Source organism: Sprattus sprattus, assembly GCF_963457725.1.
Source record: "Sprattus sprattus genome assembly, chromosome: 10".
NCBI lineage: Eukaryota > Metazoa > Chordata > Actinopteri > Clupeiformes > Clupeidae > Sprattus > Sprattus sprattus.
This window is the reverse complement of record NC_137908.1, coordinates 20,638,750-20,782,928: the sequence shown is the minus strand read 5'-3', so window position 1 is coordinate 20,782,928 and position 144,179 is coordinate 20,638,750. Positions and strand designations below refer to the sequence as shown.

The 144,179-nt window shown below is 41.9% G+C and overlaps 4 protein-coding genes across 5 annotated transcripts in view; 2 read left to right on the top strand and 2 right to left on the bottom strand.

Moving 5' to 3' along the window:
* Positions 1-40,897: 40,897 nt before the first annotated feature.
* Positions 40,898-42,313, top strand: hrh1 (histamine receptor H1; the record flags this gene model as incomplete). Its single annotated transcript, XM_080846102.1, has 2 exons — positions 40,898-41,614; positions 42,026-42,313. 2 exons carry the CDS (start codon positions 40,898-40,900, stop codon positions 42,311-42,313), a joined length of 1,005 nt encoding a protein of 334 aa, XP_080702228.1.
* Positions 42,314-46,197: 3,884 nt separating this feature from the next.
* Positions 46,198-101,955, top strand: atg7 (ATG7 autophagy related 7 homolog). 2 transcript variants are annotated; one of them, XM_080846547.1, is made up of 19 exons: positions 46,198-46,224; positions 46,708-46,910; positions 47,342-47,396; positions 48,520-48,637; positions 49,253-49,330; positions 49,427-49,543; positions 49,748-49,894; positions 51,865-51,953; positions 52,240-52,361; positions 53,360-53,450; positions 53,755-53,899; positions 54,092-54,250; positions 57,890-58,084; positions 60,250-60,477; positions 60,868-60,983; positions 65,193-65,268; positions 71,862-71,942; positions 75,780-75,902; positions 101,657-101,955. In XM_080846547.1, the coding sequence occupies exons 2-19, from the start codon at positions 46,745-46,747 to the stop codon at positions 101,687-101,689; spliced, it is 2,139 nt and encodes a 712-aa protein (XP_080702673.1). In that variant the 5' UTR covers positions 46,198-46,224; positions 46,708-46,744; the 3' UTR covers positions 101,690-101,955. The 2 variants fall into 2 exon arrangements, with proteins under 2 accessions (XP_080702673.1, XP_080702674.1); XM_080846548.1 differs by having other exon boundaries at positions 46,215-46,233.
* A 396-nt stretch (positions 101,956-102,351) lies between these two features.
* vgll4b (vestigial-like family member 4b) lies at positions 102,352-123,710 on the bottom strand. The gene is made up of 5 exons (XM_080845483.1): positions 123,356-123,710; positions 114,040-114,229; positions 106,620-106,842; positions 106,235-106,358; positions 102,352-105,185 (listed from the first exon to the last, which is right to left on the bottom strand). Exons 1-5 carry the CDS (start codon positions 123,435-123,437, stop codon positions 104,938-104,940), a joined length of 867 nt encoding a protein of 288 aa, XP_080701609.1. The 5' UTR covers positions 123,438-123,710; the 3' UTR covers positions 102,352-104,937.
* Positions 123,711-141,200: 17,490 nt separating this feature from the next.
* The window catches only part of tamm41 (TAM41 mitochondrial translocator assembly and maintenance homolog), a 5,836-nt gene continuing 2,857 nt past the window's right edge, over positions 141,201-144,179 (bottom strand). The window contains exons 6-8 of the mRNA XM_080845785.1: positions 142,983-143,148; positions 142,476-142,538; positions 141,201-142,363 (exon numbers count right to left, since the gene is read on the bottom strand). Coding sequence (XP_080701911.1) covers positions 142,293-142,363; positions 142,476-142,538; positions 142,983-143,148 — 300 coding nt within the window. The 3' untranslated portion in view covers positions 141,201-142,292. The remainder of the gene's footprint in view (positions 142,364-142,475; positions 142,539-142,982; positions 143,149-144,179) is intronic.

Here is a 144,179-nt window from a genome sequence, read left to right as displayed (position 1 = left end):
GCCCGCTAAACTTTGGGATCCAGGGCCCCCCGGCAGGGACCACGGCATCATAACTGCATTTACGGTGCCGGCCTCTGGTCTAGGCTGTGGCTCCCCCTCCATGTTGTGGGTGTTACTGGGATCCTGCCGACTACGCCAAAAAGGGGTGTCGCCAGTTCAAGCCAGGAATCCCAGGACACAACAGAGACGGGAGTTTTTGTTTTTGCATAATAAATACTCACAATTTTATTATAATTCATAAAAGTTTCCCCGCTTTGCCAAGCAGGTTCAGCAGCGGGCCACAGGCCAATAGTGGTCACCCAGTAAGGCTGGGGTCGTTATAAATAAGGTGAGAGGGCACACAGCAAAAATGGCACAGCAACAAGGGCACAGCAAAAGGCACACTGGGCATAAAAAACTAAACCCACACACTAGCTTAGAAAAAGTATAGGTACTCCATAAAACCAATAGGCTACACACTAATAACACGCCAGTTTTCCCCCGTGCACATAAGGACCACCAGGCCTCTACCAGTCAATACTGTCTGACCCGCCCCCAAGGCTAACACCTGTCTAGGCAGGCAGATAGGCACATAGACAACAAGGAAAGAATGTCCGTTCGGTCGGGGCCCCCCACATACACCTATACATATAATATCACTCATAAAAACACACAGGGCCCACACGACACATGCACCCAGTCACACTACTGCTTATGTTTCATTAATCACTGCTTCTGAAAAACAAACCTAACAAATAAACATACACATAAAAACACTTGCTCATACTGAGCACACACTCATATACAAGGCAAGGATATGCGGATGAAAGAGATGGTTATATGCTGTATGTGATTGTTTATGCATATTCACTAATCCCCACCCAGTCCACACTGCTGAGGTGTGCCCTGCGTTGTATGTATGATCAGCACACAAACAGTGAAAAACTGGACAGCCAAACATGTACCTCAAACAATCTTCTTATTTGAATGAGTCAAGGTTAAAATGGACTTTGCTTTTCTCCCAGGCACATCCCAGGCAAACAGACAGACACTTTCTTAGACATATAATTAATTCTGTGACATGTATTGCTCAGATCAGTCAGCAATTAACTTGAAGTGTTACTGTCATTAGCCCTGACCTTATTATCTCCTTTGCACATGTCTGGAACTAAACAAGAGGAGGAGTATGATGAGAACTGACAGGGTTGGCTAACGGGGCTGTCACTCTGACGTGTGACCCTCCCTCTGGTTCTGTGCTGTATTTTACTCTTTTATCAATGCCACACTGCCCATTACTTAAACTTCATCACACTCATTGGCGATCCTTTATCTATTAGGATTGGCCAGGTTGGGATGGGGGTTACACCAGCAGTTAAGCCAGTCTGTGTTATGCCCTTAGAAACTAAGATCTTTAGGTAACTGGATACATTTGACTTAAACACTTAAATAGTTTTGTAACAGTTGCAAGGTTTTTATAAACAGATATAAGCACCATAAACACATAAGATCAGCATTTTCAGCAGTGTATCCAAACTACAAAAAAGGATAAATAAATGAAAATGTAGTTTCAGCAATATTGTAAGCGAGTCTGGACTATGGCTTGTACCTGCTGGGTTGAGAGGATACATTTTCATTTCCCCCCTTTTGAGTGGAAATGTGTGTGGGTCCTGGCTGTCAGCGAGATGGATGGTACACATTACCAACGCATGTGCTTTGACTATGAGCCTCTGTTGTTTTTATAGGGCCATAGAGACATAAATGAGTCTCTGTTGTTTTTATACTGTTGCCATAGAGACATAAATGTCAAGAGTTGGCTTGTGCTTCAGGTGCCTTTAAAAAATGGGGTCTTGTGGACAATCAGTGAACCCTCCCATTTTACACATAATGTGGATCTCCAGCGCTAGGCATCATTTGTTATTTGTGGAGCGATGATCGAAGACCTGGTCCTGAGAAATAGTACCCCAAATGTGCAATCCTTCCTCCTTCCTCTCTCACTGGCAAATACCAAAGCAAACAACAAACAAATGATATGCCTCCATTTTATCTTCAGTGTAATACAGATGAATATTTAGAGCTATACATGAATAGGTATCTTTCTTCTTTCCCAAATTGTACCTTGATACTGTACACATTTGTTCTTAAGTCTTAAGTTATCTAATACATTATCTAATACACACACATTAAGCACATTTGCATATATTCCAGCACCTCCAAACTATAGGGCCTCGGCATCAGAGCTGAAGTGGCACTAAATGGTAATGCATTTCCTAAACATTGAGTTATTCAGTTTTTTTCTGTGTCTTTGCACATGTGATCCATTAGTGCAAGATTCCATGTGTGCTAACACTGTGCTCAGAGGCTACTAATGATGCTATTTGTCAAAGGAAGCATGCATTTGTGAAATGCTCTGTGATTTCTGTTCTCACATTTATTTATCATTGCCATGTGGCATAAGTGGGGGGGGGGGGGGGGGTGTCAACTTTGCACAACTTTTGAACAGAAGCCTATTTTTTAACTATCCAGATCTTCCAATCTCTATAAGAAGGTTGTTTCATCCTGACTGAGGGAGGATGGGCATGGCAGGGCAGTGGTGATTAATATGACCTTTTAGGTGCTGCCTTGAAAGCTGTCTTGAGTCCTCATCCGTACCTTGCTCAGTTTTGATACATTTTGAAATGAACCTGGACAGGTTGACACCTCACTCGCCTCCTATGACAAGGCCTTGAGAGAGGACAACTCAATATGAAGGAAATCATTTCATTCTTAGCGCCACTTTACTACAGTCAAAGAGAATCACACCACTGTGTGCTGATGAAAAGTCATGAATGGAAGGAACAATATAGATGGACATGGTTAGTACATTTGCATTATATATAATACTATAGTTGATGAATAAATAAATTAATTCGTAAAAAAATATATAACTAGACGAAATAAAAAATGACATCTGCTATCTGCTATAGGCATAATGAAGCAGATACTATTGTTCCAGCTTGAATGTTTGTCAATTTATTTTCATTGCAGCAAAGAAATGTCTCCATTGCTAACATTATCATTAAAGACTTCATGCACACTATTATCTTGCCAATTGCTTCTCCTTGCACTACTTTATGGTGATGTGGCTCCCAGGCATCTGCTCTCATGATGGTAATAATGCTTTTGAAGTCCAAACAAGGCACATAGAAAAGAGACACTTATGTTGGACTGCTGAAGGCTCATCCTGGATGGTGTACACATTTTTGGGAAATATTTATTTAGAGATTTTGACCTTAGCTTTGTTAAAACAAAATATCCAAAAATATCTTGTAAAACCATGGTGAGTAAACTGTCCTTCATCAATTCTGAGAAATCTTTCTCATGTCTAAATAATTTAAGTGTTTGTTTTCTAGAACTATTTTTATGCGCAGATGGACCTAAATTAAATGGTTGTACATAAGACAATTTTGATTAAATCAACTTCCTTTAAAATATATGCAACATTTCCTTTATAATACATGTAACATTTCCTCACCTCGTATATATGTTGTATTAGCATCATTATTGCATAGAAATCCTTAATCCTAAATTCCAACACTAACAGTTTACTCAGTAAAGAACACTGCCAGTTGACACATTATATGTCAGTATTATTGATTCCAGTTAGAATTGTGATATTGTTTCGTTAAAAAAATATATATATATATATAACATAAAGTTAAAAACATTCTGGTGGGAGTAGATCGAAAAATGATTTTATAAGATGGCAGGATGTTTACTCTTCCCTGGCAAACGTCACTAGATGCTCGCTCCTCTGTCTCAACACAGTACATCCATCAAATTGAAGTTAATCTCAGGAACAAAGATGCATCAGACTACTGTGAATAGGATCATTGACTCCAAAGGCAATGTGGAAATGAGGATGCATTCCTGGCGCTGGGGAACCATAGCGTTCCCATTCCAGAGGCCCAGAGCCGGGTTTAAAGGGAAGATGGATGTCTTTCGAAGCTTTATGTCTTACTTGCGGACATAAATCACCAAGAAGTAGGCCAAGTAGATGGATCAACTATTGTCTGATTGGGAGTAATTCTTTTGTTTTAATGTCGGGATACATGTTGATGGATTCATTTATAATCATTTGTTTACTATTGAACATTTTGAGTGAGTGTCTGAAGCCTTCTATGGAAGGTATTTCATCCATATTTGTTCTGGATTTTGTTCTGGATTTTGTCAAACAAAACATATATACACACACACACACACACACACACACACACACACACACACACACAGAATACAGTATATATATATATGTATTTCTTTTTTTTTCAGAATTGTACTCCTTGACATTCACCTATGTTTGAACTAAAACCTGGCTTTCCTTTATTCTCACCTCCTTTAGGTATACAACAAATCATTTTGTCCTTGTTTTCACACCCAGTTGGATATTTCTTTCTCAAGCCGAAATCAAAGGAGGGAGATTTAGGGCACTCTCTCAGAGGGAGCGGGATCTCACTCACAAGCTGCAGAGAGTGATAAAGCCCAGACATTGCTGTAGGGTTGTGGGGTAGCATGTGGATTTGCATGCCTTTGAGGCACAGGCTGAGGCAGAGGCAATGGAGGCTGAGGTGATTCACAGAAGCAGAACACTGCCACATGATGGACAGCGCATGGAATTGCAGAGATGACGCCTTTTGCCTGAAGACAGGCTCCAGCCCCCAGACAGCCAGGCTTTTTACAAACTGTTATGTCTGAAAAGAGTAGTGAAGGTCATGTGCTCCTTAAGATGCATAGCTGACACGTGTGTGCATATGCATGTGTGCATGTTTACATGTGTTTGCATGTGAGGCAGTTTGTGCATTTGAATGCATTTGTGTGAGTGTGTGTGCGTGTGTGCATGTGTGTGTGTATGACTGTGTGGTGACAGAAGCATGGAGATGAGGAAATGGAAGAAAGTAATTATTTGTGTGTGTCTAAGGGTGTGTGTGGGAGAGTGCGTGACTGTCGAGTGAGAGGAGAGTGAGGGTTTGCGTGACAGAGGAGGAGAGTTTGGTTTGTCTGTCTGTGTCAAAGGAGGATAGGAATAGATAGAAAGAGTGCGTGTGTATGTGTGTGTGTGTGTGTGTGTGTGTGTGTGTGTGTGTGTGTGTGTGCTTGTGTTTGGTGTGTATTTTTTGGTTTGAGATATATTGTTTATCATTGTAGCCATCTGACAACTCTGATATTGTCTGTATTGAAAGAAAGTGCAGAAAGAGAAAGGACAGGAAGTAAGGAAACAGAAAAAAACAAATCCACTCAAATACAACTCCTCATCCATTATTACACCATGTTATCTTATGTAAAATGTGCTCTTTAGAAAATATTGAATTCATGTTTATGGATCATTGTGTGTAATGATAAGTAAGTTATTATTATTTTAAATAATAGTATATATTCAAAGCCATATGACTTCTCAGCAGGTATTTGTGGACAGGATGAAGCATGTCCTTCAGGCTCCATCCATTACCCTCATTCATCATAGTTCCAAAAACTCTACATAGCTTGATTTGTTACAGGGAGTATTTTTACCCTCTGTAAGCACTAGCTCATTATTTTAATGCAGCGTGACTATGGAGAAGCCTCTGGAAAGGAGCTTAGGGACTCTCTGAAGACCATTACAAACACAATTAGCCATGTTTATCAAGCAGAAGGTCTTTTGACTGCCCCTAATTCAAAGGACTCCAACAAGAAAACAGACCACAGCAGTGTGCTTGCACACAAGAGACAGGCCCAGATACAGATATGGGGGAGATTTCCTGAGAGCTTCTTACTTTTTGTCTTGCATGGTATGCTTTCTCCTATTGTAAATATTTGTGTATGTTTAAGTGCAAACATCACAAAGGTTTTATGAGGTAGTTAGTTAAAGCGGCATGTCTTGATTTATCCAAAACTGTTAGTACCCTCCCAATAATATTTTTCAGGTTATGACGATATTGAAGAGTATTGGTTTGATTAGCTGATTACTGATTATGATTACTTTGTCTAGGAAACAGGAAGCAGCATGAGCCAAGAACAGCCATCAAAGAAAGCAGAGGAAGGCCTTTGGTGCCTTGTGTCAAGAGCCAATGAGATCCCCAAAGGAAATGTATGTCATTAACTCCAGTGTCATTGGGATGCCAGTACAACTGATTGACCTCGTCCTGAGCAGGCTGTCCACTTCGGGTGCAGTGAAGCACTCCAGCAAACCATGCCGCCAAGCAGCAGGGTGCAGATGTGGTGGCAGAGCCCATGGATGGAACACAGTTCTCGTGCCAGCGCCTGGCTGGGCTTGCGTGACTTATCGGGGGGAGGAAGGAAGAGGCGATGGCGTGCACCACTAATATGCCAGATCCAAGCCTCACTGCCCCTTCTGATGTGGCTTTGATGGCTGAATGAGCTGCCTCCAGGACACTGGTCCCTCTAAATATGTTACTCAGGCAAAACACTGTCACTAAGTCAAAATGTGAATGTTTCAAAGGGTGCAGTATGTGTTGCAGTTGCAGAGGGGGGTACCTTTTCATGTAGCCTGTTTTGCTGTGAGATAAATGGTATGTCTAAGTACAACTAGAAAATGCATTTCCTGAAGGAAATACCAGTGCATGAAATGCAAAGGTTAAGAAAGGAAGAAGAAAAGAAAGAAGAGTGAAAGAAGGAAAGAAGAAAGGAAAGAAGAGTGTAAGAAGGAAAGAAGAGTGAAGAAAGGAAAGAAAAGTGGAAGAAGGAAAGAAGAGTGGATGAAGGAAAAAAGAAAGGCAAGAAGAGTGGAAGAAGGAAAGACAAAAGGAAAGAAGAGTGAAGAAAGGAGAGAAGAGTGGAAGAGGGAAAGAAGAAAGGAAAGAAGAGTGAAAGAAGGAAAGGAAGAAAAGAAAGAAGAGTGAAGAAAGGAAAGAAGAGTGGAAGAAGGAAAGAAGAAAAGAAAGAAGAGTGAAATAATGAAAGAAGAAAGGAAAGAAGAGTGAAGGAAGGAAAGAAGAGTGGAAGAAGGAAATAAGGAAAGAAAGAAGAGTGAAAGAAGGAAAGAAGAAAGGAAAGAAGAGTGGAAGAAGGAAAGAAGAGTGAAGAAAGGAAAGAAAAGTGGAAGAAGGAAAGAAGAGTGGATGAAGGAAAAAAGAAAGGCAAGAAGAGTGGAAGAAGGAAAGAAAAATGGAAGAAGAAAATAAGAAAGGAAAGAAGAGTGGAAGAAGGAAAGAAGAGTGAACAAGAGTGGCTCTGGATGAAGAGATAAAGAGAGAGTGAAAATATTGAAAAAAGGAGATAAAAATGGAGTGAAGAAGAGAGATTGAGTGTGAGAGAAAGTTGACAGAGAGAAAGATGGAGAGATGGAGAGAAAAAAAATAGAGAATGGATGGTGTCTTAATGTTCCTAGTTACAGTTAAATTGAGAGGGACAGAGAGAGAAGAGGTTCTTTGGATTTGGCACAGGTGTCAGTGAAGCATACTAAGGCAGAAGGCAGTAACTTCTATGTTAAAGCTCAGTGGTATGATAACAATGGAATAATGCCCTATTAATTAATCAGTAGTAATACTATTTCATTTATCACAATTACCAATACAATGATTATCACACACACACACACACACACACACACACACACACACACACACACACACCATTGAATTATCACATTGAGCACATAAAACAATGAACTTGAATTGTCACATGAAACACATAAAACATCTATGTCAGTCCATTGGGGTGTGTGTGTGTGTGTGTGTGTGTGTGTGTGTGTGTGTGTGTGTGTGTGTGTGTGTGTGTGTGTGTGTGTGTGTGTGTGTGTGTGTGTGTGTGTGTGTGTGTGTGTGTGTGTGTGTGTGTGTGTGAGAGAGAGAGAGAGAGAGAGAGAGAGAACGATAGAGAATGAGGCCCATTTTCCCCCTTCACATGCCCCCGCTCGCCAAGCGAAGTTACCCGATTTAGATGCACCTTTTTCGGACTAGCCACAGGCACTGGGTGGGGGAATAGCCCGATAGCTTAGCATATCTGCCATGCAATTCTAATGGTAATGCTACCTAGCTTGGTATGCTAACTGTCGGTAGCCTATACATCGTGAAATCAACCAAAATACTGATGTCACTGGCTTTAATTTGATAATGGCATGTTAGTAGTACATTTAATATCAGTACATTTGTTTAATTACTGCTGATATTTTACAAATACGTCAAAAACTCATTTTTGACCAAACTTGAAGTTACGGTCTTTTGCCTTAGCACGGCAGAGTAAAGCACAGGTGCAAGCCAGTTTAAAGACCCTATTATGATGTCATAATGGCCCAATGTAAGTCAATGGGAGAAATTTATATTCGTTTTCCTTTAATATCTTAAAAAGTATAAAGTTTAGAAAAGTGAAAAATACATAGCATAAGTGTCGTTTACAAGACCTACGCGACAAAGTTTGAATGAAGTTTCTACGTTAAGTGGTTCGGGCTGAATTAATCGCAGAAAAAGGTAACAAGAATAAGAAGAAGAAGAAGAAGAAGAAGAAGCCTAGGAATAACAATACAGGGCATTTCATGCACTGTAATAAACACATACTGTATCATGCGTATAAGAATTATGACTGCTGAATCTCTTACAAGTTACAGCAAACTAGACGGAAGACTGAGGAAGCAGAGACACTTAGAGATGGACAGAAACACACATGCACACGCACACACACACACACACACACACACACACACACACACACACACACACACACACAACCATACACACATACACAGGTATTGCATTTCTAATGATAACATCAGACTTGAGGAAAGAAAGAAAAAGAGAAAGAAAGAAATAAAGAAAAAAAGCGATGCTAAGGGGAAGGGCATATATAAAAAAAAGCAAAGAGATGATATAAACACTGATAGAGACACACAGATGAAGACACACCTTCATGAAGAGCTTTAAGGGAGGGTGATTGATGAGTTTCCATTCTGTTGTATCTGCTCCATGTTGCTGATGTATAAGTAAGTTCCAGAACAATGTTGCACAGAGGTCGAAAAGAGTAGGGGGCTTTCATATGAAAGAGAATCAATTATTGATACAAAATAAAGACAGATATGAGGAGATTTTAAATAGGGAGAGAAAGAGAGAAGGGGAGAGAGGTAAAGAAAGAGAGAGAGAGAGGGAGGGAGAGAGAGAGAGACTAACTCATTTTGAATGGCCATGTCAGAGAATGTGTGTTAGCCTTAGGTTCCTAACCTCTCTCTCTCCCTCTCTCTCTATCTCTCTATCCCTCTCTCTCTTTCATCTCTCTATCTTTCTCTAAGACTTCTCTCAGACATACATTAGAGCTAGCAGCTCAGTTTGTGTTAATGTGTCATAAAATAAGGAGAAGAGGAACAAACACTAGAGATATTCATGTGTCACTGAATATGAATATTTTAACTAGAAAATGCATTTCCTGAAGGAAATACCAGTGCATGAAATGCAAAAGTTAGGAAAGGAAGAAGAAAAGAAAGAAGAGTGAAAGAAGGAAAGAAGAAAGGAAAGAAGAGTGAAGAAAGGAGAGAAGAGAGGATGAAGGAAAGAAGAGTGAAAGAAGGAAAGAAGAAAAGAAAGAAGAGTGAAGAAAGGAAAGAGGAGTGGAAGAAGAAAAGAAAGAAGAGTGAAGAAAGGAAAGAAGAGTGAAAGAAGGAAATAATAGTTGAAGGAAAGAAGAAAAGGAAAGAAGAGTGAAAGAAGGAAAGAAGAAAGGAGAGTGAAGGAAAGAAAAGTGAAAGAAGGAAAGAAGAGTGGAAGAAGGAAAGAAGAGTGAAAGAGAAAAAGAGTGAAAATATTGAAAAAAGGAGATAAAAATGGAGTGAAGAAGAGAGATTGAGTGTGAGAGAAAGTAGACTGAGAGGGATAGAGAGAAAGATGGAGAGATGGAGAGAAAAAAAGTAGAGAATGGAAGGTGTCTTAATGTTCCTATCACTGTAAAAAAAAAAAAAAAGTTGGGTGAACTCAATTTTAAGGCAACAAACTTCAGTAAAATTTTAAGGCAACAAACTTCAGTAAAATTTTAAGTTTTGCTTTTGAGTTTGCTCAACTCTGAATTCTGATTTTGGTCAACTCAAGAGTAAGTTCTACTAACTCATAATTTTACATTGTAAACTGTCCTGTAAATTGTAGTAATTTATAATTTTACATTGTAATGAGTTCTTATACAGAATTCACTTTAAATGGGTTTAGTTAGTATAGCAGAATAATTTAAGAGGAATTTAAAATCGCACACTGCAATAGTTTATAATGTAACTCAACTTTATAATTTATAACCAGGAACTTCTAATCAAATGTATAGATAATTACAGACGCAACATATACATTCAAAACATTTGTTTTATTTATACTGTATCAAATCCCTTCCAAAAGGGGCAAGTAAATGCAAACTATCGAGACCATGTAACATGTTTCAGAAAAACCAACCAAAAAAAAAATGTTTCAGAAAAAACTAAACAAAATAAGATGCAAAATAAATGTAAAGTGGGAGATCGAGATACACAACAGTTGATTAATTAACATGGAGTTGGATGGACAGAAGGGAACAATTCCAGATCCAAGTAAATGTAAAGTGGGAGATCGAGAATACACAACAGTTGATTAATTAACATGGTGTTGGATGGACAGAAGGGAACAATTCCAGATCCAACACTTTACTTCACTGAAGAAGTTTGTTTTTTAGGGATCTGACCGTTGCAGAGAGGTCCGACCCCAGTTCCATTATGACCTTTTGGACAGTTTCAAAGGTGTATTTCAAATCCTTTGGGTAACTAAGGTTTAATGTATAGATCAGTCCAACAAGGTAGGCAAATGCAGTTGGCAGGTAAGGGAGATCTTGGAGGACAATCTCTTCTTCCAACACAAGAGCAACATTCCTGACACTTTTAGAGACTGCTCTCCTATCATCCTCCAACACAGTGAGGATACCCACAATGAGGCCTTTCGTCTGTCCCTCTTCTGGGTCAGTGTCCTTGTGTTGACAGACAGAAAACACCAAAACATGAATTGCAAGACATTAGTAATTAAAATACTGTGAATCAGAATAAGCTCTTAATCTAAAATAACTCAAAATATTGTATAAACATTTTTTTTCCAAATAGAATTAATTATGAGTTTGACATATTAACTATTTCCATCCCATACACCACAATCAAAAATGTAACCCTCATACACACATCATATGACATCAATTAGGCTACATCAAGTCAAGGGCAGGACAGTGAAACTACAGAAGACACTCTGGACATGGTTAGGGAACCAGGAGGACAGAGAGGTTATGGTTGAAGACAACGTTAAATACAGCACTATAAATACAGTATAATAACATATTTACAATTTCTATTCATAGCCACTCACAGTTCCTGAAGAGCTTCTCCTGACTCTCACGGAGATACAAGGGAAGGCCCTTTAAAGCTGCAGTTTGTCTATGTGCAGTGATGTCAGATGTCTGAAACAAGAGTTGCATGAAACATTACAAGATGTAATTGACATATAAGAAGTAGAGTAAACATGCAGGCAGCTGTCCTTTTCAATATCCAAAATGATTGCTACGATTACGATTGCTCACTGTGAAGGTATATCCACTGGAGGTGCTTTTTGTGTCACTGACAGGCTCATATCATTATCAGTGTCTGACAACATTATGAAAAGGCTCCCCACAGAGCAATGTCTTTTTGTTTTTAAGATTACAATACCCTTTGTTTAACAAGAAAAAGCCGCTATCACCTCGATTTGAAAACTGAATCAAAAACGTCTAAAAATGACCCATATATTCCACAATTCACACTACATGGACAAAGATGTAAACAGTGTTGTTGGACTGATCATTAACTTCACTGGAGCAATTCCAAGAACGCGATTGGATAACAACGACAAAACGTCACGATTATCGGACCCAAAGTGTAGCTGCCCTCTCCATTTGCCTCGGGAATAAAGTTATCGATAACGACTTAATAAGCAATAACTGCAAGTGGCAACAATTTTTGTCTAAACGTGAATACAAACGTAGAACATATTTACAAAAACATGGCTTCTCCATATCCAGGGAACGTTAAAATGCACGAAATCGCACCTCGGCCGACCACCTATTAGGGGAAGCCAAGCTTTAAAGAAATCGCCACTGGTCGTAAGTGTGAACTAGCCAGGTAACAAACTACACACGATGGCAGACAATGCTAATATTTGTATGATGTACGCAAAAAATGAGCTCCCCCTCTTTGAAAGATCAGCAGCTGCCACTGGTGGGGCAGGCAGAACCGAGCAGCAACCTGTCGCTGGCCCCGCTCTCTCTCTGTCCCTACTAAACCAGCCTGCTCACCTGCTACCTGGAGCAGAGACGGAGCATGACTACCACTGTGTAGTAACACTACACTTCTGAAAGATGGCATAAAATGTCAGCTAATGTTGCAACCACAATTTTGAGTTAGCATTAATACCATAATGTCTTTTTTGTATCTGTAACAAGCTGGCAAACACGAATTAAAGCAGCACAACGGATCAATAGCTATACGCTAGCTATATGCTATCAGCTAAAACTGACGAAATCTCTTGAAATGTGCTGACTTTGACATTATTACAAACTAGTTATTCAACAACTGTCCTTACACAGTCAAGCAAGTGCAACACAAGACAAAGCAAGATGGCAAATAAGCTTACTAGTTCAGCAGACAGTGGAAAGTTGGGCGGCAAAACTACAAAACGAAGTTATGTGCCTATAGACCCTGCATAGCAATGGCGCGGATGCAATTCTCCATATTAAGAGTCATTGTAGCGCCCCAATTTTTTTCAAGCTGTTATTTTTAGGTTAAACTGATTATCCTAACCCTAATCATGACGTATAATTGTTGCATTGTGTTACTTTAACACAATACCAACAGTCAGAACATGCCTGTCCTGTTTGAATAGGTTGCCTGACTGATGCTAGCTTTCTCTAATGACTGAAAAGCTTTGTGTAAATGTCTAGGTCGCTTTCTCCATTAAACGACGTACAACATAGGCCTACTGCACAACACAACTCAGAATAAAATTTGCGCATCATTTTAATTTAATTAAAGGTTGATTTAAAACGTACCTGTTTGGACTCCAGCAAGAGGCAGCAGCACAGCCAGAATGAGACTTCAATTGTAAAGTGCCAACGGACAGTTGGCTATTTGGCGCAGCTGTCAGTAAAGCACAGGTGCAAGCCAGTTTAAAGACCCTATTATGACGTCATAATGGCCCAATGTAAGTCAATGGGAAAATTTCGATTCGTTTTTATTTAATATCTTAAAAAGTATAAAGTTTAGAAAAGTGAAAAATACATAGCATAAGTGTCATTTACAAGACCTACGCGACAAAGTTTGAATGAAGTTTCTACGTTAAGCGGTTCGGGCTGAATTAATCGCAGAAAAAGGTAACAAGAATAAGAAGAAGAAGAAGAAGAAGAAGAAGAAGAAGAAGAAGAAGCCTAGGAATAACAATACAGGGCATTTCATGCACTGTAATTAGGCTGAAAATAATTGCTCATTCAAAAGACTACAGGAAATGTTTTTTTTTTTTTTTTTCAAGCACCACAAGACCATAAAGCTATTGAGCTGCAGACAACTAGTTACCAGGTTGTATGTGCAATGATTTATGAGGTGTTCTTCTTTCAAAACACAAACAATTCTGCTCACCACTCAGTCATCAGTGCCAATATTAAATGTTTGTTAATTATAAAGTCGGCTTCAATCACACCAACTCAACACCATCACTGATGAATAGCACAGGGTTCTGCTTTCTTTCTCCCTCTTGCATTTTCTTAATGCACTTCACAATCTGTCAGCCTCAAGTACCTCTGGGTGGTTTCAACCTTGGTCTACATCAGTGCTGCTTGGTGCAAGGTTCAGAGTGGATGCTTGTGCTGTTTATATGGCAAGGGGACGGGGGGTCTTGAAAAGCCACAACAGAGAGTGTGTGTGTGTTCCATTTCTTAAGATGGCTGTGTGTGTGGGGTCCGAGAATAATGGCAGAACTGTTAATGGTGGCTTGAAGGCCTACACATGGCCAGAGGCAGCATTGTATGTGTATCCACGCCGAGTGGTGCTTTGTCTGACAGGAGGCTGTGGTCTAGTGCATTACTCTTCATTAGGAACACTTCGCTGCTTCTGTCCGTTTGAGGCCGACCCAGGGAACAGGTCAATCAAGATGGACCCTGACTCTATTGTGCCACAGAAAAACAGAGAACACTTACTCCATTACAGAGTAATTAGCAGAATTATCCTCCTCTGAGGGAAATTCATTTTTATGTGCCTAGAAGACTGGTATGTCTCAACTATGTGGTGTTCTGTTGAGTAAGTGAATGCATTTCTGTAAAGCCCAAGGTAGAGTGTACACTACCTCCCAGAATGCCAGTAACTGAGAAACATCAGTTTTTCCTATGGAAGAATGAATCTATAAAACCAACTGCTGAAAGTATTAATCATATTAACGCGTGACAGTAGCCTACTCTGAATGGAAGACTACAAAAGGAAGACCTTGATTCATTTTTGATCAAAATGTATACTCTATTCATTTTATAGTCATCAGTGTCAGGGTTCATAATCGCGACCTGTATATTCTGCCACTATACCACAGATGCCCTTTCAGAATCAAGCAGGCCTCCCTCTCAGAATTTAAATGATTGTCTTTCTATTTCATTGAAATGCACTGAGATAAAATACTTTTTCATTAACTTTCAATGATTTTATTTAAATACATTTTCCACTTCATTTTTCAAATTGAAGCAGACTCTCAGAATCAATTTTTCAGCTCCCCCATGGTGACTCTGGCTCATTGCTCATTACATGTAAATAGATTTCCACAGTGGAATCAATACATCTCTAATGAAGCACCAGGCATCTTCACTCTGCCACACACATCCGGACTTCTAAAATTACATTAGAGAAAATGCAGTTACATAAACAGTGTTTACACTAATGGTGGCATTTAATGTGAAATAGCAGTTCACACACTATAAACCACAAAAGAAATGCCACAATTAACCAATCACGTTCAGTCTTTTTCTCCAGAAAACACAGGAATATCTAACGGTATTTTTAATTTTCTGACTGAATAAAAATCAATTTTAGAGTGTTCACAGACAAGAGAGTTAAAGTTAAAGTTAATGGGGCTTTAATCTCAGACAGGTGTTCTAACCGGGCTGAAATATCAAGGTGTGCTGACTATTTTATTTGAGTTTATTACAAAAAGGAGAGGGAAAGAGACAGAGACAGAGAGAGATTGAGAGGGAGTGAGAGATAGAGAGAGAGGACAGGGGGCCACAGCATTGAGTGTAGAGAGTGCCTATGGGAGGAGAGTAGATGACGGAAGGAGGCCACCCCTCACATGCCTATCTGTGTGACTGTGGGGTGTAGCGAGAGAAGGAAAGTGAGCATGGAAGAAAACAAGACAGACAGAGGAGGAGCTGGGAAATGACAAAAAATAAGAGATAATTAGATTCATAGAGTGAGAGAGAGACAGACACACACACACACCCTCACACACAGAGGGAGGGAGAGAGAGAGAGAGAGACAGAAAGATACATACACTCTCTCAAACACAGAGGGAGGGAGAGAGAGAGAGACAGAAAGATACATACACTCTCTCAAACACAAAGGGAGGGAGAGAGAGAGAGAGAGAGAGACAGATACACACACACTCACTCACACACAGAGGGAGGGAGAAAGAGAGAGACCAGGGTGAGAGAGTGTTGACGAATGAATTATTTAATTTGGTATCTACCTTCCCACACACTTTAATTCCATGGAGTCATAATACTGTCCAGAATACATCTGAATTCTACTTTTTGAAGAAACGACAGAAATTCAATCCAGATAATATGCATACTATAGATGTATGGATGCATGAAGTAGCATCTAGTGCTGACTGTACATTGGTGGATATGCAAGGGGTCATTTAGGGGGAAAGCGATGATTTAGGATAGACTCACTCTGACTAAAGGCAAGACCAACCATGATACCTGAATGTACATACTATTATCAAAATACTATTATTACATTACCATGATTTCGCCATAGATTAAGATGATGTGTTCAATGAATCAGCGCAATGAGCATCAAGTCACATCTGATTTAAAGACAGATCCATGTATGTAGGGTGTGGTACAAAGTGACCAGCAGGTGTCACAATTGTCTTTTTTTGTTTATCATATTGTTTAATCACTTTTGGCCATTTTTAAACAGCATGATCAAATACAGCACATCTGCTCTTAGGAATCATCTAAAATAATCATACTTCTGTTGTGTTGTGAATGAATCCTTCATGGTCATTGTGTTGTTTTCTGTTTGTCCATAATGAAGAGTACTTCAGAAAGTGCCCCTTCATTGCTGCATCCGCTTGGAGACTCTGAGCAGCCAGTTTAGATGGCATATCAGGTTTTTTTTTTTTCATGAATACATCTGGCACCCCATGTGAATGTTCACGTCTCAGTAATTTTCCATAATCTGGAGACACTTGTCCTTTCCCACCTCCTCCCACATGTCATAGCGCCATGAGTCACTTCCTCCCACCCACCATCAAATCAAACTGTGACGCTAGATACTAAGTTCAAGTAAATAACACAGAATTCTGGTATGCTATTGCAAGCATAATCTTGAGATTTTAGAAATATTCATATTAGCTTTATTAGAACTGCAAACACAACAGATTTATCATGAAGATGGACATGTCTGGATTAGGTTTGTAGTCTAGTTTGCATATTGATTTGATATTTCCAGTTTATTGACATTTTGACATTTGGTCAAATTACATGTTGGCCTTTGTCCTTTTTTGATAAAAAAGTGTGGTCAATAAAATAAACGAATACGTATGTGTGTGCTCTTTTCTGACAACAGTAATATGATCTGACATCTGATGACAAAACAGTTGTTATAGAAGGAATATTTGCCTGAAGTGGATTTTTTTTAGAGGACATAGACGTAAATTCTCCTCTCCTTCACCTCCCTTTCAGGATTCTGCAATCTGTGGCCCCATCCCCCCACAAACTCACGACTAGCTCAGAGCAGGAGAACCAACTCTGTTGCCAAAACAGCTGAGAGGTTAGTATTTAAGTTTAAACATACAAATACTCACTATCTTTATATACATAGAGAGAGTTTATACTGTGTACATACTTAACATAGGCCTACTATACCCTACCCTATGTAACAGTATTTTCTGTACTATACTTTTAAGTGCATATTTCAAATAAAATTACTGCACTACTATCATTACTTACTACTTTTATTATTACTTAAAAAACATCCACAAAAAACCTGACCAAAAAATACAGGAACAATACAACCTCTCTGAAGAAATCAGTGATTGTAACATGAGTTGTGGCATCAACATTCTAAGACAAATCTGAGTCTAAGACAAGTATTTTTCAATTGGTTTACTACGGGGCTATGGTTTGCAACTGGTAACATCCTAACCCACTTGTATGTTATCCCCTTAGTAGACTAGTCAATTGTACACTCCAAGCCAGCAGAGGCACTAATGAGCTACAGAGCCAGAAGACTTGGTCATTTGCCATCCTGGCCCAGATCTACCCACTTGGGGTGCGGTCAGATAGTCCGCCCTATTGCCTCAGTACTCAGGTAAAGACAACCTCAGGTCTAAGAGAATCTGACTGCACTTATGCTAGGCTACTAATTATGCGAAGGTGGATGTTATTAACGTGGGTCATGTTGATCGGTTGTTTGATACTATCTCCTTTCCTTTCGTAAAGGATGCTCCAGTGTACCCTATATAGTACAATAGAAATAGACTACAATAGAAAAGCATTTATTGTCATTGTATTTGCAAACAAACTAAATTTGGAGTGCTCTTCCTGTTGGTGCGACAAGGGACAACATATAACACAACAATATTACAACTATCTAAAAACAGTAGGAATAGCTAAAATATATATAAATTAACAGTTCAACAAAGTGCGGTGGTATAGATTAAAGTACTTCCCTGAGGAACAATAAATACATCAATGAGGTGCTTTACAAAAAATCCAGAACAGTTTGGTTTTTTACACATGTGTAAGGTGACCTGGATGGTATGTGTGACTTGAAGTCAATAAAGTGATTAGTGTTTAGTGCATGCCTGTATTTAACGTTCTGATGGCCGTCGGGAAAAAACTGTTCTTAAGACATAAGGAGATATGAGATCATAAGGAGATATGCGATTTTCATAAGAAGATATGAAAGGAAGCACTGAGGCTCCTTTCCAAAGAATTTTGAGAATTTAGCAAGCTCTTATCATAGCTGCCACCTTACTAAGCAAAAAAAGACAATCCAAAAGGGGCCTCGCTCTACAGCATCACTCCCACCCAGGGTGTCAGGATTTGGAGGGTAAGGCCTATTTCTGGTTTGAACAATTTAAAAAGCAGCTGAGATGAAGACACAGCTCTTTCATATTTTAACCACTCTTGACTTCTCTACCTGGCACTTATGCCCTATGGAAAAAAACATATAATTTATGGCATTTTGTATCCAACACGATGCATTATTCCATTTGCTCTAGCTGGCTGTGGACATGCTGGTGCAAAGGTAAAATGACCTGAGTCCACAATGCGGCTTTGTGAAAGGTTGTTGATGTTTGAGCTCAACAGCCAATCAAATGATGCCCCGCCCTTCCATACTACTGAAGCACTGTGTTGACTGGCTAATATTGTTTTATTGCTCAGTCTAAGCCACTATAGTTGTTTCCCATTTACAGAGCCAGAATTGTGTATGAACAGCTGTGTTTTTTTTAGTGCAATCACACAACAGATCAGGAGTGGGGAGTAATTTGCTGAATTTAACAAAAAGTGGGATTAGAATCATGGACTATGCCTTTGAAGTATATATTCACTCCCAGCTCTAAACCTAACTCCAACCACTGCATAATTGTGAAAAATGAGGGGGCAGATCGATCAGCAAATGAAAATGAATATGAGACTCACACCCATAGGTGGGGAATGGGGGAGGTGAGCCACCAATTTCATGACTTGGATATGTCCCAAACTGTCGTCTATAAGTTAGCATCAGCCTTGCAAGGCTCAGGATGATTTTAACTCTAGATGGCACGTTCAGATATTTTCAACCCATAAATGCTCATTTTTTTTTTTTTATGGGAATTTTGCCAATATGAAGAGCAAAATTGATATTTTTTAATCACAGTTCAGTCATATCATTTAGTTTACAGCTAACTTTCTTTAACTAGCGGAGGCTTTTACTTCTTTTAAAAAGTTTGAAGGATCTTAAATTGCCATGTTTTCCACTTTCTTTCTGCCATTTATGGATAAAAAGGTTTAACAAGAGAGCATTCCCAGCATCAGACAGTTCAGCAAAGTAGTGTATAGGGTGACCACAAGATATCAGTTACCGCTTATAACCATCCCATAATATCTGATTGCTCATTGGTGGCGGCTAGTAAACAGAATTTATTTTGAGGAAGAGTGAATGCAAAAGCACTGAACAAACAGGAAGTGCTGCTTGGAAACCCTACAGAGACACAATGGCTTCACTTGAGGAGGTTCACATCAGTGATGGTATGGTAAATTGGTTGTAGCATGGCACCATACCAACTTGCTTTCAAGAGCCAGAATGCTTTTCTTTCCATTAGCATCGACCATAACCCAAACAAATCCATGTGGGACTAGAAGCAGCCTAATCACAATGAACACAGTACATGTGTTGGACTGGCAATGCCAGAGTGGTCCACATTACTGTTTTCTTGGAAATAACCCCACTTCTTTCATGCCAGTTGGTAGACTCCATATTAGTTGGTGCCTTCCCAAAATGAAAGTATATGCCCCAAGATGTCCTGTATATCTTCAAACAGCCTCTTCTTGTTCAAAAAGGCAGAGAGATTTACAAACACAAGCTGTCTATTAATCAAGAGACCCAGCTTAGACAAGTCACTTGCTGTGATATCCATGGTTTACCTAGAAAGCATATGCAAATTGATGGGTCCACCATTCACTATTTCACTTTTCTGTTTGAACAGCTTTGTTTTCACAATGTGCGCCTATTATAACTTAAAGTAAGCTATTTAAAGGATCTCACATATATTCAAGACATATGAGAGGTAGCAATAATATTTTTCATAGAAACACAACAATCAGATGTCCTTGCCAGTTCACATTCTTCTGTCACTCAGGAGGCATTTTTGGTCATCTAAAATGATGGTGATATGAACATGAGTTCAGTGTGGTTTCACTAGTAAAATGCCAGATTGTGGCTTTTATATGCGATACACCAAAATATAAGATGGAGCAAGCTGTGACTATATCACTTTGTGATGGGATTACACATTTGAAATTTGAACCGCAGCAAAAAATACTAATCATGGCCATCCACATTTAGGCCAGATTCTTTCATAATAGGAGTAGGTTATTCCCGATCAACTAGGGTTAATGGGAGTAGGTTATTCCAGATCAGCTAGGGTTAATGGGAGTAGGTTATTCCAGATCAGCTAGGGTTAATGGGAGTAGGTTATTCACAGATCAGCTAGGGTTAATGGGAGTAAGTTATTCCAGATAAACTAGGGTTAACGGGAGTAGGTTATTCCAGATCAGCTAGGGTTAATAGAGTAGGTTATTCAGAGATCAGCTAGGGTTAATGGGAGTAAGTTATTCCAGATAAACTAGGGTTAATGGGAGTAGGTTATTCCAGATCAGCTAGGGTTAATAGAGTAGGTTATTCCAGATCAGCTAGGGTTAATGGGAGTAGGTTATTCCAGATCAGCTAGGGTTAATGGGAGTAGGTTATTCCAGATCAGCTAGGGTTAATGGAAGTAGGTTATTCCAGATCAGCTAGGGTTAATGGGAGTAGGTTATTGCATATCAGTGTACATACGTTATATTTAATTCCTGATAGGCCAAAGCATAATATGTCAGACAATTTTTTTTCAGTTAGCATGTTTGCAGCAGGTAAACTCTTATGCCACTAGTTCTACACTAACTATGGTGAAATCTGACAATGGCATGAAATGAAGATGCCATGTTGGCAAATGGTACTGCTACTGTTAATTTCCTCACACTAGCCACCTATATACTGGAGTTTGCATCTGATGCCATTGGAATAGTTTAAACTTTTTTCACAACTTCACTGTAGGCCAACCATGGACAGCAGGCATAGATAGGTCTACACAGGTGGTGTACAAAGGATCTGCTTTAGTATATCACAGAGTGTTTGAGAACTCTAATTTCACTAGTATCATTTTAAGAAAGTAAGCTACTTCTGTGGTCCTTGTAGGTAGTAAGAAGACTACTGAGCTGAGAAGAGTCAGACACCTTTATCAAAAATGTACTCCTGCTTATTCATGTTTATTCATGTATCCATGGCACAACAAACAATAACTCATTTTTCTCTGTAGTTTTTAAAGCATGTGCTTTGTCTTGTGCTAGTGTCTTTAAGTCAGTAGTTGCGGCTGTAACTGATCTTTATACCTAGCATACCAAGACAATCTACTTACAATGTACAACGTGAAGTTTAAATTAATTCCGGTGTCAACTCCTGAAAATATTCAGCATCATTTGAAAAAGAAAAAACTATACATTTAATGCTAGTACTGCAAATACAATATTTTAGATAAATATCCATTCAGAGAAGAAGGGTGCTCAGTAAACTATGTGACAACTGCATAGCAATGGAAATGGGGACGAGTCAAATAAGTATAAAGATTTTTCATTTTTTTGGAAACTATGATTGCACTTGCTTCATTATATCCAAAAAGCAAACAAGACCAAGGCATCATCTACTTATTAAAACTTGCAGACGAGTCAGTTAAACTGACAGACAGTAAATATAATTCAAATCTAATAGTACAATGGAATCTGTGTGTGCTGCATGAATGGTTTACATGCTACATGTAAGCTATAAGCAATAGCATTTATGCCTGAAAACTATGACCTTGTTGATAACATTAGACTTAAGTGCAAATGTCATTTATATGTACGCATGTTCTCAAAAGCACAATAAGAGTCTGGCTAGCGATTTCAACCATGTGCTTGTAGAACTATGGTTACAATCCTGCAAGAAAACCACATTTCCTTCGGATTTGCAGTTATCAATGTTTTATGTAATTCAATATTTTATGTAATTCATTGTTGGAGCCACATTATGATGTCCCTCAACTCTGCAGATCTTCAGTCAGTGAATGGGTGAAGACAGAAACTGCAAGTTGTATTTGGGTGTTAACTCATTAAAACATATTTTGTCTGGGTGTAAAACCTGCCTGACCCAGGAGACATAATAAGATTTTTAAATTATGTCTGTGTTTTTTTGGAATAATCAATAGCTATAAGAGGCTTTATAGCCAGCCATAACGCATAACTAAATCAACCATTACGCTTCTGTTGTCTGTGGGGCTGTTGAAAAAGCGAGCCAGTGGCTGTGGCTGAGGTGTTCACAGACTACTTGTTGAATTCAGGTTGTGAATTAACCTGAACTAGCATCAAAATATGTAAAATCTTGTCGAGGTGTATCTGTTGTTCATTTTGGTAGTGGCATGTGTGATGTCTGGCATCCCAGACCTAATCTCTCTACTCTAATGGTGGGTTACATCATCAGTGGGGAGAGATTGGGTCTGGGATGCCAGACATCACCATTGGGCCTCTGGAGATGGGCCTAATTCAACAAATCACTCACAAAGGAAGGTGCCTGCTTGGGAAACCCCAGTGAAATGCTCAGGAAGACAGCTTTGAGGTTGTTGTTGTATCCTGCTGCTCTGGGCTCCGTTCATCGTAAGGTCTTAAGTTAAGTCGATCAATTGTCCTATTAGCCAGTTTGAATTACAGAGATGATTGAGGACAGGATATACAGTATTGGGTCGTCCACGGCTGATCCGTGGTCTAACCATGGCGTTAATTTGAACCAGACTAAATGTATCAGGGCAAGTGCGAGTGCCCGTCCTACTTCAAAAGGGGGCAGGGTCGATCACCAAAACCATGATTTCTTTTAACGTGCAATGGCTACTAAAGCTACTTTTTTTCTCTGCTGGAGAGCAGGCGATGATCATGTGCGCATATGAAGAATACAAGACCATAACAAGACCATGGCAAAATCCTACACTCCCACTGCTGCGAGAGCAAGACAAGAAGCTGTGAATGGGGCTTTGTATGCGGGGATATCTACAGTATGTATGTATAATTTACAGCAAGTGTGATCTGGTACAGTGGGTAGCGTTGTCAGTTAGTAGTTGCACGGTTTCTAGTTCGATTCCCCTCACCTCCTTACTAAGTGTAGTTTTACATTTCCTTGTAAGTCGCTTTGAATAAAAGCATCTGTTAGATGACTAAATGTAAGTTTATTAATAAGAAATTCAATACATTCAAGCAGTGAAAAGAAATTGTGTGTATTTCACTCTTATCATGAGTCCATCTTAATCATTTTCTACAATAATGATATGCTATGTTGTACTAATAACACATCATAATTATGAGTGCTTTATTCTATTCTCTGCATCGCCGATACTACAAACATGTACTTCTCGCAAACAAGAGCAAGACAGACAATGTTCGAGTGTGATGTTTGCAATAAATAGCTTGAGAAGGTTTAAATTATTCCTTGTCGGCTGAATCGGTAGCGTTCATACAAGAACTCAACATGGTGGAATAACGTATCTTGGCGATCGCAAATAACTATTTACCTACGCTAATCTAACTATCTAATATCACTCCTTAGTCAATGGGATCTCTTTTTCCAGGGGTGTGGCAAGCTTATCCAGCTTCACTTAAATTAGCCTACGCTGGAGCAGGTTGGAGCTAATTGATGTGTTGCTATGGTAAATTATCCAAAGTTGCTTCCACGAACCGAAAGGAGAGACTTATATTATCTCATCCTGAAAATTATCTCTGTTAGTCTGGACATCACAAGTACGCGTTGGAATGCGTTGATCCGTTAAGGGCGACGGATCGTGACGTCATCCTTTGCCAAAGTGAACGGAGCCACAATTCAGTTTGGCAAAGGATGAAGACACACCATTCAAAGTGAATAGGGATCCGTCGCCCTTAACGGATCAACGCATTCCAACGCGTACGTGTGAGTCGAGCCTAACTCGCTAGACGAACAGAGCATGTTGTGTTGTGAAGGAGGGTCTTTACAGTGCCAAAAGTTAGCGCTTATTGGCTAGGCAGTACAGGATACAATGTGTTGATTGGCGCTTTAGAAAATCTGCCAAAAGAGCTCTTTAGAAAGGACGTAAAAAAGTGCCAAAAGTAAATTTGTAATTCGCAACTGAACTCCGTAATGCGTATTTGAAATCCGTATCCGTATCCGTAATTCGTAAGTGAAATCCGTAACTGAAATCCGTATCTGCAGATAGATTTTGAAAGTGAAGATAGTTTTTGAAAGTGTAGATACATTTCGTATTTGAAATCCGTATCTGTAAATAGATTTTGAAAGTGAAGATAGTTTTTGAAAGTGTAGATACATTTTGTATTTGAAATCTGTATTGAGATTTTGAAAGTGTAGATGGTTTCACAGATACAAAATCTATATTACAGATACAAAATCTATATTACAGATTACAAAATATCTATAGCATTGATCTGATTCCATATGTGTGTGTGTTCACGGCTCTACAGTGCGAGTATTTCACTTTCATTTGCGCCTTCAAATAGGTATGTGCGAACTTGTAAAATAATTTAGGAGCGCAGTGATGTATAAATAAAGCATTTGAAACGTATCCCACTCTTCAACAAAGAGGCATATTGAACTTATGTTTACAGTTCAACTTACAGTACAGTATACAGTTACATTGCGAATAGCAATCTACAGCATCAGTAACGGCCTAAGCAGTGCAGTGGTTTTCAGCCACTTTAACGATGTCGTTGCTTATAGACATGAGGATCTTCCTAAATCGGATCTTCCTAAATCGACAGTTTTTGAGGAACAGGTCCTGCTTTCAAGCTCCATCTCTGGTTCTTCCATATATGGTAGTCCGCCACTATCCTCCTGACCTTCATGTGCCACCAAACTACATGCCCTGACAGTATAACCTTCAAGAGGGGACTTTTTCAGTCTCTCCCACTGGTATGCCAGGCTAAGCAGCTCAGTTTGAAATGTGCTAGGTCTGTCATCAATCGTAAGCAGCAGTAGTGCTGTAGCGATGCGTCGATGATGTCGATGCGTCGATTTCAAAATTACGTCGACGCCTTGTTTTTACATCGACGCTTTGCCACATACACGTGGCTGACCCAAACAGAAACAAACAATGCGCAATTAGAATGGAGATAGAAACGCCAACCACCTCACAGCAGGATGCCCATTAAAGCCCTGCAAAAAGCCCCATTAAAAGAAAAAGTCCAAATACCTCGCCCTTAATCATCAAAGGTATGGGAATACATCAAATTCAGTCCCAAGCGTAATAGTGTCGTTATTTGCAGTCTTTACCAAATGGAGTTGGCATACCACACCAGCACAACAGTGATGTGGGAGCATCTGAAGCGGAGGCACCCTATTGTCTCTCGTGAAGGGGACAATAAGTAACGTTGGTTACATTAATTTAACGTTTGTTCAGTGTGTTGTGTAGCTTGAGCTCTGCGCACTTTTATGGTGCTAGCTAACTATCTTCTTAGCTCTCCGTGCAGTTTGTTCGTGCTTGGTTGCTAGTAGTTAACGTTAGCTAGCTACTAGCGGCTAGACAGCTGTGTCAGTTTAGTTAACGTTAGTTAGCATCTAACTTACGGCTGCAGAACACGGTAACCAAGCACGAACAAACGGCACAGAGAGCTAGGCTAACTCATGCTGCGGTCATTTGCGAGTCAAACACATAACATTAGACTAATGTTGGCCAGCTTATAGTATGTATCATGATTCACTACGTTAGATCGCCAATGTCAACTAATGGCGCCAAGCAATGTCCAGGCCAGGACTGCACATAAGATGGTGCGCAGTGCTCATGAATGAATTAATGTTTTTGTGAGCATTGAAAACATTTAAATTAATGAGCACCACATCCAAGTGTGATAGGGCTCATTTGAGTACCAAACATTTTTACTGTGGGGCAAGCGCTCCCGAAATTGACGTATGCTACCAATGCGGGGACAGTGCATTGTGGGACTTGCAGTATTTGTGGCTTGTCAACATACAAGCTCTGATAGATAAATAGATAGATATTTTGTTAATCCTGAGGGGAAATTAGGCAAACCAAATAACATGTCACCGTTGCTCATTCAAAGCAATGGAACTTTTTGCAACATTCTGAGGAGCTGGCGGGTCAGATTAAATGGCTTGTCGGGCCTGATCAGGCCCCTGGGCCTTGAGTTTGTCACATGTGCTCTAGATAAACATGAAATGCATTGTTGGACTTTTGCTGTGCAAAACGGTGCTCAATAAAGTATATTATTAAGATTTTTTTGGTTTTTATTTGAGACACATTATGGTTTTAATCGAGCAACAGAAAAATTATCGTTAGACTAATCGTCTAATTAGTTGTTAGATTAGTCGACTCATCGATAAAATAATCGCCAGATTAATCGTTTAGAAAATAATCGTTTACCCCCAGCCCTAGTAAGCAGACATTTGCAGATATCCTGGAGTGCTGAGTTAGGGAGCCAATTTATCTTTATTTCAAATTTAAGGGTCAAGAAATCTGAGGCAAGTTTTGCATTTGCTGAAAACCTTCTATCCATGCTACCTGCCACAGTGTCCAGAATAACATTATAAACATTCACCTCAAAGGCAGCATCAGATAAGGCTACTGGTTCATCATCTAAAATCTCCCCTGGCATTCTTTTCTTTCATCAAGTACTGTCATACACTGCTCTTTCTTACATTAAATAACTTGAATTCATATTGTTTACTCTGTTATCCTCTCAACCTGTCCCTGTAGTCATGGCCTCATTGCAAATTGCGGGCTCATGATTTTCAGCAAGAGTCATTTTACATACACATACACAGATCAAGTTTGAGATTTGTTATCAATATTTGCAAAGTCTATGGATCGCCATTTATTGGGTGATATAAAAAGGCTAATATTTTAATTCCGTTTAATATTTTGCTTGCGAATAGGTTGACGACGCTACAACGATATTAACCAACACTACAACGTTAGCCGAATAGTTACGTTGCTAATCATTAGGCCTATGTCTCTCTTTACCAGTTGCCACTTGTGTTTGTCCTCTTGAAAATAAATCGGTAAGCTTGGCACATTTGGCACCATCCTCCTCCAATGTCTTTCTTTTTTTCAACCTGGCTTTTTCAGCCCCTCCTGGCCTCTTCCTCCCATCCATCCTCCCTGACTCGCATTGTTGCGGTAGGGCTGGCCCAGCTATTCGGTATTTGAGAAAACTTTTTGGGAAAAGACGGGATATGGACCCAACCAACTCTATTTGGGAGGGGAGAACTTCCTCGCATGGAACAACCCATGCAGAGGCTGCGGTGTCAGAATGTGGAACGTGTGTAGCCTACTTTAAGAGAAGATGGACTAACGTGAAATGTCAAAAAATGAAATTCTCGACCTGCCCAGAAGTGAAGCAGCCCACCGGGAACTCTCCCGATTGTCCTTATTACCCACCCCGGGCCTGCTCTTTGATTTCGCCGTCATGCTATCACTTGGTATAAGAAGCTTGCAAAAAACCAACTGCTGGCAAGTGGCAACCTGTTTGAATGGTTTTCGACGGGACAGACAGCAGCACCATCTCATTTTATTACATTTCCGTTATATTAACACTAGAGCTGTGAAAAATAACGCGTTAACGCATTATGATTAATTTACAGGATTAATGCGTATTTTTTTATTATCTCATTTAACGCATGTGCCGAATGAGCTTCCAATAAACCCACAATTGACAGTTCGCGAAACTCCTCCCTAGAGCGGCCCTCGTCCAATCCTACCTGAGCAACCTCTATAAGAGAAGAGGGTCAGACAATCTTGAGGTTTGATGAGCATGGTGAAATGGTGTTCATACGGGACCTGTAGATCTGACACAAGGTACCCTGAGATTTTAAAGCGACACGTCGTTTTTTTCCGCATTTCTAAAGCCCAAAACAAAGGAGGAAAGGAGCCGGCTGTGGATTTAACAGTGTGGGAGACCCCGCTCCCAACTCAATGCAGGGAAGTGCACAGGAATGTGCTTAGGTTGCTTGGGCAACTGCCCGTTTGCCCCTTCTCGAGTAAAAGTGCCCCTTTGAGGGGGAAATAAAAATCATAATATTTTTTTTTTTCCTCGGAGGGGAACTTTTACTCGAGGAGGGCAAACATGCAGTTGCCCAAGAATTTCATATAGACCTAGTTTTAAAAAAATCGCCACTCGAAACATGTCATAAAGTAGCCTTCTTCACTTCCAATAGATAAGCCTATGGGCAACGAGAGTGAAAGTCAGTAGGGGGAGGGGGGCATGCGCCCTCCGATGTGTACTCTGGTACTGCACACGACCGGCACCTGAGCCTGCATTTTCGCCCTTAACGGTCAGGGTTGTTTTCTTACTAGGTCGCTGAAAAAACTGCTTTAACGTTGTCAGAAAAGGTGAGTTGTAAGTTGTGGAAATGTATAACAAACGAACAATCATCATCATGTTTTATGAAATGAATTAAAACCATCATAAATCGAGGCTCAGTTTGCCACGTTGAGCCTAAATCAGGGCTCTCAAGTTTTGAAGCCAGTCAAGAGTAGGGATGGGTATCGTTTGGGTTTTTTCCGATACCGGTACATAACCGATACTTTTAAAACGATACCGGTGCCTAAACGGTGCCAGAACCGATACTTTTTTTTTTTTTTTAATTAAAGACATTAGGCTTATTTATTGCCAAGGCAAATAGTTTTCTTTAAATTTAACAATATATTAACTGTTTGAGGTATACTATAAATAAAAATAAATACAAAACACTTGGCTTCAAACCTTTTAACTTCAAACTATGAACAATATATTAACTTATAACAACTGTTTACAGTATACTTAAATAAATATAAATAAATACATAACAAACTCTGTACACACAATTCACACTTCAGTAATACTTTTGCAGAAATATGAGCATGTTTGCCTTCAGAGTAAAACAAATATTAATTAGTTTGCATTTATTTAAACCCACTGGTTTCGTGAATGTGTACTGCCCATTTAAAAGTTTAGCTTCAGGGCCTCTTGTTGCAAATGCTGCACGTCGCGTTGTTTGAATCTTTTTGTGCGAAATACAGCCACACTTTTGATCGTTTACCTTTCGACATTTTCTCCGTTATATTGATGGCTAGCTCTGTTTGTGCTTGCTCTGTGCAAGGCTGCCTGCTCTTCGCTGTCAGACTGTTGCAATGTTATTGTAGCGTCCAAGTTAGTGCTCTCTTAAGAACTCACATTGAGAAGGAATATCTTTGGATGAGACGGTAGCTCTCCGTTTAATAAAGCGTATCTAACTTCTGCTTAGAACAACCACACTTATCTTGAAACCGAAACCACACGCAAGTCAACCCATTACCATGGCAACTCCTCAACACAAATCTCGTTTCCACTAGTCCCATACGGTATGCAGCGTGAGCGACACAGGCGAGAGTCTATATTGGGAGATGGAGCAGTTTTATATGTGCCCCACGAAATCTGTTATCAACACAAAAAAGTATACAGATCGTACTCAGAAAGATCTACGCCACTAACGTTACTTCTCGTTAGCTATCGCTAGTTTTGTTAATTTATAAAAAATTTAATTAAAAAAAAAAAAAAAAAAAAGAAAAAATTATCTGCTCAGGCACCGAAAGGAAGCACCGAAATCTGCGTTGCATTTCGGTCCGGGTAGGTATCGGTTGTATGGAACCGGTGCCGTATTGGTACCGGTTCTCGGTACCCAACCCTAGTCAAGAGTGACATATGCCCGACCCGCCCCCATTCCACTCGCCCCGCCCTCGCCGTATGTCCACAGACCAGCGACCCCCCCCCACCAGTAACAATAAAAGTACATTACTGAGCAGTATTTTGTCCATGTCATGAATGTCAGTCATGAATGGCCCCTTACTGCCTATGTGCCTTGTCACATCCCGCACACCTTGATGGGCACAGGTGTTCTCTTGGCTGCAGATAGAGCACCAGTATACTAATTTGTTTTTTACCTGACATCATTGAAAGACAGATGGAATGATTAATACATCCATGGCCATGATATGTATAACAAGCAACCACATTTACAAAAAAGAATAGGCCTATTCGAATTTATTATAGCCTATTAACAAAGTTAGGAGTCAAAGCTAGTGAAAAGGCTGGCTGTAGCCTAAAACGCTACAAAAACGTATGCTAATTATCTGGGGAAAATTCTCCAACTGCAGTCTAGTTGTCATTGCTTGTATCAAACCATTGTGAATTTGTCGTAACATTAAAACAGGAGACGACTAACTCCTTGTAGAAGACTGATTCTCAGAGCTCCAGTGGTCTCCTCAGTTGAACGAAACTTTCAGAAGATCAGTCGCGCGCAATGCCAGGATGCTTTATTTTCATTGGTTGCTGGATTAAATCTTACCCAGATACAAAAGATACTTTTTTCCGATTGACTATTGTGTAGCCCATTTGATTTTTTGGATTGGCTGATAAGTGGCAACTCACGTCAGAACTCCAGGGGACATGGTGAGGGCAGCGCGGCCAGGTCATGTGTGCGCGCTGCGGCACATTAAATAGCCTAGAGGTTTTTTTCAGCGTGAGAAATACGATGTGTGGCGGGAGTGCGTGATTAAAGACCGAAATGAGTGACTGTCACGCTCAATGCGTGATACTTGAGAGCCCTGCTAAATAATCAGATGGCTAGTTTGCCTACCAGACAACCAGCCTGTTATCACATGCTAATGTTTTGGTAGGAACACTAAGCTACATGTCTGCTAATGGTCAGTTTATAACATTTCGTTTTAACAATAAGAATAAATGATGGAAATTATGCATAACATAAATGATTTCATTCAAAATGGTTACATTTCGAAATCCTATCACTATTTTGGGTGTTGTTCTTCTTTGCTTTCATTAGTAGGCAGGCTAATCTCTTGTTTGTATCCAAGTCTATAGCATAGACATTAACAAAGTTCTTAGTTAGGGGATTGATAGCTGTATTGTAGTGTTTTATTTATTGATATTAACAAAGTTCCTGTTGTTGTCAGTTCTCCATACAGTCCATGTGATTTTTTTCAATTTTTTTTTTGGGGGGGGTGTCCCCTTTTTTCAGGCCAGAGCAACTGCCCCTCAAAATTCCTGTGTTCCTGTCCTATCAAAGATCAACAAACACACATGTCTGCTCCAAAGTAAATAAAGCTTCTTGCAGCTAACTATGCTATCTAGCTAACTATCTAGTTGAGAGAACACCCCCCAACAGTTATGGTTCATGTCAACTACTATTATAACGACTACAAGTACATAACTAGTTTCTCCAACAAATGTGTATAAAAATTGTAATAAAATGTTAATGTTACTGTCAACATGTTAATGTTACCGTCTGTAAGGTTGCACACTTAGCTAGCGATAGCAAACGCCATGAAGTTGCAAGGAGGCCATTATGAACTTTTTTTAATTTTAATCTTTGTAGCATTTTGTGAACGGGCAACCTGCTTCGGGTATCCCAAGGTATGTGTGGTGTAGTGAAGCTTCAGAATAACGACAAGCAGGATGATATTAACACTCTTTACTGAGAACTGTTAGCAGCATGAAAGTACGTGACTAGTAGCATTGAGGTACACTCTTCTTCTGCTCTATGTACGTGAATTAGCTAGGATTGATTGCGGAACAGTGCCTCCTAGTGGTAGTACAATATAGAACAGTATTACAGAACACAACAGTATGCATAAGGCACAACCTGAGAGCAATAACTGGTGATTTGATAAGCCATATCATTACATAAGGATCATCATTTTAGATGTATTAATGTCCAATATGGAATAGCAAAGATTATTGCTTTGCAGCATAAGCGAACCACAAATCATTAGACGGTACAGGTTAACCAGCCACGCAATACTTCAATTACTGAACCAGATCAGAGACGACATCGAACCCTCCAACCGGAGATCACATTCCATTTAATCAGTTGGTAAACTCTTGTCTGGGAATTCCCTGCCCCTTCACTGCATTGCATTTGCTCAGTTAGTCTGGCCAACTACTCATCAGCGACCCACTTCACTCACGTAATTGGACACGCCTTTAACCAATCAGACCAACGATACTATACAACGATACAACGATCGGTAATAAAGCAAACACATATTTTTTCTGTATGAATTGTTCCAGGGCAAGTTTCTGTTCTGTTTTCAAAGAAAACTTGCCTTATCGAAGTTTTGCGGTGCTTCGGCGGCCACCATGTCCAATGTTTAAAAACTCTCCGTGCAGTAGATTTTGTAAAGTAGCCGTGGTAAGTTTAAATCCGCCAATGGCGCGCCAGGTAGCCAAAAGCCAGTTTGTGATTGGCTCCAAGGATTCTGGAAATCTTGAAATGAACGGGTATCCAAAGTTGGCCAGACCCACTGCAGAGGCAAAATCAATTTGGCCGAAAGAAGTGGGGCGGGACTTCCCAGACTAGGTAAACTCTGGACAACATTGCAAATATTGGCATCGGATCATTTCAAACAGTTATAGCATCAGCAGTTGGTATATCTCAGCCTTCACTCAGCCAAATATTCACCCAGGTACTCGACGCATTGCTACGGCGTACTGGTCAATATACATTTCCCCACTACGATAGCTGAAATTAAACTTTCCGAACGTAATTGGAGCCATTCATCATCGCACACACATGCAAACAGTCCCACCTTCAATCCACGAACACGTTTAACGAAACAGAAAGCACACATATTCAATGAATGTCCAGGTCATATGTGATGCCAACATGACCATTACTTACGTGGTAGTGGTCTGTCCATGACAGTTTTATCTTCCGGAATAGTGCCATCTATCCATGATTGAGCAACGGTGATTTTGGAGAGGCCTGGCTACTTGGTAAATGTATTTGTTTCACTGGGGATATATTGTAGTGAACCCATGTCCCTTGTAAAACGTACTAATCTCGCCATGTACACATCTTTATTGTTATAATAGACAGTTTATGCATTAATGCCACCAATAGCATATTATTAATAATCGTGTTCTTTTAAACATCTCGCTGTAGGTGATGGCGGGCAAAACAACAATATAACCCATTGAATCATGTTCAGTGATTGAGCGAAGGTGAACCAGTATATCTATATCCTGCGTTAATGTGCGCCTGGCAAAGGCGCTGATTAAGCTGCGGTCGCAAATCAATGTTAGTAAATCAGGCCCTTTACAGCAGTGGTCCCCAACCACCGGGCCGCGGCCCGGTACCGGTCCGTGGCCCGGTACCGGTCCGTGAGGCAATTGTTACCGGGCCGCTCAGAAAGAATAAATAATTTATATAATTTCCGCTTTATTAATTATTAGAGTCTGAAAGGTGTTTTACTTGAAAAACTACCGGATTTTCCCGGACGTAACATTCGCCTGTGCCTGTTGTCACGTCAAGACGCTTGTCTCGTTCACGTGATATGTCACTCAAAAAATAAGCCCGCAAACTAGTGAAAATTAGTAAAAAACAAACGTCTTTGGAGAGCTTCTTTGTAAATATGAAAAGGCCAACTCCAAGAAAGAAAGCTTCTTTTAACAGACAATACCAGGAGTCACACTTAAAATACAGGTTTATCGCAACAGGTGATTCTCAAGCACCAAGTCCGCTCTGTATAATATGTGGCGACAAGCTAGCAAACTAGCCAATGAAGCCTTCAAAACTGCTTCGGCACATGGAGACCAAGCACTGATTCATCGTTATGGTGAGCTGTATTTTTCATGCACTTAACATTCCATTTCATGCAGGTGGTGTTATTTTATTTTTGCTATATTTATCTGCCACACCTTGAAGCCGGTCCGTGAAAAATATTGCCTGCATTAAACCGGTCCGTGGTGCAAAAAAGGGTGGGGACCCCTGCTTTACAGGGCGGAGTAAGCACACAGCGCCCAGCGCGGATGTGGTTTGATAAATACCACGGAAAATGCGCAAAAACACTGTGTGTTAATGTGCGATCGCAGATTAAGCAGCGGTCGCATGTTAGTAAATCAGGCCCTAAATGTATATATCCGTCTTTTGCCATACATCTTTTTTCTCACAAAAATATACAGAGAAAAATATGTGATTAATCATGATTAATCCACAGAAACCTGTGAATAATTTGATTAAAGATGTTAATCGTTTCACAGCCCTAATTAACACATAATATCAATTGGTTACTGGTGTGGTGTATCCTGTTTATGTCTGATACTTTATTAACATGTATGTATTACGTTAACTTATAACACAAGGCAGCAATATTGTGAAGCAGAGCCAGAAATGGCTTTGCTAGCTCCCATACTGTAGCTCACACCAGAAAGGAATTTGGTAACTGTCAATGATAACTGTAATGTTAGTGAATGAATGCTGCCCCCTACAGGCTAGAGAGTTCATGAGTTGTATGATGTACTGAACACTAGTGATGGAAATTTCGGATCATTTTACCGACTCGAATCTTTGAATCTCTTTCAGTAATAAGAACGAATCTTTTTTCGAGTCATTCGTTCATTTCAACGGGGGAGGGGGGGGGTGTTGCTCAACATTTTATAGGCAATTCCCTGGCGTAAATACGTCCACTACAAACACGTATCATATTATAAGGTTATAGGTTAGTGCATGTAAACTAGCAGATACTAATTTAAAAGAAATTCCTGCATTCAAATATTGTATCATGAAAGTTTGGATGAAATGGTCATTTATTATCACATTAGCATTTCATTATCACGGCAAACAATTACGCTGCACTGAACTGTAAGTAAAGTATAAAATGTTAAAATAACGAGACCTGTAATTATTTCTTGTGAACGAATATCATTCACGTCTTACTAAACCTAGTCACGCGAAAGTGAACAAGGTTAATAAGTCCCTTCTGTTTCCTCTTCTGAGCATATGCAGGTTACGTGAAAAATGATCCATAGACCCGTATCCGCAGACCCAGTCAAAATGAATGAAACATTTCGGTTTTCTCTAGCTTCCCATGCTTATGCAGATCACGTGAAAAATATTCCAAAGACTTGCATCCGGCAGATGAACTAATCGTTCACCTTCCAACTGTGTCTTTGGATCAACATTTCATTCATCTGCCGGAAACGGGTCTTTGGATCTATGATTCGTTCTTCTGATGGATACGGGTCTTTGGATCAATGATTCGTTCTTTTGCCAACCGTGTCTTTGGATCTATGATTCGTTCTTCTGCCAACCGTGTCTTTGGATCTATGATTCGTTCATCTGCCGGATACGGGTCTTTGGATCCTTTTCCACGTGACCTGCATAGGCTCAATACTGGTAGAGGAAACAGAAATGATTCATTCTTTTTCCGACTGGGTCTTCGGATACGGGTCTTTGGATAATTTTTCACGTGACCTGCATTCAATGAATAATTTCTGTTTCCTTGGCTTAGCCTATGCAACAGTCCCGATGCGCGGTCATGAGAAAAAGATCAAATCTTTTTTTGAGAGGACTCGTTACTCTCGAGTCCTTGTAAGGATTCGCTCAAAATGAACGAATCGTTCACAAACGACACATCACTACTGAACATGTTACAGTAAAGCTCCAGTCATACCAACCCGGTGTTGTCTCGTCCTACTTTAGGATACTGCGAGAGAATGTACTTTGTGGTCCAAATCCCCTCCTCGATTAACTGTGATTCTTTTTGCGTCCTGAAAAACTGTTTTGCAACTTCATACTCATCATCAAAATCATCATCAAGATTATAGGCGATTGTGACCCGCAAATGCCCCCCCATAGCGCTGACTCTGAGGACAGGCCACGCATAACATTAATCTAGAAAAAAAAATATGTGATTGGTTTAAATATCCTTGTCTATTTGGGCAATTGTTATTATCATTGGCACCACTTTCAACTGTCAAAACTATCAGTCTAGCTAAATCTGTTGGTTATCAGATTGCACAGCAATTCATATGGAGGATATGTGGTTGATTTAACTCCAGGCCAGGTAGGCATAGTAGTTGTATTGTGCTATCACATCATTTGAATTTTCAAATCTAGACTTTCTCTTATATTTGAATGATAATTCTGTTAATGAAGTATTGCCTTAAAATGATTATTTACATTTAATTAATTGGAATTCAGCTGTAGGCATATACTAAGAGATCTGTTTATAAGAGGCTAATTACTTCCACAATTTAAGTACTGCAAGCTTGACTATTGTGCAGTTGTAGACACAACACAGGGGGTCCCTGGGCCTGAGAAGGTTCAATGTGGCTATAATATGGACTTTTAAATGTGACTAAAACTACACTAAAATGTAATGAGTTTTCGTTACGCATATGCATTTTTGTCTAAAGACTAAATCTAAAATAGCTGCGCAAATTAACACAGATGGAGGACCCCTTAATCTGCAATACATTGTTTCTATCTCTAATCAGATGTACCTACTAGTGTTATGACCCTGGCGGGTTCGGCGAAGTAACTTCGGCGGGTTCGGTTTCGGCGAAGCAACTTCTGATAAATTACCATAGTAACATATCACTTAGCACTAACCTGCTCCAGGGCAGGCTAACCAAAGTTTAGCTGGCTAAACTTACCACACCCACACCAAAAGGAGGGATCCCATGATTGACAGGGAGTCATATTATAGTTTGATTAGCGTAGGAAGAGTTCTTTGCGATCGCCAAGATCCATTTTTCCATCATGATGAGTTCTTGTATGAGCGCTACCGATCCACCCGACAAGGAATAATTCATTTAAAAGACCTTCTCGAGTAATGTATTGCAAAGCCAGTCGAACATTGAATGTCTTCACTTTTTTGCGAGTGGCAGCCTTCATTTTTGTAATGTCGGCGATGCGGACAACAAAGCACTCATAATTATATGACAGTAGTAGGCTACTAATAGGCTACCACTGTCATATAATTATGAGTGCTTTGTTCTCGCATCGCCGACATTGCAAAAATGAAGGCAACGACTCGCAAGAAAGTGAAGACATTCAATGTTCTACGGTGGTGGGCTATGCAATAAATGACTCGAGAAGGTCTTCTAAATTAATTATTCCTTGTCGGGTGGATCGGTAGCGCTCATACAAGAACTCATCATGATGGAAAAATGGATCTTCTTGGCGATCGCAAAGAACTTTTCCTACGCTAATCAAACTACAATATGACTCCTTGTCAATGGGATCCCTCCTTTTGGCGTGGGTGTGGCAAGTTTAGCCAGCTAAACTTGGGTTAGCCTGCCCTGGAGCAGGTTAGGGCTAAGCGATTAATTACCATGGTGATTGATAAAAAGTTGCTTCCGCGAACTCGCTAAAGCGGTGTTGTCTTTTTTTAGCCTGGAATTTAGCTCGCTAAACCGCTTAGCGAGCGTCGCCGAACAGTACCCTGGTCCTCCTGGCATTTTGGCTCTTTGGTTGATCGTTGGTTGTAGGTCATAGGAATTTGGGTTCGTGTTTGGTTCTTTGTGGTCATGTTGTCATGAAGTTGGATCTCTGTCTTTTCATTTGTTAACCCCTAAACTGACTTTGCACGACACTTTGGTTTACTCTTCACAACACTGAATTGCACCACACTTTTGCATTCCTTATACTTTGAAGTAACCTTATCCTTTTAATACATTATATATTCTTATAAAACCAGCGTGGCCTCACCTTTATGTTTTGTGCATTGAGCCTGTACGTTACAGGCTAATAAGAGACTAACTTTTTATGCTAACGAACAACAATAACTAGAACTAATTTGACAGACTTTAACCAACGGACTTCTGGTAATGATACACTTGCTCTCTAGCTAGCTACAGTAAAAGTGTTGCTTACTTTAGATACTAGACCTACAGTCTAACTCTTACTGCATTTAGAGTCTAACATGCTATATCTTACAATAAACTTGAAGTAAAGCTGGCTATATAAAATACTACTAATAACAATTGAGTAGAGGTCCACTAAAGTGTTGAAATATGAACAAATTAAGTTATTTGATCAATTTACCAGCTAATTTGCTTGGGAAACACTGAACATGAATGGGGTTGAACATTGGAAAATTCAATGTTAAGAACTATAGGTGGCAAATGGCATGCTTTACTTCCGCAAAAATGTCTTTGGGTGCTCCTATTTTTTATTATTTTTTTGGAGCACATGTACTCCTTGGGAAAAACCTTAGCGTAGAGCCCTGTGTGTGTGTGCTTGTCTCTGTGTTGTTGAGGGCTGAGGGATGGGTAGACTTTGTCTATCAATGACCTAAAATCACATTGCTTTCAAAACGTCCAATAGCTAGGCTTAACTGCCTTGGGCAACATGTAAATTGTGACTGCTTATAACATTAGAAATTCATCTTTCTTTTCAGACATATAGATATTAATTACAGTTATTTGTTATTAAGGGGTGTGATGAGAAATCACAAGGGCATTAAAGTAAACTTCTACACTCTTAATTCTTACAAAAAAGAGCTTGTCTGAAAATGCCTTGATCTCACTGTGTTATATTTTGCTATATAGGCCAATTCAAAATGTTACCATGGAACACTGTTACCTATGCTACTCTACTGATCTTCTAGTGTGAAGCACACCAGTCTGAACTGTAATAGTCTTTTTCCCCCAGCATAAACATGAGGACACAAACATTTTCCATGAGGGAGCCTGTGTTGTGCCAAACAGATGACTGACAAATTAGCAAGTAATAATGCAGAAAAAAAAAATCAAAACCAACTCAAGTATGTGAGGGGCAACAGGCCAGCTGTCCTTGGGAAGAGACTGAACATGCACTTTGTATGGTAATGGGGACTATGATGAATCTCATTCATTCGGACTGGTGGGGTTCATTCTGGATCATAATTTGAAACCGTTTGTATAATGTCTACTCTAAGCATATACAAAGTACATACAGACATTATTAAATAAACCCTGCAACGCTGTCAGCCTTTTTTTTTTTAACTTGCCAGAGAATCTTCGTAAGGAACAGTTCTTCAGTGGGTGTGGACAAGCGGCACTGGGAAGCTCAAGAATTCAACAGACTTACCTTTCAGCTGTGACCACCAGCCCTTTCCCTATCTCTCTCGGGTTAGAGATTTGCAGACGACCGCATCCTCTGTTTCGCAGAAACTGATTTTACGGTAAGTTTGGGTGTCTCTTCATCTTGGCCAGTTTGATAAGAATCATAGAACATTCAAAAGTAAAGTCGGAAGTTAACATAACAGACTCGTCTAAGAACGTGCACTAGACAGGTTGAGGTTATTGAGGCTGTATGTTCAAAATCCTGGAAATAAAAAGTCGGTGTAGGCAAAATGTCGCATTAACCGAAATCAGGACGCTTTCTTTAAGCCCTGTTCTAATATAATACTGGGATTTTTTTTTTCTAGAAAACGTTTGTAATGTAGTTCAAAGGACGGCTGTAAACATTTTGAATACACTGTCGGCAATCCGACAGGTGGCTTGGAGAGTAAGCTGTCCACTTTTAGTCACAGAAGTAGTGTAGTTTACACTATAAGAAATAACAGATAAAGAAAATAACATATACATGCACCAAAAACATACGCATTCATTTTGAGGAGGTAGAAGCTTACCAAAAACTTGTTGACATTGGAATCGATAAGGCGATGTAGGCTACATTTATAACCGGATCTCTTGAGGTAGCTGCCATGTGTAAGATACAGCAGCAGACCAATAAAATTAACAAAGGTTGAGGATATTTTTGGAATACACTACACACGAATTGTCTTTCAAGCACTAAGTAACTATTTAAAAACAGAAATATGTAACTGATATGATGAAATTACTTCAGAAATCCAGGTTATATCGTTAGCAGGGAATCCAGGTGTCATGTAGTCAGGCATAGTGAAACCAATTATATTACTCCTCATGTTATGTCATAGCCTACGGTATATCAAAATGTCAAGTCATAGTTTTCCCCAAAATAAATATAAATAAAGGATCAAATGTTCCACCTATGTTGATTTGAAAACAAGAGATGCATTAGTGACCCAGTCACCTCTCAATGAACTATGCCTTAACTGCAGTAGGCCTATAGCGTAAAAAATGCAGACTTTGATCAGACTCCCTGTCTTTTACGACACAGCAATCTGGTCACCAGCAAGAACACTGGCAGCAGAAAGAAATGAAATGCCTAATGCTGTCTCATGTAGAGTGAAAGGTGATGAATCCAGGCCAAATCAAATCAAAATTAATCATTTTAATAGGACCCACAATTATTTTGATAGGATGTACGCAGTTAATTAAATGAAAGGTATCCCAGAGCCCTCCCTTTAAGGAGTCTGTACTCAGAATAATCTGAATCTATGTAGGCCTATTGAAAGTCAGTTATTTCAACGATTTCTTCAGCAATTTCAATCTATTTTGTGTAGTAGACAGTTGCCAGGATACTGTGACTGTGGACGTCTGTAACACTACTTTATCCATTTATATACTTTTATGTATCAAGGATCCATTTCTTGGTGTAAATATTTTCATAGCAACAGACAAGATTTATTTCTTATTCATGGATGGCTCAGCATTGTTTGGTAAACATGCTTCCTCAAGCACATACCATTTTTGTCTGTGCTTCCAAACTACAAAAAAGAAATATGTATTTTAGCCTTAGTCTTTCACTCTGAAAATTACTTCATAATATGCTGCCATGTTTAGGGTTTTTAAACTTTTAAACCTAAATGTCTAGTAAGGGCATATGATTACTATTGTGTAGATCCGCTTCAGTGTGTGCATTTTTATGTACTGGAAAAATGAAAGACAATTAAACCATGTGTTGGACACTCTCTCTGGACACTTGCAATTGTACTGTATGTTACTTATGAGTTTATATTTTTACAGCTATTATGTGACATCAACTTGGATAACCCCCATGGAGCCGGTACCTGTGTCGGTCACAGTAGACTGCAAACATAATGACACGTGGCCAGAACTCTCTGTAACAGACTGCGCTGTTCAAACTAATGCTTCAGTGTTTCTCCAACACCAGCTATACAGTGGATTTCTGGGTGTATTCTTGGGAAGTGTGTCCCTGCTGACTGTGTTCATGAATATTTTGGTTCTCTATGCTGTGAGGAAGGAGCGAATGTTGCATACTGTAGGCAATCTGTATATTGTCAGCCTGTCTGTGGCAGATCTTATTGTTGGTGCCACGGTGATGCCCCTGAACCTGGCCTACCTGCTGGAAGATGAGTGGAAACTGGGCCGTGCTGTGTGCCAGTTTTGGCTGGTCATGGACTATGTGGCCAGCACAGCCTCCATCTTCAGTCTGTTTATCCTCTGCCTGGACCGTTACCGCTCAGTGAGGCATCCACTTCGTTACCTCAAGTACCGAACAAGGTGCAGAGCAACCCTCCTGATCTGTGGGGCATGGCTTTTATCCCTGATGTGGGTCGTACCTATTCTTGGGTGGAGATCATTTGCTCATGTCGATCGAAAACCTGAAACTGAGAATAAGTGTGACACAGATTTTCGTTTTGTTACATGGTTCAAGATTCTGACGGCCATCTTGAATTTCTACGTCCCCTCTGTGCTGATGCTGTGGTTCTACTCCAGGATATTTTGTGCTGTACGAGAACACTATCGTCAGTGGGAGAGTGTTTTCAGTCAACTGGATTCTTCCAAAAAGAACAGAGTTGGACACAAAGGAGTTCATGAAGTCTCTCATAGGGGCAGCCTGGATCTGTCTGCTCATGTGCACACTGAGGGTTTGATGGACCAGTACAGTCTAGAGCAGCAGGGGGAAATCAAAGAGCCACACACTGTGAGAACGTTGAAGAAGTCCTTCCAAAAAAAAGGTTCATTTTTCAAGGTCTCTGTTAAAAACAGGAACAAAACTGAGAAAGACATTGAGGACAGTTTTTGCTCAATTGAAGATGAATATTTTGAGAGTGAGACCCCTTCAAGGGTGTCAGTGCTGCCAATGAATTGTCTGCAGTCAGCTGAGGATGGTGATGTTGACCCAAAAATGATTGTGTCAGTTAACAATTGCAATGATATGGTAGCAAACTCTGTGACAGATGCTCATGAGCTAGCATCTAGCTCTGATGTACACCAATTAGCTCTTGCAATGGGATGTAACAATCACTCCCAACCATTTAGGGAGTCATGGTCAGAAGATACATGCCAAAAACTGGACACATCAAAAGCAGTCGCTCTTAAACATAACTGGCAGAAGTTCCGTGATCAGTCCAAGCAGTGTGTCCAGAACCTGCGCCTTCACAAGGAGCGTAAAGCAGCACAGCAACTGGGCTTTATCATCACTGGGTTCATGGTTTGTTGGATACCATATTTCATAACCTATATGGTGATGGCTTTTTGCTCAACCTGTGTCAATCATGACCTACACATGTTCGCTATTTGGCTTGGATATATCAACTCAACACTGAACCCCTTCATATATCCCATGTGTAATGCAAATTTCAAAAGGGTGTTCAAAAGAATATTTCACATTGCCACTTAAAATTGTGCCTTTTATTGTTTTGGTGGAACTGTTAAAGATCCATGCACATGCAGAAGAGCATGGTAAAATCAGTGTAACTTTATGTAACCTAAATTATGGGGAAAAAATTATGTAAATTTGCCACGCCACAAAGCATTCTAAATGAAACATAACTACATTGTTTGTCTTACAGTTAGGCACTGCTAGGGAAGTGAATAGCCTACTTCTCCAAAACAGTTCTTCTATTATTATGAGTAGTTATGTCAGTTGTCTGTATTCACCACCATATTCGGTTATGTAAAATCTGTATTCGAATGAAGCAAAAGATTATAAAATCTACCTTTCCTTAAGCTGGTAATGCTGGGTGGCGAGTAAAGATGGGTGGTATGTAAAGATGGGTGGGACGTATTTGGCTCTCTCTGTTTACAAGCTGTTTAAATAAGTACTGTATATTTTGAGTGGTTGCAGTCATTGTGAATGTTATAGTTTAATCTCAAATTATCATTCAATGGACCATTTCAAGTTCCAAGGATCTTACAATTTTGTAGGAATGAAGGAACATCTTCTGTGGCAAAACAAGTATCCTGGTAAAGGATTTTTTAATGCTTAAGAACGTATAGACAGACCAAATGGAGAATGGAAATGTAGATACCCTGCCAGTACTGACTGATTTTACTCATACCTTTCCAAATATTCCCTTACATTGGTTTAAAAAGTTGTCAAGGTTCTTGTGTCTTGCTTTTTTTTCATAGCTACATTTATTCCTTGGTAAACACACCTGAAACTCCTATCTGCAAATTGTACTGGATGCCTGCAGCAATATTTGTCATGGTCAGTCAGTCGGTCAATAGCTATGGGAGGGGATGAGGAGAATGACTATTATCAGTCATGAAAGCACAGGATGCAGGTGTAGCACCATATGGGATGGACCAACCAGAATACAGCCTCAAGGGTATTGTGATGTTATTAGATACCCATAAACACAGAAGTTCATCATTTCAACGTTATAAGAAATGCAGAGGTTGGACAGAGAAGACTGATGAGTTGGTTTGGTAATAATGAGACGGACGTTGGTTGCTAAAAATTGCCGGATTGAATTATCAACAGCCAGATTGTCCAAAACAATTAAGAGGTTAATGTGTTAAATATGCAAAACATATTTTTTCTTGAACAATGAAAATAAATCTTACTTGACCAAAAAAAAAAAAAAAAATAATAATGCTGAGTGTAGACCTTGATAGATGCAGACTCAGCAGTAGCCTATTGAACAAAAATCAATGGAATCATTCTGGCGAAAGAATGAACAGAGTTCTACCATCTGCTGAACCAATGTGGTGGAGTCAAGCTTATAACGTGTTAATTAGAACATTGAAATAGACAAGTTTGAACAATTATGCTTATGTGATGTTTAAAGACATCAATTGTTCATATTTTTTGCAAAGGTTACATGCAACCTCTCTATATAAATGTTTGTTCCAGCAGGGTTGATCTATTTGTCTATATGCTAGTTCAATCCCAACTCCTCCTCACCAAGTGTCCTTGAGCAAGACACTGAACCTCCAACCGCTCCCGATGTGCAGGCTGGTACCCTGCATATAGTACTCCGCCATCAGTGTGTGAATGGGTAGAGGTCTGACTGAGGCATTAACATGTAAAGCGCTTTGAGTGCTCTATGTGTAGAAAAGCACTATTATATATATGCAGTCCATTTATCTCATGCATTGGAAAATAGGAAGAAATTTCCATTGCCCTTGGGGTATGGCATGCCGTGCCAGGTACTCCAGAAAACGCTTTCATTTTTGTAAGGTCATTATCTGTATTTTGATTTAATTTCTTGAGATTAAACAACACCAAGTCTGTGCAATTTGAATGGCATATGCTGATGAGTGAGGGATAGGCTTATGAGATGCTTTTGAAAAGTAACCAAAGAAACTACACAACCTTCATATTGCTACAACCATAGTATCTTTAGTCAACCATTGATAGTTATGACACTCTCTTGGTAACCACAAACAAAGTATAATAATGCTTTCTTAAATCACAGTCCTAACTGGGACAGAAGGTGATTATAGAGGGTCTGTCTTGCATAATGAGTAGGCTGTTTACAGATCCTGGAACAGTCTGAGAGATCAGATCTTTTTCACAAAGCATCTGTTTGATAGCTGTTTGAATGCAGAATGTCATCAAATATTGCAAACCATGCTCCACACTTTAATCACTTGGCTTTAACTTTGGAAAATTAAACAAGGCATCATAGTTATTCCCTGAAATGAAAATATGACGAGTTTTGGTCCCATGTTTCGTGAACGGAAATAAAAGATCACGTAATAAACCCACTCTCACAAAAAGTTTCTGTCAAATTCTGCACAAATTCATATCTATCCACAAACTTATGGAATTAATAATTTGTAAACAGATGCAAACTACTACATTTCTTATTCAAGAATTGGTACCAGAAAACATTTTCTATGTAGGGTAAATCTTTAAAAAGGAAGAGGCATATGGGACTTAAATATAATGGTAATAATAATATATAGCGCTTTTCAAAGTTCTCAGACACTTAAAATAAGGACAACAAAAGGTTAAAAAAAAAAAAAAAAAACATTGTATGTGTGTTTGTGTTGGGAGGTGGGGGTAGTTGGGGAAGGCATGGCTGAAGAGGTGGGTTTTGAGGGCCTTAAAGTGAAGACAGTGTTGGGGCAAAGGATGGACAAATGCATGTGCAGAGAACAATCAAATATTGAGAATTTTTTTATTTAAGAGTTAGTGCTTTTATGACCAATTTAATGACAGAGGATGACTGCATCCCACAAACCTCCAACTTGTCTGCTTTGAATGGTAATTTTGCAAAGATCTTTCTAACATACCTTAAAACACCCTTTATCTTAAAACACATGGCCTCTTCACAAGACCAACACTCAGTATTGGTTGATGCAAATAACTTAGTTAACTCGTAAATTAAGAATTCATATTAATTTAATTTATAAACTCAGCAAATAAAACTGCATAACACTTATCCTGATGAAATGCCATGCTCTACATTCCATCACATGTCCTGTATTTCCTGTTTTTCGGTCCATCAGAATGATACAACGTAAACATCTGCCTCAACCGGTATTCTTTAACAAGGAGTTTGAACAACAACGTCCCAAGAAGGGCGCATAGTGCATTTCTGAACATGAATGGAGCTCTGTTCACTTGCTGCTTTCTCGTGAGATTGTAAACGCACCTTAAACCATTTCAGCGGATTTTGAACAAGTTTTCGCAGTTGTAATTTAGCCCCTACACTATTAGTGAGGCATCCTATTTCCAGACCTATCGTCGTCGCCAACGGCTAGGTACCCTAGAAATGAAAAGGAACGGAACTTATCGATTTCTGTCGGTTTTTTCTTGTCTCGTCGTCTGTGTATTCTTGATTGTCTTTTGGTTTTTTGTGTTTTATTCTATAATGTTGGCACCATAACTACTAGTGGCTCAGTGCGGATCAGGTTTGGCATGCTATCCAGTAAATTAGATCATAATAAGCCAAATGTACATGATTTATCTATCTTAACTAGTGTACAGGCACTCGTATAATATCTAATTTTTTTGTAAATCGAAAAGTTGCAATATTGGTCAGATGCCACCTGACCGTAACCAGATCTTTAGCAACTAGCGTTAGCCTTAGAATGAATGAACGTTTCTAACTGGCTAACAGTTATAACACAACGAGGTCAATGCAACTTTGTTGACTCTGAACACCCCTGTGCGACAAAACAGCTCACCCGACATTTTCAAAATACTAAAATAGCAAACGTACGTTTCTATTTTCTTTAAAGGTTCATGTTACTACAGCAATTTGCTAGCTAGCTTGTTTGCTAATTTCAGGATGCATGTTTGTCGTCATTGCTTACAGTGGATCACGTGTTTTGAACAAGGAAGTCAACGTTTTGGTGAGTGAGGTTTGTGATGATAATGTTCTATGTGTTTTTCAGGATTAAATGCCTTAGTTATCGTGCTGTTTCATCTTTACACGGTTACACAACCGTCTGTTGTATGTAGTGTCTACTTGCAACGCACCAGTATTATTGGGATGGTATTTTCTTCCCGTAGCCCTTCAATTCAGGATTTTATCTGACCAAATACTGATTCATCAGAATTGTCACATGAGAACGTCACATGAAGAGGAACAGCAGCCCACTGAACTCTTAGGGATGTTGTTAGGCTCGCTCATCAGATGTTAGCAAAGTACGATTATCCTGGTATCGGCATATCATTTCAGTTCAGTCCCTCTGCCAGCATAACATTTAGTGACTCTTGTACCGACTTTCTCTGACCAGAACTTCTTGCTTAAACTTGTGACATTCAGAGGAACATAGCCATAATTTGGTTTCTAGATATGTAAGAAACTGTTCACTTTCCTTCAATTTCTATAGCATCTTACTGAACATTGAGAAAGACCCTGACTTCAGAATGGCTGATGGCTCCACTGTAAAGGGCCCAGGTACTCAAAAGTTGCAGTTTGCCCCGTTCTGCAGTGCTTTAGAGGCAGGTTTCTGGCACCAGTTGACACAGAATAAACTTAATGAATATCGCCTTGATGAAAGTCCTAAAAGCATCAAAGGATACTACTACAATGGTAAGTGGTACTGTATGTGAACAGTTTTTATACTTTGGTGTTTACTGTGTTGGCATAATACATTTTTGATTGAATCATTTGTTAGGTTTATCATTTTATTATTTTACTGTACTCAACTACACATTTATAGCTAGTCTTGCTCCATATATAAAAGTTCTGCCTCTGGCACAGTTTGTTTGTTGCGTGTACACTAAGGTGCGGAGGTGATAGATACACCCCTTATGTTGTTTAAGTTGTCTGTCCAAGGGCCTAACTAAAATGTCTTTGTCCCGACTGTTCACATTACCTAACCATGGATGATTTTACACTGTGCTTATAAATGTATTCTTATGAATTTTCAAAAAAAAAAAAAAAATTACAGATTCAATTATGAAATTGTCTCACTAAGAGACAGTGGACAGATACATTTATGTTTGTGTTGTAATGCACAGGTGATCCAGTTGGCCTCCCTACACGTCTGACTTTGGAGTTTAGTGCATTTGAAGTGTAAGTGTAAGAATAGCCTTAGTCCGTATGAATTTCAGTGTTATATTTTAAATATTTTATTTAAAAGTCTTTCTATTCTTTTACATTCTTGAAGTTGCAGATATTAAGCATGTGTTGGGCAGTTTTCTATAGTGCTATACATTTTTAGCATTTTCTTAAAGGCACCCAGTGCAACTTTATGTAAACATTCAATGAAAAATAAACATTCAATTTCTAGTCTTTTTTACACGTAGTAAGTTTCAATAACTCCATACCATTACATATCGACATTCAAGGAGCAAAGATGAGACGTCGTTGTGTGGTGAGAACTGATAGAAAATCGTAAACAACAACAATCGCTGGTGGGGAGAAGCCATTTTTCCATTGACTGGAAGCCTGCTTTATATATTGCAGGTAAAAAAAAATAAAGAAAATGGCGGCGATTGTTGTTGTTATCGATTTTCTATCAGTTCTCACCACACAACGACGTCTCATCTTTGCTGCTTGAATGTCGGTATGTAATGGTATGGAGTTATTGAAACTTACTACGTGTAAAAAAGACTAGAAATTGAATGTTTATTTTTAAGCCTCGAAAGTTGCACTGGGTGCCTTTAACATGGGCTGCATACTTTTTCTTAACATGGGCTGTATATTTCATACACGATTGCCTGATTTGTAGCCACGTTGCACAAGTGTATGGCTTTGTAACCACATGCAAGAGAAGGAAGGTGCAGGCCAGTGGTTCTCAACTTGTCAGGCCTTGGGACCCACAATGTCCCATGGCAATTTTTTTTAAATCTAAAATAGGCTTGTTAATACACATAGGCCTACATAATGTTAACATAACCTTTTTTAAACATAAAAATATATGTTTATAAACATACTTTTATCCTTTTATTCAGAGCGCAAGTCCAACATAGTAGGCGCAGCATTTAAAATAGATTTTAGTTTTCTGACCACAAACTCTTACAGAACAATTCAACACCACATTGTTGGGTCATTAACCACCAGTTGAGAAACAGTAGGTTATGCAAGGAATGCGCTACTAATATAAGTTAATTTTAGTTGTATGATCTGATAGATTTACTCTTATCTGATATCTTAGATTTGAACCCATAAGACCCTGCTCTCTGTTTTTGCTTAGTGATGGGCCCACTCCAGCGCGCTGCTGTCCAGCCACAGGCATCCTCTACAACACCAACACATTAGAAGCATTTAGATCCATTGACAAGAAAGCTCTCCTGGACACAGAGGCCTCTGAGGTATGTATAGGGGCATTGCATCAAGGAGCCATTCTCTTCTGTAATTCACCTATGAATATCGTTCAGTGTGCTTATAATTTGGTTTAATCATGCTGTAATACAGCTATTGGGCAGGGTGTTTTATCCTCTCTTAGAATCTATGCAAATAACAAAATAGGTGATACGTTTGTAATCAGTCCATTTAATGCAATTATACTTTAAGGCATGTATGCAAATGCAATGTGTGACATTATAAGGCACACATGTTAACAGTGTTGTGTTCATCACTAGAAAAACTTAACTCTGACAGATTTAATACAAAAATGAGTCTTAAAAAGGGTAATTAAACTAAGTATTGAAAAGAAGAACATTTTTGACGCTTCGCGTCAGGGTGCTGTTCGCCCTGTCAGGGCTTATTTTCCCGATAATGTTCTATACATTATCCCTTACGTATGTTGATGTTTCCTTTACCACTACAACAGGAGTCACAATTATTTCCATCTTCATGTCGAGAAGCTTGGTGCTTAAAGGAATATCCCATCAATAACGCCTGATACACTTGAGGACACCATTAAAGGGTGATGCTGAAAGCTCAGCGCTCTGTGTGGCTCTTGACATTTTATTTTCTCTCTGCAGATATGGGAGGCAATCCAATCCAATGCTGCTCTAAAAAATCCCTCAATCCTCAACAAATTTATTTTGCTGACTTTTGCAGTAAGTACAGTGTGGTACTACATTATGCTACTATATTATACTGCACTGTATTGGGGCTGTATTTTTACATGAAATATGTTATTTGTTTTATTTCAGGATTTGAAGAAGTATCACTTCTATTATTGGTTCTGCTTCCCGGCACTTGGTTTCTCTGAAGGCATTCAAATTATCCAGGAGCCTGTCCCTCTAAGTCAGAAGTTCTCTCCCAAGCAGGTTTCTAGGAACTCAGTTTCATTTACCTCACACTGCACTTAATCAACCTCTGATTTAGTGATAAGAGAGAACAACAAAATCTCCTGAACTAATGTATGGAAATATGTAATATCTTGCTGTAGAAAAGACTACAAACACTATTCGTAGCATTACAGTCTGCATCAAGGAATATTGCTCAAGCTGTCTTGGTCTGTATCCTCCCAGATATCTGCCCTCCAAGGAGCTTATGACACTCTCTGCACTACAAACAACACCACGGCTGTCCCGTACTTCCTCATCAAATACACAGAGGAGGATGTGACGGTGGCTCCACTACAGGAATGGGAGGCTTTCTTCACAGACCTCAAGATGGTACAACACAACACTTAACACAACACAACACAATGTCAAAGACCTTAATAAGAACAAGTACATTTCTTAAAAGGTCGTCAGTTTCAGCAGGCGAAACAGTTAATGCTGTTAATGTTACTGAGCTAGAAGTTTAACTTGTTCTGAACATCTCACGCTGCCAATGCCCAATGTCACTTCTGAGTCAAATCACTCCATCATCTCTTTGAATTTCCTTATTCCACGAGTGTTGGCTACAATGACTGGCTGTTTTAAAATATAACTAATAGCCTAACGAAACAAAATAACCCAGGCAGTTTCAATGAATGATGCCAACAATGAAATATGCCATTACAGTCGCGACAAACTTCTTGGCATGTGGTGCGCCCAAAACGCAAGCTATAAACGTAGCCATCCTAATGTAACCAAAATATACCTCTGCTGATATGCCTAACCTTCATTCTATTTAGAATTTGTCTTAGCACTATGCAGGAATAAAATAGCATCTACAGTGTCAGGATTCAGGCGAGAGCGCCTGGCTTCTATAACGCGCCCTGCTGCACTGAAGGAGCGCTCACTCGCAGCACTTGTTGTTGGAACGCATAGAATTGATTTTGCAAGGTGCTGTAGTCGTTGGAACGACTGGCCTTGTTTCTCCCAAAAAGAAAGTAGATTTTCCTCTGCTGATCCCGCGTCTATATGGAAGTTTGTAGAGAGATTGCAGGGGAGTAAAATGCTCTGCTGCCGAAGTAGATTACATGTTTTTAACTTCGGGGTTAATTCCTTTTCCTTTACGTCTGCTGCTGGTTATACAGACAGCCGGAAAGGTTAACAAACGGAATGAAATAGCTACACATTACACACGCTTTGTATGGGATAATGTATAGAATGCAGGTCATTGTCGGGAAAATAAGCCCCGACAGGGCGAACAGCACCCCAACGCGTGTTGCTTCACCCTGAATGGGCTTATTTTCCCGACAATGACCAGCGTTCTATACATTATACGGCTACTTGCCAACACGAAAAAATAACTTCACACAGTGTGTTTTCTTTACAATTTATTTGTTACCATTAGTATTAAAAAGCGGAGAAAGCAGAGAAATGGTTCGTCAAAGACGTTGAACTTCAAACATTTAACAAACATTCTTTAGAACACAGCTGCTCAACCGTCCGCTGAAACTCCATTGATAAGTTACCGGACTACTTGCGGAGTGCTACGAAAGACGTGAATCAGAGGCAAAAAGGCCACTTTCCTTGACAGCGGTCATTATTGCATAGCAACGGTCCACTATCAGTTAATAACGGACCGCAGAACGTTGGGAAGCCCCATTCAAGTGAATGGAGCATTCTACAGCATTAAGAAGAGCCGTGTAATAAGCTTTAATAAGCTCCCTGTATGTGCTCCAGCCGCACCATTTTACTTGCAATGTGAATCATTTAATTTAAATATGCTTATTGGCATTTGTTGCACCTTAATAATTTTCTACAAACATGATATGCTATGTATGGTGTAGTAGACTGAGACTCTATTCACTACTGCACAAAAACTAGACACGTTTGCAAAACTAGACAACTTTCGCCAATATCTCCGTAAGGGAGATGGGTTATGTGCTCAAATTTCCTGGGATCAAAGAAGACGTTAGTATTCATGTGCAAACTAAAAATCACGTCTCAGGAATGCTGCGCATTCAAGTTATTTCGGGTGTATCAACTGTACCCATGTCTCAACTGTACTATTACCACTGTCATATAATTATGAGTTCAGAAAAAGACGGAGGAAACACAGTTTTCTACCGTTGTTGAAACACATCCACGCGTAGACTCGTTTTATTTCCGTCTGAGAGTGGTTATTCAAAGAAAATATTAAGAACTATGTATATGCTGATAGAAAGAAGGGAACTTTTAGCCACTACACGCAAATACGATACAATAAATTGACCGGGTTAAATTGACACATGTATATGGGCCTAGTGACTCATGTGCTGTTTAATTAGGTGACTGTTGGAGTCTACGATCCTTGCACCCTTCCCGGGCACCCAGGCTGGCCACTCCGAAATCTACTCATTCTCATCGCAAACAAATGGTAGATATTCATCAAATCATCATTCTATTCTATCCGTAAGTGATATGCAGCTTAATAAATAATGAAATAAGTCATTTCATTTAACATCATTTTACATAATCAGATGCTGAAGTGTTGAGTGACTATAAGATCATATATTTGCAGAACAAAGAAAGGCCTTCTCAGCCAGATATGAAAAAAAAAACCACAAAATGTGTATTTGACCATGTTCTTTGTTTCAGAAAATCAAAAGTGTGTGTGTGTGTGTGTGTGTGTGTGTGTGTGTGTGTGTGTATGTAATGTTTAGGGGTGCCCAGGTGGATTTGGTGGAGGTATTGTGCTTTAGGGACAGGACACTCCAAGGCACCCGCTCAGTTCAGCACAGCATCATCTTTCAGGTCAAGCTTCCGGATCTTTCCGCCAGCACAGGTAATTTCCCCCAGCAGGGTTGAGCCGGCACTCTGGGTCAGAATCATGCGCTCCTTTTATCTTCTGGTGAGCAGGGGATGAAAGCTATTTAAATGTTAATATGGAAGCCAGCGCTGCTCAGGAGTGGCTCTCGTCAGAGCAGGACAGGCTTTTTGTTTCAGCTTTGATTAACCCCTCTGGGGTGAACCTTTTCTATGTCCTGTTTCGTTTAAATAAAAAGAAAGAAATCAATCACATCCTAGCTGCAGGCGACTGTAGTGTGTTTGAAACATTTGCTAGCTTGCTGTTGGGTTGAACGTTATTCTTATGCTTTTCAAGGCTTTTTCTCATTTTCTGAAATGCCCCCATCTTTCTTTTTATTTTTTAAATACGGAATTAACTGTGATATGATTACTGTGATGTTATTAATCACTAATCACTTTGCTCAGAAACAAAGATTACGTTTGGATTTTTCCAAGCCATTAGAACTCAAGCAAAGAAAAAGCGAATTTATTTCTTTACCACTAGTTATGACACTGTATAGGAGATAATTCAAACTTTGATTTAAAATGCACATGTAGTTTACAACCAGGGTTTTACTTCGTACAACAAAATGAATGACTTAAGCTGTTAAGTAGTATTTCTAAGCTAGGCTTACCTAAAAAGCAAACATACCCTATGAACCACAGCATATGCAGAACACTGCAGTGCAGACTATGTATACTCTGTGTAAAGGTGCAGTGTCGAACAACGCCTAAAGAATCTCCCAGATAAGAATCACTCAATGTTACAAAGAATCACTCAATGTAATCTGCTGCATTGAGTTACTCGGTTGTGTTCTTTCATCCTAAGGGTATTAATTAGCAATCATTATTTTACCAGAATCTACTCAAATAGCCACTGGCAGTCAAGAAACACTAGAGCACACAGCTGTTCTGAGACTCAGATGCTCTATCTGTTCACATTCAAACCAATCTCCCTCCATTGTCACTTATGTTTTGTTGAATATGTTGGCACAGGCTGTCCTAAAAGTGTTGGCTGGGAGAAGAACCAGAAAGGCGCGATGGGACCTAGAAGTGTCAATCTAAGCGAATGTATGGACCCTAAAAGGTACTCTCATAAGAACCTCACCAGTTCTTATTTGAATTTGAAATGTAATTGAGTCCTGAGTCTGCAATTTCCTTAAGTGGGTTCAGACAAGCAGGACTGCTTTATGCTTAATACCGTTCCTGACCAACCAGCTGACTTGACACATTTACACTTAATCTCTCTCTCTATCTGGTAAAATATGTATGCAGACTATCAGTCTCTCAACCTGCTTATGTTTATGTTTGTGTGTGTGTGTGTGTGTGTGTGTGTGTGTGTGTGTGTGTGTGTGTGTGTGTGTGTGTGTGTGTGTGTGTACGCTGATAAGACTGGCCGAGTCCTCTGTAGATCTGAATCTCAAGTTGATGCGTTGGAGACTTGTCCCGACCCTGGATCTGGATAAGGTTATCTCCACCAAGTGTCTTCTGCTGGGAGCTGGAACACTCGGCTGCAATGTGGCTCGGACACTCATGGTGAGAGCCCTGATGTGCAGATGTTAGGCGTTACACTTTCATCAGCTAACCCTGCTCTGACCCAACAGCTTGTGATAACAGACACGTGTATATCAAGCCTGTGTGTCTTGCTAGGAAGCGTGGAGGCTGTTTGAGTGTGAGTGATGTTTGTACCCTTCAGAGGTGGTGACTCTCTGGCTCTTGTGCTCACAGGGTTGGGGAGTGAGACACATCACTTTTGTGGACAATGCCAAGATCTCCTACTCCAACCCAGTGCGCCAGCCCCTCTATGAGTTTGACGACTGCCTTTCCGGAGGTAAATTCAAGGCACTTGCTGCTGTGGAGAGACTGAGGAAGATCTTCCCTGGAGTGGTGAGGCTTTTAATTTTTTTTTGTTAGCTGATAGGGTTTGTGTGCTGAATTTCAAATACACTTGCTTGTTAAGTGTTACTTCATGCAATTTATTCGTAACTGTGCACAGAATGTTTTCTTTAATACCCACAGGGGGTGAAGATAATCTAGCATGAATCTGTCATTTTAAACTTATCCTACTTGGAAAATGTCAAGCAGTATGTTCCATAAAAACTCTCAAGGGTCTATTGTTGTATCCAGTAGAGGGTTACCAAGGAGATGGAATGGGATCCCTATGCGCTATAGGCCTGTTGTAGTTTATATAAATGTGTTCCTGCACGTTCTTCTCTATGTGCTTTGTTGGCAGGGTACACATAAAATACAATACCTTTCCAATGTGAAGATAATTTTGTATTACTCAGGCAGACCTAGGCAAAGACAGTATAGTGGCTCTATATCTAATGCTACCTGCCTGTTGTGAGAAAAGAATTGCCCAAAAAGAATTGCTGAATTTCCTCACTCCTTATTGGCCCTTCCAAAAGAGTAGAACTCTGGGTGGGATATGTGTATTATATGAATGTGAACTTACACAAGGTTGTTTAACCGCACAGAATGCAAGTAAGGCCCCTTTGGGGACAATTGGTTAGGTTGAGGTAAAAGTCTTTAAACATCGTAAAATTATCACCAGTTCTAACCTATTTGCCTCCTTCAAGTTCTAAGTAGTTAGCCATATTCATATATCACAAGCTTTGCCAGATCTCAAACAGGTCATCACCTTTGCGTCATATTTTCTGCATGGAAATGATGCAGAAAGTAAGAGATGGGTAAGGAGAGGGTCACATCTCCTTCAAGAGGCCAATACAGAAGGTCATTGTCTCCATCATCATCACATTGTAGACTGCATTGTAGACATCTACATTGTTTACTGATGTGTTTTAATTGTGGTTGTTAGAGCACTACTGGAATATTTTGGAGTAGGAGGAGGGGAGATCATGCCAAAGAATGCAAGAGTAGAGAAATGATTCAAAATATGCCAAAAATCTAAGCTTTGAGGTGCGTTTGTTAAATGTTTAAAGCGGTGAGAATGATTGTCCTCAACTTGATACTGAGGCAAACTAATTCTGTGCACTTAGCCCTGCCCCTTTCTCACTGTTTGTGTGTGTCTCTCGCTCACACACACACACACACACACACACACACACACACACACACACACACACACACACACACACACACACACACACACACACACATATATATCCATACACACCACTATCTGACCTCCATCTGTATATCTCCTGTCATTATTTGTCATGCACTCCCTAACCTCTGGACATGACTCAGACTAGAAACAGTGCGTCTGAAGTGCCAAAATCTTACAAAAAAGCTCATTCTTGAGTCTTGAATGTATTATTGTAATTAGTATAGTACTGTGTTTTAACGTGAGCTCTCCTAGTTGCTATAGGCTATGTTAAGTTAAACAAAATACAGATTTTTAAATAGAAAACTGTTCAAAAAAGATTACGATTTCTACGGAATATAAATATACGGAATACTAATATTGCCACTATTGCTATGGATCGACCGGGATTCGACTCTCAGTCAATGCAAGGTGCTTCAGATAAAAATGTCTAAATATAAATATATACAAAGATAGAGATAAAAAGTTTCTGACTAAACACAGCCTGCCCTGATTATGGCGGTGCGCCGACTCAGAGCCGCACTAGGATTCACCACAGCGGGGCAGGCGACCATGCTTTTGACCCTCTCCACTGACAAACACCACGTTCCCTAATGCTATGGAAAGTTACAGAAATAAATCTATGGAAAATGTGTCTGTGACAACAGTAGATATGCACTGAAAAAAGATTCCGGACAGATAATATTCAATCTATTGGAATCTAATTCTGTAGCAGTAATTCACTAACTATAGTTGCGGTTCAGTAGCCGTAGTCGTACCATTTGAAATAAAGTGCCTGAGGGAACAAATCTAAGTGGCCAGTTTATGCCCATTCATCCTTATGAAGCACCATTGCCTCAAGTTGTAGACATAATTGACCATTTACCCTGAAGATGCCTCATAGGTCAGGTTCCTTGTATTTCAGTTTACAAACCTTTGTTACATTTTCGCAGGGTCTTCTGCTTGAACCACAGAACTGCATACTGAGTAGCCCCGGTGGCTAAATGAACAACGGTGTATTTATCACTACTTCACGTTGATTATCAAAATGAGTGATAAATAAAACTTTTAGGATGCCTGCAAAAACTGAAAACGGTAGAAAAAAAAAATACTTTTTTTAGCTCCAATAATGTTTAGAAATATGAGCTTTTATAGCCAGGTATATTGAACTTTTAAGATGGCCTTCATGTAGTTGTGGTTGTTTAGTTCACTATGGAATGACACTCTTGGGGGTGTCGGAGGATTACCACCTTCAGTTCTTGAAGGATTGAGGGCTAATGATTTCAAAGTGATACCAGGGATAACCCAGATTGTGATCCAGTGGAGCATGTGAGTGGCTCTAGCTTCACAGAAGACTAGCCTATAGACCTATATGTCTCCAACTCCATACTTACTTTTTGTCTTTCTTCCCCCTTTTCAGTTGGTCTTCCTTCTCCTAGCCACCCTTTTCTCCATGCTGTGGCAGCTGGCTGTGTGGCTTGTTTGCCTCAGTGATGAAATGACTTCTTTGCCCCAGACTTCATTATTTATTCATATCCTAGAGACTTTATTGATTCCTGAACCCCCCGCAGGTCTAATGAGCTCAAGGCGGTGGATTTACCTGTGCATCTCAGCTACATGATGGGCCAATTAGGCAGGCCTACCATCATCCATAGACAGTGAGATGGAATGAAAGAGTACGAAAGAGTAAAAAGACCACAGGGAGTAATTACAGTTGCCCTTCCTGACTTGCTGAGCACCCAACCCACACAGACACACTAATAATCGCTCTAATGTAAACACCTATAGCAAACCCTTAGCTTTAGGTCTGCTCACACACACACACACACACACACACACACACACACGCACACACACACACACACAACCCTCATGCCGATGTAGCACCTGTCTTCTCTCTAATAAACACACCAGATTCTCATAGAAACAAGACCTCATAGACTTTACTCATTCCTTTCCTTGCTCATTGCTCAGTGCATACAGTCACATACCAAAATGAGTGATCTACAAACAGAACTAATTTTCAGACATATGTCCAGGGCTTGCAGGTGGATTTGGCTCAGAAGCTTCCGCTGGTGTCAGCTGTGGTATAAATTGGAACAAACAAGTCATCCATCACTGCAGGGTCTTGCGGTGTAATGTTTTGTCTTCCTCAGTGCTGATAAATTCTAGGGTTTTGGAACTGTAATTCTCAGGTGACATCTCATGTAACCTCTTTACTTCTGCATGGGAAAAGGGCTTTGATTTATTTATTTAGTTTATCTCCATCGTTCTCTCTGACAGCATGACTAGTGCTTTACCTAACCACAATCCCCTCACCTTGCATTCATACTTCAGTCAGTAAAATAAATTAAATAAAAATTGTATTGATTTACTCGCAATGTTGACCCTGTGTGTTGTATGGCACTTCTCTGTTCACTTTCATGTAATACTGCCGTGTTTTATGTGTGTGTGTGTGATTGTTTGTGTGTATGGAGCAGAATGCAGAGGGCTTCAACATGAGCATTCCTATGCCTGGCCACCCAGTGAACTTCTCGGAGGAGACGCTGGCGCAGGCGCAGCGAGACGTGGAGCAGCTGGAGGCGCTCATCTCCGCCCATGACGTGATCTTCCTCTTAATGGACACCCGCGAGAGCCGCTGGCTTCCCACAGTCCTTGCGGGCAGCCGGCGAAAGGTGAATAACTCACGCGGACAGAAGTCGAGGAAAGATTAAATTGGTGTCTGTGTTTGTGTACGTTTGTGTGTCTCTGTTTGTGAAACACTCACATATACATGAGTTCTCATTCTGAGTCCTCTCATAGTCACAAGAGAGAGGAAGTCATTAATAATGCTTAGGGCTTTGCTTATGGTCAGTTCCAATGTGTGGGGCCTTACCAAGTCTTTAGCACTAATTGCAGACTTAATGCTGGAAGCATCCCTCACTTTTTGATTCTCTAAAGACCAGATCAAACATGGCTGATCTGGGGAGATGACTCACATGCCTGATCCCATCACTCACACCTACTCCCTTGCTCCTTGATGCCACTTTTGTGAAGTGTTTGGAGAATGGACTACTGGGTGGGAGTACTCAAGCAGTTGAAAGGGTGAAACAAAGAGAACAGACTGGAGCGTCTTATCCACTCTATTCTTATTACTAAGAAGCCACAGCAGTACTAGCTGAAGGTGCACTTCAATCAGCGCTAGGATACTAGAGAGAGTAACAGGATTAAGGACTAGAATCCATTAGTTCTTAAAGGTCAAAGGAAATTCACTCATACAACTACAACAACTAATTCGATTTTTCTGCCATTTTAAGGTTATTCTCATCATTTTGTAGTATTTCTGGCACCATTATGAAATCGAGCAGATCGATATCCTGTGTCAGCCTCCCAATTATAAACGGGTACATCTTTATGACGGCAAGATTAGGACTTTCATTAACTGTGTGTGGACCAAGACTTAGCTCATGATTTGGGTGATTCTTTTTGCCTTCTTCAAGATAGGTCTGAGTTGTTCGTTGGCCACTCCAAACTATTTTTAAGATGCTTAGAAAACAAACTGCCAAACCAAGTTGTTTTAAATATCTGAGGTCATCCAGAGGGTCTGTGGTGTGGCTGTTTCTTCTCTTTGTTTTATTGTGTGTAACTTTTGTATTCAACAATGGATCTGGTTTCACTCAGAACCCTGACGTTGACTCTTGGCCTTACAAGATTATAAACTTCCTGGGCTCTTTTTGTCAACATGTAATCTAGTTTGCCTTCAAGCCCACAAACACTGTATCAGTTTTGTTGAAGGAGGCTTGGGATGCAGGGAGGAACAGGGTAGGGTTATGACCTCTGTCTGTGGTGTGTCAGGAGCAGGGAGACGTGTCATCACTCTGTGTGTATTCACTCTGAGGATTCCACTATAAACAAAATCAAGATCCCAGTCAAACATCCATCGTGGGAAGCCAGGTGTTGAATGCTTTTCCACACTCTAGCCAACACACCGAGCCTGGCTGAGTCCTGGTAGGGCAATAGGTTTTGGGATGAAAAATGGAATAGGAAGGAAATTGATTCTTCCACTGATACACCTCTAAATAATTGTGGTAAGAACAAGAGTTTTTGTTGTCTTTGTCTCTGGAACACTTGGATATCCTAGACATAGCAGGAACATTTTGGTATTGGCCCCATTCATTTGGTTGACACCCCTATACTCTGGTATAAATGGTCTCTCCTTATCAAAGATTACATTTTCTATCATTGTTATATGTTTTGTGTGTTTGCGCGCAAACACTGTCTATACCTGCAGGGAAGAGACATTTGTTATCTTATATTCAATCCATTTGTCCTCAGACAGCAAGCTATGAGATGTGAAGACACTGGAAGAAAAGTTCTGCCAGAACTTTTGGGAGCACTGCACACAGAGAATGCCACAGTTTTTATGATCTTATTTCAACACAAAAAAATGTTTTAAGCTGAGGGTAAATACATTTAAAGGATATGTTAAGTTGAATATTTTTTGTGAACTTTTAATGCCTGAAACGATTCTGAAGTATAATTCGTTTTTCTGCATCAAATGCAAGTCATCTCGTTTTTTTTGACAAAACCCACCAGGGATATAGCCATCATTAAAAAGCCTTTGACCTTTTCATCTGCTGCTGCAATTATGTCACTGGGTGTGTTTACATCAAATGTCATGGTTCAATTTGGAATTAAGAAATGCAGGAAGTTTTCTTCTTCAGGGTAAGATTATAATCAGAGTTTGTCAGGGTAGTCTTTTCACTGTTAACTGGGTCAAATTGAAATTTCCATCGTCAATTTAGTTTCATAATATTATCTGTTGATGTAAATTACAACACAGTGTCTCTTTCATCTCCAGCTCGTGGTGAACGCTGCCCTAGGTTTTGACACCTTTGTGGTGATGCGGCATGGCCTCAAGCATCCTCCCGTTGAGTCGGCTGAGTCCAGCCCCTCCTCCTCCTCCTGCACCACTTCCTCCACCTCAACGCCCGGGCCCCCCTCTCTCCCAGCAGCCTCTCTGTTCTCCAACATCCCCGGCCACCGACTGGGCTGCTACTTCTGCAATGACGTGGTTGCCCCAGGCGATGTGAGTGACATCTGCAGGCCTATCTCAGTGGTAACATTCCTGCACAAGGCTCTAGGAGACCTCTGCTGGGACTCAGGACCCAGAACATTGTCAGGAGAGCCACAGACATCTGGGAACATGATGTGGTGGCCACAGCTGTCTTAGTGAATATAAATTGAATCTGTCTTTGATGTATGACCAGTGCACAAGAGCTATAGCACAAAAACAGTGCAGTATTTGAGACGGGCACAAGCAGTTAAATTAATTGAATTGTGTATGGCTTTTTTTCAGTTGCTTAATTCAGCTCTCCATTCAGGAGTTTGGGCACACTGCATTTCAATGTTTTCAAAGTAGGTGAACAGTGCCATTTCATCTGAACACAATAACTAATAATGTGTTTTTGGTTTGCAGTCTACCAGGGACAGGACGTTAGACCAGCAGTGCACCGTAAGCAGGCCAGGCCTGGCCATGATCGCTGGAGCTCTGGCTGTGGAGATGATGGTGTCCATACTCCAGCACCCAGAGGGGTAGGCATTCCTCTACTCACCGGATGCGGTTACCCAGTCTGCCTTATTTCCCCCTATGGCAGGGTTTCTGCGGGTCTTTAAAATGTCTAAAACCCTATTCACAATGCTGCTGAGACCAACTTTTACTAAGGAAAAACGAGAACTCCTAAGCCAAGAGAAAGACTCCATTGCTATGGCTAACATCAGGTCTTGATCAGGAACTTGCTTGCAAAGACCTAGGTGATTGGTTGATGACAGGTCTGACAGGTCTGTGCTGGTGAGTAGGAATGAGCTCAATGGCCTACCGCAAACAACGATAAATACATAAAGATGACGAATTAATTTCAAATAAAATAATAACAGAATATGCCATCTATAGACTGAGTATCTTTGCAGAGCTTTTAATATGCTTTAATATTGAATATGATGAAACGTTTGTTTAGACAGTGTAGGTACAGTTAGACACTAGGATATGGAAGGTTAGATTTAATTAATATTTGTTTAATTAGTATCCAATTGACCGCTGACATCTTTAAAGAATGTCATCCCAAGGGTGCTCACTTCCAGCAACATTTCTATGAAAAGCCAATTAGGCAGCATGTAACAGATGGCACATGCACTACATAATAGCGCGTCGTCGCAGGGTCTTGCATGCTAACTATTTACACAATTTTCTGTCCTAACCTGATATCATATGATGACTACACACACTTTAAATGTCCTGTTTCCCTAATTCTGACATTGCTAAAATCTGGAAGAATTAAGCCTCATACACACACCATATGTATATATTAGTGCTGTCAGTTTAATACGTTATTAACAATTCAATTTTTGTATTGCGCGATTAACGCGTTGTTAAGATTAATGTTCTTTTTGGCCTCGCAAACTGTGTAGTAGGCTAACGTTATGGTTTGAGTGAATGGTGAGCGCGATACGGCGAAATGGATGATAAAAAGCTTCTGAATAGAAAGTTTCCCTTTAAAGTTGTGTTGTGCAAAAGAAGCGAGCTTCACTGTTGTCTGAAAATGTCAACAGGCAGCTGGCTGAAAGCACAGAAGTAGTAGGCTTACCTTTTATTGGTAACCTAACTGTTACAGTTCATTGTTTTTTAAATAAGAGGCCTGACTTCTATGTTCACAGCAAACTTGAAAAAAAGAAAATATTAAGCCATGGTTTAACTGCAAGTAATTCTTGGAATTTAACTTTTTCTTCGTATCCCTATTACTTCTTCGTCATTATGGACATAAAATAGGTCTAAAATTGCAATAACAGTGGTCTTTAAAATGTCATAAAAGGTCCTCAAAAGACTTATTGAAACCTGCAGAAACTCTGTTTGGAGAGATAATAACACCATTAATGTTTGAAGAGTGCTTGCAGCGATTCTGCAGATGGGTTGAAATCATCCTTTTGCATTGTTTGAACATTGTTCATATTGGAGACCATTAGTCACATCATATCTCTCCTAGGAATGTACAGTAGTTCTGTGGTTTGGGACTTATCTGTGAGTGCTGATCGTTCCAGCTCTGATTCAGTCAGTCATTTATTACATTTTATGAAGTCCATGGAAACCTTATGCTATTTCATCTTACCTCCTTAAATGCTACCTCTTTACAATGTGTCAACAAAAAGAAAATCAGTCACTGAGAGATCCTACTTCAACACTAACATAACCATGGCATACACACATGTCAAAAGGAGTTGTGACAGTCAGCGTCAAGTAACAGTGTGGTGTAACAGTGTGGCGTCTCAGTAATGGATAATTGTCATAAGTCTGACACTGGCCCTTTCACTGTGTCCCGTTACTTATGTATTGGAGTGTTTTTAGTCATGCTTCTGCTTGGCAGGATATTGCTGAGTGGGCGCTGATAGCTCATGCTCTGAGCTAAGCCCTCAACAGACTGACAGGTTGGGCGAGCACGAGTGGGAGACATGGCACCTAGTGGCACCCATCACAACATCAACAGCCATGAGCGCCATCAGAGCAGCACCGTCATGACGTGCTACACAATGCATAATAATCAGCTTTTACCCGGCTGGGAGATGTGACGCACCAGACAGCCCCACAAAAAGGCCAATCGTTATGTTTGTATTCTGCAAATACTTAATACTACCCAAATTTAGGATTTCTTTATTTGCGTGTGAAAATGAACTGGGCTATTCCCCCCCCCCCCCATCACCTTCTTTATCGTTTGAGAAAATGAGGTCTGAGTACTTTCATCATTTACTGTTCATGATGCAAGCCTGTGTGTGTGTGTGTGTGTGTGTGTGTGTGTGTGTGTGTGTGTGTGTGTGTGTGTGTGTGTGTGTGTGTGTGTGTTTGTTGAGACAGCCTTTGTGAACGAGACCTCCCATTGGCCAAGGTAAAGCTGGTCCCTCACTGAGTATCTCTTTAGATGCATTAGGCTTTGGGAGGGAAGGCCTCTGCATGGGCCAGATAAAAGGCTCAGCAGAGAGGAGGCTTTAAGACTGGAGCTGGTGCAGAAGCGGAAGAGATGCTCTGCCACAGCGTAGCCATATATCGCACATCTTTTGAAATGCCACCTGCCACCCCCTCCCATGACCATTCAAGGAATGAAAGTGGCAATTTATTATCAGCATGAGCAGAGACAGACATGCGATGGTTGCACAGGCTGTTCAAACATTTAATCGAGTAGTTCAGAGATATGCACTTTGGTAAATGGTCTGGTCTGGAATCAGTTTTAGTTTATGTGGTATTGGTCTTAAGGGGCGTAAAGGAAGCCACTTACACTGTTAGGTCATAGTGTTTTGTTGGAAGAGGCAGAGTAAACACACTAATCTGGAAGATTTCTGACCTTTCTAGGGTTGTGTTTGTGGTGGTGACTCACAACTCTCTGGAGTGCATTTGATGGATCAGCTCTAATTAAATAATGCTACCTGACTCACCCGTGCTAACGACTTAAGTGAGCATCAGGCATAGGGGCATGAACATAGGAACAGGAACATAGGAGCATGAACATAGGGACAGGAACATAGGGGCATGAACATAGGGACAGGAACATAGGGGCATGAACATAGGGACAGGAACATAGGGGCATGAACAAATGACTAGAGTAGAATATTTGTCCATGTCATTCTCATCCAGTTTGCCATGGGGAGGCACACAGTCACTTATTTGTAGTGAAGGTTTCGGTAGCTGGTGTCCACATGCATAGAGCTGAGGTGAGCCACATGAGGAAGAAAAGGCCATTTTGTTTTTATTTCTGCCAATTTTGCTTGAAAACAAAGAAAAGATCATGGTGCATTATTCAGTTTGAGTATTCTTTTGCTTCACTCCTTTCCCTAAAACGGAGGGTTGCAACCGTCCTTCAGTGCTGCATCTTTGGCTTGTGGAGTGGCCAGAGAAAAAGTGGACTCGTTTCAGAGCCCATGATCACAAGGGGGAATTAGAATTTATGAGGGCGCTTAAAGTTGTCTAGAAGCAATTCATTTGGTGTGAGTGAAGGGCTGGTAGACCCACTGCTGTGCCTGCGGTCTGTGTGTGTCTGATTTGTGTCTCGTATGATATGAGGGGCCAGTGAATTCCGCTGATGGAGGACAGAGCACTCAGGAAGGCTATGAAGAACGTTGTTAGAGAGAGGAGCCTATGCTGATGACTAGACTGCAAAACAACCCTTCACTTAGGTGGCTGTCCACCCGTTGAAGAAAAAAAGTGTTTGTATTATTGTTGTTGTTATTATTTTTAAGTGTGCTATTTGGCACAGTAGACTTCAACATGAGTGCTCCTCAAATTGAATGCAAAAAAGGTTGAAGAGGGTTTTTGTAACTTCTATATTAAAATTTGCCATTTATTTTTAATTGATGGCTCATTTATTCACGTATAGCCCACTGGAAGAAGCGCCACCCTTCTGTTTCAAAGCAGAAAGTTTCCAACAGCTGAGCTCTGACACTTGTGCCTCTGAAGCATAGTGGCAGCCTGAAGGTGAAGGGATGGCATGGTGTCCTGTTTGGGATGAGTGCCACTCCCCTGACACTGAGCAATGCTGACATCTTCTATTTCTGTTTTAGAACATTTGGTTCTTTTGTCTCTTTGTCCATCCCTCCCCTTTTCTCTCTTCAATGTTTGAACCCTTTCAGTCTGATATCCCTCTCTTTCGCTCTCTCTCTCTCTCTCTCTCTCTCGCTCTCTCTCTCTCTCTCTCTCTCTCTCTCTCAAGCTATCCTTCTGTTTTTCCTTGCCTGACTGCCCTTCTCTCCTTCTCCCTGTGGCAGGGGCTATGCAGTGGCCAGCAGCAGTGATGACCGCATGAATGAGCCCCCCACGTCCCTGGGTCTGGTCCCCCATCAGGTCAGTCATCCTCCACCTCTCTCTCACCCACACCACGTCTCTGCTCTCACTGCCTGCACTTCCCGCGCTCTCAACTCTGAGAGGCTGAGGGGATGCACTCCAGACCTCTCTGCTGTCAGTGCTCAGGGTAGGATGATAAGGAGCCTGTCAAGACCACTTCTACCGCTCCATCAGCAGCCATAGTTTTCAGGAGGTTTATGCAGCCCCTTCCAAAGGGACCTTGCACAAGTCTCCCAGTAGTTAGAATCGGGAGCTCACCACAACCAATGCGGAAAATAGTTGGTTCACACTGCATTTCATAACTTCTCTACCACACACACACACACACACACACACACACACACACACACACACACACACACACACACACACAAGCATACACAAGCATACTCACACACAAGCATACCTACACACAAGCATACCCACACACATGCATACAGACTCACATGCATACACACACACACAAAAACACACACAAACATGCATAATTCAGGCCAATTAGCATTGGAAGCTGCAATCATGGCGATTGTGACTTGAAATGGCTGCATATCCGGAAGCCTTGAAGAATTTAGAGCATTCTGTCTCTTTCATTCACTTATGCTCTCCTCCCCCTCCTACCCTCTCTCTCGCTCTGTCTATCTGCATCTTTGTTTGGCTTAATAGCCTCCTCACGCATATTTTTGAGGGAAGGCAGCGCACGCCTGCCTGCCGCGCTTAAAGAGCCGGAACGGATCAGCATCAGGCTGAGGATGCGTGTGGATCTGTGTGTGTGTGTGCGCATGTTTGTGTTTTTGTGTGTCTGTGTTTAGAGATGTGTGAGGAAGAGCCTGAGCTTGTGTGTGTTTGTGTGTGCACATGTTTGTGTATTTGTGTGTGCGTGTTTAGAGATATGTGAGGAAGAGCCTGAGCTTGAGTGTGTGTTAGATGGATGGAAATAGCTTCCCTGAGGAGATTTCACAGAGGCTCAATCTCTGTGTCACCTCCTTGCCCTTGGAGGACCCCCCATTTTCTGCTTTAATCCTCCTATTTCTATTATATTAATGCCTCCTGCCACTTTTCCACTCACACATACACACCCTCGCAGGCACATACACACAAATACACATGCACACACATACACCTCACATATTCACTATACACTGACTCCCCTCTTAACCTTCAGGCTCTCTCTTTACTCCACACCTTCCTGTGGATGTTGAGGGAGGCAAGGGAGAGAAAGCAGGTATTTGAGCTCCTCATGGAAGAGCAGGGCAGACTGGAGGAAAAGTCATCTGGATAATCCATCGTGAATGGGCTTCCTTGCAAAGCTCCCTACTGTGAGGCTGGTTGTTCTGCTTTGTTGTTCGTCTTGGCTTTATCGTCAGGAAACAAGAGAGTGTTTTTCTTTCCTATTATGATCCCCTGGAGCCAGCACAAAGAGGGCAAGGGGGATATGATGATATTGATGGAGAGAGGGGAAACGAGCAACACAAAGGGCTCCTCAGGTTATCCAGGGGGGGAGAGTCGGCACCACTTACCTCCTTTCTTCAGAGCGGATATGCATATCACCTCTCCCGGTTGTCACTGGCAGAGGAGCTAAGGATGTGTCTGCAAGTTGGATAAATCAATGCATATAAACAAATGCACCCAGTTTATCAGAAGTGTGGCAGTGTAGATAAGACATCTGTCTGTAAATGAGTCTGTGTGCTGATGTATACAAAAAGGAGTATAACTCAGAGGCTTTCTGGATGATTCATTCTTACCCCTTTTCCACCAAGGGCTGGTTGAGGGCTGGTTCAGAGCCAGTACCTTATTTCCAAGCAGTATTACGTGTTTTGACAGCCTCTTGGCCAGGAGAACATTAAGGGGTGGGAGCAGGATTATTGTGACCAACATGACTGGCTAAAATTTTGAAACCACCATTTTTATTAAACCAGAGCTGTTCAAGCAAACTACTTATGTCCCACATCAATGTTTACAAATTTAGCATTATGGACATAAGGTAATGTTACAAATGTAACATCGATTGAACCAGCACTAGCTCCTGCACAGAACTAGCACCTAGTTTGTGTCGGTGAAAAGGGGGTATCTGAGTTCTTGTGGCATCAATCATATTCTAAGCAGAGCACAGTCTGCTATATAACACATTTCACTTCGATATAATGCCCTGTGGTGAATGTGTGATGAATCAGCAACCCAATCACATCACATTATGTGTATTCAAAACCCATGAGGGCTACATTTGACGAGGATCCACAAAGTTTTTTTCACGTTCCATATACCAAACTGCATTGTCATTTGAACTGATTTGTTGTTACACACCTTGATATAATTGTCTGTGGAGCATCACAGCAGGCTTCAGATGGCGTTGGCCCTAGCATCTGCCCACGACTTGACTCGACTTGCCAGCTGAAACGCAGCAGAACGAGAGTGGCACAACAAACGACCTTCCCAGCCTACGGCTATGGTGCTGAGGGGACACAGAGAGCGGAACACAGCGGGAAGGCTGGGCTTCATTAGCCGCAGAACAGCACTGAACATGTCACAGCACCGTGGTTGGGCCTTTTAACCGCCACCACACTGCCAGCCCAATAATGCTGAGCGCTGGCTAGGCTTAATTGTGGCGCGTGAGCCTCCACACTTAACCCGATTAATTAGAGAGAGGCATTAGTCGGCGCTGTAGTGCTGTCACCCACGTGTGAGAGGGGCATTCAGGCTGGAGATGGGAAATATGATGGGGGTGAGCCTGTGGGGACTTAGACAGCAGCCCTCCTTCATCTTGCTGCAGATTAGCATCGCATTCCACTGAGCTGTCTCTTCTGGCTCCTGTTTTTATGCTGCCATCTTAGCTCAGTGTGAATTTGTGTCCGAGTGTGTGAGAATGTGTGTGTGTGTGTGTGTGTGTGTGTGTGTGTGTGTGAATGTCTTTGACAAGATGGCTCAGTAGGAGATGATTTAGCCTTCATCCATGAGGTTGGGTGTGGGGTGATGTTTAGTTGTGAAGCCACACTGCCCCCTGGTGTTTGTAAAGGACAACATGCCCGTCTTAAACATGTCCCATTCCCCTTGCCTTCAGCTTCAGCTCTGCTCCTCTCCCCAGCATAGATCCCAACATGGTGGATATCAGGGAGTCATGTGATCACAGAGAACTGTCATTGTAACAGAAATTGTCTGAAGTAGTGGACATTACTTTAATTCTGCTCAAACATGTCATGAGGCCATTTTATTTCAGTTGCCATGCCATTCCAGTTGGATAAATATCCAGTCTTATATACGGTTCTTCAGGATAACTAATAACTGTGATGCAGTTCAGAATAGTGTATGATCATTATATTTATTACTAAATAAATTGTATTGATTTGATGTAAAAAATTGGAGGGTTAAAGCAGAAAATGGTCAATTCCTATCCTTTGGAGGATCACCCAAGAGATTGTGCCTCTGCAAAAGGCTATTTCCATCCATCTAACACACACACACATACACGCACACGCACACGCACACGCACACGCACACACACGCTCGCATGCATACACATGTACAAATTCAGGCTCTTGCACGCACATCCATAAATACACACACATTCTAAATCAGAGAAGTACAGGGCTCAACATAAACTTTAGAAAGTGGTTGCAAAGCTTGGCACCCGGGCATGAGCAAATCCAACTAAATAGTTGCCGTCATTAATGTCCTTTATTCTGAGTTGTGAGTGTGCGTTTGTGTGTGTGTGTAGTACAATAGTGATTAAACCAATTAGTCTTTGAATACCAGTTTGAATTTATTTCATTGTAAGATCAAAGAAGAACTTAAAAGCTCATCATAATTGGGGTGAAGCCATTTTAAAATTAAGTATTTTATTAATGCAAACATGTGAGGCAGCTTTTACGTGACATAAACTATTATTAAATCATTAAAGGTCAGCAATTCTTATGGCAAATTTGCACATACTATTTCACTATGCATTGCAATGGCTAATTGATTCTAAAGGTTAGTTCAGGGGTTCAGTGGCCCGTGTCATAGGCGGTTGCCACAGGGGTGACCGCTATAGGGTAGCGTCACCCCTATACTCTGCTGCTGAGCTATAGGGTAGTATCACCCCTCTACTCTGCTGAGCTATAGGGTACTGTCACCCCTCTACTCTGCTGAGCTATAGGGTAGTGTCACCCCTTTACTCTGCTTAATAGGGTAGTGTCACCCCTCTACTCTGCTGAGCTATAGGGTAGTGTCACCCCTCTACTCTGCTTTATAGGGTAGTGTCACCCCTCTACTCTGCTTTATATGGTAGTGTCACACCTCTACTCTGCTTTATAGGGTAGTGTCACCCCTCTACTCTGCTTTATAGGGTAGTGTCACCCCTTTACTCTGCTTAATAGGGTACTGTCACCCCTCTACTCTGCTGAGCTATAGGGTAGTGTCACCCCTTTACTCTGCTTAATAGGGTACTGTCACCCCTCTACTCTGCTGAGCTATAGGGTAGTGTCACCCCTCTACTCTGCTGAGCTATAGGGTAGTGTCACCCCTCTACTCTGCTTTATAGGGTAGTGTCACCCCTCTACTCTGCTTTATAGGGTAGTGTCACCCCTCTACTCTGCTTTATATGGTAGTGTCACCCCTCTACTCTGCTTTATAGCGTAGTGTCACCCCTCTACTCTGCTTTATAGGGTAGTGTCACCCCTCTACTCTGCTTTATAGGGTAGTGTCACCCCTCTACTCTGCTTTATATGGTAGTGTCACCCCTCTACTCTGCTTTATATGGTAGTGTCACCCCTCTACTCTGCTTTATATGGTAGTGTCACCCCTCTACTCTGCTTTATAGGGTAGTGTCACCCCTATTATCTGCCTCTGAGCTATAGGGTAGTGTCACCCCTGTACTCTGCTGATCTATAGTGTAGTGTAACCCCTATTCTCTGCGGAGCTATAGGGTAGTGTCACCCCTCTTCTCTGCCTCTGAGCTATAGGGTAGTGTCACCCCTCTACTCTGCTTTATAGGGTAGTGTCACCCCTATTCTCTGCCTCTGAGCTATAGGGTAGTGTCACCCCTCTACTATGCTGAGCTATAGGGTAGTGTCACCCCTCTACTCTGCTGAGCTATAGGGTAGTGTCACCCCTCTACTATGCTGAGCTATAGGGTAGTGTCACCCCTCTACTCTGCTTTATAGGGTAGTGTCACCCCTATTCTCTGCCTCTAAGCTATAGGGTAGTGTACCCCTCTACTCTGCTTTATAGGGTAGTGTCACCCCTATTCTCTGCCTCTAAGCTATAGGGTAGTGTCACCCCTATTCTCTGCCTCTAAGCTATAGGGTAGTGTCACCCCTATTCTCTGCTGAGCTGTAGCCAAATAATAACAGTCAGTTGTTATGTGTAGCCTCTCTGCTGCCCGCTACTCCTTCTGAAGGAATTCTGAAGGGTTCACTATTGTTAGTCTGTTAGCAAAGTGGCAGGATGCCTAACCAAATCTATGATGTTTTGTGCAGTGAGTTGGTCGCGAGAGGTATTTGTTATGCTCGTAAGCAAGTAGGCAACTGTCACACACACATACACGTCGAGATTAGATAACTCCATGTGGCCAGCGAGGTTCTGCCACATCAACAATGAGGTATACAGAGGTATGTCATATAAGCCTCTGTCCCCAGTTATCTAACAGATAAGTCAACACAGAGCCGTGGCTTTGATGTATGTTACAGCCTAAGATGATAGCTACCTTCTGTCAGGCTAAAGTTACCTGCTGTTTGTGACTGACTGAAGATATGACATGATTCTTCAATATACTGCCATAAACAACACACATGCAGCACGCACGCACACACACACTCAGCACACATCAGTTTTGACAAGTTGGGAATCTGAATCAAACAGTGGTGTTCGATTTTACAATTCTAATATTAGGTGCAAACTGCAGTTCACTGGGTCTTGGGCGATGTTCAGATATTTCTGAAAAATACATTTTATTTTATTTATGAATAACACAAAAATACAGTCAAAGTGAGGTTACTACAGGGGGGCAAGTTATGTTGCCACTTATCTCCATTTGGTTGCCAGGTCAACCGGGCAACTGTTAATGTCACGCTATATATATATATAGAGAGAGACATGCACAAACACAAGTATATTACATATTTTATCTTCGCCTGGAGCTTTGCTTTTAATTTGCCTTTCAATTAAGATAAAGCTGCTTGAGTGAGCGGAGGGAGGTGTGTTGGCTGGCTAGGCTTCTAGAAGCCGTTCAGAGGTACTGCTCCTGAGAGGCCACAGCACCACAGCCTAATTGATGACAGCAGAGGATTTGATTCGCCTGCTGTGCCTGCGTCATGGGAAGAGGCTGATGGGTGTTTTTTTTTTGAGAGAGAGATAGAGAGAATGGACTTGGTACTTTTTATATATCTCTGTAGAGAGAAATAATGTGTATGGTAACCGAAAACAGTAGTATAGAGTTGTTATGTGTGCGAGAAAGCATCTCAATTACTAATCCACTCTTTCAGGGTGTAGAATTTTAAATCTAGATTGGTCTGTTGCCCTCTCCCTCACACCAGGGGGTGCTGTGGTCAAGCATTTCCTCCTACAGGCAAAAAATATGTCACCATAAACAAGACTTTTTCTGTGTTCTATTTCAACTGCAGATCCGAGGATTTCTGGCCAGATTTGACAACGTCCTTCCTGCAAGCTTGGCCTTTGACAAGTGCACCGCCTGCTCACAACTAGTAAGTCCTGCCCTGCATAACATGCTCCACTGAAACTCACAATGATTGAAACACAAACACAGAGCCTTGAAATAGGCAGTATCATAGCACACTGTCTCACTTCTGTTCTGCCCAACCTCATAATGAGTGTGATTGCTTACGTATTGCACACTGTCTATCTTGTCATACTTGAGCTCAGTAGTCAATCCGCTGTCCCAGTAGTAGTGCCCAAGCAAACATATTTCACTTTGGACTTCTCTCTTACATTCATATCCCCTTCAGACTGTGCAGAAAATTCCCCCGTGGAATACCATGGATTTTCTGAGTGGTGAATGAATGTGGAGATGAGTGCATGGCGTTTTGACGGGAAGGGGAAATTACAGAGTGTGTTGGGGTAAATCAGAGGCCATATGGTCCCAATCAGGCCACAGTTGGTTGTTGATGTCACTGTCGTATGTGAGCAATTAAACGGCGGGCAGAAGTGTTTTTTCCCTGGGGACCTGATGCTGTCGAAGGGCTTGAGTTCCATAAATCACAGAGGGAAGCCACTCAATCCCTTCAGCATGTGTGGATGAGGTCTCTCTCTCCTTGGCTCTCTTCCCCTCTCATTTTTCTCATTCTGTCATTCTTGCCCTCATGCACTCTTAATTTCTCTCTCTCTTTCTCTCTCTCTCTCTCTGTCTCTCTCTCTCTCTCTCTCTTTCTATTCTCCTCAGCCATAAGGACAATAGCCATCATAGCAGGCCATGTTGTGTTGTGTTCGTGGCGCCCTGTTTTGATCGGTTGTTGAGGGTTTGAGGGTGCCAGGCAGGCTGGGCAGGCCAGGGGCATTAAACGAGGAGTGAACTCACAGCTCAGTTGACCTCGATGACTGTGTGTGTACCTTCCTTATAGTCACTCTCCATCTACTTCCTCTCTTTCTTATTCCCTGTCGCATTCTCTCGCCCACTGAGCCTCCCTCTCTCCCTTCCATGCACAGCCTAAAAATCAAACATGACTTAAACTCAGTTAGAACTCTCACTCTCTCTCTGTCTTTTGCTCTCTCCCTCTCTTTCTCCCTCTCTCTCTCTCTCACACTTGTTCTTGTTCTCTCTCTCTGTGGTGAATGCTTCTTTTGTAGTCGTCAAAGGATCATAAAAGCCTTAGATGTGGCACCTTTATGTGCGAATGCTGACTAGTGAGGTGAGCACACCTCTGACCTCAGGCTGCCTCACAACCCTGGCCTCTGCACCCTGCAGACACACACACACACACAGGCACAAACACACACACACGGGCACAAACACACACACACACACACACACACACACACACACACACACACACACACACTTAAACACACACACGCAGTGGCACAAACACATACACACACACAGGGGCTCACACACACACAAACACCTTGCACACACACACACACACAGGGGCACAAACGCACACACTAAAACACACACACACCCTGTACACACACACACACAAAGGGGCACAAACACACGCTCAAACACACACACACACACACACACACACAGGGGCACAAACGCTTTCAACCCATTTTCACAGCTTCATGCTAAAGGGCCATGGAGAACACAACAGTGGACCGTGTCTCCTGCCCATGTTCTCTGGGCAGCCATGTGTAAGAAGGACAAGAAGTAGCTGACATAATGAGAGTTTTGTGCGTAAAACTATAACCTCGTTCACCTGATTCAGCAAGCTCTGACCATGACGCACAAAGCTGAAGCTGGAGTCTGAACTGCAGATAGGTTGAATTGGTTTGGGAGTATTTTAGCAAAATAGTAAGAGTTCCTCTTATGATGTCAGGTGGTGCTGGCTCTGTTGTGAGAGACCATTTTGCTGGGTGTGATTTTCTGGTTCTCCTGTATGTGTCTCACATCCTTGGAGCGTATAGATCACTGAAATACGGCCCCACTCTCAGCTGTGTGTGACTGGGAAACCATGGAAACAAAACAATTTGCCTCTCAGCAGAAAGAGAGCCTGTAAATTTCAGCTTGTTTCTGGTTCTATCTCTCTCTCTCTCCCTTTCAGTCTTTCTCTCCTATCCCCTCTATGCCTCACCTCCCACCCTAGTCACCCCACTCCCATCCCCCCCAAATGAAAAACGGCTGAAACAACATCTCTTGAAAATAAACACGGCTGTGAATGTTGTTGCAGATCTCTTTTAAAAAAAAAAAAAAATGATAATGCTTTTCTGTGGAGCTGACCTGCACCCGACGCACATGGGAGGTAGTCGTAGTCCTGGATATTCAGTATCTGGAGCACTTGAAGCGCTGCCAGTTTGACAGCTCCAGCCTAGTTTCCAGCTCGTCCAGTGGCCTATTTGAAGCCTCCAGCAGCCCTGTGCCTGGCTGGTGTGGGCTGACATGAGCCTGGGTCTCTGGTCCTCGGCGGTTGGCTTAGAAAGGCTAATGACTGCTCTCTAGACAAGACGGCTTCAAAGGGCCATTTTGAATGCTCATTTTTTTTTTTTTTTCTCCCTTTTATATGTATATATGTGTGTGTGTGTGTGTGTGTGGACCCAGAACCTCCTCCAGTTTTCCTGTCTCTATTTCTCGCTGTCTTTTTCACGAAACAGTTATGGAAGGGAAGTTATAAGAGGCTAAAGGCGTACCACATCTAACTGTGTGTGAGCCATACTGTATGCAAACCAGATGTTCTTTCTGCCCCCCCCCCCCCCCCTCGCCCTCCCCTGCTCCTTCTCCTTCTCCTTCTCCCCCTCTGTGTCACAGTTGCCATGGTTTAATAGGGCTGCATCAATCAAAAAGCACAGACTTCGGAAGGGGGGATCCACTTCTGGAAACATAATGAAATCTTGTAGAAGTTGCTTTTACTCCAGTTGCTATGTTACGATCCAGAGGGAGTTAGTGTGTCACAAGTGCAGCGTTTGCGCAGGCTCCAAATATCCCGCCAATGTTGACACCATCACATGTGATACGCAGGGCCCAACAAACAAGAAACAAATATCAGAAAGTCTCAAACAATGTTTGCTCTCTTTTTTCCTCTCTCTCTTCTCTCCCCTCTCCCTCTCTCCCCCCTCTCTCTCTCCCTCCTCTCTCTTTCTCTCTCTCTCTATTTCACTCTCTCTCTCTTATACCTCTCTCTCTGTCTTTCTCTCTATCTCTGTCTGCTGTCTGGGACACTAAAAGCAGACGCCACTTTGCTCAGCGGTATTCATCCTGCATTGTGGCTGGAGGTGGAGTGGGGTCTTTATCTCCTGTAGAGAATAGAGTGATAATGGGCCTTCTAGGTGGAGTCATGTTGGGGGGAGAGTGTGGAAGTCTGTGAGGGGGGGGGTCTGATTGAGATGGGGCACACTGTGGCTCCACCAGGACATGCAGTGGTGCCAGATGTCTGCAGCACCTCACGATGGCTTTTGTGGAGAGTGAAAAGTGATCCACCTTCACCCTCCCCCCTTCCACACACAGACACACACACACACACACACACACACTCCATTACCACTCACACCCAAACGCTACGATAAGACACTGACCTAAGCTAATGCCATTGGTGAAAATGGCATGTTTCATATACCAAAAAGCTGTGTTTCTCTCTGATAATAATGATCATTTGTTATGGATACGATGGCATGACTCATTGACATAGTTTACAATTCACAGTTCAGAGACAAAGTTGTAAAACAAGAGCAATGTCAGCCTTTTCTATTTGTTTGTGTCACAAGTACATTCTAAGATGCAATTATAAACATTTATTATATCAGCTTAGCAGCTCTAGATAGCAGCTAGCTGTGAGGGACTCGCCGATCAAAATTGTAGTGAAATATCTTCTGTTATGCAACTGCTTCTGACTCAGTGCGTGTCGGTATCTGCCTCTACTGATCTGCAGGTCCTTGAAAGCTATGAGCGAGAGGGCTTCCCGTTCCTGTCCAAGGTCTTCAACTCCTCCCACTCCTTCCTGGAAGATCTGACCGGCCTGACGCTGCTGCACCAGGAAACGCAGGCAGCTGAGGTGGGAGCCTCTCTTCCCTCATTTCCCTCTCATTCTTTTCCTCCTTCCAACCACTCTGTCCATCCATTTATTTCCAATCGCTTCCCTGCTCTCAATTGGATATCTCTACCTCTCATCACTATCCATCACTTCCTGTTTTCTTCCCTCATAGCTTTTCATCTCTGACCTCCTTTCTTTCTCACCTCCATCACTTTTCTGACCTTAACCTCTTTCTCATATCTTCTCCCTAAATATACAACACCTCTGCAGACCTCTAGAGACACCCTCTAGAGATACCTTAGCAGGGCTACTTTGTGGTTCAACTGGTACCAAGGCCATAGGATTGAATCACAGGAACACACATGCTAATAGCAATGTGTACCTTACGTGTGCTTTTACTCATTTTTGATGTTAAATACATGTGAATGTCTAGAAACACATCTGCAAAGAATCTTGACAGTACTGGCATTAAATTGCTCTATGCATGATTGACAAGACTATACCAACCAATCTAATAGAGAACACTGTTGCTCAAAGTTACAGCCCAGACCTCTAAAGCTCAAAGAAATGGAAAACCTTGAATACTAAATCATGAAATGTGACTTATTCATGAAAACCTTTCACATCCCAGCATTTCAATTCATATTGACTGTGTTGACGTCATGTTTAAAATGAAGCAGGAAATTAAATCTAGCAATTCAGTTTGGAAGTGCTGCGACAGGATGATTCCTTTCCAGGTCTTAATCCAATTCTTGCATAGTACATTTAGTTGTGTTTTATGAAAAAAAAGCAAAGATGTAAGATAACTTAGGGCCATGTGAAGTATCCGGTTAATGTTTACTTAATCATGGCAACCTGTTTAGTAATATATCCCTATCAATGCCATGGCCACATGATGTATTTCTGTACTTGACTGTACCAGTGCATTTACAAGCAAGTAAATAACTTCTGATGCAGAAATCAGCTGCACCGGTAGACTGTTGGATGTCGTAAAACAGACAGGATTTTTTTTCCTGTGCGTGGGCAGGCTCTCCAGATTGGAGTGTTTGTTTAGAGATGAGTGAGTGATGATTCAGGCCTGTTAACACCAGGATCCTGAATCAGGGAAAGGGCCCCTCGGTCTGGAGCCGTTTTCCTTTCTCCAAACATGACCTCGGCCGAGCAAAGAAGAAACAGCAGAACTGAAATATTTCATCTCCGCGAGTGGTCAGGTTCTGAGGTGTTTTGAGCATGGAGATTAGTGGCAAGGAACTGTTTTCACGATCACTTTTTAAACAGGTCTTCATTCCCAGATGGATCTTTGAAAAACTATCTTTGTATAACGTACTTCAGTCCAGATCTGACTTAAAAAAAGGAATTATATTCTTCAGATTCCGGGCTGTTTAGTCAGGAAGCGTCCTCAGCAGGCACTGGGGAAAGGCCCTGTTTAGTACCATTACATAAGCCTGGTATCCCACACAGGGAGGCGAGCTGAGTATTTGAGACGAGAGAGTCTATTTCAGAGCAGGAAGCCAAAGCCCGCTCAGTCAGGAGCGGGAAAATCTGAAGCGCCTGCAAGTGGTTCCTCAGAGGGGGCTAAACCCACAGAAGATGAAAGAGGGGAGAATATTCAGCCCTCTCAGAAAGAGCTGTGAAGGACAAAAACTTCAGCAATTTGTGGAATGACACTTGTGTCCATTTCGCCACATTCACGCAGAGCCGTAAATCCAGCTGAACTCTCTCCCCATATGTGCATCTATATGTATGAGTTAGACGTTTCTTGGCAGGAACCCCCCCAACATTTGGTTTCTTTTGGAACATTTTGTGTTTTTTTGATGACGGCCAGAGAGTTGGTATATGGCCTCAGCAGTACTCTCCTCTGACAAATAAGGCCCTGGAGAGGTTTGTGAGACTGTGGGAAAGTCCCACGTCAGTGCTGCACTCGCCCCCTCAGTGGTGGAGCAGTTTAGGGGATCCTTCCAGATCTGTGCTGCCAGGCTCATTGTCCTCTGGCTGGTTCGAAACCCAGTACAACTAATGGGTACTTTTTTTCATTTCTGTGTGGGATTCTTTTTTTTCCAACCATACACACAATGGTCTGAACCATTTGAATGAGTATGCACGTAAACATAGTATTGAAGTAAACATAGGATTGAACTGTTTCTTTTTTTCAGTGGTTGTTTTTCTGCATTTAATAAGAGGCTCTATAGCTACATATTCAGCCCAAACATAATAGCATCATGACCACATATTTTCATTATAATTATGTGCAATTACATGTGTAATATTTTATTTTAGTTGGCTTTTATTTCATATTTGAGTCAGTGGTAACTTTTTTTTAAATTTGGATTCAGTAGTTCGCCCATACAAGTTTTTAGTTTCCTGCTTTCTTTAAGTGTGTTTTCAAATATAATATTTTTGTTTAAATCTAATATCTAGACAAGACAGCCACCAATAGTTGTTGCTGTTGTGCCTCATGTCTACAATGTAACTAAACAACTGTCTTCCACAGCATTCAATGATTTTATGTATCAAGCATATTGAAATGTAAAAAAAACAATGTACTTCATCGTCATGCAATAACATTTCTATGGATTAAAATTTAAGTTTTTTTAAATGTGTTCACCAAGGAGGCATGTAAAGTAAACAAAGATACACACATGTGTGCTAATAGTCGAAAAACTCTGCTTCTAAAATATCATGCACTGAATATGTCCCAAGCCGCAAGACATATGGCACAGTGCACTTACCAGGAGTGTAATATAGCGTTATGAAAGTCACTCTTAATATGTGTTTAAGCTTATTTCAGTCAAGCTGGAAATTGAAGAGCTAGTTTTATGTGGTGGAGAGAGGTTTTGGAATGCTTTTTTATAAATGCTGGCCATTATTTATATTGAGGTTCTCTGGCCTCAGTTAAACGGTTTGGGTTCTGCTCCATCTTCGCATTTAGTGTAGCTTCATAGTCAGTCACAGGCAGGGATCTTGGTAGACAGGGAAGGAGAGGTGGCCATAGCTAGTGCTCACTGATTCTTGTAACTAGGCTTCAACTCACTCTTGGTCTCGACGTTGGCATGAAGGACGCCTTTGTCTCCTCATAGTTCCCATGTGAGAGTTCACTTTTCCCATAGTCTTATACCTAAGCAGGTGGCTCCATTTCCTCTTAAGTTCACACAACAGATTCATAATTGTCTTCTCTGGTCCTGAAATAAACGTGTGTGTGTGTGTGTGTGATTGTACAGTATATCTCTGCTCTGGGGTCAGTCCAGAAAGGCTCTATTGTGCCTTTGTGTCGTTTCAGGCCATTACTCTAGGTACGTTTCAGAGAACCACCAGGAAATGGAAAGTGAATAGACTTTGTTTTCCCGTATCTGTGCCTATGCATTTTTCAGTCATCACACCTTCCACTGGAAATATAGAATAATTCATAATATAAATTCATGGGCATTATTAGGTACATAACTTGTTACTTCTAGTAATGATATTCTTTAACCAAACAAGTGGACAGTCAATATCCACAGAACAGATGTTATTGCACACTGAACATATAACACTTCCGCTGCTGCATACAGAAGATCCGTCAGCCTTCTTTCCTCTTGGCCCTATAAAGAACCTGCATTGAGTAAGTAAGGAGTTTAGATTTGCTGAAACCCTCTGTAGTTGTATTAACAGATGAATAGATGATATGTGTGTAGACACACATTGTCACTAGATGGGTCAGGAGCTCCCTGCCACTTGGTTGTGGTTGTCTCCTGGTGTTGGTGGGGAGAGTGGGATTGGAGGGGGGCTTTAAAGACTTGTGCCCTGGTGGGTCCTGCCCTGTGCCCAGCCTCAGGAAACACAGCACACACAGACTGGGAGGAAATGAGTGTCTGAACAGGATGCTTCGCCTACTTTGCTACTACACAGTACACCCGGGGGCACTCAACATATGTGTACACACACACACACACACAACCACACACACACACACACACACTTAATTAAAAAAGGAACATAACGTGGTTGAGTCGAAGGTGATGCTGGTGCTCTGCTTGTACAGGTATTGGATGCCCAGGTGCCCTCAGGCTGACTGTAGTCCAGACCTGCCTGCGGCACAGAGTCATCACAGGCGTTTGGCATTTTACACAGTTCTTTGGAAGGCTGGTGGATCAGGGGAAATGGGAAAGTTTCACAGCTTGTCAGGCCATGTCAGGTGCTCACACTCGATGTGACTCAGAGCTCCACACCTCCCACACTCCTCCCCTCTCCTTCCTGTCCACTACAGTTTTTTACGGAGGGTGTTGGTTTTTCCTCGCCAATTACCCTTGTGGGCAAAGTTTTCCAGCGCTGTGTATAAAGATTAGAGATGTCACCTCATGTAGCCGCTGTCACCACGACAGCGGAAGTTTTAGGGCTAGTGAGCCTTATTTACACCGTTCATATTTACATTTGCACATCAGGAGGAAGTTTGGGTAAACTGAATTTCCACACATGATCATCATGCTGCATCCTCCTGGATTCTGTTTGGAATACTGGTGTGGTTTGGTGTGTGTGTGGGTGGGTGTGTGTGTGTGTGTGTGTGTGTTTGTGTGTGTTTGTCTGTGTGTTTGTGAGGCCTCTTAGTTTCTCGCTTTCCAACTTCTATGTCTGCTCTGCTCTCTTTCTGTCTCCATCACTCTGTGCCTTCTCTCCACAGTGTGTGGTGTGTTTGTGTGTGTGTGTGTAGGCCTTCTCTGCCTGGTGTATGGTGTGTTTGTGCGTGTGTGTGTGTGTGTGTATGCCTTCTCTCCGTGGTGTATGGTGTGTTCGCGTGTGTGTGTGTGCCTTCTCTCCGTAGTGTGTGGTGTGTTTGTCAGGCAACAGTGGTGTTGGATTCAGCCAGGAACCAGGGGAATGGTGACTCACACCCTTCCTACGCTTCCAGCCTTCCTCTCCATTTCTAAACTTTCTCTGCCACCTCCTCTTGTCCCTTGCCATAATGCCTAGCGGGCGGGGTGAGTCGTGTGGCGCCACTTGCCATGATGCCATTTGCCAAACTTCTCTTCCCCACGTCACTTTGGACGCTTAACTCTCAGAACTTCCAGTTGGGCTTACTTGAATTATATATCCCAAATGAGCCACTTGCTATCAACCGTGTGGGTTCTATATTGGAGCTTTCTTTATAAAGACTCTTACGGAGTTGGCTTCACTTAGTTGGTTCCGCTTGCTGTACTTTTTGCGATGTCCTATTTTGTCGGCTCTTTTAGTTCTTAAGAATTATTACAATCCGCTTCACACAAAATGATGGTACTTTTTCCAAGGTTGCCATTTTTTGAGGGCAGCTTCATGGTCTGTCCTTGTATTGCCAGTTTCACCTTGTCCACCAATACAGGAAACTGTGTTCTTTTGACTAGAAACCTGTGAGGCAGTTCAAATTTGATTCCGTTGTTTGCATCTTTGGGTTGACGTTTCTCTTCCCACATGACTTGTCTTTCTCACCCACTACTGGAGACAGCCATCTTTCATAACCACCACGTCTCTTATCTCTCCGTCTCCTTGGTGTGACGCTGCAGCCGGACAGGGTCCGCTCGGTCACCTCCACTGACTCACTTCCCATCAGTGTCCCTTCTGTCACCCACACACCCACTGGTCCCGTAAGCACTGCTGTTATCACAGGCCAGATCCCCGCGCTCACCAGCTCGTGGAGACGTTTTAACACCCGAGAGACAAAAGGGTCTCTGTCCCCAGTGTCCTGCAGTCCCTCCCTCCCCAGCGTCCCCCAAAAGACTGCCCACCTACCCTACTTTGACAAAGGCTTCATTGTGTGTCAATGGTCAAAATGATACTTCTTCACATGTTGCATTATGCTGGCCTCCACAAAGCCATGAAGTTGAGGAGCCTCACTACAAACAGAGATCCATTCAGAGAGAGTTAGAAGAGGCTGTGTATTTTTAGACTGGTGTTTGAAGTGCACAGATTGACTGCTGCTGCACTGCTGTGTGTGTGTGTGTGTGTGTGTGTGTGTGTGTGTGTGTGTGTGTGTGTGTGTGTGTGTGTGTGTGTGTGTGTGTGTGTGTGTGTGTGTGTGTGTGTGTGTGTGTGTGTGTGTGTGTGTGTGTGTGTGTGTGAGATGACCCAGATCCCCTTGTGGGTAGTCCTCCACCCACCCCTATCATGTGATGTGCGTGCTCAGCTCCACACTAACTGCTCTGACTGTTGTTTTCCTGGAAATAATAATTTTCATGGACGTTCTATATTCAGTTCCTTAACTTTACAAGATTGTGTACCTTTGTATTAACCATAACAGTGTAATGTTTTGTGCATTGCATTATGCGGTTTGATGTGAGCTCATCCCATCTCTAATGTAATATGCTGAAATGGTGCCATCTCGAGATGAGGTTGTTGCGTGCCACCCTAGTACCCCCACAGATGAGCTGATTTACTACCTCTGTCTGGTGCTCACAGTGATTTATTCCTCTATTTACTTGTCATCGTCTAGGAGCCACAACCAAGTGCAGACACCTAGCTGACTTTTTTCCCCCTTCTCCTGGCAGGATTGTGTGCCAGGCACCTGTGGTTTAATGGGAGTGTGTATGTGTAGTTTTCAGTTTTGATGTTCTCATGAAGTGGAGCCGCCTCTCACCCAGCGGCTCATAAAGCGCTTCCTGGGTTAGTGTTGATTCTCCGAGGTTAGAAGAGGGGAAAGCCTCAGGCCCCCTTGTCTAAACCTGTGCCCTTGTTTTCAGAGTTCTGTTCACGAAAGCCTCATAACTAATGCAGGAGAATAAGATCAATGGACATGCACTGGTACTGGGGCTTGGGAGAGGTTGATAAGAAGGGGGCAGCTATCCTGTCAGTGGTTTGGTTTCTTGCCAGTCTGGTGTGGAATTGCTAGCAGGGGGCTCCATAATCCCCTGTCAAAGTCTCACTGGGGGCCAGGTTCCCGACCGCTCAGTGGGAGCTTTAGCCATGCGGTTAATCATCACCTCCAAGCAATTCGCCCGTAAGAGCTCAGAGAAGCGAAAAATTGCTCAAGTTGCTAAGGCGAGATATTGCTAATGTAGATTTTTTTGTATAAACAGGTCTGGGAACTTTACAATGCCTGTTTAGTGCCCAGTGACGACTATCAAGTGAAATAGATCCACTAGGAATAAATGCGCTGCCGACTGCATGCTCATATATATCTTGATGCAGTGTGCTGCGTCTGTTCTTTTTTTTAATTCCCTGTCCTTGGTAATTATTGGACCCACACCAGGAGTGCAACCTTTTAAGTTCTGTGCAACAGCATATTATCATGCATATCATTTAGTCTGTTTAGACACTGAGGAGAGAGGTGAGAGAGACTGGTAGACCTCAGGGTCCTGAGACAGGTGAGAGAGATAGGTTGACCTCAGGGTCCGGAGACAGGTGAGAGAGACAGGTAGACCTCAGGGTCCTGATACAGGTGAGAGAGACAGTTAGACCTCAAGGCCCTGAGACAGGTGAGAGAGACAGGTAGACCTCAGGGTCCTGAGACGGGTGAGAGAGACAGGTAGACCTCAGGGTCCTGATACAGGTGAGAGAGACAGGTAGACCTCAGGGCCCTGAGACAGGTGAGAGAGACATGTAGACCTCAGGGTCCTGAGACGGGTGAGAGAGACAGGTAGACCTCAGCGTCCTGAGACAGGTAGACCTCAGGGTCCTGAGACAGGTGAGAGACAGGTAGACCTCAGCGTCCTGAGAGCAGTTTGCACACAAAGAGGAAAAGATTATTAGATAATTAGGAACAGGTGTAGGTTGGTTTGCTAACATTTAACCAGGAGTCTTAACTTTAGGCTGTGATATTGCTCTACTACTCAACCATGTAAGCAGTAGATCCCTGTATTGATTAAGATCATACTTCCGCTTCACGGTACACTGTTTTCCCCAAAATAAAGTTTGTTTGAATATTTTGTGATTGAAAACTGCCAGTAGCTTATATTTGTATACATTGATGACATTGTATGGAAGATAATAATCTCCCAGTGCCTACAGCTAGCCTCTGTTTGCATTTCTAACTGCGGCAGCTGCACCATATAGCTGTCTCATATTCTCACCCCTCTGTGATCACTGAAGGAAGTGACACACACACACACACACACACACACACACACACACACACACACACACACGCACACACGCACTCACCTCTGTCTCACCTTTCTCGGTGCCCACCCACTACCACTTCAAAGCTGCCACTGGCCAGCAGGGTCAGTCCCATGCTGTGTGCTCCAGTGGTATCCCACAAATCACCTCACGTCCATTCAAGCAGCTTGCCGTGGCCCCTTTTTATTTTAAAAACTTGTCTTACAAAACACAGACGCCAAAATAATACCACAGGCATGTCACCGAAAGCTGACCCTCATGCCCCCATCCCCCCTTCCCCCCTCCCCCTCTGGGCTCAGATTGCAGAGGTGGACGGGTGGCAGGCCCTGGGAGTCCTCGTTAGAGCTGTGGAGCGGGCCGCTATAGATGGTAGCAAAGCTCCGGCGCCACCCCAGATTTATATCCCCCTCTCTCTCCCCCCCCCCCACCCCCCCCCCCCCCCCCACCCCCCTCCCCCCGTAGTGAGACAGAATATGGACAGGCAGACAGATCCGGTTGCAAGCAGTCGACTGAAAGCAGCTCTTATCACACACATGTATGCACCCACCTCTCTCAATTTAAGCATCCTGACCATTCTTATGACACCTTACTCTCACCTGTAATGCTAGACAAGCTCCAGCATAGAGGCTACATTGACTACATGTTGAAGGCTTAAGCTAAAGTGAGGTGTCCTGCTGATGTAACAGGAGACGTGTGTGTTGTGGAGGGGAGGGGGGTAGTGGAGCAATGATAGGGGCATTGGGGAGGACAATTTTGGTGTCCATTTGTTCAGAAGTATTTTGCGAATGGTTTCACCCGGAGATGACTTTTTGACTGTGACAGTGGCTATACTGAGGGCCATGTGTTCATATTTAGCAAGGCTGCATGTCGAGGCCATAAAGTTATCTCACTTGTGCTTCTCCAGACACCAGTCATTGACTCAGATTTGTGTGGAAGTTGACTTTTTCAAAACTGAAGTCCAAGCAGTGACTGTGGACATGTTTGCTATTGTTTTGGAACTAAGAGAATTAGCGTGGTATGAATTTATAAACAGTTACGGTTACACCTGCCAGTAATCGTTCACTAGAATCCATTTGTTATAAGTCTCGTTCTGCCTGTTTACTCTATTGCACTCTATTAATTCACCTGTTCTATTGGATTCAAAGTAATCTAACACTGTAGCTAATATGCTTCATTCAAAACGATACTGATTGGATCACTAGGCTCATGTCACAGATGCTGAGACCCCTGAAAAGTTATGTAAGGTTTGATCACCAAGCAAGTTTTACTATAATATAACTATAATAGTAATAATAGTTTTTTGAGAAGTATCCAATATCAACACTAGTGCTCATATTAGTAGCTCAAAGTCAAATAAGCTACTTTGTTTTCACAGACCTGTCAGTGAGCCAAAGTGTCATGAAAGTAGGTCCCAAAAGCATTGTTTTATCATTTGTAGCTCTAATGGATTGCCACTCATTTTAATTAATATAATGTTGGCGTCAGTAGTGGACATTGTTATTTTAATCCTACTAACCATTACTTAGGTGAGTTGGCTGATACAAAATCAACGCAAAGTAATTAAAAACATTTCTTCATCTATTCTATTCTACTACATTAGTTTTGCATTAGTTCTTTGTCCAGTTGCAGCATTTGAATTTATGTTATCTTGAAGTACATTTTGTTACACAATGACGCATGAACTGATAACCGCCCTTTAATGTGTGCAAACATAGAGCCTACTTCTTATCTTATTTAATTTACTATAGATAATATTGCTATCTAAAGTTATCTGTAAGGTGCATGTTAAGTGATATGCACAGACAGGTATTTCTCACTTTACGGAACACATAGTAAGCACAGACATTTTTATGAGGACGTTGTCAAATAGACACTCTGTTGTTGGTGTTAGAGCAAGGTTAGTGTCTAAAAAACCCTTAGGTTCATTTGCAGTCTATATGTAGAGGAAGGAGAACACCTTAGGTTTATTATCAGTCTATATGTAGAGGAGGGAGAACAGAGCTAAGGAACCTTAGGTTTATTATAAGTCTATATGTAGAGGAAGGAGAAAATAGCTTAGGTTTATTATCAGTTTTTATCTAGAGGAAAGAGAACAGAGCTAAGGAACAAAGTAGATAGTATCAGCATACACTTTAACCATGACCAATAGAGAGTCTGGATGGTGACCCAGCTGAGGATGTGTGCCTACGGAAATTTGGCCCATGACCGTCACCCCTGTGGGTGTGTGTGTTTGTCAGTGCCCATGTAGGAGGCTGGGCAGGACTGATCCTGGCACAGGGCAGTGGTCTTGTAATCTGCTGTGAGGGCCTGTCCCTGGGATTCAGCAGGAGCGACACACCAGCCCTTATCTCTGCCCTGATGGCTAAAGCGACACATGGAGCGGAAAGATAGGATCGTCCCCTCTGTTCTCGGTTTCCCCTCCCTCTGAGGTGTGTCTCTCCATTTTCATGCGCTCCTTTTTTTTTCTCAAACTTTCCCTTGCTCCATTTCCCAACTTCTCTTTGTTCACAGCAGACTCACAGAGGCTGAGGTTTCTGTCTGATGGGAGATACTGCCTGGCAAGCACAATATGTACTACTTTTTTTAGCTCTTTGACTTTGGTTCTTGGTTTGGGTTTTGATCGTCGCTGAGACTTTCACTTTTACCACTATTCTTTGGTTCAATATTGTGTTCACCTCTGGCAGGAACGCTCAGAACTTTCAGAATCATCTCCAGTCAGTCGCAAAACGAGTGTCGTCACGGTTTTGCTAACTGCTGGTGAGGTTAACACAGTCATGTCAAGCATAGATCATTCTCCCATGCGCCAAAGGTGTGCATCAAAATGGGCTGCCTCCAAAGATCATAAATGTGTGATTACCCTGAGGGGGTGTGGGGAGGGGAGGGGGGGGGGGATCAAACGGATCAGTGTGCAGCCTGCGGTTGGGATTGCTCCTCTGATCCAAGATAAAGATTAGCCCTTCCAAAGCACATTTCTGTTTTCAAATGATTTGCCTCAGTCTTTGGACCTCATCCAGTCCTTCATTAAAGGGGTTCTGCAATGGGTGTTTTTCTCCGAGAGCTGGGAGGCTTGGTTTGGTTTCCACTCTTCATCTGACCACCCATCAGCTGGATGTGCCTCATGTGTAATTAATACGAGTGCAGGTCTGCACTGGCACACACCTTGTGGAGGGCCTCTTGCTTTTACCTCTTCCCTTTTTTCATGTGATTATCCTCGAAAGGAGAGACGCCTTTGTCTGTGTTCTAGGGTAAGACACCATGCTGAACATGTAGGCTCCCCACCCCCTTTGTGCATGTGTGTTTACCAGCGAGTGTTCGTGTTTGTGTGCGAATGTGTGTTTTTGAGAAACTGAGGGGGCTTGTTTGTGTGTGCTATGTGTTCTCCACACCTGCTGAGCTACAGGCGTAAATTAGCTGTTGCTATGATTGATGAGTGGCATGACCGGGCCTGTCCCCCAAAGAGGAAGCCTCCACCTTTTAACTCACTCATGTGTTCCTAAAAGGCAAGCTGAAACTGTGAGTGAGAATAGTGCATTTCGAAGCAATTTCGTCGTGAGGATGAAGGTGATTACAGTGGTGATGAGCTGCTCTTACACCAGCTCCCAATGAGCTTAAGTGAGGCCATCAGTGTGCAAAATTAGTGCCAATAATGAATCATGCCAACTCCTTAAAAATAGAGAGTCTATTATTTATGGTGCAGTTTTGGGACCATGTCCTATTATTGCCAGGAAATTCTTTGATTTGAACAGCCCTGTCTGCTGCTTATATAAAAAGCAGTGAGCTAAGAATAGTGAGTGCAGTGTAATTTGTTTTCGGTCTCTGACGGCTCACGCTATAGTGTACACAGTGTATGCAGTTAATCCTGCTCCTGTGTTAACCTGCAATTCAAAATGGTGGGAAATTCACACACACACACACACACACATACACACACACACACACACCTCATATGTTGATGAATGTGTCTGTGAGAGGAAATGTATGGCATTTGTGATTGCAGCCCATCCAAGTGTTGTATCTCAATGGGAAACTAACCTAAAGTTATGATTTTAAGGCGCTAGATAAAGAATCCTCGTTAGATCTCCCCCTTATATGGAAGCAGCTGGATGATCCACGATCAGAGAAATGGGTGCACAGAGAAATCAGAAATTATGGGTCACGTTGAGGGGAAAAAAACGAAACATTATTTAAGGTTGAATGTCCCATCAAGCCAGGGGTTTATATTTACACAGGCCTCAGTTATGTTCTAATGGTTAGGTTACAGCATGAAGCATGTTGAAGCAACAGTATAGTAAGAGGAAAGACATTTTGTCCCCAAAGCCTGGAGGTTTGGGTTAGGTTGATTCATACAGGTCTCGTTGCTGTCTTTTCAAAGCTTTTTCAAAAGCACCATGCAGATGACATAGTGCAAGACACAAATAGCAAATGTAATTTGATATTCCACTTTAATTACAGATGATATTTCACTGTACAATTAGTACATGGTTGATTTAACCACATTCAGTAAAGCAGTGAGTGTAAAATGTTGCCATGTGTGTGTAGCGTGCTGTCTCCAGCATTGCCTGGTACAGCAGCCCCTCATCCTGCTCCAGACTGTGTTTATGGTCTCATGACTGCACACCTGTGTTCCCTGTGTCAGTGGTGTCTGACTCTGCACCATAGACATCTATATATATGTCTATGGTCTGCACAGACAGACCAGCAAAGGGAGGAGGACTCCAAGCCATTTCCCTTTCCTGCCTACAGTGGGCTCAGCAGACACACAAAGACAGATTAGCACACTTCCAGTTTGGCCTTTGTGTAGTCATCTATACTCCGGTTTATGTTTTTTTGTTACATACAGCGAGATGTTTGTGTTTTTGTATTGTGATCCATAATTTAATTTCAAGTTTAATTAATTATTTAAATGTTGAGTATCTAATAGGTTTTTGCTAAATTGCCTGCTTATATTTGCAAAGTCTTGTTTGTCTCCTGTGGGAAACCAACTCCACTCCGGATAAATAGCAGGGTCTAATCGCTTGGAAGTGTTTTGCTTCATATGTAGGACAGGAAATGTGTCACAGAGAGAGTGTGTGTGTGTGTGTGTGTGTGTGTGTGTGTGTGTGTGTGTGTGTGGCTGTGTGTGGATGTGTGTGTGTGTATCTGCGGGTTTGTGTGTGTGTGTGTGTGTGTGTGTGTGTGTGTGTGTGTGAGAAAGAAAGAGAGAGACTCAAGTGAGACCCCTCCATCCTGAGGAACAACAAACCACAGCTGCACGTCTCTGGGCTGCCCCACCCATGAGATCTGCCTGTTTGTGTAGCTGCACTTTAGTGAATCTGCTCAAAATGGAGGAGGGCCTTTCAACACCCTCAGGGTAGTGTGGGTGCTTGCCTTGCCTAGTGTCTCTGTGGGCACACCAATGTTTATATGATTTTATATCTCTATTTCTTTGCCGCCTTCTGGTCAAAAAAGGTATGTTTATTTATTGAAGAATGTGTGTGACATGTCTTTCTGTTCACTGGGTTTGAGGGTTTATCAAGGGAAGGTGACAATATGTGTAAGCATGAAGGATAAGGTCAGCTCAGTTTTGTATTTTGTTGGCACTGTAAGTGTAAACTTTAGGTGTGTGCGTGTGTGTGTGTTTGTGTCGGTAGAATGTTTTGTTATTGGAGCCGTAGTGAGGCAGAGGTGTGAGTCATGTTCTTGAGGGAGTGACAAGATGACTTGGTGTGTGTGTGTGTGAGTGTGTCTGTGTGTCTGTGTGTGGAGGAGGTGACTGGAGGCTCCGGCCTGCTGACAGCTGTTGGGTGCTGAGACGTGCACCTAGTCCAGCAGATGAGGGAAAAACCCAGAGCGGTCTGAGCAACACATTCTCCCCCTCCAGTCAGCCGGCCGTCCTGCAGTTCCTGCCTCTGTGCTTTTTGTTTGAGTTGCCTGGCTGGTGGGGTTTCCAAAATGAAAGGATTGACCCAAGCTGGGATCGGCTGTAAAAGCCTCTTCCCAGCATCGTCTTTGGCCTTCTCACACTCATCATCTTGTTACATATCCAGTGTGCAAAAGGGTCCCTCACTGTGAACCTCAAGAGCAGTAGGTCCAAGTTAGCATGGAGTTAGTAATCAAATGAGCCTTTTTATCATCCTATCATTTACCACGTGTCATAAAAGTCATCATCTTGAGGGTCTTAAATGGTCAACAGCTGTGCCAAAAGCACATGCAAGAGCAGCATTTAGACATGATATTCCTAACAGTAGCTGTATTAACTTATTCAGCTGGAGCAAACTACCAAAATAATTGTGTGTACATTTTAATGCTCAGAGTGATCAACTCCATTTTCAGATCTAGGATTTTTATTTGTTTGTGGTCTGGTATATGTGGTGCATATAAATACTGGACTAGTAGGTCAAGTGACCTGAATCCTTGTGAATAGACCTAGACCCGAGGTGCACAACCCATGAGCTCCTGCCAACCTCACTCTGAAGGGAGAATGGAGGAACTCTACAATTATATAGATAAAGCACAGGCCATAGAGGACCAGTTTTATTCAGACTGAAGACAGAGAAGACTAGGAGGCTTCTTCCTTCTACGTCTGTATCTGTGTGACAGATCAGCCCTTCTCTCTCACCAGGCAGTACATCCAGAGCATCCAGCTCACTTGTTTCGAGGGACACCGGCCTTGGAACGAGAGGGAAATGTCAACCAAAACTAGCCCATCCCTACAGATAAGAAACACTGCTGGAGAACTTGATGGAGAACCACCTCCCTTTCCTCCCTCCTTCTCTTTCAACTCTGCCTTTGAGTTGTGTCATAAAGCCAGCAGTTGACGCAAGCAGTTTGTTTGGGGAGGATAAAATGCCTGTTAGACGTAATGAAGGCTTTCTCAGGGAGCGATAATGACCCAACATGACGTGAGCAAGCGCTGGATGTCAAGGCTGTTCTTGTGACCCCAAGGGCTCTGGCATGGCGCATGTTACGGGAACGGGTTGGCTTTCTATCTAGGTGACGGAAATGCTATACAGGAGGACAGAGTTAAAGATTGAATTTGATGCAGATGTTGTTGAAGTTTTTGTAAGAAAACACCAACAACAGCCTAGCTGGCACTGATAAAAGTTATCTACCTTGCTAACGGATGTGTTCCAGGGATAGATTTGGCTACACCAAGCCTTTAAAAAAAAAAAAAAAAAAAAAGTTTGACCACAAAACTAATACTAGTAAATAGACTGGGCAGTTACTGGGATAGGCAGGTGTTGATGTGTCCTTCACATGACCACATACCATCAAAAAGAATAGAAGATCTGATAACAAAAACTTTTTTTTTAGTCAGGCTTACCTATAACCCTCAAGCATTTGGAAGGTGAAAGGTTCTCCCATTTCACTGTATTCATGCCACTGTAATTTTCTTTTTGATTTCTAGATGTTTGTATTTATTATGTTTAATCTGCCGAGATAACTCCAAGTGTGGGATGTCAAAAACTGCCACAGCAAGTCTCCTAGCATCCATAATGTTGACCTACTAGAGCGGTATACATAAGACATACTGTGGGTGTACAGTGGCTTTCTGAAGAGCATTGTTTCCCTGTGGAACAGTAGTTGGTCTGGGCAGGCCTGATCCACTACAAAGCCTTCCCTTGTCTCTTGGCAATTCATAATTATGTGCTCGCTGCTTGGATTGACTTAAAAGCAACCCAGATGCTCATGGATTCCCATAAACCTAGAGAAGTCTACATGAAACATGTGTGGAAAGACAGGGCCTCCCTCCATAAGCATCAGGCAGCTTTTAACGAAACATTAAGGCAAAATTAACACTGGCTTTTTAAACAAAAGTCGCCCCAAAGCTCAGGCCACAGCAAGTTTGTCTTTTGGATAAACTTTTCAAACAGCCAGCTGCTCTTTTGTAACACCCTGTGCTGAGCCTGATCAGGCTTGTTCCCTCAGGACATGTTGATGTTGATGTGTAGTACCACCCATGCACCTCACAGCAAACTTCTTGGAAGTCGTTAACTTTGGGGTTAAAAAACACCCATTAATGTTAAGCCAAATTGATGCGCACAATTAGGTAAGAAGTTACTATTTGTTTTATTTAATTGATCATTTAACAAAAAGTTGTAACTTCCAACCGAGGGCACAGACCTCTGCAATGTTAACAAAAGTGAAAAATGATATTGACCAATATGTAGAAAATATGTAGAATGTTTAAGAGGATGGAACAGTAGAATGGCTATCAAGGTGACTTAAACCATGGAAATTGTCTATATGGGGTTGTTTCCCCACATTATCACACTAAGACACTGGGGAAAAAAAGTTCGGAACATTTCTGTGCAGTGGTAGAGAAGACTAATCTTGCAGGTGTCAAAAGGCTGTGGACGCTAGTCACAGTTGCATCTGAACTCAATGACTCTATCTGGATAAAGGCCAGCTCCTGCGATGGCACACCGCAGGCACACGTCAATGCCGTAAATCTCCCTCCACAGATAGTTGCTTTAGGTGCACTTGATCTCGATGTGCACAGCACCTCTGGAAATGCTCTGTGTGCTCACATGATAAGAGGGTTGCTAAAAGGTCTGTCAGAACAGACGTTTGACAAATAAGAGAATGTTGCATTTGAGATTCTCCAGTCTGTGCTGGCACACCCATGTTAAAGGCAGAGTTTGCAATAACTATTACGAAAGAGCTTGAAAAAATAAAGAGCAGATGGGCTAATCAAGTTTATGAAGTAAAAATAACTTATCAACCAGCCAAATACTGCTGCCTCTCACATCTCAATTCACTCTTTACATCAACCTCTATGTGGTTTTTCCTGACTGATCTTCAGGATCTCTGTTCCAGAGGTTTCTACTCAATTTGCAATCAACTGGTGCAGGCTTTTAGCAAATGAGGCGCCAGTGTGCTACTTAGTCTAATCACAACTCTGCACTCAGCTTGAGAGTAATCATCCTTTAACAGAATGACAAATCATCTAGTTAGAGGCGAAAGTTTGGCAAAGTTATCTTCAACAAATGAAACAAAGGCATGATGTGGCATTAGCAGCAGTTCAGAGTCTTGACTTGGATGATTAAGACCTGAAGAATGCGTGATAGTTTTGATGAGTAGGAGCTTGGGGTGTGTCCATAGAAAGAGATGCAATAGTTGCTCATGGCTATAAATTATATTGGAGAGAAGAAAAACATTTGATGATACATTGGTTGCCACTGTTGTTACACATACTTAAAATGTAACACTCAGCATATGCAACTTAATCAAAACAAAGCGCAAGGGACAAAATATCCAAGACACAGGAAGCCTCAAAGTCCCAGAGAGAATTATACAAACGAGTTATAATTTGAGTATTGATTTGAATAACGGGAAACCGATAAAAGTACACATAGTGATTCGTGGAACAGCTAGTTGTCCTTTTGAGGCCAAAGTAATTGGACACCCCTCAGAATGGGAAACATTTAGTCTAGCTCTGGAGTGCTAATGATCTTTTAGCACATCAAAGTTTGTTCTTGTTGTATGCTAAAAAAAAATCAATTCAGCAGCTCAGCACTGAAGACAGCAGTGGTGTAATTGGCAGACAGCTCACTGTCAACAGGGCGAACAGTGGATAATTACCCCTCACCATGTGTGGTCCTTAAGTTGCTAACTATCTCCATGTTGGTCTAAAAAGGCCAAGGGCTGTAGAGGACCCTGTGCAAAAATGTTTTTAATCTAAGATATGTGAAACAGATGGACGGTGCGTTTCATTTTTAAAGACCTGCAGTTGGTGGTAAATCCTTGTAATTTGTCTACTGTAAGTTAATGTCAGCATGTGTAAGGCATTGTCAGGCCTCCATGTTGCCACTTAAGCAGCTCTCTGCTGAAACCTCCGATGCACACAGTGAAGGTTACGGGTCGGGGCAGAGGGCTTTCACTGTAGAGGCTTCTTCAACAGAAAAGCCACATAGGAACAAGAGTGTTTAAAGCGAGACTCATTTATAACAAGCCTAAATCTTGTCACCGCGTCCACTCTGAACTGTGCGTTTAGAATTCCCTCATCTGCTTTAAAAAGATGATTACAATAGCCCCTTATACATGTGTCAATGTGATCCGATCACATCGCGTCTGTTCCGATAGAAACTCACGATACGGTTACAATTGCCTGATGTAGGCCTACCATTTTTTATCATTGTAATAAAACGCAATTTGGTACACCATTTTAATATGGTAATACAGCCTACTGTTTTTTGCAAAATGAAAGAAAGCATATTAAGGAAACGCCAACTCGAGCCTATTAATTCCGAAATTTCACCACATTGTAGGCTTTATACTGTAACAACCCCAACACTTGCCTGCTTCCCTTGCAAATCAAAGTTTTCCGACTATTTCTCTTACCTTCTTTCTTAGCTGTTGATGTTACTGAGCTAGAAGTTTAACTTGTTCTGAACATCTCGCGCTGCAAATGCCCATTGTCACTTCTGAGTCAAATCACTCCATCATCTCTTTGAAATTCCTTATTCCACGAGTGGTAGGCTACAATGACTGGCTACATTTTAAAATATAACTAATAGCCTAATGAAACAAAATAACCCAGGCAGTTTCATCTACAAGACGGTAAGGCTTGTAGAACCTGATAATGTAATAATTTCCTGATAACGTAATAACCCTGATAATGTAATAAAAAATCCCTCATAAGTCCCTAAAAGATGTAATAAAACCTGATAATGTAATAATACCCCAATAATGTAATAAAGTGCATTTCCCAATAATGTAACAATCACCATACCAATAATGTAATAAAATGTTACATTACTTGGAAGTTATTACATTATCAGGTTAGCCTCAATTTTGCAGAACCTGATAATGTAATAAATTCCTGATATTGTAAAAACTTTGGTCAGTGCTGAAATGTTGGGACACCAGTTATTCAGACCAAGTAGTGATGCTGTGTAGACAACCACCCACTATTGTTTTGCTCATATTTTGATCCCAATGGTATAGGCCTTTAGCCTCGCAAGCCAAACCTGTACAGCAAGAAGCTGTACAAGGGTCTGGCACAACACGATTTTCAGTGTGGGCGGGATTAACGGTTGTCTGTTAAGTTGCCTCTGCACGCAATGCCACGCAATAGGAATGGCGCTACAACCAATCCGAGCGACTGACGAATGACAAAAGACGATTTGATTGGCCTGGTACAGTATGTGCCCATTAGCTGCCGGTCTATAGCATACCAAAAATGTTCTTATTTTTTCTCTATTAGTTGATTACCACTGAATATCCCTTTCACCATTGTAAAAAATGTGCATTCGCAATCATATAAAATATATACTGTATCTGCTAATAGTGAAGCAGCAGGTCTCTGGACAGCTTCACTGTTTGGACCTTTGAAACTGGAGACCTAATGCTACAGCACCAAACAAAGTTATTACAATATCAGGTAATTATTACATTATCAGGTTCTGCAAAACTATTGGGAAATGCACTTTATTACATTATCGGGGTATTATTACATTATCAGGTTTTATTACATGTTTTAGGGACTTATGAAGGAATTTGTATTACATTATCGGGAGTTATTACATTATCGGGAAATTATTACATTATCAGGTTCTACAAGGCTTCTTCCAATACTGACAGCTGACTCCTAGCTTGCAGGTTTGCGGCGCTGCAAGGAGACGCGACATTTGAGGGATCGTCACTTAATTTAAACCTTTTTTGCTTCCGTTAGTGTGTGTGTGTGTGTGTGTGTGTGTGTGTGTGTGTGTGTGTGTGTGTGTGTGTGATAGAGACAGAGAGGACTCAGTGAAACATCGGAAAACACTGTGTCTCTTAAGCCTTAAGCTATCAATCACCCCCACAATGAAATATGCCTTTACAGTCGCGACAAACTTCTTGGCATTGTGGTGCGCCCAAAACGCAAGCTATAAACGTAGCCATCATAATGTAACCAAAATATACCTCTGCTGATATGCCTAACCTTCGTTCTATTTAGAATTTGTCTTAGCACTATGCAGGAATAAAATAGCATCTACAGTGTCAGGATTCAGGCGAGAGCGCCTGGCTTCTATAACGCGCCCTGCTGCACTGAAGGAGCGCTCACTCGCAGCACTTATTGCTGGAACGCATAGAATTCGTTTTGCAAGGTGCTGTAGTCGTGGGAACGACTGGCCTTGTTTCTCGCAAAAGGAAAGTAGATTTTCCTCTGCTGATCCCGCGTCTATATGGAAGTTTGTAGAGAGTTTGCGGGGGAGTAAAACGCTCTGCTGCCGAAGTAGATTACATGTTTTTAACTTCGGGGTTAATTCCCTTTCCTTTACGTCTGCTGCTGGCTAGAAAATACAGACAGCTGGGAAGGTTAACAAACGGAATGAAATAGCTACACATTACACACGCTATGTTTTAATAAAACCCACGTTACTCACATACTTGTTAACACTGTTTGTTACAGCACATAAATGTTTGTCGCTACATCCAATGGCGTCACCTTTGTCCCTCCCTGTATGTGCTCGAGCCGCACCATTTTACTTGCAATGTGAATCATTTAATTTAAATATGCTTATTGGCATTTGTTGCACCTTAATCATTTTCTACAAACATGATATGCTATGTATGGTGTAGTAGACTGAGACTCTATTCACTACTGCACAAAAACTAGACACGTTTGCAAAACTAGACGTTTGAAATGAAGTAGGTAAATCAACTTTCGCCAATATCTCCGTAAGGGAGATGGGTTATGTGCTCAAATTTCCTGGGATCAAAGAAGACGTATTCATGTGCAAACTAAAAATCACGTCTCAGGATTGCTGCGCATGCAAGTTATTCCGGGTGTATCAACTGTACCCATGTCTCAACTGTACTAATACCACTGTCATATAATTATGAGTTCAGTAAAAGACGGAGCAAACACAGTTTTCTACCGTTGTTGAAACACATCCACTCGTAGACTCGTTTTCTTTCCGTCTGAGAGTGCTTATTCAAAGAAAAAATTAAGAACTATATGCTGATAGAAAGAAGGGAACTTTAAGCCACTACACTGCCTGTGCACGATGCGGATCCACGTTGATGTTGTTAGTAAACAAACCAGGTGGGAGCACATCTCCGTCGTCTTTGCGCATGCCCGAGGCAAGGTAACCGGATCACATTTTGCACATTTAGACACGTAACGACAAGAGCCGATTCCCTTAAAAATGTTCACACCTACACGCGAAAACGATACGATAAACTGATCAGATCACATTGACACATGTATATGGGCCTAATGATAACTAGGATTCTGACTATGATTCACCGAGATGCAGAACATACATTTGTTCATATAGTTTGGATCACTCTTTATCAAATGATCTAGCTAGCAAGCTCTGCCACATATTTCATTCTGTGCTGCTGCTGATTGCTTGCAGAACCTTGTGTGCATTTGGATACGAGAAACAGTCATTCTGGGGCCCTTTTCTTGGCACCCTGTTTGTGAAAATGTGGATCATTTCGACACAATACGAGGCTTAGTTTCAGGCTTATGATTGAACTTCACACACCCTGAAATAAGGAGATTTACTCTTAGATCTGGAACTGTGAAGGAGATGTTTTTTGCACTGCCTTTGGCTGGTGGTGATCGTGACGTGGGCTGAAATGCTATTTACATGGTTTTCGGCTTATTAAGCAACAATAATCGGCTTATTTGTTTTATAACGCAAGGCTGCTTTTCCTCAGTGTTTAGGGTCCATCATTTCAATGGTCCAGGAAGAGTTGAGTTCTAATCTTTGATGTCCTCCAATTTTCTTTATTAACCAACTAACAACCCACAATATTCCACCATTCATTTCATTCCAGTTTTTTATATTCTCTGTTTGTCTGCCATCTCAGAAATTGGGATCTAATATAATTTTTGTCTGTTACAATCTCTGTTTGCACGCTGCTAGAAATATAGAATATTTTATCAAAATAGTTGATATTACACTTTTTTGTACCAGAAATGTGAAAACGTGAGTGTGAGTGTGAGTGTGAGTGTGCGTGTGTATGTGGGTGCAAGAGTGTGTATCGGTCAGTGTGTGTGTGTGTGTGTGTGTGTGTGTGTGTGTGTGTGTGTGTGTGTGCATGCGTGTATGTGAGTGTGTGTGTATGTGAGTGTGCTTGTGCATGCGTGTGTATGTGCGTCCGTGTGTGTGTTGTGTATTATTTATTTTTTCCAAATTATTTATCAAGTCAGTTCTTAGTCAGATTAATTCAGCCTGAAAGCAGTATTAACTTAATATGGATAATATGATCTAAATTAGTCTTAAATTATTGTCTAAATATGGATAATAATACTTGGACTATGTTTTTTTTTATATAAAATCCCAGCACAGTTCAAGCACAGAATAATAATTTGTCCTATCCCTGATTAGCTAAGAAAAGACTCCTATTTCAAACACTGTGATTTATTTTCATTTGGGTGAGGGGGTAGAAGCAAAAAAGCCACCCACAGAAGCCATAGCCCTTCTAAGCACTATGTAAAGCACTGGAGTTACCTCTTCTTATACCGCAAGCCCTAGCCCCTCCCTTGGCATCAGTGCAGGGCATCTTTGATAAGAAATATAACTGTCTATAAATCTTGTAGATCTGGCTGTATGCTAGTTCAGGGAATATCCATTTGAAATAGATGTAACCCCAGTATGTAACCATAGTTGATGTTTTGCCAGTGTATAATTTAGTCTATTTTCAGTACTAAAGGCTAGATTGTACAGTGATAGATTTTATAGTGTTTTGATGCTATAATAGTTGACATAGTTGAAATCACAACAATGAATGAATAAATAGATAAAACAAGCAGAAAGCCACTGTGTGAAGCATGTAAACATTTATTACAAACAATTGCTAGCAGCAGTGTATGAACTCTTGTTGTTGGCAGGGCTGGGCAAGATCCATGCACTAGGCTGTAATTAAAATAATATATGTAATTATAGTCTTCCTCCTCCTCCAAAAACAAGACCAGGTCCTGATGCCAAAACCACTGTGGGGGTGCACAGATTGTGTGTGTGTGTGTGTGTGTGTGTGTGTGTGTGTGTGTGTGTGTGTGTGTGTGTGTGTGTGTGTGTGTGTGTGTGTGTGTGTGTGTGACAAGTTGAGCATACCACTAATGCATATGCAACAGTCAGAATGCACAACTTCTAGGGAAGAATGATGGGAGGTGAAGTGCAAAGAGTGACTGACTACTTATTTTGTTGTATGAATGAAAACTATGTGTGTTAAATGTGTGAATAGGAGAAGCTTCCAGAATCAATGGAATCAGTATTCTGAGGACCAGTGTTTCTCGTTTGTATCAGCCATGTATCTCCATTGACCTCATTTAAATTTAAAAGGCAGCGGTAGTGTTTTGGAATGCCTCTTCGCTCAGTTAAGCTCGCTCTCTGTACTTCAGTTAAGCTAGCTCTCTGTACTCTCAGTTAAAGGGGCATTATGCAGCAATTTTACTTCAGGATTATGGTTAGGATAAGCAGTTTTACCTTCAAATAACAGCTTTAAAAAAATTGGGGCGCAACAATGACTTTTAATATGGAGAATCACCTCCGTGCCATTGCCATACCAGGGTCCGTAGGCAAATTACTCTGTAGTTGTATGTAGGTTTGCCCTGAAGCCGCCCGGTTTTTACTGTCTGCCGAACTAGTAAGTAGCTTATTTGCCGTCTTGCTTTGTCTTGTGTTGCACTTGCTTGATGTTTGACTGTGTTAGGACAGTTGTTGACTAACTAGTTTGTCATAGTGTCAAAGTCAGCACATACAATATCAAGAGATTTTTGCCTGTTTTAGCCGCTAGCATCTGAGCAATTGATCCGTTATGGTACTTTAAGCTTGCTCTCTGTACTTTAGTTAAGCTCGCTCTCTGTACTCTTAGTTAAGCTCGCTCTCTGTACCTTAGTTAAGCTCGCTCTCTGTACTTGAGTTAAGCTCGCTCTGCACTTCGGTTAAGATTAGTTAAGCACAATCTCTGTACTTTAGTTAAGTTCGCTCTCTGTACTTCAGTTAAGCTCGCTCTCTGTACTCTCAGTTAAGCTCGCTCTCTGTTCAATTAAGCTCACTCTCTGTACTTCAGTTAAGCTCGCTCTCTGTACTTCAGTTAAGCTCGCTCTCTGTACTTTAGATAAGCTTGCTCTCTGTACTTTAGATAAGCTCGCTCTCTGTTCAGTTAAGCTTGCTCTCTGTACTTCAGTTAAGCTCGCTCTCTGTACTCGCTCTCTGTACTTCATCATGTAAACAGTCTCTTGCATCGCAAAATGTTGAAATCCCGAAACCCCTAAATCTAGCAAATGACCAGTGTTTTGATTTTTGTCTCAGTTTCTCTATATCTTTTTTTTTTTGCCTAGTCATCTATACTAAAATACAGACGTAACAATACAACTTAGAGAACTACAAGGCCCAAAGGAGAATAGAGTTGCCTTAATCACAGATAACACGTATCACAAGGCTTTGAAGCTCCACTTTGTAATCAGAGGCCAGTCACGCCAAGAGTGTGTGTGTGTGTGTGTGTGTGTGTGTGTGTGTGTGTGTGTGTGTGTGTGTGTGTGTGTGTGTGTGTGTGTGTGTGTGTGTGTGTGTGTGTGTGTGTGTGTGTGTGTGTGTGTGTGTGTATATGTGTGTGGGTGTGAGTGTCTTAGTGTGTGTATGTGGAATGCGTGTCTGTCATTTCATTCTCCTGAGTTATGTGATGTGAGTCTGAAGGAAGACGGAATGTGAGGAATTTGATAACGTCAGAGGAGCCACAGTGTTTACTGACGGAGGTGTGTGGTAAAGGCCTTTGCCTGTGTGTGTGTGTGTGTGTGTGTGTGTGTGTGTGTGAGTGTGAGAGAGTATTGAGCTACGTCCTTAAGGGGATACTGGGTGTGTGTGTGTGTGTGTGTGTGCTTGCTCTCTTCTTTGGTCTTGAGTGTGTGTGTGACGTGGGGTGAAGCATGGTTGCAGGCCCTTGCCATGCCCTGAAGACAGGCCTCTGGCTTCATGGATCAGATGTGAGTGACACCCCAAGACGGGGGCTCACTCTTTGAAGTGGAGAACAAACCTGTCTTTCTCCTCTTCCCCTGGTCTCTTCTGTCATCGTTCCCTGAGTCAGGAAGGACTTTTCTCTGAGGCCATTTCTTGCCCTGGCATCGACTTCAAAGTGAAAGAGAGTTGCTCCTTGACTAGAGGACAGTGCTTTGTCGGGAGCTGAAGTTGTTTTATGTTTTTCCCCCTTTGTGTCTGTGGGGGGATTTTATTAGCATGTTAATGGTACCCAGGAGCTAGCCGTAATGCCAGGTGTGCTGATAGCACAGCCTGAGTCTTGTGTCTTAACTCATCTGGCTTGTGCACTTTAGTCACCTGCAAAGCTACTTATTACACAGAGCCTATTGTGTCTGACTTCACACAGAGAACTTGGCACCTTTGTTATCAGATGAGGACGAACCTGTTTATGTTTCTCTGCTCAGCCTTTAAGCTACCTGGAGCTTGTGTCTCCACCCCTCAAGAGACTTGAAAGTTGAGGACCTTTGAGTGTCATCTAATGTGTCTGGTGGATAATGTCTAATGATTTTTTTTGTAGTCAGTGTCTTATTCACACAATGTCTACCAGTGTCTGTGCTGCTACTGTTCCTTGTAGTACATGTGTGGTGTCACGTCAGATCTCTAAGTGGAAACAACACACCTGTGAATGTGGTGTGGGGATTACTGTTAATGAAAAAGGTTTGGTGTTGTGAAATGGGGGTAGGATGTTATTTGTATATTCAAGAGTGCTTGTTTCGACCTTCATACATTGAAACTGCCTATGACTATCTTTTTCAGATCTGGGACATGAGTGATGATGAGAGCATATGAAGAGAACTCACAAGACTGCGTTGAATGGGCATCCAGACTCCAGAGCTTACACTTGGATACAGATTGACAGTTTCGTGTAAGATCAGCAAACAAAGTCAAAATGCATCTTGTTTTCTCTGCTGTTGTACCGTATGTCTGATAACTTATATACATATGCACACAAACATGCATATCCTTTGTTATTTTCTAACTTCATTGTGTTGTTGTATATCAAGTCCTTTTACTCAGAGTTACTTTGACAGTAACATTAAAAACCATGCATCATTTACTGTTCTAATGGCCTCTCTTTTACTGTCATAAGAAAATATTTCAGCACTTTAGTAAAACAATATATACTTAATGGGTTTAGAGGGACATGAAGCCATAAAAAGAATAGGACTGTAATAACTGACACCAAATATCACTGTATTGCCCTACTGATGTTTGCAGCACACTGCTCAACAAGGCAAAAGGAACAGCAGTCACTAAACTCCAGTACGGCCATTTTCTTTCTCTCTCACACTCACACACACACACGACAATAAAGTGGACACTTGTCAAGAGCTGTGGTTTAAGAGCACTTTATTGTTCGTCAAGGCTACTTTAAGTACAAAAAGGTGGCCTGCCAAAACCTTTTTTTATTCGAAGGCGAAAAGGCCACAAAAATTAGGATATAATACAGATTTACAAACAGACTCGGGGTCAGAGGAAGAACACTTAACATGCTGCTTCCAAGTGAAGAGATTTTACAAGTTTCGTGTAATCTTATTTTTGTCTTTTCTTTTTTTTCCCTCCATACCTCCTCCAGATCTACTGCTTAAGTAAAGAAAAAAAGGCATTTTAATTCCCAACTAGTCAGGTTTGAGTGGATGTGGCCCATCTGTGCTTGCACACTTGAGATGGACATGTTTGTTCTGAGGTGTGGGGGGGCGTCCCCATGGGAATAGGGTGCTGTTGTTGAGACTGCTCAGTAGCCTTCAGCGCAGTACACGCCCTGCTCTCATAGAATAAACTGTGTTCCTGCACTTAACCTTTTACACACAAATCTACAAATGAAAAAGATCAACTTTTTTCAGAAAAACAAACAAAAAAAATAATAATAATAATGCATGATTACAATAAAAGGACAGGGAAAAAATTAAATAGCTACATATCATTAACAAATTAATTGTTCCTCAAAAAATATGACTACGATTTTTTTCTGTTCTCTGTACATTCGTTACGCACAGCGTAATGATGGTCTTATAGTTACCTATATAAAAAGTTTTATTTTTTTCTTTAAGTGATTATCCTACAGTGTGTAGGGTACTGTGTGCCAAAGCTGAAAGTGAGCCTAGTTTAACCAAAAACAAAAAAAACGTGGTGAAATGTGTACATAATGACCTAGGGACCCAATGCCCTTTCCCTCTGTATACATGCAGACTGAAGTAGGAAGCTTTAAAATGGCCTACTATGCAATACAAAACATTTTCATGTGTCCATTACAAACATAGAAAATACAAAATGAATGAATGAATTTTCTTCGTGGAGTATTTTTTAGTGTCACTCTTCTGCTTATGTCATTGCTGTTGCAGGAGGCAAACATATGCTGTCTAGCAGCCATTGTCACTCTTTTCAAACACGATGTGATTGGCTGAATTTAGTTGTGGCTAATGGGGTGAACTGGGATGATGGAATGTCGGGACATACGATTTTAGGGAAGGATAAGCTTAAGATGGGCAGTGCGTATGTCCGTGCCGCTCCAGATTTCTGCCACCTTATATCACTAATGTTCGTTGTTAGTAGTTATACTGAAATTGAGACACAAATGCAAGACCTGTACTAGGTTCCTTGTAAGAGGAATGTATTTCGCCTTGGTGCAGGTTGAAAAGAAAAAGAAACATGTCAGAGGTCTACACAGTTGCAGGCAACTGTTGCGAAAATTAAGAGAAGTCGATAAAAGACGTCTACAGAGCAAAAAACGAGAAATGCGTCTCGACACATTTTTTCTTTTCCCGGAGAGATAGTGAACTCTCAGGGGGCTGACCTGTCAACAGCTGCTAACGTTCATCTTTTTTTTCAGTCATGCAAAATGTGACAGCATCCTGTACCATGGATTAATAAGGTATAAAAATCCAACCGTTTATAATATGTAAGACCTGTCCGGAGGCCATCCTCTTGATGCTGGTTGCTACCATAATGAATATTGAATACAAAATATTGAGTACAACTGTACCAGCAGTAAGTTTATCTGGACTGTTACTGACAAAAATAGAACTAAACATCTGAAAGAAAAGGCTAATACAAGAATGAAGATTGAAATGTCTAAACAATAGATACCAGCTATTTCAAACATGCATCAGTAAGCACTAGTTTTACCCTTCAAACCATAGCTACTCTACCGAAACCACAGTGCCTGGGGAAACACACATATCCAAAATGATTCCAAAAATGCCCATGTGTAGAAAAACAGTCTGGTTGTCAGCACCAACCAGAAAGAAAATTGAAAAAAATGTCTCTAGTCTGAAGCAAGAGATGGCTTGATTAATCACCCCTTCCTTTCCCTGCAACATCTACTGGGATGATGCACCACCAAACCAGTGCAGTCGGCACTCTCAATGTTTGGTATTTTTGAACAACAGAAATAACCTTCAAAAGAGGAAAGAATCATATTAAAAAATACTGAACATGAGTTATCCCACTCAGTGGTGACATGTTATCTCAGTCCATCTATCAATAGTGCAAATCAGACCAGGCCTTCCTTTTCAGCAGGGGGAGAGTTAGCGAGGGTGCATGGGACTGCACACGGGGTGGTGGTGCATAACAACCAGAGGTCCGGATCAAATATTCCGATGGGTGCCATGAAAGAACTGCTTGTTCTTAGACTAAAGGTTCGCATCAGAAGGTTCTTTGGTAACTCCAGCAGGTCGTTAAGATGCAAGCTGCTAATTACTAGTTCAAAACAAAATGGTTCCTGCATGTTTTTGTTTTTTTGTTTTTTTACACTGTGGGCAATGCAATATGCCAAGCAAATGAAGGCAAACATACTTCAAAAGAAATGAAAAAGTAAGGCAAAAGACAAGAAAAATAAAACACACAAAAAAAGAAAAACATAACAAATTACAGATGAAGCCCCTTCTTTTTTCCCCCTCTGTCTTATGTACACAGCTATACACTAGCAATGCTGTCCGCACTGGGCGAAAACATGCACGCATGGTTTGTCAGAAGCCAAGGCTCAGGGTTAAGGTACGGGGGGGGGGGGGGGGGGAGGGTCTGGTCTGGTCCTCTTTTCAGGAGACGACTGAGGGGGAGTGACTGTGGTTGAGCATGTGGCTGCTGGGTGAGGACTCAGGGCTGCCCGTGGAGCCGCCCTTGGCCTTGATCTGGAGCCAGGTCTCACCCAACGCCTTGGCAAAGTGGTCATCCACCGAGCCGGTGATGGACACCGAGTTGGTCACTGGCTCCGGCTCCTTGTAGTTCTTGCCCAGGCTGCGGCGGAAGTGCTCCTCAATCACAGGGTCGCAGACCGTACTGTTAGCTAGCAGAGAGATGGATGGGGGGGGGGGGGGAAGGAAGGAAGAATGGTCAACTCAATGTAGAATAAACCCTCAGCACTGGAGAAGTGGAGAGATTCATATGGTAGATAATAAAATTCATAAAACAAGAGAGTACGTCAGGAAGTGTTTTTTTTTTGTGTGTGGAAGTTACGCAACTCAATCTGGAATTGATTAGCATCTTCCCCTGTGTGCCAGAGCACAAGAACTTCATCTCAGAGCGCCGGTCCCAGATGGGATGTGAAACTTCTTTTCCCGTGACCCTACACTGACCTGTGCTGAGCTACAGTGCCCACAGCAGGCCTCTGACCCTACTTATCACTCATCCCTATGACTATGTCTTAAGGCCTCTACAGACTATGCATAGATGAGAGACGTCCAGCGATGTTGCGACCAAAGGCCATGGAATGGCAATGGCATTCGGCGACTTACAACGGAAGCAGGCAAAATCATCGTAGGGAATGCAAAAACTGAACTAATCCTAACTTTGAAGTGACACGAATTAAGCGACTACCAATGGGAGTAAAAGATACCATTCACAGACCAGGACTGAGTTCCCCAAACATTTTTGAGGAGGGAACAATGTCCAGGACCATTGTGTATACATTATACTGTTATTTGTTGTATCAAATAGAAAATAAATGTGGGTTATATGTTTCCAGTGCCCTGTTGATGTATGTGAGTACAGACTAGCTATATGTTTATCCTGTATATGCTAATATCGAGCAAGGTAGTCTATTGCTTGTTTCACTCAGAAACATACACCCACTAGCGACCAACAGTCAGCTAAAGTGATTGCAGAGGAGTGACTTTTTTTTATGTGTATGAGGCTTTGGAGACGCATTGTCTGTAGAAAATTTCACTCAGGCAGTACTAGGCTATTTCCTCTCAGATGTAGCCAACTGCACGTATTGACAGGCAATAGTTTTAAGTTGTTGGTAATTGTTTTACTCTCTGTCACAACTTTGAGTCTGGAGAGTGTTCTCCAGAGGGCTTTAAATGAATAGGTCTGCTCAGGGATGGAGCTACTTACAGCTGGAAGGTCTCCTGTAGTTGGAGGCCAGGCCAGAGGAGCAGCCGTTGTGGGAGACAGGGCAGTGGGAGAGGTTACAGTTGCGGTTGTTCGCCGGGGCACAGGTGATCACAGAGGGCCGATTCTGCTCAAAAAGGGGGAAAAAACAATGACATGAAGACTTGAAGAGCAACAACTGAGAACTCCAGCACCACTACAGCAACATTTGAAAAAGTAAACACACAGAGGTATTTTTTTAAATAGTCAACAGACTATTTTGTAAAGAAGTCTAACTGGTGAAAGAAATAACTGACTAGTCTGTCAATAAATGTCCTGCTTTCAGCTTCCTGCTAGCGCACAGTTGAGCCTTTCTCTGGCCTGTTCTACCTGGAGGCGGTGTGGTTACCTGCTGGCGCTCGATGGGGCTGACGTTGGGTGAGAGGGCGAGCGAGCGGGCAGCGTCCAGGCTGTGTTTGGTCAATGCGAGGGGCTGGTCCATGGCCAGGCTGGGCATGTGGCCATACAGGGACCCGGCGTGCAAACTCACGGCCGGCACGGAGGCTCGCTCCGGGGGGCTGCGGCTGCGCTCACGGGGGTCCTTGCGGTAGTCCCCATTGATTGGTTTACCTCTGTGGAGATGGGCAAAGACACACACACACACAAGGGGAAGGTTTGTTAGTGTGAGTTTCCTATTGGGGCAAGTGCAGGCCTGCTTTCTACTATTAATACTGTCATTCAGCAGGGGCCCAGTGTTTGCACGGCTGCTTGATAAGGACATCTGTGTGCACTGTGCACTTACTCAAGCTCCTCTTGACTATGAATATTCAACATGTTTACCGTGCAAAGCCGGAGCACAACTTTTCTAAGCATGAAGCTCAGGGGCAACCATTTAAATTGAGTTTTGCAGGCTTTTCATGAAGGAAGGTTGGGTCAGAGAAGGAAAAATGGCCTTCCCATCAAGTAATGGGAACCCATGGACATCCTCCAAGCGAGTTGAAGTGAACACAATTCTCATACACAAACGTCAAAGACTGAACAATTGAACCAGTGTGCGTCAGTTCATTCACAATGAGCAGTTTCCAGCTTAACAAATCACATCCTTCTACCCTGTTTTCTCAGGAAGAGCAGGGAGGTAAATACAACTCCAAAACGAAGGCTCCTTCTCTCCTTCCCGTTCTCTCTCTTTCTCTCTCTGTCTCTCTCTTCCGCTGTGTATTCCACCCTTCCTGAAGGAGCTGAGTCTGCCAGCAACGAGGAGAGGAGGCCCTGTTTAGGGGGGAGTTCTCCTGGCCGTTCGCAGCACTCTCGTCTCAGCTTCACAGGAGGAAAACTTAATACCCCTTCCCCAACCACACACTGTAGCAGAGACCGGAGGACAGGCAGGAACTGGGGGCTGGGAAAGGGGCAACAAACACAGCCCCTGATTAGTTTACAATGAGCTTTGTGTGCCTTCAAGGGGGTGGGATAGGAAAGGGAGGGGGAAGGCAGGCCAACAACGAAATTGCATCTTTAAATCCCCCTGTTCTGTATATGGTTAGCCATGGAAGACTACATCAATGAGGGACTGTCAACTTAAAGCATGAAGTTAAAGATTTTACAATGGACCTTGCAAACCTCCTGGGTAGTTTAAAGGCTGCTTTTTTCGTTTCCTACTGGGGAGTGCGTGCAGGAGAGCAGAGAGGGAAGCTTGTGGGCCCATGGTCCTTGAAATAGTCTGTTACTAGGCAACTACACTGGCAAGTAAAGCATCTGCAGTACACCGTTACGTCCACCGGAAATGTCTCTCCCACAGAGACAAATAGGGTAAGCTGGACAGGGAGAGAAACTCTTTTTATTGCACAGACAAGAACAACTTTTTTTTACCCCAACAAAGGTTCATTTCACAAATGCTCCCTCCAGTTTCTGAGAGAAATGTCCCAAGTTATTCTGAGAACTTAAACCAGGACTTTTTGGCAACTTTGGTTTGTTTTTACAAATCAAAATGATAAAAGTTGAAGAACAAGGAGCTGAAAACAAAAAGCAAAGTCTGTGCATTTGTGCATAGGGAAAAAAACACCTTGAGTGAGAAGCCACTTGCTGTATTGGCTGTTAACATCTACCTCCTGAATGTAAACAACTACTGCCTTATCGTTCTCATGCAAACCCTGCGCTCACTCCCTCTCCCCAACTCATGTGAAGTATTAATGTTGTTGTATGAATATGCTGCAGAGCGCCGTTTAGACATGTTCTCTCTGGGCTGGACGACACTCAGATCCAGTTTCTCCCTCGGGTCTTTAAGCAGCTCTGCCCATACGGCTCACAGAAGAGAAGAGAGAGAATGGGATGGATTTAAGATTTAGAAATGGGGGATGAGGGTGAATGTGGGGATAGGGGTAAAACCCTTCTTTTTTCATAGGTGTCTTTATATACACTGGCTGTTAGAACAAGGGTCAAAGAAGAATAAAGCTTTACATGAAAATATGAGGCTTTTATCCCCCTTTGATGTGATGATGGATAAGGGTTAGGGGGAATCTGTGCTCACCCAACATTAATCCCTTTCAGACAGCATGAAGACAAACCAGCCTACTCCTACACGGACGCCTCAGCCTTGGAGAGCAGAGTGCAGAAAGCAGTCTGCTTCACAAAGAAACATCAATCATGGGGCTGGGGTGAGGGGTAGTTGAGGCCACACCCTCTTTGTTGTAAAAGTTCTGGGACTACTACAAGTGGCCGTGTGCACACTGCAGTTTCAACTGGGCCTGCAAACCCTAGGTGGGGTATTCTCAGCCTAAGCTTTTCATTTTATTGCAACCCAATTTTATGGGAACTGAAAAGTATATGTATATCGTGATTGACAGATTTAGCCTGGTCTTATAATTCACAGGAGTGCCCTAAAGGTTTTTTTTTTTTTTTTTTTACGAGGGCTTGGGTTATATGCAGCGTGCAATTAGTGGTGAATCTTGTGGCATCTTAAAACGGCTACACAGAGGGATCTATTAATTTAAAAATTGGACAAATCCTCTCTGTATATTATGATAAAGTCACATTACTTGCACAGTATGACCACTTGCCCATTTCTGTTTAATGCCCAGTGTGGAGCAGCTGTTCTCATGCCATTTAGTTTTGCTTTCAAGTTAAGGTCATCCTCTGAGGAGCCCATGTGCTTCTCTGGTGGCCTGAAGAAAATACACACAAAAGGGCCAGGCATTCAAAAGTCATACTTTTGGCATCTCATACTAATGACATCTGTCAAACGTTAGAAAAACCTCGCCTAATCAGTCTGAAGCCTGCAGTTAGATATCAGAAAGATGGCTATAGTAGCAGCCTTTCCACACTGTTAAAAGACATCAAGTACGCCAATAAAAACAAGAGACATTTTCTCACAATTGTGTTTCGCAATGGCTCAAAGGGGAGGGGAAGGAGAGGGGGGACCCTGACTACAAATCTTGGCAGGCTGTGGAGTTTTATTTCTTGTTCAAGACCCTGGAACCTCACCCTAAGAGATACAGGAAACATCTGGGAGAGATCAGGCCATGGAAGGCCCCCAACCACAGGATACAAACACGGCCCTGTGCTGCCAGTCCCCCTGGAAACCACATGCTCACTGACTTTGGGTGTCTCTCACTGGGCATCGCTAGTGATTTCTTCTGTAGGTTCAGACTTTAATTAAGTGTGTTTTAAGTATTACTTTAATACGATCCTGAATGAGGAAGACACACATCCAGCTACACACAGTAATGTTTGTACTGAATAGATTCTGCTGAGATGTATGGGTATTTTGACGCCTTTTATTCATTTGAATAGTAAGACTCTGATGAAACTAATGGCTTGGGTTCATAGATGTATTTGTTTCTCTAGCAATAAAACATCCAAATGCCTGGTACTCCATGAGCATTGCAATTACAAATGACTAATTTCTTCTTTTTGGCAGACAGACTCATTCACATCAAAGTGTGTGAGCGTGACTCGGGAATAATGATGTTTATACAGACAGTCTCCCTTGCAGTGCCCTCGTCTCCAGACTAGTTTTAGTGAGGTTTGGGTTTGGGGCAATTTCATTATTTATAATCCTGAATCAGCTCTGTTATGAGTCTGGCAATAACTGATCTAAGCTTATCCTGAGCACCCAAAGGCCATGTCAAGGTCTTGCAGAAAGGAACTGGGATAACACAGGAAATCCAAACTAACAGTAGCCCAACCCTCTAAATGTATTCATGTAATAAACTCCTCAGGTCAAAATGCCCCGTGCCCCGTATAATGTTATTTACTTGCAAATACAAGACAAAGGGCACTTTGATCATCTCATTAAGAGGTGCTGACACTCATACCCTTGCTAATTATGCTGCTGTGAAGTCTTTTAAGTGCAAAATCTCAGTCTGAGCATACCAACAGTGACTTCAATTGCAATATCAAAGGGATCTGCATGAAACATTTATGCACTTAACAACAGAAGAAAAGGGTTCCATGTAAAACAGCAGCAAACTATGATTTCATCTGGGCCTGACCACTTTGGCACAGGCCTACCCTCCCTCTGTGTTTGGCTCTGGGGTGGAGGCCATGAGAAGCAAGAACTCTCAAGGTTCCCAGCAGGCAAAGCTGAGGACTGCCGAGTTCCCACTTCTAGTAAGGGACCTTTTTTTATTTTTGGCTGTTGTTCGTTTTTACGTTCACCGCAGAGCGCCCAGCACCAACGCCACTCTAGGGGGAACGCCAGCACCCAAACATGAGAACAATCACTGATCTACAAACCAGGCTCCCGTACTTAAATCTGAAAAGCTTCTGAGATAGGAAGAACAACTGCTTTTTTGGTGTGCAGGTGGCTGGGAGGTGGAGGTGGTGGTGGGGGGTTCTGGCTGGGGTGGCCGACTGAAGTGAATGGGTGGTGTGTGTGAGGGGTGGGGGGTGAGGGGGTTGCTTCTACGGCAGTGGGGGCGTCTCCACGGGGACAAGCCAGAGCAGGCTTCCAACACGCAGTGGGTTGACAGGATAAGGGGCCCTTTGTTTTCGACAGCGCAGTGAAAATGAGAAAATGGCCCCCGCCTGACATAGGCCCTTCTCCACAACACAGCGTCTCCCCCCACAGACACACTTTACAGAGTTATGGCTCTCTGTACCTCTCTAAAGTCCCCTCGCCCATTCTCTTCTGTTCTCAGCAGAAAAAAAGAGCACACTAATGTCGGCAGCTCTCGCAATGTGACTGCAGCGTTAATGCTGTTGCGCAACGCCTCATTTGTGCCCACACTTACAGCAAAGAGAAGCGGCTGCATAAATACCGGCTTGCAGAGAACACCTCACAAAAACGTGGGTTACAGAACATATAGCTGCACATTAAAACTTACGAAACGGTGAGTGCTGCTCTTACAAAGAACCCCTTCAGGAACCAAAATGACCGCAGGCTACCCCAGAGGTACTGAAACCTGAGTGCTTCTGGAGTGGGCCTGAGTGTATGAGAATATCGTTGAGAGGGCAACTCTCTGGACAAAAGACAAGAAGGGGAGCAGGGCGCGGGCAGCCACCCTCCCCTGTTCAGCCCGGGCCGCTGCAGGGCTTGCTCTCCAGAAGTGGAGCGCCATAATAGTAACCTGAGCCGCTGGGACTGCTGCCCCAGTCTGTGGTGTCAGGTGTCAGCTACCTATGCCCCCTCCCCTGCCCTCTGGCTTTTAGTCTTTCACTCGCAGGAAGATTCCACCACAAACATGGTCTGTAGAGCTCTTGTAAAAGCCCAGACTATAAAGTTAAATAAACTAGTGGCCATTAGCCAGAGAAAACATACAAATTGAAGTTTTAAAATTGTGGAAATGTCTCACTTGAATCTTCTTGTTGATACTGATGTAGACAAAGAGCACAACTCAAGGCACAAAAAAAGGGCAAACACACAAAAGGATTCAACAGCCTTGTGAATAATAATGTTTTTTTTTTATAGAGCACCAGTTTCCCCTCTGTATTTCCTATCAAAAGATATTTGTGTTGTTTTTTGCTGAGGCTGGCAATTTCAGTGCATAATGTTTCTAACAACACAAGTACAGGCTTTGAGTATAACACAATAGTCAGTCATGTGTCACTCCCACTTGACACATGCAACAGCGACAATTTCATAAAGTTTAATTAATGCACACTGAAAACCACAGAGCACGTGACCGATTAAGGCCTGTGGCATATTTAAACACTATGGAGGGCCGAGCATTGAGAATAGCCATAACAATGAGCAGGGCCACTGAGGGTGGTGGACATAAAACACCTACAATCATGCCTATGGTGAGCTGTAACCCTTCACAAAGTGCTGACACAGCTCGTCTACGGGTGAACGATAGTTCTTCTAACGCAAGAACCCATTGTTTCTCCAGCCCACCATCCCACCCCGGGCTTCTGCAGAGTTCAGCCAAGCCATGCGGTCGGAGTGGTGTAGGCCTGATCTGGCCCCGTTTCAACCCTCAGGAAAGATGATCCCACTCGTGTGGCCAACGTGTTAACTCCTGTGACCTGGGGGTTTGGACCTCTGTCACACAGTGGCAGGAGACGGGAGGGGATGACCCCGTTGACTGAAATAATATTGCTGCAAAAAACACAACTAAAATAATATTAATAGTACCAAAAAAAAGTAAATAAACAGAACTGGCAATAACTGGGAATATATCTAGGTCAATGTGTGGGAATATTTCAGTGAAAAGGGGGGCTGGTCTCGTGATCAGTCTGTTTACTCCAGCAGTTCTGTAAAGAAGCTAATCGAATACCGCCCTGCCCGGGGTAGAAAGGGGGTTTCACAGTCCCAGTGATTTGCTCTACTTCCCCTGGGGCCCAATTCCAGAGGGAAGAAGACAAATCCCCCTAACATGAACACATTGACAACTGCAAACTGCATCCTTGTTGGACCATGTCCCTGCTCTCCAGCTTACACTCCGATAACAAAGTTTGATTCGAATTGCCCAAGTGCACCCAACAGCTGTGAATACTGTGGAATGCTGAGCCAGAGATGGCACTGCCAGGCATGGCAGGAATCCACAGCCTGTGATGCCCTGAAGAAGAGTGCCATGAGTGTTCCCATTATTCCTCAGATCAGCTAACACTTGCGTCCTAATTTGTGCCACGCATTCCCCGGCCGTGAACTCGACTGGGCCACTGCGACTGACACGGGGGTGAGTTATTCGACGCTAAACAGCCATGTCTGTGGTCCTATGACTCAAGGCAGCCCCTTCGGAGCTGGGCTGGAATGCAGGGAATCCACAGGGCCCACAGTGATGGCTGCCATGGGGTATGGGGGTATGGCCAGGCACTGCAATTGCACCAAGGGCTCCCTGCACAGGGATCTGGAATGCCAAGAATCCCAGACTTCACCACCATCACAGCACTGGACGCATTCACAGGCCTTCCCCTACGGAATCTGAAGGAGCTGGGAAACCTGCACAGTCTTTACATTCCAGGCCAAACAGCAACCTTGCAGAAAAACTCTGTGTCCTGCTCTAAAAAAGGAAGTGCTCAATGGCAGAAAGTAGAGTTGGCCAAGAGTTAGGAGTGTGCATACTTCACATTCTCAGGCAGAGTACAAATCTGGGACAAATACATGTTGGTGGTTTCTCTTAAACCCTTCTGTTCATTTAGAGTTCTACAAGATTCATTCACTTTTCAAACAGAATTGGCCATGTTCCGCATTCCAGATATATGACGATGTGCTGACACGTTATGATACTTTTTCATAAGCATTTGTCAGCCGTGTAAACCTTCTAAGGTTGCCATACCAGGACTTCCCTCTCCTATCTATCAGAGTATGAAATCGCAAGCCGCTGACACGACTTGAGGAGCTCTGAGCGCTGTGAAAAAGTCAGGCGTGACATTTATGGGGTTGAGCTTACAACTGTGCGGCGAACAGCCGGCTCATCTTGGCCACGTGCTCGTTGCTGCAGTCGAGGTCGTCGTGGGCTTGGTCCCCGCTGTGCTTCCGCTTGCTCGGGCTGATGGGAGGAGGGCCGGTCCTGTGGTTGCTGACGGCCGAAGAGAGGGACATGGGCTGCATCCTGGGCTCTCCTCTGAGGGCGGCCTCGCCTGCACACAACACAGTGGAGCACAATGTGAGATCACTTTACTGGATTTTATTGACACTGGTTTACGAGTTATTTTCAATACATTGGAGGCATTAAAGAGGGGGAAAAAACACACACACACACACACACACACACAAACATGGGTCTGTGTGGGAAAGATACAGATCACTGGAAGTGAAAATTGCCAAACTGTTGGGAACTCAAAAGGTTGAAACAGCATCAAGGCAAGAGTGCATTAAAACTAATGAATGCCATTTGGGCCTCCTAATCCTTGTGTTTTGCGTGTTGGCTGGGGGTCCACAACAAAGCGTGTGAACCAAAGGCACAGACAAACCTCATCCAAATTTTAATTAAACTCACTGGCTGATTGTAACTCCCATTTCATGTGGAGAGTTTGCCCTGCTTTTTACAAACCTGCTCTGACGCAAACAGTTTTTTCCAGTGACTGCTTAGTTCGCAACTACCCGTACGCCCCCCTTGCCTTTTTAAAGTGCTAGAGGATAATTAAACCTGTGCTACAACTGCTACAAAAAGAGGGGCCAGCTGTTTATGTCTCAATTCACAGGCAAAAAAAAACAAAACACTAATGCAATGCAAGTAATGAAAAAGTTCCCATAACATTTTGAAGCTGTTACAGTTTGGAAATGGCTACACTTTCTAATGCCAGGGAATCAGCCAAACCAAGTAAACAGTCCAAGGTGGATATCTGCAGTGTGGTACAGTAGCACGCGGTGCATGCAGAGTGTGAACTGAGGGGGAGGGAGGCAGGAAAATTACAACTGGCAGCCACTGGCTACTGGGTGTTTCCACTACGGAGGAGGTTTGCTCGACCCAACACAGCGATTTTACTGAATGTATTTACTGGGCCACATTCATGGGGAACATTAATCTAAGTCAATATCAACAGAATAAACCTGACTTTTTTTGGGGGACCTGCAGGAAAATAAAATCATGGCTACTTGAGGTATCCACAATCTTGCAGATTAGTCTTTTCAGTCTTTTAGTAAAAAGTTGTTAACCTACTGCTCCTCCCTACTATGGTCTAAAGCTGTGCTGAAATACTAAAAGACAAATGGAAGATTTCAGACACAACGCTTACAAGGTGATCAAAGCACCACTGTGACCAAGCTAACAACACATACAAAACAATGCTCCCCCTTCTGCCCCACAGACAAATAGCTCGTCGCGAGGTGTCTTCAGAACAAGCGGCCTATTTTCCCTCCACTGGCATGTTTCTACTCGTCCGCCCTTGCTCCATGGCAACAAGGGTATGACATCATTGTTTTTGGCAGAGGCCCGGGCTCTGTAATAAAGACGAGACTGTGGGCCTTGGTTGGTGGCACTGCATTTCAGCCATTGAGGCCAGAGTCCCTGACACACGATAGCTTATCTGCGCTCTGCTTTGAGAGTGAGCCACTCCAAATGTGTGTGTGTGTGTGTGTGTGTGTGTGTCTGTGTGTGTGGCTATGCTCCTACACTATCGCAAGAGAATGAGCACGTAATCTCTTACTTGCAAGACTAATGTAGTTTATTGTCCTTCAGGCCAGACAGATAAGACTATTGGAGGAAAAAGGGAAAATGCTAAATAGGCCAAGAATGGAGTCAGAAAACTGCCACTGTTCAGCTGCATAGTATCATGTGAACAAAGAAAAGTCATTCAAGAGTCATTTTGCACGAGTCATCGCACAACATTTTCACATCCTTCCCCAAACTCCAGTAATGCCAGGCCTTAAAGCAGGATATCAACAGGTATGGTGCCATGCAGACAGAGGGCCAACACAAGGCTTTTAAAGAAAAAACTGCCCAAATCAGCATCCAATTCCACACCAGTGCACACAAAGACCTCCCACGTCCAAGAGCTGCACAAAACAGATACAGCAGGGATTTCTCCCCACAGAGCAACTAAAAGGATCCCTTCTTTCATACTTGTTGCATTTCACACTTCGTGTGTGTGTGGGGAGAGTACAGAGCCAAACCAACAGAGAAGCTTCAGCGCTGCCAAAAGGAGGGGAAAAAAAAAGAAAACTACTGGTACAGTAACTTTTGCAAGGCACATGCTGAGCCACAAAGATCACTATCTGTGTCGGGACAGACGCGCGCTGATGTTTGATGTTCTGAGAGGCAGTCATTAAGTGCAAAGCGATCAAAGGCAGGTCTCTACTTGGGACATCAAACGTGGAGGCAGGAGTGATCGGGTTACAGAGGTGCACGCCTCCTAAACCCCTTTGCCCCCGCATCTCCGAGTGCTGCTTTAAAGAGCTGAACATAAGCACGGCATCCGCTGCAAATGATATTTTTGGCAAACTCCTTTGCTGTAACCCGAACCCCAGTGCAAAGGAACACCTCCATTTAAAAAAGACGTCTGAGGCCTGGCTTGAATTCGCTCAAGTCGGATGTTGGCAGGACAATGGTCTCCTTTCAGCATCTGTGTGTTTTAACTTGTCTTTCTATGCATTCACAATGCCTCACACTTGCACCCCAATCCCCTTTGAAATAGAAGGAGGCATAACACATTCAAAAAAGGAACATAAGGTTGTAAGAGGAACTTCCAGCTCAACAATGAGCTTTTGTGTGTTGCGAAGTTTGCATGAAAAAATATCCTAACATGGGTAACTAAACTTTCTTTCTCCACACACACACTCACAGTATTGTTTCAAAGATTAGCCATTCAGTTTTCCTCCTCGCTCCCTCTCTGCCCTCCACACAATTCACCTAAGCTTGTCCTTTTGTATGAGTCCATGTGGAGAGATGGAGGAACATGTTTGGTGGAGGTGACAAAATATCAAACTTACTATGTTGAGCAGCACTCTCTCCACCTCGGCCCAATGAGGAGTGGACCTCCACATCCCTCTCTCAGCCTTTGAGACTTAAATTAAGCTCTCCAGCAGACAGGGGTGCCGGGAGCAGGAGAGCAGGAGATCTTAATTTAAGTCTCAGAGGCTGAGAGAGGGTTGTGGAGGTCCACTCCTGATGGCAGATGTCACCACAGCGTGCTAGTGTGTGAGAGTGTATGGCTGTATTGGGATCAAGGGCCGGGAGCTTCTTTGGGCATCTCCGTACAGTAAGCAGAGAAAGTGCCGCCTCAACTCAACTCACCAAAGGAGGTCAAAGTGTTGAAAATATTCATTACAATACACTTCTACACTCATACTCCATATTCTGTGAACATTATTTTTACCGCCATTTGCAGTGTTCCAACAGTCTTGTATAATGTCACTGGTGATAGCAGAGCTTCAAAGTCGACCTGAGAGAAGACTCTCAAATACAATCTTTAGCATACAGTGTCTTTCCAAAACCACTGCAATGGAAACTGACAACATTGTCAAGAGAATGTGTGCACAAACTTCAAATACTGAACACAACAGACTCACAGAGATAAGGAGTTATGGGTGCACATGTCACAAGCCAAAGTTGACATTAAACAGGTCTATTAACTTGAAAACATTTATGTCATTGCACAAATGTGTCCACATCAAAATGTAGGCTATAGCACTTCTTTGCGGAAATATTTCTCTATATTTCTCTCCTCTGAGTAAGCTGGTGAAAGGCACCCTTTCCACTACTTCAGAACGAGCAGAGACGACACTGACTGATTAACCAACAGACTAACCGGCCTATTTATAGCAATGATGCACTGCTTTATGCACAGAAGCCCAGATAGGTTAGCCATGTGCTTGACGGGCAATTCTTCGGAGCCCATTATAAATAGCGGAGAAGCCTGTCGTGCTCTGCCGATTGTGTATTTCCAGCCACTGTCACTGGGTCACGTGACCACATCCCCCTCCACCTTCACCCCTTCGCCACCCCGGAGGCCTGAGGAGTTAGCTTCAACGTTTGCACCCAGAGAGTGAGAAGCACAGAAGCACAGACTGAGAGTGAGCAAGAATAAGGCCTTCAGAATAGATCCGGCAGGTCGCCATCCAAGCCACGCCAATCATGCCTGCCACACATTTGAGCTGGGAGTTTTCCGTCCACCGAGGCCAGTTATCTTTGGAGGGCTTCAAGGCTTATCATGGAAACATGGGTGAGTCACCAGGGCCAGGAGAAAGGACCAAAACAATTTAATAAAAATGTCTTGCAACTGCAAACATGCCATATTACCCATCAGAAGAGACAGGAAGAATGGCTTCCGGATCGATCAACTTCAGTCTGATGAAGCGTAGATCAACTTTCTTTCCATCGTGTCATTTCCTTTATTCACTTATTCTGGTGTAACTATTTATGGGGCGAACAAATCCCAGCCTCTGACATAGTCATGGCAGACAATCACTTCCCTTCAAAATAAGTCTGGCCTTAGGCCAACTAAGTTAGCCATGAAGATGAGTGGACCTCTGCCCACCCACCACACTGCCCTGGTGATGTGAGATGCATGTGCAACACCAAGAGTACTGATGCACTGAACCTCACAAGGTATCAGATAGAAGCTCAGGATATACTGCAAATGCATCTGGCCTTACCAGAGGTTTACTACAGCATCAAGCATGACATCAGAATACCACAGCTATATAGAACATAGAAAGAGTGACGGGGAGAACACTAAGTGTTCATGAGCCCTTCACACAGAAGTAGAGACAGGGACCTAAGGTGTGGGGGCTAAGAAAGGAAACCCTTAAAGAAAACAAGAACTGGGCAGCATGACAAGATGCCCTCATGTTCCTTCACTGGAACCAGACCAGTCAAGCCCATAAGGGACTAATAATACAGTTCTAGCACTCCATAACTCTATAAGCCATTGCCAGGCACTACAAAGGACCACTGCACATGACAAAATCTGCGACTACTCCACATTTCTGACACCACCATTAGTTACTGATGATAGCGCTGTTTAGAACATCTTAAGATCCTGCAAAGTTCTTAACACCAGCCAGAAAAAGTCATGACATACAAACATTACCAAACAAATCATATTAAGTGAAGATTGAAAACCATCAACACAATCCATGTCAAGAAGAGACATTCCAAAGTAAGCACAATTACAGGTGACCAAAGTTGTGAATCCAAGTTGAGCTCAGTTGCCTGAGATGGTTAATACATGGTTAGGCTTGGTGAAGTCAGATGGCTGTAGATGGTTAATACATGGTTAGGCTTGGTGAAGTCAGATGGCTGTAGATGGTTAATACATGGTTAGTGCTTGGCAGTCAGATGGCTGAAGATGGTAAATATATGGTTAGGCTTGGTGAAGTCAGATGGCTGTAGGTGGAAGATATAATCAACTGGAATGACTTCTGCACTCATGGGCCTTTGCTTATCCCGAGGGTCTGATCCCTGGGCCTCTGCTCCTCATCTCCTGGCCTGCTTACTAAGGGCTTTCAGACAGGAAAGCCTCCAGAGAGCCTCGCCAGCACAGAGCCCTGACCCAGGCAGGACACTCTACAAAGGCAGGCGGGAGACTGGAATTAGGCTTGCCAACCAGTTGTTTGACTTAACTACAGAATTACATAAAGCATTCTGTCTTTGACTACCGTCAATGCAAAGGGGGAAGGGGGGGGTAGGGGGTTTAGGTCAAACCACTTGTCCAAGCTCTGCTCAAAGTAACCAAAAAGAGATGAACCGGGAGAAAAAAAAAGAAACACATTTTTCTCCACTAGTCTGGACCACGTTCCCAGAGGCTTGACAAGTGAAGACTGACAACAGGAGGCTGGTACGGCATGGTACAGATGAGACCTCATCCTCCCCTGCACTACCCTTCTTCTGTTCCTACTCCTCCTCCATCCATACCTCTGATGTCTGGCATTCTTCAGCGTTTAACACATTCATGTAAAACCACTGTCTATGCTAGGACAAAACACAATCCAATTCAGCTCTACAATATGCAACCACTTAAGCCTAATTTATACTTCTGCATCCCTCTCCGTCCTCGAAAAAAAAATGGGCGGGCGGGGGCAGGCGGTTGATTCAGAAAAAATTGAACGTACTGGTCGGGCTTACATACTACTCCGACGGCTATGCGTCCTAAAGCCTATTCAACCTATTCAACGCCAGACCGCTGGGTGAGGTAACTACTGTTTGTCGAGCCCGTAGCTACCACATAACCTCTTTATTGGAAGTCATTGATTGTTTTTCCTCCCAACTGTCACTGACATGACACGGATGCTGCTTCAAGACCTGTTGGGCAGGTGCAGTCACATGGGCCTTGGAGACATGTAGCACAGTGAATATTACCATGTCTAAAGCTATATATTCACTTGAGTAGGCAAATGTATCTCCATCGTGGTGGTCATTTTTTTGTGAAAAACATTGCGATTTATAACAAAACGATATGCTTATCTTACATACAATACAGAAACTATTATAAAACGATCCAATAAAATGAATACGTTCTTATTTTCTTTGGTATTTTTGTCACATTCATACTGCAATGATCGCTGGGTAACCTTTGAATAACTACAACGCTATGACAATGCACTCATTGGCCACGAGACGGTTGCCCTTGTCAAAAAGTGGTAACGTGAATGTGTCACTATGAAACAAAGCATGCACACTTCGAACAAAATTACCCCCCAAACTCTGAGGACAGGGCCAGAAAAATAAACCCACGGTATTCATCATACATCATACATCATACATCATGCAGTGTTATAGTTATATCAGACACACAGCAAGAACATGCATACCTCAATACGGTTGTGGGACTGCGATTTCAACCATGAATATGTTGAAAAACACATACATTAGCACACTTACTAATGATCATCTGCCAGGCTCTCACACACGAAAAGTTGATTCCAAAACTCTCGAATTTAAGACAGAGTGGACTGACAAGTAGGCTATGCATTTGTGCTGCTTGTGGGCAGGACAAAACCGATGTGTTTAATCTGCAACGAGACGGTTGCCCTTGTCAAAAGTGTTAGCGTGAAACGTCACTATAAAACAAAGCATGCACACTTCGAACAGAAATACCCGTAGAACTATGAAGTAAGGGGCAGACAATTAAACCCACTGCAGTCTTCATACCAATCCACATGCAGTGTTATAGTTATATCAGAAACACAACAAGAGAATGCATGCACATGCCAATAAACATTATTCTGATTCTGATACCTCAACATACAGTTGTGAGACTGCCTTTTCAACCATGAATATGATGAAAAACACATAGGAGCACACTCACTTATTATCCTCTGCCTGGACACCTTTAATGCCCAATTTTCAAGAAGACGATCTTAGAGAAATCGTTGTGTGTGTGGTAGTCGTTTATTGTATAGTACATTCCTCCAATCCTCACAACAGCGAATGATGGCAACTAACAGACAATGGTTGATGGTGGAGCTGCTGGACTAGTTTGAGTTATAAGCAGAGGACGTGCTTGTAGCGATTTGAGCGACAACTACAACAACAACAGAACAGGAGACAGGTGGTACGTACGTTTACTAGATTTTCCGCTAAATCAAGCGTTAGCGTATTCACAATAACTCTCAAAAGTGTGCTGCTAATAAGTACAACGTTGTCGTGCCGATTATGCTCTCACACGCCACCCTCATTGAGGCAAAAGTAATGTTTGACTCAAATGTCATTCACTGCCGTTTTATGTAAAGTCAGTCATTCTAAATAGGTTCTACACATACATGAAATACATTTCCTATTTAATAGATGCAAAGTAATTATGCTGCCAGCATTACTCCGTAGCAAATTACGTTAGATGTCAGTTGAAGCTGGTTGGAGAAGGCACTTTCAACACCGAGCCACCAGCCAAGAGACCAACAGTGGTCGGGAGAAATGTACTTTTCGAGGGTTTATATAAAATACGGTAGCCTAATGCTGCATGCTGTGCAGCTTTGTAGTTTACCAAAGTCGTACTAAAACATTTTGACAGAAAACAGGAAATGTGAGGTCCTGACATGTGTGATTCCGGAAATGATGTTGTTTGGAAATGATGTCGTAAACTGGCCAATCACAGCCAAGGGGGTCTCCGACTCTCTCCGTCTCTTTAAGAAAAGTTAGAAAAAAGCGTTTGTCTCCGACCAGCTCTCCGACGGCTCTCCGACGGGTCGGATGGGCGGCAACACCTGGGTGAAGGTGTTACCAAGGCGTGCCAAGGCGTGCCAAAGTGTCCCTCTACGACCAAATCGGAGAGAATCGTAGAAGTATAAAAATGCCTTTACAGAACTGAATCGCTGCGAATGAATGCAATCTTATAAAACTTATAATAAAACTAACTATGAGAGATACATGCATGAGCATGAACCCTTGGTTAGTTACTTCAGGATGACTCCTACTCTTGGAAGACAGAGTTACCCAAGTATGCAACCCATTTATGCCAAATGACACAACTGACTATCCAGTTGTGACAGATGTTGCTGCAGGCCAAGAATGATCCAACCTATAAATTAATATCACTACCCTGCAAACGACCTTTAATACCTCACTCATATAAACGTACACAAACATGTATAAACAGTGGCAAACACGTGGCGAATTCCTTTATTTACACATCATTGCAGCAGATCTGTTTTTCAAATCCTGCTGACAGATACTTTTGTATTAAACCTATATATTATGAAAAGCACATATCTGCTTTATCTTGGGGGGGGGTTACATTGGACTCTCTCAAGTGCTTCCAAACATTAGGAGGAAAACTCGTGTTTGGAATGTTTTTCAGTCACTGTAGTTCGACTTCAAAAACGAAATAATCTGCCGAAGGCTACACAAGAGAAACCCCGCTGGCTCCGAAAACCTCACGTTCACCTTCGAGAGTAAATTGAATTTTGCACGATAGCAGGTAAAGTCAACAAACCGTGCATTACCACATTTTATGTTATGATTCCGTTTGCAGTCACCCACGTAGTCTAGTTAATACTCTTTCAATTGTAAGCAGACTGTTAATGCATTAACTGTGTATGAGCCACTTCACTGAAGTTATCGTTTAGCTTTTGCAGAACTCCTAAAAGAATGCAAAGCACTACTTAACAAATAAACCAAACACCAGTGTTTACAAAAGGCTTCCCTTAAACAACCAATCGCAACTTCACATTACAAAGCTTTGGGACAACACGACTACGTCATAAATCATACTCTTTTCTTCCAACCATGTAAAGCTTGAGACTAATGCATCGTCAGCAACTAACGTTGCGTAGGCGATTATAAACCGTTTGATACATCAAATATAAAGTATACTTTAAAATGTTACCTTCGTAGCAAAGTATGCCGATGTTGTTGTTCATTTTGTCCAAGTACTGATAGTTCAACAGGTCCATCTTCGTAAGAAGCATTTATCGGGCCAGCAAAAAGACCAGCTTTTTTGCTTTCAATCGAGGCAGGGGGAGAAATGGTGCGACCGGTCTGTTTCTCGCGAAATCGTTTCCTAAAGCTAAAGGCCCAGCCTTTAACTTTTTTCCAGAGGTCTAAGCCTAAATATCTACCCCGCAAGGGTTATGCGCTCCGACGCGAAAAATAATTTAAATAACTAGCCGGTTAAAAGTGAGAAAATCACTTCTAGAACTTAACCAATTGTGAGGGAAAATCTAAATTCAACGAAATGTTTATTTGGGACAAAAGGGTCGCGCCAGATCTCCTCACAGCCCGCTGTAAGTAGACTGCCCTGTCACGCAGGCTATGCTTGGTATGACTCGTATGTACACCCGTTTCCTCTATGAGGGGTTTCGGCCACTGGGCATGCTCATTAAATCTCTAGAGCGCCTCAAATGTCAGAGATTTTTCCTGAACAAGATCAGCCCCCTGAACGCACCGAAGCTCAGAGAAAGTAATGGGAAATTGGAGAGAGCGGGAGGCACAAACAAGGAGGGGCTAAATCAGACAGGAAACAGTGCTGTCCTGGCGAAAATAAAAAGCAAAGAAAGCCATTTGATGTTCTTTAAACATTAATCTATTGACAAGTAAGGCCTTCACATGTCAAATGTAAAATGTTTCATAATTAGACCTACGACATTGTGAAACCCAGGAACAAGAAAATTAAATAAAATAAAGCAGCCAAACTAACAAATCAGCGTCGAAAATGAATAACAAAACAGTTTGCCTTCGTTTCATATCTTCCAAAACGATTTGTAGGCCTTATGTGTAAGTGGGGGGGGGGGGGGGGGGGGGGGGGGGGGGGGAATCAACATATCAAGTTATACCTACACATTTTAGAGTGTTGTGAGAAGCACACATCATATCAAATTCGGTAAGTCATGACTCAAATAAAAACTTCAAAACTTTACAATTTGTCAGAGCACTGAAATGTAGAGAATGTCGAGGTACTTGGTGATCTACTGCCCTCTGGTGAGCCTTTTTATAACGCCATGAACTCCACTAACCAGTCTAGTGAGATCCAGATAAAGCATGTCTATTTCAGATCTCGTCATTGAGATTAACATTTAAAAATCAATTGCCATTATTTGGTCAAAAATACACCAATAAATCACAAAAACCTAATATAATAAGCATATGGCAAGCACAACAGCAGCTGAGTATGGCACTGAGCCGTCATAGCACTACATTATTCATATAAAGGTAGGCTCTCTCACAATTTGAAACTGACTAGGCTGAGTATTGCATCAGTATTTCAAAAGTCAGTCAAATGAAAGATAAGATGATATTAGACCAATGGGACAGCTGATGCACAGGAATATCAGTGGATCTAACAAGCAGGGTGTGCCCATGTGTTTCCACATCTACACAAAAGCACAAGGTGTTGGCTTTCAAGGGGCATCAGTTTCACCCTGGGATGCTTCAGTCCAGTCCCCAAGTGCATACCATCACATTGAGAGTAGAGGTTTGTAATGGCAAACCCTAAAGTATAGCAGGAAAACTGAAAAGTGAGTGCATAAGCAGGTTTGCATGTGATGAACTGTAGGAGTTTGACCTGTATCTAGGCCAATGAATGTTGCAGCTCAATTGTTGATGGCTGGGTAGAGACATGCCTTACGTGGCAGGGAGCAAACTGTATTGCTTAACAAAAAGAGGCACATGGGCGTGATCCCAAACATGCTAGGTGCTCAGGAGACCACCTCTTCTGGCCATTTATACTCTCCTTCAGATGTCGGGGGCCCAACAATCTCTTGACTTAATTTGAACTCCAAAACGGAGCCCTGCAAGGATGTGCCAGAACAACCAACCACAGCCGACCACTTAAAGGCCCTCCTCCAACTCAGTTGACCACATAAGCCATGATGCTCTGAACCAAGTTATGAGTGTTACACACTTTGTTTTCACAGACACTTTACCCTCACCAGGAAAGGATTTCTTGACAAACTATATCAGGAAAACATTGCTACATTGTCCAATAATCACATTACATACATCACCTTTATATATTGTTATTTTTCCACAGGCATTTAACACTGTGGCTATAGCAATGGTAATTCCATTTTATAATTCAATATTCTACCATTTTCACTTGCTGTTGCATAGTGATTACACAGTGCAACAGCATGAATCGCTTGGAAATGCGTAGCCAAAAAAATTACAGGTCGGCCAAGAATGATCCTTCATAGTCCCATCTTTTGTATAATAGTTACATAAGTCACTTGTCATTAGTCATTTGTTATGCCAATTTAACAAGAACCAGGAAGTGAGAGCCCCATCTCTCATTGGACTGTTTTATGTAGTAATACAAACTCAGAAACGTAACACTCAGTGAACCTCTTTGTGCTGCAGGGGAGATGGGGAGGACAGAGATACCACGAGGAGCAGAGCGAAGGGGATTATTCAAAGGCAATACCATACTATTCATCCCACCTCTCTCAGCACCAAGATTACAGAGCCCTCTGTTTGACTCGCCCATCAATGGCAGAGCACAGGGATTAGAGCAGTTTATTCATCCAAAGGATCCTAGCCAGGGCTGTGCCCTGCCAACCCTACCCACCACCACCACCACCACAACCACCACACACACACACCCAGAGTAAGAGAGTAAGAGAGTGAGAGAGAAACACGCGCACGCACATACACACACAGTTAAGAAAAGTGCTTCTCATTGGGTAATCTTTTTTTCCCCCCATGCATTGGAAGAGCCATTGTCTGGTGTTTCACACACTCAGTCCCCACTCTGAGCCAAGTCAGAACAGTGCCTTCATTCAGCTGAGCTGCTTCTTCCATTGTCCGCTGCACTGGGTAGTTTTTGGGGGAGACAACAACGCAGGCACACAGGGTATAATTGGAACAGCCCAGTGCCTCCTGGGAGAATGGGCTGGTAGAGGCGTCGGCGTGACAACAGCCAGTGATTTGAGGTGAATTTGATGCCGGAAGGGTGGTGTATTGATCCAGCCTTCAGTACAAAGCCATTATGAGCTTTTAAGATGTTTCATGTGTTACAATGTGAGGAAATCTATAGGGAAATTCTCTATAGGAGGTGTTGAAAAGACACAGTCCAGAGAATGATGCAGCACTAATGACTGTGTGTGGGAACATGTGAAGCACTGGGTGTGTGTCTTACTACACATTTGCATTCTGCACCATAAGTATATCTACCATAGCAACACATCATTTACTTTGTAGAAGTGTAGGAGAGAAACCAAATATTTCCCTTTCTTATTGACCAAAAAGGCTGACCAATCATACCATCATTTCAAGAAAAACTGAAAAATACTCATCACATAAATAGGCATGTGGAAAACATGGAAATGTGTTTTTTTTTGGTCAGTCTAATCAATCTTAATATGACTGCCCAGCAGAAGGTTAACCTGTTGAAGCTAACCCAAGGTAAAGTTGATTCTCCTTGTGCTTTGGTAGACAATCTGACCTTAACTATGCCAATTAACTCATTTCAAAACAGGGCCTTAGTGTGATGCATTCTCTACCCTCAACTGTAATGGTTCCAATTCATGGTTGCTGGTGAGTCACATGCAGCCAACAGGCTTATTTAATAGAGGAGGCATTTTGTCTACAAGCCTTGCTGAATTCAAACTCTAGCGGTGTTCTAGCTTGTTGTAAGAGTGAAAAAAGAAACAAAATATGTTTTTATAAAATATACCCCCTAAAGTCAGTAAAGTATAGATGCTCACTACCGTGAAAGTGGCAAAAACTAAGCTAATTTTCTACTAGCCAATAGACTTGCCTGGCAAATGCAAATAGCACAGATGGCTCCAAAAAAGTGAGCTAGCTAGCGAGCTGGTGATGTATTTGGTGACATCGACTAAGTGTTTATACCTTTCTGCGGCACTTACCAGGGACCCACTTCATAAATCTACACAGTGAGTAGGCTGGGTGACACATGGGACCAAGACATCGGTCCTTCACATGACCATATGCCATCAAAATGAATACCATGATAACTGATTACTTGCAAAACATCTCAAAAAGCAGGACAAACTTGAAATCAGTTGCTTTAAGCTAGATGGCCAATTATGATGACCAAATCAGCCTCTGTAAAGAGCATTTCATTTTCAGCATTTTGACTCTTTCAAAAGTTAGATTTAAATGTCAATACTTTGTTAAAACACATTGCTGGTGCAAAAGTGTATTTTCAACATGACAGTCACTTTATGTACAAATACACTGAATGTAAAATACAAAGTCACCAAATTATGCTTATGAGTGGTAAGTCGTGACACAATTTCAGTATTCAAGGCAACATTGCCAAACACAGACAAGCAATAAGAATGAAAATGTTCCAAAAATGAAAGAGACTGAATAATATTAACTTAGGAGAAAGCAGAGCACATCAACACAGGAGCTCTTAGCAGGAGCCTTGAGACCAGAATGTACCCTGGAAGGTCTATACAGCCCAATAATAAAAGTAAATCCGCACAAGGAAGCTGCTGAAATGAGGGCTTTGTTCAGTGGCACAGCCCAGTCGTGTGTTAAGTAACTCCGCAGTAAGTTGATTAATGATTACACAACTCCTGGGGGAATTTCCACTGCAAGGGGTTTGGTGTTCTAATAAGTTGGTCCCCCAGAACCCAGCTCTGAAAACCACTCACACTTCCACAAATCCTTCCCATTATAATCCCTTCATAGCCTGGATAAAATAGCTCCATAGTCAGTCATAGGTGAGTTCATTTTTAAATGATGTTGATAGATTTGGCACAGCAGGATCCATTTCAAATGTATGTCACATGTGATGCCATAGTGTGAGACACGTCTTTGGTGGCATACACATATCATCCGAAAACATCCACATCAAACTTACATTTTAAAATCAATCTTTCTGTATCTTACTGTTCCACAGTGGAAACCCCACTGCCCATCACGTTTAGGTAAAGGTGTTTTCAACACATGTATACTGATGCAAATTATACATCAACAATATTTGTAATGTTTGTTAAGCAGCAATGGAAAACAAACTCTGAGAAACTGTTGTCTGCATGTCTGCATGTATGTATGTATGTATGAGCATGCATGCATCTCCTGTATGACCCTGCATGGACACACATAAATGAAGTCCTCAATGTGGTTTATTTGAGGGGATTACACAACCCTTGATCCTTGACAGTGTCCTGAAGAAAAACAGAGTAGCTTTTGTTTTGCTATAGAGGACACGTTACTTTGGTTGTTATGGAAAAGAAGGAGGACGCTTCCTGGTTGCGGGGGTGGCTGTGGAGGCACACAGGGTGGAGTGAGAGTGAGCAGACCCCAGGGAGGGAGATACACTGACACATACCAGGGGTCAAAAAAACGCTAGCCTGACGTCCCAGGACAATCAAGTTTTCCTGTCAAAACTTAACACCACCCTGTCCGACGAGCCATCAGAAATGATCCCCTAAGTGAAATAAAAAACCCTACTTTATTCGCCTTACCATTTGGAGGAAAGCCTTTTACCACTGAACGAACAAGCTGTGGATCATGATGGTTTGTCCGCTAGGAAGTGTAAGCATTAATCCTTTTAGTGGAAATTGTGACTTAATATGTGACTTGTGTCTTAAAGCACATCTAATTTTGACAAATGAAATGTAGGCCTACGTACATCTGTCCTTGATTCCTCTATCCTTGCATTCTGTCCTCATTGTTGGAAACATTGCTTACAGTGTATCTGTTGTTACAGTAAAGAGAAAAGAATCTAGGGATAAGTAAAATATGTATAACTGAATGAAGAGATAGAGCAGTCAATAGAGCATATGTATATCGACTATAAGGTAAAGGCCTTTTATTTTCTTTAGTTGTTTGCATTTTTGTTTCTATTTATTAATTATGCTTAGACATAGAGAGAAGAGAGACCACAAGAGAGTTCCATTGTTATATATCCTAATATTGATTATCTAGGCTGATATTAAGATATCAGGTAACGTTACACAGTCAAATAAAACAAGTTAGACAGAAAGACTTCAGACAATTGATGTTTATTTTACAACATAACAGGCATGTCTTTAAAAAGTAGGTTTTAATTACTTAACAGCATGAGGGGGAATTCCACTGTCCCATCCATTTTGGGGGGAACAATAGATCTGTAAATCAAAACACAAAATAGACATGCATCAGTCACTATTGACATTATCCAGGAATGGCTAGAGAAGCTCTTGTATTACAATAATTTATCTAACAAAGCCAGATATTCATGTCCATCTTTGATAATCTCTGTGATTGATTTGGACCAATATGACCCTTAAAAGCAGGCTTTACATGAGGATTATGACCTTTAACCTTTTGAACGCTGTATTAGTGTAACGTTACTGATCTCTGTTTGAGGCTAAACATCATCAAACATAAATGATAGCCTACTGACAACGTTAACTATCATTAGCTAATGTTAGCAATCAACATAATTAGAGGACATGTCTTTGTGCTGGATAAAAAAAAGGTTAAAAGTAGATACAAACCTTTATTTCACTCCAAAAACGGCCCGTTTTCCTGTGCACGATGAAAACTGCTGGACTGGACAGTTAGAATAGCGAGTTTTCTTGTTACATAGCACAAATAAATAAACAACGGAGCTAGTAACCCAACAAAATTACCCAACAGCCAGAAAAAAACAACCCAGTATGTTTACCTCCGCCCCATCCATTTGTTTGTTTGTTAGATCAATTTTCTTTCTTTGTTTGTTAGCAGGATTACACAAAAACTATTGGCTCTATTTTTCATGAAACTTTCTGGGAAAGTGTTGCATGGGCCAGGGAAGAACCTATAACATTTTTGAGTTGATTAAGTTTTGCAAATTAAGTTTCACTTTCACCAATGTTGCGAGATACGCCATAGAAGTGCAGACATCCGACCAAGGCCAAATGCCCTATTTCCTGATGTTTAAGAAAGTGAAAAAAAAATTCTGGATCCGGCCCTTCATTCAGAACCACTCGAAAATGGATTTTTCCCTGGCCCGTGCTACACCCCTCCACCAAGGGGTGAATTTCCATGAAAATCAGCCTGGTATTTTTTGTGTAATCCTGCTGACAGACAAACAAACAAACCGTACCGAAAACATAACCAGGGTTAAAAAAGAATATTTTCTTAAGACTTAACAATGGGTGACTACATATCTTCCTACACACACGTCCCTCCCTCCAACAAACCCTTAAACAGACGCAGGCCTCGATTTCTCTCTTTGGCTCACTGCCTTGGCTGGATCCTGATTCAGTGACTCAATCAGCTGTGCAACCCCTGTTCTCTTGAACACAGGCAGACAGCTGTGATTCGGCCTCCTGACCCTTAAGCCCCGTTAGCCCACCCCCTCTACTGTAAGTCCCTCAGGGAGTGGGAGTGTGGGCCGTGAAGGGCACATCTCTCTTCCACCCTGCTTTGCCTAATCCTGCACTCACCCAATGTTACGCTGAGAACCATACCACGATTCAAACCCAGTCACTGTCACATGACCCTTTACCAGGAGAACTGGAAATACGGCTTTCAAATCACAAAAACTTCAGGACAGATCATTGCCAAACCATTCCTGGACTCAAAGTGGAGTGTCAATGTGAAAGCAGGCATTGTTGATGTGCAACTGCCTGGAACTGGGTTTCCCCTGGGGATGTGGCCCATGCAAATACTCATACTCATTTGCAAGTGTTCCAAGGCAGAGAGGGAGCACTTGACCAGTAGAAACACGAGATATACGTGAATGCAAACTAAAACACGATTCAAACTGACTTTTTGAGTGGCTGTTGAATTCTACCATTCAAATATGTTCCATTGTCTGGAATATAAGCCTTTTGAAAAGGTTATATGTTTTGTTACACAAACATGTGAGACAATAAAAGGCCTACTAAGGATTGACTAGTACATGTGATTGTCGAGATCACGTCTGATAAAAACAAAAGGAATGTTTGGCACACGTGATTGGCCCAGATTCACTCATCAGGACACAGATAAGGTCTGTGACGACCACACTGTGAGCTTGAGTGATGAGTGATCTCTTGACACATAAATTAGTAATCACGAATTTCATTTTTCCAAAAGGCATATTAATATGGAAAACATTTGCACAAGCCTTATTCATCAACAAAAGGGGATCGGGAGGTAATTTGTTGTTACTCATTATTCACCATTTGTGAAGGTCATGTAAAACATGTAAATACAAATAGCTCTCTTTGATGGGGGTGACAAAGTTGTTAACAAAGCAAAAGGTGGCTAATATAAAACATATTCTGGGTTGCTTAGCACCTTTTTGATAACTACCTAATTCCATATTTGTTCCTTCATAGTTTTGATGCCTTCAGCATTAATCTACAATAATGGAAAGTAATAAAAATTAAGAAAACCTCTGAATGGTGTGTTTCACAATATTCCTTTGCAATAATCACAAACATTGTCTCATGTCAAGAAACTCCTCCTGAAATGCAACAATCCCAGCAAAATACAGTTTAATAAATATAATGGATGATTTCAAAAATCTCAGATTCAACTAGATTAAACTCTTTAATGACAATTCACCACCTGTTCTTCCATGTTCATGACAAGATGACAGACCAGTCTCTTGTTATTTTATGTACATTGATTGATTTGATACTATTTGTGAATAAAAATATTGAAAACATATTGTCTATGATCCAATACCTTGCTTGCACAAGGGATGTTAATCTGCAAACAGTGCTGACCTCAACCTGCCTGTCATTGCCTTGCCTTGCCTTGCCTTGCCTTCCCTGAAATGAATACCTGCAGTTCTACCATTGTTTCTCAAACTGAGACAGGAAGAAGATTCTGTCCTAAAGGAACTAAAGGACACCTCATCAAACCAAGTTCAAATAAAGTGCATGCCGAACAGAGAACACCAGGAGGGCTACACTCTCTCAGACATGCTTGACCATGAAATATTAACAGGGTGTGTGTGTGTGTGTGTGTGTGTGTGTGTTTACTCTGGCCGAAGGCAACTTTGTGCTTGGATGGTGGTGACATTGTAAATTATCAGTGCAGACACAGGGATGCCTCTCTGAGCAAGATAGCCTAGTGCCAGGCCCTGAGGACTTTGAAACGTGTGAGACTGATGCATCACAATCTCTGTCCACACTGATGAATACAATCTGTGTGTGTGCGTGTGTGTGTTCATTTGAGAGAAAGAGAGTGTGCTTTAGAGAAAGAAAGTGTGCTTTAATTAGGTAAGACAAAATAATAAGGCAAACATGTTTTGGATGATTTGAACCATCAATGTGGAACAGAGGGCCTAGGCATTTTTATCCTCTACCTTCTGACACTGGGGCTTGTTCTGACTGTCCCTCACACAGAACATGTGCTGCTCTGCCACCTGTCTCCCTGCTGGGGAAGACCACACTGCACAACCCAACCAGAGAGCCAACTGACACTGCTAGTTCTGCAACCCGAGACTTCAACTAAACTGACTGTGAGCCAAAACAAAGTCATTAAATACCAGAGGATCTCAGCTTCCATTGTTCCGACTAAAAACACCTTTTAAATGCATATGTGAGCATGGCAACATTCATTATACATGTTCATATTCTACCCCGGCTATCTATGCAGTACCAGGCTCTCAGGCTAGGGTATCCAATGACTCTGCCAGTATGAGGTCGTTGCTCAGACTTCCCCGTCACCCAGCCAGCCTTCTTTTATGTTGTAAAATCCCAGTTTTAACCGGAACACACATGGGAAAACCGTTATTTAAAAAAAAGTATGATCTTGATGAGCAATGGCTTTGCAACCATTGGTAGAGAAAAGGATTTAGTATGTGGTGGCTTGCCTGTTAAATATTGATTTATAACATACGAGATAGTCTAGGAGGGTCTGTTTGTTTTGACTCTGGCATTGAATGGACCTTGGGCTCTATGACTTCAGGCCATGTATTTTCTAATGGCTACTTCCTTAAATAAAACAGGCAGGTTACCATAATTAATGTCTCGGAAACACTATCCAGAAAAACAATGCCTCTTTTCCTGCAACATAACTATCTAGACACCATCCAAGAAACAAATATTGTTTGATCAAATGACCTCATACAAAGCTGGGACAAACTGTGACATCACCGAACATATAGAAAGGGATTTTGTGGCGGGGAATTTTCCTTTGTTTCCCCAAACTGCTGTATATGCCATATAGAGCAAAAAACAAAAGGGCTAGTGATAAGCAAACCGTCTTGTGATGACGTTTCCATCTCCGGCGCTCTGGCTGAATCTCTGGCACGTTGGTGAGTGTGGGGAATGATGCCGTCTGAGGAGAAACTGCTCTGACATCGAGGTGCAAGAAATTCCAGCGTTGCTGACCTGAATACTGCAAAGCTTTGACTGTTTATTGAGGGGTTACGTAAAGAAGAGTTTTTCTGATACATTTACAGCGCGGTCTGGACCGACTATGATCCACTAATAGTTTTGTCATATTTTGTAACCAATGGCATTGTAACAACTTCATAATCTTTACCCATAAGTTTCATACTTTCCACAATCTTGTTGACATGACCTTGTTATTACCAATCCTAGCCAAAATTGCAGCTTGTCCTGTCAAGCTCAGGCTTTGTGAGCCCCATAAGAATAATAATATAGCGTTACATCAAATTTCCTTTGCCATCTAAACAAACATCAACACCCCATAATATCTGTTCTGTTGCTTAAGCGCCTAGACACGCACATGCATGCCTTAGCTGTATGGGGATTCAATAGTTATTTGTTTATGCCCAAACAGGGCTGGCGCTGACAACCAAAACGATCCATTCTATTTGTTTCCTGTTAGGAGCGGGAAACAAGCAGCTCCAGCCTCAACAGGCTTTGTTTGTGACCCGTGGATGGAGAGGATGGAGAGCATAGTCTGTTTAAAGACGACACACTTCACCGACGCAGACAGAATGGGTGTTTGAAAGGACCCACATTCAGTAACACATGAGGCAACTAATCACGCATGACTGCTCTCCATCATGGCTACACCTGTGGAACCCCAAGGACAGTCAGCCCTCCCTACTCTGGGTTAGTGGGTGCATGGCCCGATCTTTTACAATAGGAAAAAAGAACTTCCAATTATCTCTGGCAGAGGAACACAGAATCATGCAGCTCTTTACAGAATAAGACAGAAAAAAAGGCCTCTTAAGACGAGGTCAACAGACTGAGCTAACACGGAATGCGAGTCAGCCATCACCACCATCAACTTGATGGATCGACTGCTCTGCCTCCGTCAGAAAAGCCAGCCATGAGAAGCATCCATCTTTGGCATGGTTCTGATAAAATCTCCCAAACAGCGACAGGTCTGAAGTACCACCTCACAGAACACGAGGAGAGCATTCCTCAGGGTCCATGTGATAGCACATAGTTTGCAGGCTCAGTAATACTGTGGGAAAGGACCTCAGACAGACAGGCAGACAAAGGTCGAAGAAGGGCGGAGGCTTTTAGCAGACACACTCAGCTATGAGGAGTCAAGTCTGGTTTTAGGACAACCGTCAAACATGGATTATGTTCACATGAAGTTTACCAAGAGAAAGATTCGATTCGATTTTCTCTGTCAAAAGACCTACAAACAATAAAGGTTTTTTTTTTTGGCTGAACCATTCATAAGAGATTATACAAGAGACTGAACTGAATCTATGAAACTGCCAAAGAAAAAGTATCAGCATGGGGGGAAAAAGATTTCTGGTGGAAACCTGGAAACACATGCACACTCCATCTCCATTCACAATAACACCAAGCAAAGTTGCCACCTGGAAACTTTCACTCAGTTGAATGAGTAGAAATCCCACCAACGCAGTGCCTCATGAAAAGTCCACAGCCCCCATCTGTTGTTGTGGAACCATGCGCTCAATGCATTAACCATGTGCTTTTGCCAGCACCTGGGGCAAACAAGCATTCCAATCAACCTCGTTAAAGAACCTTACCCAGGTCCTTTTAGTCCCCCTTGATGCTCCGTAACATACTAGCTTGGAGAAGAAACACTCTCTCTTGATGCTATTTTCACTAAATCAATGTGGAAACTACTCAAAACAACGTTTTTTAGCACTGTACTTACTAGTGTCAGCTGATTCAGAAATCCAATCACCAAGATATTTGAACAAGTTTAAACAAAAGCTGCAAAAAGCGTGTCCCATGTGTTAATAATCAAGCGATTCGTCAATACAACTGCTAATCGCTGAAAACCGTTACAACAACTGTCGCGAGCCTGAAGAAACAACAATAACATGGATTATCTCCGCCTGCCTCCTCCTGCCCTGTGACACACAGCCTCCCACCCAGTGTGACCCCTGCTCTCTGCCCTCTGGCCCTTGCTGACCTGTGCTGCTGCTTTCACACTGACCTTAGGGAGCTGAAGGAGGAAAGCACTCTCAGCTGCTTTTTTTTCTCTTACATACATGCACATGGCCAAACCATTCTTTGTAGTGTGGATTTTCTTAAATATGATTGCTATTGCTATTCTCGTTGTCATTGGAAGAGCCAGACATCTAGTCTGTAACAATGCTCATAACCAAACATTACCCTAAGGAACTAGGGCACACAAATACTTGAGTCCTTTGTGCTTGACACTCATACTCCTACACAGACAATTGAGGAAGCGTGAGACCTTCACGCAAGTACACCCACATGCGACACACACACACACACACACACACACACACACATGCTGGCACATAGCTAAAAGATCAGCTAGGCACAAAAGAGAAGGCTGTCCCATCCCCTGCCCTTTATAAAACTCTCTACACGGTAATGGACAGTCCTTCACTAGCACACTATAAAACTCCAGTCCTTTACAGACCAAAAGGGCCTTTCTGGAACATTCCTTTAAGTATTCACAACATTCAATAATACATTCCTTTTTTATGGGAGCCTATTGACCAAGCCTTGATGACAAGGTCCTTCATACACACATAGGAAGGAATACTTCAGAAGTTACAAAATTGCAAAGTACAAAAAGTTGTAAAAGTTCAACAAAGTCTACGGTATGAGATCAGTACGAATTATTCTCTTTCAAAGTTAATTTCAAGACATAACTTATATTATAGTACTCAACATTTTTCCCCAATTGGTAAAAACTGTTGTGTGAAGAACTGCAGATATGGGTGACCCAGAGACACCTGAGATATCATGTCTGCCTCCCCACCTTTAAGTCATACACCCCCTTAAGGTGAAGCCCCTAGAAGCCCTGCAGACACCCAAGAGGTGTGAGTCATAACATAGCGTCACCAAGTCCTGACAAAAGCCAAGCCTGCTACAGAAACAGCGGGCTGGTAGCACTACAGCAGGGTAATCCACACCTCACTGACATGGAGCTGCCAAGTGGTTATTAACATGACACTCCCACACCAGCGGGGAAAGCTCAGAGCGCCAGGCTGATCAGCAGAGACCATAACAAAGGCAAAAAGCATCAATCTTTCAGGAGGAGGAACAGAAGAAAAGAAGACTAGAGAGAGAGAGGGAGAGAGGGCCATACCAAATGAAAAGGTCATCATCCTGTTTGGTCTTGACTGCAGGTGTAAGGAGAGGTGATGGCCAAAACAAACATGCCAAGCAAAGACAGGGGTCTGGGGGAGGTATTGTCTTAGCTTCCTCCTGTTGGCAAAGCCCCAAAACCCAAAGCTGAATTCCTCTACATTGGGCCTCAATAGGAGGAAGCTCTGCAAACACCACCTCCCTTATACAGCTCTCTGAAAACAGGAGGGCATTTTTTACTTTTCTTCTTTCTTTTTTTTTTTTACGAAAAGTCATTAAATTGGTTGAAATGTGTTCTCTTACACTAATGATGTTAAGAGGTGCTTAATCCAATTGGGGCCATTTCACTTTCGCTCCCAGGCAAGGGCTGCACCCTTAGAGAGTTTTACAACCTGAGCTTGCACTCCACCTGACGGGGCTACATGAAACAAAGCCAAGCTATTAAACACCACACCTCAAATACTTTAACAAGAACATTTTCAAACATTGGCAGAAGTTTGTCAATGCATGCAGTGCTTGAATTAGTTTCATCTGCCTTGCTATTCATCTATGTTTAAAGTTCTGACAGCCAGGGGTGCAGCATTCCCCTGAGGCTCATCAGGTATCAGTGCTGCTTTACTTAACCCTGGCAAAGTGTGAGCAACAAGTGCGTGTAGGGTGAGGACTTAGTTTGCGCGCCTCTCCCTGCTCGAGTTCCAGAAAGTGGAGCAGTTCCAAAGGTTTGTCATAAATACAAACAACCAATAGGAAGAGACTCTGCGCTGGCGCTATTGTGAAAACAGGTCGAGGACATTGTGCCGCAACAAAGACGAATGCACGGCCACAACACAATGACATCAGCACCCCACAAAACACATCACAGCAGGGGGCGGAGGGGGTTGTGCTGCGAAGCTCCCAGTCCAACTTAAGAGACAATCATTCAACCAGTCTACTCACTCAAAGAAGTCGTTTGTATTTTGTAGTGGTAGAATTTTGTAAGAGTTTGGCCATTATTGTAAGACAATACTCTCAGTTCTAGCATTTGGCCGGTTTAGAAGACATTGTTTAATTTAATGCATGGATCATTTTAATATCTGGTATAGAAGGCTTGAGGCACGGAGCTTGAGCTAGAACAGTCTCACACATTAAGAAAATGACCAATGTTTACTTCTGACTAAACTTCTGGCATAACGAGGACAATACATCAATACAGACTAAACCCTACAGCTTGGTAGATCAGCTCCTCCATGGCAAAAATAATTGGACACAAGTAACGATTAAAACACCTGCTGAGGTTAGTAAAAGATGAATAAACTCCTCAAGTCAGCAGTTCAATTCACATTAGGGTTTCTAAAGGTTGTGGCCATTCAACCCCCAAAAGACCTTGCTCACCCAAATTTCAAGCAGGCTCAATGCCTGCTGAGCAGGATTTGCCTCTCTCCTTAATCTAGGAAGGAATTTCCTCTGGACAGAATTGAGGTGTGATTATATGGATGGGGTAGACGCAGAGGAATGAACGTCAAGCATGCCAGGGATGGAGGGTGTTTCAGCGGGAGCTGAGTTGTCATGCCAAGTGTTTAGGACTGGAGGCCTTCAAGTGTGTTTTATCCTACCTAGTTGTAATAAACTATGGCTGTTCACGCCACATAATATGTGTGAGTGTGTGTGTGTGTGATTGGGGAATTATGTATCAGATGACATGCATGTTTCATTGTTTGGTGACTCCTCCTGAAATATCACCATATGGTGAATAGGACTAGTGGCAGTTGAGCTCTTTCTCAGAATCTAGGCCATTGCTTCATATGCTGTCATTGTTATCAAAATGTCACTTATGAAGTTGAGTCATTGCTGAGATAACACCAAGGGCTTTACCAGAAATGTATTGTTTAAACTAAATCTGGCTATGTTCAGCTACTCTGGGGACTGAGGCCATAGTTCATCAATTATATCTGATTTCCCTGGCATTTCTGTCTTTCTTTCTCTTTATTTTTTACATTAAAAACAACAGCAACAACAACAACAACCACAACAAACAGGCAAAGTTATATAACAAAGGCACTGCCCTGGCTTAGGAATCAAATAAACATTTTTTACTTACGTTTCTCATCATCCGCGTGAACTAATGATGCTGCTCTTGACAATACATCCAAGGGCGTTTCCATTCTTGGCGAGACCCTGTTGGAAATAATTGGGAAACAGCCCTTAACAAAAGGGATCCAAAAAGGGATATTTATTGCTTGGGTCTAGGTGCTGACCAGCTCAAGTTTCTTCGATTTCGTGACGAACTGAAACACTCAGCAGTCTACTAATCATGCAATACACTGTCAGCCTAGGCTATACATCAGCAATACTTAGTGCTCAAAGGAGATTGTGGAAAACTATAATGCTTTGTAATAAGAAGTCAGAATTAAGTCACGCCAGTGATCTATTAATTTACGTTGAATGAATGAAGTTGCGGAGATGCCTGTATTTGAGCGCAATTTGTCTGCCTCATGCTTCCCACACTCAACATTCCAAGAATACCATTCCAGCATTTTTGCAAGAAAGTTACTTTTACGCGACACTGTTTTGCCAAGGATTCACCGAAGGGACTTCACACTCGAATAAAACCAACCTTATTTGTAAACCTAACAACATAAGTTAAGTTGATCTAAAGGAAACACTCGACACCAATAAGCCTATCACCAAATTGGAACATTATCATTTAACTTAGGCTACTCAATGTAAGGTTTGCACAATAAAAGCTAGTAGCCTATGCGCTCCCAAGAGGAAGTGGTCCGCGCACGAATGTTTAGACATGAGATAAAATCCTTTAGTTCTGACAACTTTCCTTTACTATTACAACTTCAGCTTGTAGGATTACATTCCCTCATTCCTAACGTAAATAAATACGTGTAACAAGTGTTTCCTCCTTAACTGGAGGGAACGATATAAGAATTTGAATCGCTATGGCGCTTTCACACCAGCATGTTACATTTTAGCGCGATAGCCTGTGTTGTTAATCTTTATTTGGTAGGCTTAATAATGTTTAAATATCTGTTTTCTTACTGAGCCAAAATGAAGAGAGGCACCTCCACGCCGTGTTTAGACCACTTCCAACCTGATTAATGACCATGCTAAGATACGTTTTTGGTAGCCTGCTGAAAGGTTTTTCAAATTAGTTACATACCACCTTGAAGTGCCACTTTGGATTCTTCTCCAGTATGTTATCTGATGATGGGATTTTGAGGCAAGCTTTAAAAAGTGTCATAGGAAAGAAAACAACCAGATAAACGCATTAAAAGAAAAGAAACAATAAGACCTCGAACTAACTTGGCCACACAGTAGGCTACTGAACGGCCACACTGAGGAAGAATGTTTGGAATGATGGAATTCTCTTCCTAGCAGGTGGTGAAAGTGAAGAATTCTCATTGGTTTAGCTCAACAAAATGAGATCAGCATAAATTATGTTAATCACGCAAATTACATCATATCCTTGCAGGTACAAATCAAGGAAGCAGTGCTCTGAAATTGTCCTACTAATAGAAATATGCACAAATATTTAAGAATCAATGTTATTGATGTATAAGTACTATGTCATAGACTACTAATGCACTATTGAGAACACCTCGTATATCAGTTGGTCTGTGCCTCAAAACAAAATGACAGTAAAATTAAATAAAATTTAGTTTAGAATACTTTTTGTACTTACCATGGCATTTGGCGTTAGTATCCACATAATTTAACCCTCTATCAATACGAGTATGCAAATGAGTATTTTCCCATTAATATTAATTCTTCCCTTACATCATGCAGCATTAAGAGGCCCACAATCTGAAACCTGTTTGTGTATGGTGGTTAACCCCTTTTTTTGAGAATCCATGCACACTTTCAATTAAAAAGGTGCGGAATTTAGAGTTTGGGGAGCCATCGCGCAGCAGCAGTGTGACTCTCCCACACGAGTCCAATGCCCACAGGGACTCAGGTTCAAAGCTGGCCTGGCGTCACTTACCAAGCCCACTCCCCATCTCTCTCCCACCTGCTTCCTGTCTACCATGTATTGTCCTATCAATAAAAAAAACACTTAAACAGCACCCCAACCAATCCCAATAGGATTTCTGATTTCTGAAATAATAAATAATTATCCTACCAACTCTGATGACTCCCTCAAGTTGATTTAAGGGATTGTCAATGAGGCATTTCAACAGCTTCATTGTCACACCCTCCCAGCCGTCTCCTCCACACAGTCACCTGTCTGAGTTACTAAGTGGCTACACCAACACTATCTCCTTGACAAAATATTCACAAGAAACAGTTCAATATGTATAAATAATTGATATTTATTTGAATTAAAATCATGGACAGTAAAAACAATAACCAACACTTTTTCGAAACCTTAAACAAGTCATTTTGTGATGTTTTGTTCATTCAACATTTAATTTTGAGTCTGTGAAACATCTTCTTACTTAATTTGCGGAAATAAACAGTAAGTGCCCTGACCTCATTGACCGCAACATGAACTGGATTTTTACACCTGGTTATATATCCATGGAATATAAACAAGCAATACCTTGTGTGTCTCGAAAGACTTATTTATGGAGGGTTAATGTGCAGCTAAGAGGTGTTGGGTAATGGATATGGGTCAGACACTCGCAATAATAGAAATCTGTGCATTAAGGGGGGGAATAGCAATGTCATACATATGAGAAAAAAAAGTTTTACACAAACAAACTTTAACAGCCTGGCATCAGATGGAAGCTAAGATGCACGTTTACAATATAAACAAGATATGACTTTGTATATCTTAAGAGATACATATTCATATAATTATACATCTTACCTTGTGAGGCCAATGAAATATCTTAAATGTGTCTACTTCACTACTCCAATTCCAATTTATTTTCTTATTTTTGGTTATTTAGAAAATTCTTTAGTTAAAAAAATTGCTACAAATTATTGTAACTCTTCAGCACCATCTGTGTTGTTTTAAAATGTAATATGCTCTCAGGTTGGCAGCACCACCAGTGCAGGTAAAGGAACACACTCTGATCACCAGTGTTACACAAATCACATTCTTGGCCAAGGGTGGAAAATGGGGTTGCCTCCAAAGATGACAATAACGGTCATGTACCTCCCAAGAATAAACTCATGGGGCACTTTGGGCCACAAAAGAGTAAGCAATGCCATCAAGAAGCAAAGAAGTGGCATTTCCCTTTAAAGGAGCAAATAAGTGGTATTTTTCTTTAATCCATTCCAATCAATGCATGTTTTGCCATGCTTGTACACTGTGCAAGACCCATATGCACTATGCAATCATGAAGAGTGTGTGTTTAAACCTGTAGAGTGTGGTGTACTGTTTTTGCAGGGGCAGGCAGTTCAGGATCAGTTACACGGAAATTCCACGTGGTGTCAGAGCCACACATAGGAAAGAGACGCGATAGAAGCAAAAGGTCAAGACTATTTCCTTCGCCAACCTTTCCACATTTTCTTAAGCTTTTTGACACTGTAGGATGCAGATTTCAACGTCCCTGAAAAAGAGAATAGTAATGTGTCACAGACTTCTACGGACTCATAGTTTTTCATAACGTTTTTTATAAATATTAAAAGAGAATTCTACTAAATGAAACATGCTTAACTTACCCGCAGTGGCTATTCCTTTGGCACTCTGTGTTAAGCTTGAAATCTTCACTATTGATGCAATTGCTGGGTGAAAAGAACATTTGAGTCAATCTTTAGCACACTGCAGTAGTCTGTACAGAACTCTGTCTAGTAAGCCAATCAAGCTTCTGGTTGCGTAGACTGTTATTGTTTTCAATTTCTTCATTTTGCATGGATGAGGTTGTGGAACTATGTTGCAGGTTTAGTGAGTACATCACATTAATATAACTGAGTGTTTGTTACACAAATAAATAATGGATGGGTCAAAACAATCCATCAGAAAACACATTGCAGTAAAAAACTAAATGTGGTATTAACCACAAGGGAAGATGCTATCAGCTAATGGGGTGAGCTTTAGTTTCTCATTGGACATAGTCACTGGAAAGTAACATTACACAGGTATTAGGCTAATCCAACACATGACCACACACAATTACAGCATGGTATGACTTCTGCACAGTGCACTAAGAATGTAAAAGTGCTCCTCACCTTGCTGTACCACTAACCCACAGTCAGGGTCCTGTGCCACCTGGAGCAGGATCTCCTCCACGTCACGGTTCTTTCCTGGAGGGTCCACCAGCCGGGTGATCTGCTGCTGGAGAGTCCGAGGCAGCGCCATCAGCTGTACAAACTGCCCCTCTGGGCTCTTGTCCACCTGAAGGCAAAACACAAAGCATTTACTAAGCTAACTTAGAACTTTGACCACCAGTGATCTTAGCTCTTACCACTAGTGATCGTAGCTGTTTCCACTAGTGATCTTAGCTTTTCCACAGAAAGAATGCAAGATGTATTCATTTCCAGAAAGGTCAGTGGTTTATTGATCATTTCTGCCAGATGTCATCCAATGATGAGTATATATAAAGAGGATTGTAGTCTGCAGGGGTATAAAAAAGAATCGTTTTGCATCGATGCATCGATCCAACAGCCGACGATACGATGCATCGACACGTCCACAAGAGTATCGATTTAAAAAAAAAACAAAAAAAAAAAAAAATTCTTTTTTTTTTTACTTTTTGTTGCTAGTGCACTTTTATGAGTATTTTTATTTTATAGTGAATGAAGTAGGCCAACAGGGGTATTTTTTGTTACCATTTGCTGATACTAGTGCACATTTGCACTCATTGCTCTGATTTTGTGGAGCATTGTCATTTTAAATTGAATTAACTACAGGCCTATTTTTTGTTACCATTTGCTGCTAGTGCACTTTTGCACTGATTTTGTTGAGTATTGTTATTCTATAGTGAATGTGGTATAGGCCTATTTTTGTTACTTAACACTTTGTACTTTGTACAGTACTTTTTGATGCAAGGCCTTTCAGAATCTATAACAGGGGCATTATTATTTTTCAGTGAATGAGGTTGTCAAAGGCCTAGGTGGAGTACAACTTTTCTACTTCTGTTATTGGCTGTTGTTTCTCAAATAAAATGCATAACGATATAACAGCTTTCATTGATTTATTTCAAATCTGAAACATTGTCTAGCCTGTAAGGTAAAAAAAAGAAAAAATTAATCGAATCCAATCGAATCGTATCGTGGTGTATTCATGAGTATCGAAAATAATCGAATCGTTGGGTCAGGAAATCGATACTGAATCGAATCGCCATGATGGGTGTGATTTACACCCCTAGTAGTCTGCAGAAAATAAATATGAATGCAAAGGTTAATATGGTGCCGTAATATAGAAAG

What these genes read in the sequence shown, in the direction of transcription:
- vgll4b (XM_080845483.1), bottom strand. Translation starts at nt 123,437, where the DNA reads ATGCTTCTTACGAAGATGGACCTGTTGAACTATCAGTACTTGGACAAA. An exon ending in CGGCATACTTTGCTACGAAG is followed by an intron (nt 114,230 to 123,355) that starts GTAACATTTTAA and finishes TGTTGTGTGCAG; the next exon opens with GCGAGGCCGCCCTCAGAGGA. An exon ending in GCCCCATCGAGCGCCAGCAG is followed by an intron (nt 106,359 to 106,619) that starts GTAACCACACCG and finishes CTTTTTGAGCAG; the next exon opens with AATCGGCCCTCTGTGATCAC.
- atg7 (XM_080846547.1), top strand. Translation starts at nt 46,745, where the DNA reads ATGGCTGATGGCTCCACTGTAAAGGGCCCAGGTACTCAAAAGTTGCAG. An exon ending in GGATCTTTCCGCCAGCACAG is followed by an intron (nt 52,362 to 53,359) that starts GTAATTTCCCCC and finishes ATGTTGGCACAG; the next exon opens with GCTGTCCTAAAAGTGTTGGC. An exon ending in ACGTGGTTGCCCCAGGCGAT is followed by an intron (nt 60,478 to 60,867) that starts GTGAGTGACATC and finishes TTTGGTTTGCAG; the next exon opens with TCTACCAGGGACAGGACGTT.